The 144,179-nt window shown below is 42.1% G+C and overlaps 1 protein-coding gene across 2 annotated transcripts; it reads right to left on the reverse strand.

Annotated features, from left to right (window-relative positions):
* Positions 1-16,282: 16,282 nt before the first annotated feature.
* On the reverse strand, positions 16,283-79,777 carry POT1 (protection of telomeres 1). 2 transcript variants are annotated; one of them, XM_033161756.1, is made up of 20 exons: positions 79,617-79,777; positions 70,847-70,919; positions 69,355-69,446; positions 62,262-62,366; positions 58,626-58,670; positions 57,551-57,601; positions 55,392-55,506; positions 47,523-47,653; positions 40,980-41,270; positions 38,691-38,846; positions 31,856-32,019; positions 30,460-30,536; positions 29,622-29,663; positions 28,216-28,372; positions 26,095-26,300; positions 23,496-23,631; positions 21,925-22,019; positions 20,100-20,191; positions 18,598-18,703; positions 16,283-17,415 (listed from the first exon to the last, which is right to left on the reverse strand). In XM_033161756.1, exons 1-20 carry the CDS (start codon positions 79,737-79,739, stop codon positions 17,306-17,308), a joined length of 2,367 nt encoding a protein of 788 aa, XP_033017647.1. In that variant the 5' UTR covers positions 79,740-79,777; the 3' UTR covers positions 16,283-17,305. The 2 variants fall into 2 exon arrangements, with proteins under 2 accessions (XP_033017647.1, XP_033017648.1); XM_033161757.1 differs by lacking the exons at positions 69,355-69,446; positions 79,617-79,777.
* Between the last annotated feature and the right edge of the window lie 64,402 nt (positions 79,778-144,179).

Genomic DNA, 144,179 nt, shown 5'->3' on the forward strand with positions numbered 1-144,179 from the left:
AGGATGATGAGGGGCTAAGGGCCAGTGCACAAGAAGCCAAGCAGCAGCGCCCTTTGCCAGAACCAGAGAGGCCCCCATCCCCATGAACATGGTGGGTCCTAAGAAATAGGGAACAGTGGGTGGGGCACTCCAGGAAGCAGAGGAAGGCTGGGACCTGAAGCCTAGTTCACTAGCTGGCCAGGTGGGGAAGGAGACATGCGATTCCTCAGCTTGGGCAAGCTGAGAGCAGGTGAGGGTTACCTGCCCAACCAGGCCAGGTGCAGCAATCAAAAGGCAGCAGGGCTGAGGTGCTGGGTCTGCTCAACTGCCCACATCGAGGGACCTCACCAGGGATTCTCCTTGGACCTTCATGGGTTTCTACTTTGGGATTGACTCTGGACTGTATCCTGACTGCTGAACTTCTATCTTGGCTCATTTGGACTGTCCACGGACTGCGTTTCCTGATCTTTGGACTTTGCTTGTGTGGATTGGCCTCTAGACTTGGAATTTCGTCTTGGCACACTGTCTGGCTGCCAGGTAGTCCAGGGGGATCAGGACATGAAATTCACCCCCAAATTTACCTCCAGGGTAGGAGCTCTCACTAGACCCATTGAAAGCCTTTCTCCCAGGTCTAAGAACAGCTTTGTGGTGTCAGGAGGTTTTCACCAGCACCAGAAAAGGATTAACTTCCCTCCCCCTACGCTCCTGGTCTTGCTTGGAGCCCTGCCTGCCCCCTCCGTGGCAGCTATTTAATCTTCAAAAGTGTGTGTGTGTTAATTGCTTGCACACGATTAACATTACTTCTAGTTTGGTTCTCAGTTGGAGTATCATAACACACACTGGCATACGCAAAAGAGAGAATGTCTTCTTGTTCCACACGGTGCTGTAATGCTACGCATCTTCTCACTAAACATGGTTGTTGATAAGGCATGTTCACAGAGAGAGGCCCTTTCAGAAGTGCCTTGGGAGAGTATGAAAGCTGTTGTACAACCACAGAATTTCTACTACATTATTTCCCAGGAATTAACTGCCTCGGACGAACAACTCATCCATTACTCAACTGCCACGGGAATTTTGATTTAGGAGATGACATTTTCCACCTCTTTCCCACAATTACAGCTGCTCTGCTGGCTGGTTGGGCAGCGAGCGTGATAACAGCTATGGGGGGGGGGATATAAAGAACGACCTAGCAACACAATAAATTTCTGAAGCACAGACATAGGGTTGCTTGGTCCTTGCTAGCCCACAGGCTCTGCCTGTCACTAAGGGATCGGAGGCGATGTTTGAATGTGTGGCCTGTTTCTTTGATTGCTACTGTAAGGGTGGTACAGAAACAGGATTTCCCCAGTTCCCCAAATCACAGAGGCTTAAGCAGCGGGAAAAACCACCCCTGGCAGAAATTTTCATTTGATGGGACTCGATAACCCTACCTGCTACCTGCCAGAGGATGTTGGCAGGGTAGGGCCATAATTACTAATGATGGGAAGGGAGGGGAGAGAGTGATAGTAGCTCAGTGGACAGCAAGCACCAGCTTTGCCTGCCAAGCTTCTAGTAGGGTCATCATTAGAGTTGGGCCTGGGGGAATCCAAGCCCTGAATCTTGGGTCCTGATGCCTTTATCAGCTGCGTGGTCTGTGCAAGTGTGTCTCAAGCAGCTGAACTGTTGTGCAATGGAGAGCACAGCCTTGTAAGTCTCAAAGAATGTCACCACCTTAGCGTGAAAGGAGATGTCCAAAAAGGTGTGGGATGTAACATAATCAGTCAAATACAACATTTCCTGTTTGCCTAGAGTGGACATGCAGGGGAATGTTGGTCCAGCCAGTTGAACTTCCTGTTACACCTGGTCTGGAGCATTCTTCCTTCGTAGGTGGACCAGGCAGGTGGTAGGAGGATGCCCCTGGCCGCGCCACAGTTTAAACAGACTGTGGCCACACCCTTGGCCATGTCGATTGGACAGCCTGGGGCATGACGCGGCTGGAAGTCCCCATGATACAGGCGGGATCCCTCCACCCTCCAGCTGGGTCACTGGGAGATCCTGGGTGCCTGGCCGCAACACCGCCCACCAGGGAAGGTGAGTAGGCTTTCCCAGCAACCTTTCTGTCAGGTGTGTAAGCAGTTAATCATTCCCCTCCCTGACTCACGAGTGAAGTAGCTAATCCCTAAAAAAAAAAAAAAATCCTTCCAGTAGCACCTTAGAGACCAACTAAGTTTGTTCTTGAACTAAGAACAAACTTAGTTGGTCTCTAAGGTGCTACTGGAAGGAATTTTTTTTATTTTTTATTTTGTTTTGACTATGGCAGACCAACACGGCTACTGTTACGGATTGGCCCTAGGGTGGAGGAGGTATTACATCCCGGCTCAGAAGGAGTTAATCCACCTTCATCTTGACAGACAGTTCATCCTTTGGGGGCAGGGCGGTCCCCGGTTTAAAAGGAGGGAATGGCCGTTTTGGCAGTTGAGAAGAGGGAGGGTGTGTGTGGAGACAGGGAAGAAGAGGGGTGTGGGGCCAGGATAGTGGTGGTTAGGCTAGGATAGGATGAAGATCAGTCAGTTATACTGAAAGAGTTTATACTTTAGATGTAACTAAGCTGATGAACTATTGAAGTACGTGAAACATGGTGTTCTGAAATAAAGACTTTTTTTTGTTGAGCCAAGAGAAAAGAGGCATTTATTTGGTCCAGCGATATATGGATGCTCATGAGGAGGTGAACTCAGGGAAAAGACAAAACTGACCTGCAGGGTGATAGTTTGTGTCTTGGAGTTTACCTCAGGAGGGGCAAAAGGGCAGAAACCTTGGTAAGGCTACACAGTTACTAAAAGGGTTTAGCTAACTGATGCAGTGGGGGGATCTAATGAGAGAGAGCCCCGGAACTGATAGAGCTGAGAGGTATTCTCAACCCAGGAGCCCAGAGCAATATATATATATATATATATATATATATATATATATATATATATATATATATATATATAACAGGCCACGGAAGCTGGAGAAGAGAACCCCATAACTAAGTTATCCCTAGTTATAATATATAATATAAAGGGGATTATCCACACAGACGGGCCTCAAGGCATCAAAGTGGGGAGAAGAGAAAAAGTGACCCGGAACACCTCAGAAGTAATACACTTAGTAACAGAGGGGCAGTTAGGAGGGAGGTTCGTCGCAGCTACCTACCTGTAACTGTAGCTAATCCCAGAAAGGCTAAGTTTCCCTTTCTCTGCACTGTATTCTTAGCCAGTGTGCCATAGTCTAGCTCTCTAGCCTTAAATTTTTCTGCTACTTCTTCCTCATCCTTGCTTCCTCCCTGGTTAGCACCCTCTCCTCTTTCCTCCAAACAGTTAAGTTGCTTTCCTTCTCCAGTGGGGCTGCCCTGCAAACCTCTTGTCTTTTGGACTAAGTGAGAGTGTAAGTGCTGTGCCAGTCATTCCTGCAAAGGTAGATTCTTATGTTCGCTGAGCTTTTCTGGAGAGTGTCTTTTCAATCATTCCTCCATGCATTCTGGGCTTGCTGCTGCAAACGAACCATCAATATTCACCCAGCCTCAGCCAGGTAAATATTCTGTTAGTGCAGACTCTTAATAAAGAAGGATTTATTTATTTTATTTTAAAAAAAGGTTTGTGGTGGAAGACAGCAACTGCTTTATGCCACTGTAATCCCAGCTGGCTCCAGTTATTTTATGTCCTGTTTTAAAGTGGAACAGTGGTAGAGAGGGAGGTTTGAAAGTAAATCAGATTTATATAGTTTGAGACAATGGAAACACATGGACAATTCGCACCGCCACTTCTGATGGAATAAATTCCTCACAGGGAAACTTTAACTTCGTTTTCATTTCGGGGAAGAGAAGCGGAACAAATTGAGTGGGATCTCACCTAAAAATTGTCAAGACAAAATGCTAGCTTGGATAGGCTCTCTCCTGTATTGTAGCTTTAACAATTTCTTACCTTTTTTTTGGGGGGGGGGGTGGAACAGTGGTGGATTTCATTCAAATGCTGACCCCAAGGGAAAGGAGGCAGTAAGTCAATGTGTGCAAATCTCCGCCTTTCAACTGAAAACACAAATATGCTCTCAGAATTCCTGTTTAGGTATTCTAATGCTGTGTAGCGCACCTAGCTATAGACTGAGCTGATAAGGCTCAACATTTTACTACTTGAGGCTGCAATTGTGTGCACATTTCCAGCACAATCCTACAGTCCCTTGGGGAACATAACATCCCCAGAGACCTACCTGGTTTCAGAGGCCTTCTGGCTACTGTGGGAAGGCCCAGTGTTGCAGGTAGGACATTCCTGGGGTGGATGAGGGGAGGTTTCAGAGCTCTGGGATCCAAACCCATCCTACTCCCACCACCCCCCCCAATGAAAACCCCAAAAGCTCCCCACCCCATTCCCAGTGAAAAAGAGAAAATACACCTTAAAGCTATAGCATTTCATGTGAACATGACAGACCCTCCCAGTGCCCCTATTTTCCAGGGGCAGTCCTGGATTTAAAGAAGCCATCCCGGTTTCTGATTTGATCCTGGAAGGCCCTGTTTTTCCTTAGGGCGTCACTATTTTCATCTGAGAAATGTTGGAGAGCATGGAGTAATGTGACCCCCAAGCCAACGGGACACCGTGACGGAAACCAGAGTGCATGAAAATGCCGTTTACCTTCCCACCGCAGTGGTACCTATTTATCTACTTGCACTGGCGTGCTTTCGAACTGCTAGGTTGGCAGGAGCTGGGGCAGAGCAACGGGAGCCCACCCCGTCGTGGGGATTCGAACCGCCAACCTTCCGATCAGCAAGCCCAAAAGCATGGGTAGGCAAACTAAGGCCCAATCGCCTTCTAAATCCGGCCCGCGGACAGTCCGGGAATCAACGTGTTTTTACATGAGTAGAATGTGTCCTTTTATTTAAAATGCATCTCTGGGTTTTTTGTGGGGCATAGGAATTTGTTCACCCCCCCAAAAAAAAAAAATAGTTTGCCCTTCCAAGGTCTGAGGGACAGTGGACCGGCCCCCTGCTGAAAAAGTTTGCTGACCCCTGCCCAAGAGGCTCAGTGGTTTAGACCACAGCGCCACCCATGTCTCTGTGCTATACTATGCTGGTACCAGCAGAGCTGGGGAGCAGCCAGGTACACTTGCCATGGGCTTTGGAAGGCTAATAATAATAATAATAATAATAATAATAATAATAATAATTTATACCCCGCCGGGTCTCCCCAGCCACTCTAGGCGTGGGTCTCCAGGGACTGGCTCCAGGGACTCCCCAGCCAGCTAGGCGTGGGTCTCCAGGGACTGGCTGCTTTTCGGATTGAGTTTATAACTTTATTCCAACAAGACTCTCGCCCCGGGCCTCAGACAAGCTCTGTATGGGCCGGCCTACGAGGGCTTTGGATTGGGCGATCTGCCCACCACAACTGCTCCCTACTCCAGCCTTGTAGGATTACTCTGTTACACCATGGAAGTAAGCTCTGCTGAACTCAGCACATCCGTGAGATTGTGTTGTCCGTCTACCACCTCATGCAGTCCAATTTGCTCCAAAACCTAAGCGATCATTTCCCATCGTGGTCCCATTCATCATCTTACAGTCACAGGACTGACAGACAATTTGATGTGGTAAAATTACTATGAAACAGGCCATCTTGTCCTCTCTGTTCTGTAACAGAACTGCCTCGGAAACAAACATGTTTATTATCATGAGTGGACAGACAAAAGTCAGTACCATTAGCAAGGAAGATTTCTCTCCCACTTCTCTGTGCACCAGCCTCACTGATTTTATCACAACAGGGGGAAATATTTTGGTTCGCTCCGCAGGCTGGCATTTTTCTTTTTTAACCAAAATGCAAAAGGAAGTAAATAAATATATAAACAAAATCAAAACATTTCTATAATGCATTTCTCATAAAACTCAGTGACTTACTGCAGCCCTCACAGAAAAACAATGCCATGTCAGGCACTGTACATAAATACAACTTTACAACAGCAAAAACTGAGCATGAATCTGTTCCACAAGGCCATAACACATTTTCCCTCAGCCGGTAAAGGCTTTAAATTGTAGAATGATATCGGAGTTATTTGTATGTAGATAATAAATAGCATTTGCTTCCATATAACATTTGGTGCTCAGGGAAAAGCAGAGAGCGAGCGAGCGAGTGAGAGAGACATATTTCTAGCTTAAAAACACTTTTAGCACTAACACATTTCTGATGTTTTCCCACAACATTCAATATGCTCAATAGAGAAGCCAATTGAGCTTTAAAGAGGGTTTTTGAAGACAATTTAGACTGGTGCTCAGATGTAGCAGGAAAATGAAATTGCCCTGAAATAAAAAACCTATTTACATTGGCTTCAACAATGGGGCCGGCGAAGAAAAAGTATTTTATATATATTAAGAAGTCACCTATCAACGTGATTGTCTTCATCTTCATTTCTGTTGCCCCTAACAACCACCAGACAACATGAACATGACCGATGTTTTCTTATCAAAATTGCTTCCCTCTGTTTGTTGCGCTCAGATTGTTCATGTGTGCTGGGTTGTGGCCGCTGATTTCTGCTGGAAGTGGAACTGCTTACCAACAACCACAAAAATGAAAGTAGACCATTTGCAGAGGGGGGTGGGCAGGGAAAGGTACGTATGATAGTATGGTAGCATAGAATCATAAAATCACAGAATTGTAGAGCTGGGACGGACCTCGAGGGTCATCTAATCCAACCCCCTGCAATGCAGGAATCTCAACAAGATTATACATGACAGATGGCCATCCAACCTCTGCTTAAAAACCTCCAAGGAAGGAGAGTCCGCCACCTGTTGTCTGTTCCAATGTCGAACAGTTCTTACTGTCAGCAGGTTATTCCTGATGCTTAGTCAGAATCTCCTTTTTCGTAACTTGAATCATTTGGTTCAAGTTACCTAAGGGACCGCCTCTCCTGGTATGTCCCTTGTAGGACCTTAAGGTCCTGAAATAATAATCTTTTGGAGGTCCCGAGCAACAAAGATGCTAGGTTGGCATCTTTCCGCAGGGCCTGCAAGATGGAGCTGTTCCACCTGGCCTTTGGGTTGGTTTCTGTTTGATAGTTATGCTTCATTCTTTTATTGGTGGGCTATTTGAAAATGAGACTGCAGTTTTAATTTTGAATTTTTAAATTTGTATTTTAATCTGTATTTTAAATTGATTGTTTTTATGTTTTTGCTGTGATTTTAATTAGTGTTAGCCGCCCTGAGCCCGGTTTTGGCTGGGAAGGGCGGGGTATAAATAATAATAATAATCTGCGCAGAGATTATAGACAGAGGTTCTGAGATTACACCCACAAATTCCTTTAGTCCCAATTGTTACTTGTTGGATAGCATACAAAGGAGTCTCTTTAATTCTGCTATTGAACATCGAAGCTTTAAATTAGGCTAACATTTTGTTGATGGCCATCTGTGGAATGTGAACCTTACCTTAGTAGCATTTTGATTTGAAGGAATTATCCCACAACTTGGCTCCTACACTTGCTAAAAGGCTTTTTATGTACTTCTAGTTAAATACTTCAGTATTTTGAAAGACGGACAGAACTTTATTTGACAAGTGGATAAATAATACAAGTAAAAGTAGTAAATTATTTGTTTGACAGTAGTTTCTGCTAGTTTGAAGGCCTGCACCAGGTCTATTTTAATAATATATATTTTTTAATAATAATGTTATTATTTATACCCCGCCCATTTTTCTGGGTTTGGGTGCAGCTCATCAGGCCCTGGGGATTTGAATTCATTTAAAGTAGCTAGGTGTCCCCATACCATCCCTTTTCTAGCTTTGGTTTTAGCACCCTCCTTGCACCATTCATTTCTGTTATCAACAGCTTGAGCACTGCTTTCCTTTGGGGTGAAGGCAGAGGCAAAGTAGGCGTTGAGCAGTTCTGCCTTTTCTCTGTCACCCAATAGCATTTCTCCGTCTACTCCATGCAAGGGACCTACTACTCGCCAGTGTGGTGTAGTGGTTAAAAGCGGTAGACTCGTAATCCGGGGAACCGGGTTCGCGTCTCCGCTCCTCCACATGCAGCTGCTGGGTGACCTTGGGCTAGTCACACTTCTATGAAATCTCTCAGCCCCACTCACCTCACAGAGTGTTTGTTGTGGGGGGAGGAAGGGAAAGGAGAATGTTAGCCGCTTTGAGACTCCTTCGGGTAGTGAAAAGCGGGATATCAAATCCAAACTCTTCTTCTTCTTCCTCTTGAACATAGCCAAAGAGACTTTTCTTACTATTTTCAACCTCTCTTGCAAGCTTGAGTTCATTCCGAGATTTGGCCCACCTGACCTTCTCCCTGCAACTGTTGGCTACTCCTGTATACTTTCCCTTCTTTCTTCCATTTCTTATGCATGCATTTCTTACACCTCAGTTCATTTGTAAATGCCAAAGTGCATGTCCAACTACACTCAGCTGTCCCTTGCCTCTGTATAATGAAACCCAAGAGGACACGACCATTTCCTCCAAAGGTTCCTTGTACTTTCATCAATAAGTTCCTCCCTGTTGGTGAGGCCCAGGTCTAAGAGAGATGAGCTCCCTTGTTGTTTCTTCCACTGCCTTGGAGATGAATTTTTCAGCGAGGCAATTGAGGAATTTGTTGGACTTTTAACATTCTCAGCAGATAGTTCCAGTTACAGGTGGGTAGCCGTGTTGGTCTGCCATTGTCAAAACAAAATACTGTAAAAAATTCTTTCCAGTAGCACCTTAGAGACCAGCTAAGTTTGTTCTTGGTATGAGCTTTCATGTGCATGCACACTTCTTCAGATACTGAAGAATGCACACTTCTTCAGGTATCTGAAGAAGTGTGCATGCACACGAAAGCTCATACCAAGAACAAACTTAGTTGGTCTCTAAGGTGCTACTGGAAAGAATATTTTATTTTATTCTCAGCAGAGTTTGAGTTCCAACATATATTGGGGTAGCATATGAATGAAAGGAATGATTTGTTTCCAAGCTTTTCAGATGATTGCTTATGTAAATATTATGCCATCCCTGAATTTTCAGCTACTTGTGTGTGTGTTGATACTCAAGCTGAAGTGACTGTTCATTTCCAAGACTGCCTAATTGATTGCATCTTATAAAGTACAGTAAATCTCTGATTAGAAGGGGTTTTTTTCATCTCTCTGAGGATTTGAATGAGAACTTCCAGTCCAGACTCACTGGAGTCTGTTGCCAGGATCCAAAAACCATAAAACTAGTTACTGTATATACTTGAGTATAAGCCTAGTTTTTCAGCACATTTTTTGTGCTGAAAAAGCTGCCCTCGGCTTATACTCAAGTGAGGTGGGCGGTGGGGGCGGCGAGAAAGAAGCCCTTTCTCTCCGCTTGTGCCGCCGCCGCCGCCCACTCACCCCAGTCAACCATTCCTTAAGAAGTGTACAAGAACGGCGATTCTTTACTCTCCCCAGGCAGCTTGTTCCATTCCTGAACTGCTCACATAAATGCAAACTTTAGACCCCAGAAGGCAGAAAGCCTATCAGTTAAGGAAGTATTAAAACCCCACAGGTGCTCACTTTCCCTGGCTCCTGCTTAAACAGGACAGGATCCCAGCCTTCTCTGTATAACACAAAGGAACATTGCACTGTGGGTTAAACCACAGAGCCCTAGGGCTTGCTGATCAGAAGAATGGCGGTTCAAAACCCTGCGACGGGGTGAGCTCCACAGCAGCAAAGGAGGAAGAGGAAGGAGCAGCCCGAAGGGCTGCTTTCGGGCTGCTCCTTCCTCCTCCACCACCACCACAGAGGCAAAGGTGAACCGGCTTATACTTGAGTCAATAAGCTTTCCCAGGTTTTTGTAGGGAAATTAGGTGCCTCGGCTTATATTTGGGTCGACTTATACTCGAGTATATACGGTATGTGAGCCCAAAAGGAGCTTTAAATTTTGCTTTTCCTGAATAGTATCCTTGGTAAGCTGCTATTGAAACTGAGAATTTCAAAAACAAGTTTGTAATGTGGCACAGTGGTGGGCTATTAAAACAATTCTACAGGGCTGGAGGACCCTTGTGTGAATCTAGAGTAGCTCTTTGGATCCCAGCCAACATGTAATATGATTAATGTGCTCCTTTATAGTCCAACACGGCTGTGTGGGTTTGGAAGCTTATATGCAGAGATTACTTTTACACCAATCAGTTCCAGGCCAAAAGAGCTTTGAGGTTACTTTTGGATGTGAAGTTATTAGTTATGTTTGTCTGACGTACCGGTGAGCTTTGTGCTCACTTAAATGTTGTAATGAATCAGATCTAAGTTAAGGGATGTTCAGAAACCCACGGTGTTTTCGGAGTTAATGGGCACCCCAGTTTGAGTGGCAGATACCCCTTGGGAGGCGGGACCTTCCGCTATTTAAAAGGAGGGAGCAGCCGTTAGTGAGAGGAGAGTGGTGACTGGAAGGAGGGTGTGGGGCCAGGTTAGGTTAGGATCGTTGAAGATGTGTATATGTTGCTGAAAGAAAGAGTTTACACTGTTATGAAACTAAGCTTATGAACCATTACTGAAACCGTTATGTTCTGTAAGAAACAAAGACCTCTTATTGTTGAGCTAAGAAAATATTGTCGTTCATTTGGTCCAGCAAGTTATATAGGCTCTTGAGGAGGTGAACTCCGGGAAAGGACAAAACTAACCTGAAGGGTGATAGTTTGTGTCTTGGAGTTCCCTCAGGAGGGGCTAGCGGGCGGAAACCCTGGTATTGCCACAGAGTTGCTAAGAGGGCTTAGCTAACTGATATAGTGAGGGGATCTAATAAGGAGAGACCCCGAACTGTAGGCAAAGGAGAGTTTAACCCCTGAAGCCCAGAGCAGAGGATATAACCAGCCACAGCCGCTGGACAGGAAAACTCCCGTTACTAAGGGATCCCCAGATTATAGATAGAAGGAGATTGAAATAACAGACGGACCTCAGAGGGACAGGTGGGGTGGATTGTAATTTGACCCAGAACACCTGATAAAAAATTCACTTAGTAACGAGGGGAGAGTCTGAAGTGGAGGTTCATCGCAATGTATGCGGAATGAACTGTTGTCTTCATTGTTATGTTGTAGTGGCATCACACTTTCTATTACATATTGTTATGGAACACATCTAGAAATGCTACAAGGAGCCATTGTATTGTGCTTCTCAAGGAAGCTACTAAGGCAGCAACAAGTGATCGCTGTGGTCCTGCAAGGAATCCATTTGTTAGTCACTGAGCTATGAACATCCTCACCAAAATTGCCCTCCCTGCTGCCTCCGCCAATTGCATTAGAAGAAATTTGCCATTAGAGCTTATGGCAATTTCCGCCCTCATTTGGAAATTGCAGGCCCAGGACCCAGTATGGATCGCAACTACAGGAAAGGCAAAGAGTTAAAGCCCACCCCCACCCCCAGTCCTATGCCAGGGTCCCAATTTAGATTTCTGTTTCCCTTCCTTCTCCCTACCACAGCCCACACTGACAATTTGTTGAAGGAAAAGTTTGCACTTAGGAGCAAACTATGTGTACACATAACAAAAACAACAATTGTTGTTCTTGTTGTTAATACCCCGCCCATCCGGCTGGGTTTCCCCAGCCACTCTGGGTGGCTTCCAACGAAAGATTAAAAAAAAACATTAAAACATCAGTCATTAAAAACTTCCCTAAACAGGGCTGCTTCCAGATGTCTTCCAAACATCAGATAGTTGTTTATTTCTTTGACATCTGATGGGAGGGTGTTCCACAGGGCGGGTGCCACTACCGAGAAGGCCCTCTGCCTGGTTCCCTGTAGCTTCGCTTCTCACAGTGAGGGAACCTCCAGAAGGCCTTTGGAGCTGGACCTCAGTGTCAGGGCTGAACGATGGGGGTGGAGACGCTCCTTCAGGTATACTGGGCCGATGCCATTTAGGTCTTTAAAGGTAAGCACCAACACTTTGAATTGTGCTCGGAAACGTACTGGGAGCCAAGGTAGGTCTGTTACATGGTCTCGGCGGCCGCTCCCAATACATTTACATTTAAAGCACCTTTAAGCACCCCCTGAACCCTGAGAACTGTCATTTACTTCTCACAGAGCTGTAATTCCCAGCACCCTTAACAAACCACCGTTCCTGGGATTCTGTAGAGGGGGGGAAATGTGTTTTGGCTGTATGTGAGATGTGCAGGCTGTATGGGAAACGCCACGTACAGCTTTTGAGAGGTTTCAGAATCTAGCACAAACCTGGAAGTTATATACATATTTTCCTTTAGAGCATTTCCCCCTGCTGCTTCGGAGTCACAGGTGTGACGGTGTCGAGACCAGAAGCTCTGTAAACAGAGAACCGAGAGAATCTTTTTGAAAGGCATTACCTGTGGCAAGACGTGATTGGACTTACAGAACGACCAAACATGCTCGACAGCTCTGCCACTGTGTCTTCGCAAGTAAATAAAGAAATCTCCCTCGCAATGGATCGGTATTTTAAAATTTCCACGAGAGGATTAAACCAACGCAAGGCAAATACCTAGAGAAATGATGCTAAGGCAGCTTCTGCTTCCACTTTGCAAGCCTCACTTGGCAATAAATAGCAACAGGTTGTTTTTTTTCCTCATTTCTGCAACTGTGATTTGGCATTCAGATTCTTCTTTTATGCTCCATTCTGTACGTCAGGTGGATTATTTGTGGAATTTAGGCCTGGATGCTAAATTCTCTTCCTGATGAAAATGTCTAAATCCCATTAAAGCCAGCTGCCCACTAGGTGAAATTATGTGCAGATATTAAAAGGACAAATATGCTCTTTAAGCTTTCGGTAATGTGTTGGTGCCTGAAAGCCCATCAAAAGGAAAATGCTCTGCATTTAGGCTGGCTGCCGTTCATAATATTTGTAGTCGTAATCAAATGTTCTTTACTGTGTAGTTATTTAAACATGGCACTGATGTACACGGAAGCAGATACAGGTGTGCATTCAGAGAACCTTTCTGGCTTCATTTTGAGCATTTTTCTTCCTTTACGCTACTGCTCAGTGTTGCATTTTGAATTACCCAATTCACCATTAGCTATATTAGCTTTTCAGACGTCTTGAAATTTGCTGATAAGGTATACTTTTGCTCAGTGCTTTTTTCCCCCTAAAAGAAATGTTTAGGGGTACTCTCATTTTGACTCAAGAAAACCACCATTTTATAGTTCAAATCGGGAAAAATAAATACAGTAAATGGACAATAGTACAAAGATTCACAAAATGCACCCCCCCCCCCAAAAGCACTGCTTTTGCTTTAGACTTTGGGGTCAAAGTGTCAGAAAGTTTGCTATTAACTGACAATACCAAACACACTGCAAGCTAGTTGCTATTCACTTGAAAATTTCAGGTGTGTGGTAAGGATGCTTGTCATATCACAAGGGATTCCTAGCCTAAACTGTCCAGTTTCCCAGCATCCCAAAGCCGAAGACTCATAGTACAGAGGCACAGAGTTAATTTGGTGCAAGGCATGATGTGATTAAGAGATGTCAAAAGCAAATGTCCCCAGGGATGTGGTTGAGTGGTAAAGGGGTGGAACTTGCGCAAAAGTCCAGGAAATTTGAAAATTTGCCTTTGGATGGTAACCTCTCCCCCCTTTCTCCAGTAGAAAAACGGGAAATTTCCAACTTTTTAAAATAATACAATACTGTCTTAGGTCTGTGTAACTTTTTATAAAACGAGAACTACTAGTCTACTGAACATTATTTTCATTGCCCTTCAAAGGATGTGCCTATTGATGCTTGATGGTGTCACCATAACACATTAGAATTTTTTTAGATTATTTCCGGCCTGCTTGACTCAGGGCACTGCAACCCCACTGTAGGTATGCTTGTTCTTCGGTAAATCCAACTATATCCTGCAGGGTTTACATCAGGGATGGGGAAACTGTAGCCTGCCAGGTATAGCTGAACTACAACTTCCATAGTTCCTGACCACTTACCATGTTGGCTGGGGCTGATGGCAACTGGAATCCAATGCATGGAAGTCCACAGCTTCCCTATCTCTGCTTTACAGTACAGAACTGCCATGCCACTTTTACTTATTAGGTCTTCAAATAAACAGTGTCTTTCCTCTTTGAATTTTCCCCCTCCCCAGCCTTTGCACGCTCCTCCCAAAGTGGCTGTTACTAAGGTACAACACTGGCTACTTGCAGATTTTTTCCCCTGCAGCCAGGAAATTGAGGAGGTGGTTGACTGTTTTCCTCCTTTTACTGTGTTCTTCCTTCTCTCCCTTCCATCCCGCCCCATAATGCATTACTGGCTCCAATTTTGCTGTGGTTTTTGCTAAACTAATCCATTTCAGAATCCATTACTACACTGCTACTCATTGATTCTGGATTGTCGTAAAGTGAGATGACATGTAAACAAACAATCTTCCCCTTTACATGCAAATAGATGTTCAAATGACATTGATTCAAATAGACTTTGCAGAGAATTGGCAAAACGGGAAAGCTTCACTTTTCTTTTTTTTAAAAGCCGAAAACCTAGTTGAACACTGCCATGACTGAAGCAAAATATTGAATGAAGCTCCTACAGCCCAATGCAAATTCAAAATATTGAATGAAGCTCCTACAGCCCAATGCAAATTAGTCTATCTAAGGTATTTTTGAAAAGTGTTGGCATGCATTTGCTTAGAGGCAAGTTTCTTTGAATGCCCCAAAGCAACTGGCTCCACAAGGAATATAGTCAGTAATGCCCTCTGTGTGAACTTGTCGATTAGAAGTGTAGGACACTGAAATACTAATGCTAATAATGACCTTTCAGGCAGTATGTCGACCAAAGTGGTTTACATCAGCAACACAAAAATATTCAGCACAGGATAAAAAAATCAGTTAAAATTACAATGAACAGTATTCAATATAGGTACAAAAGCAAAGTGTTTGTGCAGAGGAGCTCAGCAAAAGGTCTGGGTGAAAATATATGCTGAAAATGAGGGTCAACCCTGATCACATTTGAAGGGGGAAGGAGCTCCACAAATGGGGGAGAAGGCATTCCACCCAATATGTGGGACATAAGCCACATATGTACATTTGTATGTACATTGAATTTGGCCCAACAGCATATACTATGCAGCAGAAGAGTTTTTTGTCTCTACACTTGAGAAACCCATATGTCAGAATATAACCCATAAGCCAGTTTTTCCCCCCACAATTGTGGAGCTGTTTTATGTCCAGCTTCCCCCAGTTATTGATACGTGTGTTGATAACAGCATGATTGTAGTGGGTGGATAGGGATTTGAGTGCCTATTTCAGTCTGGGCACATGCAGTGATCTGGGCTTTCACCTCTCAGTGCATGAATTCAGAAGGAAAAACAGGCATTTGCAGAGTGACAGAAGGATTGATGAACAAAGTTAGTTCTCAAATAGCCCCTCTATCTGGCATATAAGAATATGAAATATTACTAGCCCACCCTTCTACACATTTCTACATCAACAGCCTGGAGGAAAAAGAACCAACTTTCTTCCATTTACATAAACTTCCCCTTTTGGAGACCATGTTCATTTGCCAAGAGCAACTAGATTACAAATGTAAGGTGAACATTAAAAAGGGCATTAAGATTTTATTTTTATTTTGGGGGGGAAAGTGTTTATTAAACACGTGCGTATTTACAGTATTGAACATCCCAACATATCCAAATCTTATATTACAAAAACGTAATCTGAAAATGTTTGACAAAGTCAACACAAAACACACTGAATTGAGCTCAATTCAAATAAAACATGCCAAATAAAACACAAGAGGAAATAATGTTGCACACACACAAAACATTTGCAACAGAAGGTACCCTGCCTTGACAAGCTGCAGTTGCTGTGCTTAAACCCACTTAAGCTATTAAGCGCAAGTACAAAGGAATAAATATTTGGAAATGAGCTTTTTGGACCTGATTCCGCAGACATAAATTGTGCACAATTGATTTTTACTCCACTGATTCCACTGTGTGCACAGCAGCTCTGACATACATTGGGAGCTCTATGCAGACAGGGTCTGTCCCATTTTCTTCCAACTTTCAGGAATGTTAGGTTTAGTCAGGTGCACAGATAGTCTATAATAGGACAGTCTGCTTGCATGCAGTTTGGGATTGTGGCCCTTGACTAATCCGAGCATTAAATCCCATTGAAATCAATGGGATTAAAGTGCTTGCAACAGGGCTAGATTTTAAGACCCCTCCATTGTAAGCATTAATTCCCACTGATTAATTTTCCCCGTTTCTCATTGCTGAGTAGCAGATGCCTTGAGAAATATTGCCAGTCATACATTCCTAGGCAAAGAACTAAGCTCAAAGCCCTTATATTCAGTAGATTTGCAGTTAAGTGCTTTTGGGGGATCAGAAATAATGTCCATTATAGAAAAAGTCCACAAACAACTGCAAGAACCATCTATTCTTAATTATCTAAATAAAAAAGCCACATGATATGCATCAAAACAAATTTACTATGAATACTATATTAAATATTTTACATGGCTTGGAACACAGTGTTGTAGCTGCCAGCATGTAATACATTTTAATAAGATACAATTTTTGCCCACTGGATGAAAACTTTTTTTGTTTTAAAGTCTTGCATGAGCATACCGGACTGCAGATAAACAAACCCAGAGCAATTTGTTTCACTCTAAGAGCCAATTAGTACAGTGACTTACTAGCCTGAAACTCCACGGCTCTAAAACTGGTTCCCAAATCAGATTACGCACAGGAGAAAAGAAGATCAGCTGGAGAGTGTATCCAACACCAAATTTAGCTGCCTGGATCACGTGCAACATGATCTGACAGGCAAACACAATTGAAAGTGCTATCCCAAACAGCACTTAGCTGGTAGGTATTTTGTGCTCATTTTGTATGTACAGAATAGTCCAGATTCAAATACTATTACTGTACTGTATGCATGCACGTGCCTGATATTCTTGATATTTTACCTGTCTGAAAGCGATGGCATCGTATTGTATATTTCAACAGTGATAAGAAGCTAATAAAATCCTATCTGTATTGTGGCATAATCTGAAGCTTTCTACACATGGACTACTGCACTGCAACAATGTTTTCTAATCAAAGACAGCCTGCACCATTTTAGAGAATGGCCCCACATTGTGGCTTTTAGGATTGGCTCAAGAGTTTCTTTAAGGACTTTTGTTTGACCCTGAAAGTCATGCTAGACTAGAGGATAACAAACTAATAAGCTTTTTATGAGGGGGCGGGAATTGTGAGTTATGACTCTTGTGTATTACCTGGAGAAATGCAAAGAACGTATGTGGATTTTCCATGACAAACAACAGTATATTTAAAAATCCACAAAGAAGTACAACAAAGTACTTCTTTACACATTTAATAAAAGCACACACCTTACAACAACCCCTGGATCGTTTATATATTCAAATGAAATCAACAAACATTACAAATCCTTAAATATCCCAAGTAGCTGGATATCAGACATCTTCAGCGATCGTAGTGTCAAAAACCCGATAGCAAAGTTGCTGCTCTCTTCCATCTGTGACATAGTAGGATTTGATAAAACAGTCCAGCCATGGCAAGTCTTCTACAATCAAAAGCAAATGACTGGTTTTAATGTGTGTTTCTGTATTCAAGAATTGTGACCAAAAATACAAAAACTTGTATAGGCCTCGAAACATTAAGCATAAATCAGAATCACAGCGATGGGGCAGAAACAGTGGCACATACAATGTGGCTATAACCACAAGGGTATTGAACAGCACCACGGACTGCAATGTCTTAACCAAGACACTACAGTCGTACCTTGGAAGTTGAACGGAATCCATTCCGGAAGTCCGTTTGACTTCCAAAACGCTTGGAAACCAAAGCTCCCGCAGCCAATCGGAAGCCGCGTCGGACATTTGGGTTCCAAACTCACTTCCGGGTATGCAGCGTTCGGGAGCGTTTGCAACGTTCAACTCTCAAGGCGTTCAGGATCCAAGTTACAACAGAATACATATTTAAGATGCCAAAGAAAGCACTTATCCTACTTCACGTGAAACAAAAACTTGGTTAGGTAAGTCATGAAAAATTCAGCTGGGCTTCTGTTTGAAGCACTCTGCATCAAAAAAATGTCCCTTATACATGAACCGCTGCCAAGTGAAATCAATGTTCCTGTGTTTGCTAGCATGGCAGATATTACTTTTCTCATTTCTCCTCCCCCCTCAAATTCAGCATAAAATCAATAAAGTGTCATGGTTGTTGCTGAGTCTATCAGATATTTGCACTATGCGCAGTTAAAATTCTGAAGGCCAAAATGTATTTCTCTAGTTCTATTAGGGAGGAGAAAATATCAAAACAATCCACAATATTCTCACACAATGAAACTGGGCTCAATAATACACGGGCACAAGAAGCTAGCATTTGTCATCAAAAAACACAAATAGTTTCAATTCAGAAATATATACAGGCAGTCAAATTCTCGTAAGGGAAAGGGCAACTTTAAATTACTCTGGCAACCAATTGGATTAAATGTGGCTGGCAAATGCACAGAGGTCCTTTGTACCAAATTCAGAGTTATCCTTTGTACCAAATTCTGTTTCTACTATTGCAGCCAATGGAGAAATTATATATCTATATCTTTAAAAAGAACAGAGCTACAAACCAGTGTAGTTTTGGGGCACAGCGGGAAAAGATGTACTTTCTCTTTCCTACAGAGTGTAAAAATTAAAAAGATAAACTTAAGTAGATTTTAACCATGCTTCCAAATTTATGATAAGCATCTCACCTAGATTTGTGCCTGAAGGGCAAAGTTTGTTCATGATCCTTTCTATGTTCTCTTGAAAAATATTATTGATCAGGACTTCAGAAGCTGGAATTTGGAAGAAATCTTTCTGGAGAACAGGAAAAATGATGGAGATATAAATAAATTAGTCAATAGATATTTGGCAAAGAATGAAAATTTCATGTAACAAAAATATGTTTCACATTTCATGTTTTTAACACAATGCAAATGAAGAAAAACAGAAGAGAATAGTATTGTTTATTCACATAAGCAGCCTAATATTTAAATCTCTTTTTAACGTTCTGGTATAACAAGAAGGAGCACCTTTTTTAAAAAAAACATCTTCACTTTAATCCAATTCAAAAGTGAATCTAAACTCACCCTCTCAAAGGAATTCATGCCAGCCTTAGCTTTATTAAAATTCATAGCTAAAATAGAAATAATCTATCACATTTGTACAGACTAGATCTTAATAAAACATGAATGTATGTCTCAAGTGTATTTTGAGCAATTTTACCACCAATATGCAGTTAACTCACAGAATACTCTGTAGTCTTGTCTACTACACTATAAACCCGCATGCCAACACTTTGGAGTAAAAAATAACAGAAATTACAGGTGCCAATTAGTGCTATTCGGTACAATGTAATAACATTATCTCTGTTTTATAGCTTCTATGTAATCAAAGAGTTCAGATTCTAAATATTTTTGGAAGTTATACTGCTGTACCTTGTTGCAACACTTCAGCATATAAAGAACTGGTAAATTAAAGAGAAATTAAAAAATTTCCCCCTGTAATTTTCATGTCCATCTATTTGTAATAATCTTACTTTTTTTCAAGCATGTCAGACTGACAAGTTTTTATATGCTCCCCACATTCCTCTGTGAGGGAGTTGGCTGCCATTCTATCATTTTTTATAGAACAAGAATTTTTAAAAAAATCTTGTTTCTATGATTCAGCTTTGCTTAAATTCTAACTAGTGATGGGCAATCTGTCCCCAAGTAGAAAGGGGTCACTAATTAGTATTCCTTTTTTTCTTTTCTAGAGAATTTTAAATTAACACAAGAAGAGTCTGCTGGATCAGGCAAGGGACCCATCTAGTCCAACATCCTGTTCTCTTGTAGCCAACCAAATGCTCGTAGGTTTCCTGAGCGCAAGAACACTCTCTCCTCTCCTGTGGCTTCTAGTTGCTGATATTCAGAAAGATATACAGGTGAAACTCAAAAAATTAGAATATCATGGAAAGGTTCATTTCTTTCAGTAATTCAACTTAAAAGGTAAAACTAAAATATGAGATAGACTCACGACATGCAAAGTGCGATATGTCAAGGCTTTATTTGTTATAATTGTGATGATTATGGCGTACAGCTGATGAGAACCCCAAATTAAGAATCTCAACTTTGGGGTTTTCATCCCCTGTGCGCCATAATCATCACAATTATAACAAGCAAAGGCTTGACATATCTTGCTTTGCATGTCAGAGTACAACGCTTTCGTCTCTTACACAATCCATGAGATACACATCCAATGTTCCTGTCCCATCGTCCAGCATAAACTTCATCACAAAGACATATTCAAGGGGCACAAGTCCTAAAGCTAAACAGAAGGAAAATAAGTAGTTGCATTTAGAGATTACTCAATACAAGAGCAATAAAAAGCTAAAAATATATTATAGGTGAGATACAGACACCACTGTCACCCACTGATTTATTTCTGCTGTAGAGGATTCCAGTGTGAATGAATGGCTCCCAACTGAACTGCTCCCTCTATTGAAGTGAACTGCGCAGTGATGTGCACTCAAGGTAACATAGTAACACTGTGGAAGATGCTCAATAGTGTTTACATACACAATTGCACCCAGTGAAAATTTTAATTTCGTGTAGGCTTTATAAGTTATTTCCCAATAGCCAGTAGACATCTTGGCAGCATTACTGTGGATTCATTTTGTTCTGCCCAGTTCCATTCCTAAGGAAATCTGAAAGTGCTACCGATTCTTTGGCAGAAGAATGGTCCCCTGCAGAGAACTGCTCTGCTACGTATCCCATTAAAATAACCCACCAATTTATTTTGTATAGCTTAAATTCTTAAAGCAGAGTCCAATGAAGATATGAAGAGCCACTGAATCAAGTTTTCTGGTTCCATGTTAGTGTTTTAACACACAATTCTGGTTTCATTTTTGTTGCTGTTGTTGCTTAGGTAGAGTGCAGTGGGGCGGGAGAACAGAAAGCTGCTGGTTGTGTTTCGCCATTATGTCCTCTGCTAGGACAAGATTCATACGAGTGAATACAGTGCAGGCATGGAGCAAGACAGAGCAGTTGAGCTCCTCTTGCATGCTCAATTGCAGATCTTTTGAAAGGTGAATGCTACGCAACAGAGAAACCAGCATTTGTTCTTATTTACATAAATCAGCATCAAGGTCATTTCTCGAGAACAAAAGCCACCCTAAATAGAACTTGTGATAATTTGTGAATAATTACATAAATCAACTATCAAAATCAGCTTCCCCTGCATTTATTGCTTGTGATGGAGTTAATCATGCTTTATTTTACTTCCAGAAATTCGGGAATTCACATAACACACTTCCCACGGGGACGCAGCTCCATGCACAGGGACCGCAGCACGAAAAGCTGTGTTTATAACCTAACCATTCCTGGAAGTCCCTTACAAAATAATAATAATGCTTACACACCACTGCACTCTGTTATGGGGCTAACAGAAAAGCCCTATTACTTAATTCAGAGGCAATTTGAGTTTAGCATGCTGCTCTTTTCCAGGAAAGGTCCGTATGCTAAACTCAAATTGCCTCTTGCAGGCATAAAGTTGAAAGGGACCATGAGGGTCATCTCATCTAGTCCAACCCTCTGAAATCTCTTGCCCAATGTAGGGCTCGAACACAGGACCCTGACATTAAAGAGTCTCATGCTCTACCAACTCAGCCATTTATTACGTCTCAATGATGCCTTTATTTAAACAAGAAGAAGAGGCCTGTTCACAAAGGGGGGGGCAGGCTTTGGGCACCGTCTAATGTGCTGCTTTGAGTACCCTGAGTCAATCTAATTTGAGATTAGAGACACTTTATTCAACTTAATATAACTTTGCTCTCCTACGTGAACAAGGCACAAACGATGAGAGAAGCATCTTCAAAATAACAATTATTTTGGAATGAACCGCAAGTCTTCCTCTTTCTCCTGGACTCAATAACTTTTTAAATCTTCAGATTTATGCAGCTTTCTCCATACATGGACATTACTGGGTGGTTTTATTTACACTCAGGAATTATGAATAAAAATGCTTCTGAATAAAAAATATGGATAATAGCATAATCTAACCTTGTGCTATGGTAGTGGGCTCCCATGATGGCTCTTTCTGCGCAGCAAGGGGACTCAGGCTTGCAATTGCCTTCGGATTTGAACAGTGTTTGCACCTAATGTTTGAAACAAAACAATAGCATTATCTGTTCTGTATATTTAGCTTTTCTTAGAATCAAACTTGTCAGGAGAACATTTTCCTGCTGTTTTATAGACAGGTATTTTATATGGCCTAGAAAAGCAGTAAACTTTTAATGCCTTTTATAAGATACTGTCAATAAAAAATAAATTCCTTGGTCAGTTGAACTGAAGAATGTCAGGCAAATTGATACATTGCTAAGCATTTATTTTTTAAACACTGCTCTTTGTTGTTTAATGACACAAAACTGCTTCACACTATAGAAGTAATAAATCTGGTAAGGTACAATATGTTAAAAACACAACTCAATTAATACTTTACCCACACCCTAACAAGCAAATAATTTTGTTCTTTAGTTAGCAGTGTGAAAAAAAGAACTTAGAACATTTTTATAGCCACAAAAACTATCAACATAAAAATGGTGTTTGTAGGTCTTAAAAAGAGAGCTGCAACAAAGCTATTTTTCCAGTTAATAAAAGTATGCAAATGCTTGTATAGTGTGCTTAAAAAGACATTTTTTAAACTCTTGATGACTGCAGAAAATAAACCAAGTGTTGTTAGTGTAGAGAAAGTGAATGCTGTTGTCCAATATAATTGGGTCTAAGTCCAGACGAATTAAGAGCATGATTTCAGTTTCATTAGTTCCACTGACTTCTTTCCTTGTAGTAAGGAAGAATTTCTTCCCTCAAGAAATTGGCTCCATTATCGTTTCTAATGTCTGACCAAATTCTACCCTCCTGTAACTGAAACCCATTACGTAGATCTAACCCTCTGGGGGAGCAGCAGCAGCAAGCAAGACTTGGCGCCCTTTCCATGTACTTCAAGTATTTGAACAGTGCTATTATATCCACCCTTAGTCTTCTCTTCTGCAGGTTAAATATACCCAGTTCCTACAACCTTTTCCTCATAGGACTTGCTTTCCATATGGAATTCATTGTCATCCTGAACTACTTCTTCAAACGGTTTCCCCCAGAGATGGACACGGTACTACAGATGAGGCACAACTAATGCGATATTACCAGTACTTTTCGTGGCTTAGAAATGCCTCCATAAAAAGGTCTTCGCCATCTTTGCAGGTTTTGTTGACACGAATTAAATCCTGCCCCGGTGATCTAGTGGCACGTGGCACATCTGAGAGTATTGGTAATGCATGCGCAACTCCAGTGCATGAAACGACTTCCCAATTTAATTCGAAGGAGGCAGAAGTTATGCTCTTTGCACACTTAAGCTTGCTACCCTGCCCATAGCACAGGCATAAAAATAACACGAGCTTGTAAATTTGGACCCAGCTAGGAACTTATCATCCTGTCTTCTTCAATTTTATTATTTGCCATAGGGACAGATAATGTAACTGTAATTTTCCAAAGGTCTAACAAGTGATCAAAGGTTTCAGCATCAGAACTGGAGTTAAGAAGCCAGATTTAATATTGGTGTGTGTGTGTGTTAGATTTACCCATAGTGTTGTATATTCCCTTGCCAAAGAAATGGAGCTGAAAGATCCAGCAACACAAGATTGTCTTCTGTGGCTCTTACGGGTATAATTCCTTTAAATTTTTTCGAGAGCTTCAAGATTTCCTTCAGTGTGCCTCCTATTAATAAAAAGAAAAAAAAACTGTATTTAGGTTACTTTAATATTCTGATAACACGTTAAATAACAGCAGTGAGCCAAGTCATCAAATTTATCCCTAACCATCCTTGCGTATATAATGTGGGTACATAAATATTTGGATCCCAAGAAAGACAGACAATCATACAACTGTAGAGTTGCAAAGAACCCTAATGATCATCTAGTCCAACCTGCTGCAATACAGGAATATGCACCATATGGGGATTGAACCTGCAACCTTGGCATTATCAGCACCATGCTCTAATCAACTGAGCTATGCAGCCAATAAGCAGGCAGGTGGGCAAAGCCCACCTGAAAGTCTGTTCCAGCTGGATGAAGGATTCCAGGAGCCAGAAGGAGCCAGGTGAAGATGACCCCCAGGACCTGCTCCAGCTGGTCTGTACCCCACTACCAGCACCAGGGCTCCTACCACCAACTACTCTGTAGAAGAGAAGAAGAAGAGTTTGGATTTGATATCCCGCTTTTCACTACCCGAAGGAGTCTCAAAGCGGCTAACATTCTCCTTTCCCTTCCTCCCCCACAACAAACACTCTGTGAGGTGAGTGGGGCTGAGAGACTTCAGAGAAGTGTGACTAGCCCAAGATCACCCAGCAGCTGCAAGTGGAGGAGCGGAGAAGCGAAGCCGGTTCACCAGATTACAAGTCTACCGCTCTTAACCACTACACCACACTGGCTCTGTAGAAAGGATCCTGGAAAAAAATCACAATTGTCTTATTAAACTAGAATGTTATTGCCAAGGGCATAAGAATAACCAGTAATCTGTTCTCACAGCGGGTGGCAAAATGCCTATGGGAAGTCCGCAAATAGGACCCGAGTGCAACAGCACTCGCCCTTCCTGTGATTTCCAGCAACTGGTGTTCAGACAGCGGAAGTAGAACACAGTCATATTACTTGTAAGCCACCTTAGGACGACTGGTATCCTGAAGGTGGTATAGAAATAACTGAAATAAATGTGCTGTACACCACGCATGGAATGCAAGGTTAAAAATATAAAATACACAAATGTCCAATACGATTCATTAGGATTTCATAAACTGGCAAACACGATGAAACGTATTTCATGAAAGATACCAGTGGGTGGTATGTTGCAAGTTCAAGACTCGGCAGCCGAGGACCAATTAATTAATCCAGCTGAACCAAGAGGGACATGCCGTATTTTTCCATGTATAAAACTAGGGTTTTTTCCCTTTAAAATAATGTCAAAAATTAGGGGGCGTCTTACAGATGGAAAAATACAGTACTTCTTCTGTCTAGCTTCCAGCATAGGTCAATTTTCTTAGTCCAGTTGTGAAGCAAGCCGATAAAAGTTGTTGATTTCACGTGTTTTGTTTTATATTGTATTTTGAATACCACCTTAGAAGGTGAAGTATGCTCTGAGAGGAGATTCATAAATCATTATACAAATTAGTATCAAATCTGCTTCAATCAGTTAATTGCATTTTTCGCAAAAATAAAAATATAGAGCTCCTGAAACAAACAATTGTTGTTTGAAAAGCTGTAATAGAAACAGATGGGCACAGTCCACTAGGAGGTTCTCTCACAAAAGCCCACAAAATGAATGGCAGCTAAGTAATTCCTTTTCATTTAAGAGGCTCGGGCGCCCAAAATACATGAGGCTTGCCTACTGCTTTTCTCACAGTAGCATAACTTTATCTCTGTGAAAACACTGACATCCAGAGGATGACTAAGAACAGTACGTTTACAACAGGAAAGGCTTTTGGGTTTGTATATTATCCAGCTACTAGAAGAAAAAAAAGACATTTTCAGAGGGGGGAATATGAATTCCAACTAAAACTAAAAAGAAAAGAAATAAAGCTTTGGATTTATTATTCAGTGTCTCTATTCACAATCCACTATATAGCAATTCTCTCCTAAGATTATTCTTGTCCTCCCCATTTCTCTTCTCATGTTTAAATGTATTTCACAGATTCAAATCAAGGAGTGATACCTAAATTTCCTGCTTAGTTTTCCCTATTTTACCCCTGTATACAAACACCATTAAGTATTTTGCAGAACTAAGAGAAAGAAAGCAGATTTATTTGGGTGCAAAATTCAAGGTAAGATTTTGAGGAGGCAAAGACTCCATGGGAATGATTCATGCAATGTGTTTTATGCATGAGTCCATTATATATACAGGGATTGCCAATTAACAACTATACCATAGTGCATGAATTTTGTAACAAACTGGTTTTTTTTTTAAGTGCACACTTAAATTGGAAAACAAAACTTTTAATATATATGCTGCAAACATTTTCTCTTGTGAAGTTTTTCTGGTTTAGTGGAATCACATGAGGGTAACAGCAAGAGACAAATACTTTTTCTCAGGATCAAAACTTTTTAAAATAGTTAAACATTTCTTAAACTTCTTTAAAAAATATTTTGCAGCATACCATCCAATCTCTTACATACAACTGCATTAACTAACCTTCTATCATAATCAAACTGTCTTCTGGGTCTTGTAGCAGTTCATCATGCTTTACAAAATGAATAACCACACGTCGCTGTCCCTGGTTTTCAGTATCCCACACAACAGACTCGCAGAAAGATGTATTTTGTAAATCGGGCACTGGACATGTAGCTGAAGCCTCTTGTATAATTAGTTCAAGCTCATTCCCATCCGGAACCTCTTGCCTGGAAAAAACAAAACAAAAATTAAAGCCTGAAGCGAACTACGGAAGCCTGCTCAAAATTATATTGTGGAATATACCGTATGGGCCTGAATATAAGCCACACTTTCCCCCAAAATTCTGATTGTGAAAAGTTAAAGTGCGACTTATACTCAACGACCTTACGGTATGCAGCCATGAGAGCAAAGCAGCACCTGCTCCGTGCGTAGTCCCCATCCTCTCCCCTGAGGCCAGGAAAGGAGCAAGGAAGGTGATAGGCCGCTGGCAACGCAGCTTCCCCCCCCCCCCCCGGAGGCAGTGAAAGATTTTATTTTCTTGGGCTCCATGATCACTGCAGATGGTGACAGCAGCCATGAAATTAAAAGACACCTGCTTCTTGGGAGAAAAGCAATGACAAAGGTAGACAGTATCTTAAAAAGCAGAGACATCACCTTGCCGACAAAGGTCCGTATAGTTAAAGCTATGGTTTTCCCAGTAGCAATGTATGGAAGTGAGAGCTGGACCGTAAAGAAGGCTGATCGCTTTTGAATTATGGTGCTGGAGGAGACTCTTGAGAGTCCCATGGACTGCAAGAAGATCAAACCGATCCATTCTGAAGGAAATCAGGCCTGAGTGCTCACTGGAAGGGCAGATCCTGAAGCTGAGGCTCCAATACTTTGGCCACCTCATGAGAAGAGAAGACTCCCTGGAAAAGACCCTGATGTTGGGAAAGATGGAGGGCACAAGGAGAAGGGGACGACAGAGGACGAGATGGTTGGACAGTGTTCTTGAAGCGACTGGCATGAGTCTGACCAAACTGCGGGAGGCAATGGAAGACAGGAGTGCTTGGCATGCTCTAGTCCATGGGGTCACAAAGAGTTGGACACGACTAAATAACAACAATTAAGAAGCCAAGCTAATATTAGGGATGAAGGAATCACTCTCGGCCTTCTATATGAAAATCTCTCAATAAAAAAATGGGGGAAGGGAACTCCCTGAAATGCTTGCAAGCTTCTCCTGTCTGTCAGTCAATTTGCCCGATACCATAAATGTCACCCACCACACAACAAAGCAAAAACACCTTAAGGTAAAGGGACCCCTGACCATCAGGTCCAGTCGTGTCCGACTCTGGGGTTGTGGCGCTCATCTCGCTCTATAGGCCGAGGCGTTTGTCCGCAGACAGCTTCCGGGTCATGTGGCTAGCATGACTAAGCCGCTTCTGGCAAACCAGGGCAGCGCACAGAAACGCCGTTTACCTTCCCGCTGGAGCGGCCCCTATTTATCTACTTGCACTTTGACGTGCTTTCGAAATGCTAGGTGGGCAGAAGCTGGGGCCGAGCAGCGGGAGCTCACCCCGTGGCAGGGATTCGAACCGCCGACCTTCTGATCAGCAAGCCCTAGGCTCTGTGGTTTAACCCACAGCGCCACCTGGGTCCCAAAAACACCTTACCCAGTGAAAAATAAAATAAAAGTAATACAGTGGACCCTCCGGATACGAACTTAATTCATTCCAGGGGTCCGTTCGCACCCTGAAAATAATGTAAATAGAGTCACACTTCTGTGCACACGCATGCGTATACACTTCCGGGTTTGCCGTGGCCGTAACCCGAAGATTCCATATCGAGGGATACATAAGTAGATGTACGACTGCATTTGCTATTTGTGCAAGGGCAAATTAAACATTTGTTAATAATAAACAAATCTTTACTGTGCACATTATATTTTAACAGCAGTGAATTTTTAAGGTGCTAATATCATGTTCCTTTATCTAGACAGGCACTTCAGCACATTTTTAGGGTGGAATATATAATGACAAAAGGATACGATAACCAGCTCTTGACATTGCTGTACATCCCAGTTTCACTGATCCAAAAATCTAGGAAACTATGTAAGCAACATCTCCAACTCAGCATGAGAGAAAAATGTATCGTGGCACTTACAACAAATTGCACCGGGGACAATGAAGTTTAACAGACTGATGAAGCTTTTCAGGTTCAAATTGTCTCAGCTTAGCTCTGATGCGATACGGCTGAGGACTCCTGCTGTTCAAAATAGTACTCAGTGCAGTCACATCAAAATGCTGGTGATCTCTCAGCACTGTAAAACACAAAGATATCAAGGCTTGCACTGATGTGAACAAACATAAAATGAGAGGAAAACAGCAGCTCAGAAGTAAATTTAAACAAAGCTTTATTAAATTACTGGAAGTTTGAATTAGCCTGATCCTCCATTGCCTTTTCCCTTCCCTTTTCCTATGAAGAAATCCTTCTGGGACCCCACATTTAAACTCTTCCCTGGTCTCCTTGCTGGCCCTAGCAGGACCAACTTGGCCAGTTAGCCCTGGCAATCACTTGATGTTTACTGAACTGGGTTCCCCCGCCCCAAAAAAATGACCCTGATTTTTTTGAATTTTACTGATATGGATGGTACATTTATGTTGCATTTTATGCTGTTTTTAAGTTGTTTTTAATCAATGTTTTATATTTGTTGTTAGCCGCCCTGAGCCCAGTTTTTAAATCGGGAAGGGCAGGGTATAAATAAAATTATTATTATTATTATTATTATTATTATTATTATTATTATTATTATTATTATTATTATTCATTCTGTGGTCTGGACATGACAATTCTGAATATGCACTTATGTGAATAGACACTTCATGTTTTGAAATTAAAAATACACAAATCTGTTATATCCAGCTCTTTACCAAACTAAGATTGGGCACACCCTTGCCACGCACAACTGATGGCCTAACAGGCAGAAATATGAAGTGTTTCGATGGGTAAAACCAATTTATTTCTGATCCATGTCAGTTTTGCATGTGTTCACTCATAAGTCTGTATACGCAACCTCATCTGCTACTTTTTTAATCCACCCAAAATGCATCCAAATAAGTGTTTAAAACTTTCCCCATCTCAAAATGTGGATTTCAAAACATATTTTCACGTGCGTTTCGAAAACATATCGTGTTACGTTTTGAGCAGAGGACAGTGCTGGGATATTTGGAAAGTGTCAATCTGATGGATATTACGTTTCGATCAGCATGTTAGTCAGGGAGATGCGGATCAGGTCAGTACCTATTAAAATTTGCAAAGTTCAAATATCTCAGGCCTCCCTACTATCAATACAAAAAATGCCTTAGCTGAGCAGAATGTTAGTTCTATTGATTTTCTATTCTGCTGCAGTTTCCCATGGCACACTCTGAGACATTCAAGAAGGGGGTACAACCTGGAAAAGTGGGGTTGGTGAAGCACAGAGTGCTTCAGGGGAGAACACATTGCAAGAAACAACACTGTACAAGAAGAGCTTCTTTGGATCAAAGGTATACTGCATCTATGAGTCCTACCTGTAACTGATAACTGATGGCATCCTTCTGAACAAGATCCTACTTTAAAAAAAGAAAAGAAAGGGGGAATTAATTTTGTCCCACTTACATCTCCCTGTAAACTGCAAGAGACATCAATATGCCACAACAAATTTCAAAACAGAGTGAAACGTCTTGTTTTAAGATGACAAGAAGCTGTATGTTTGAGCAACAGCATCCATGAGCTTTGACTACTTACAGTGTTATCATTTAATTTTTATTTATAAGAGTATTTTCAAAATTCCAACTCATTAAATTATTCCTACATTGCAGGGGGTTGGACTAGTTGACCCTTGAAGTCCCCTGCAATGGTACAGTTCTATGATTCTTAAAAAGTATGATAGTGTACAATGAAATCACTAACATATGATAACATTATAAAATCTTTAAAAAGAAAAAAGAGATCTTTTTAGATATGATCAATCATGATTCACATGTAGATTACATATTCCATTTGGTAGAAAATGTAATCTGGTCCCAAATAACCTGATATGAGGTGCAAAATGTTGCCACCTGCTTGTCACTTAAACTTCCTACAATCTTAGGATACATTTTCTTACCCGAGATGACAGAGAAAACAATTTTGCACATAAACAAAGAAAGCAAACTATCTTGCGTAATTCAGCCATTTTTTTATCAGCTGTTGAGATCAAAGAAGTCCATGATGGACCACAGCTCACGTCCACACATTTTTGCGGTTTTCTGAATATTTTTATCTCGCGTTAAAAGAAACGGGAGACAACTCCATAAAAAGAACATGGGAGTACTATACTATAAAGCGAGGAAGACAGAGCTGAGTGTTGTTTTCAAGTTTATTTACATGTAAAGTAAGCATTCTCGGATTCTGAAGGACTTTCTGAAGACTCATCCTCCATCAAGTCTACAGAGTTCAGGAATCTGAAAATGAAAAAGTTTTTGAAGAAAATAATCAAAACACAGGAGTAAACAAATAAATAGCCTTGCAGATGGGATTTTGTTTAACTCACATGAAATCTACTGTTTGTGCTTCTCATTCCATTGGGGTGGGACCATGTTCAGTAACAGAATTTGAACATGCTGCAATGACTCCCTGAATTCCCATGCTAATACAGCCAGATTGTTAGCGCTGCTGGACTTGAGTTTTAAAAACACAAAGTAGTACTGGCATGCACTGATAAAATGATAGCATCCCCCTAAAAGACAAGGCCTCGAAACACAGCTATTTTTCTGTGGTTCCTTAATGTTGCTTGATTTTTATTCTATGCACGATCATACCACAACAATGGCTCTTATGCATATTGATTCATTAGAATAACATGCGTATAGAGTTTAGAAGTAACCATCACAAAGAATACTGGGAAACAAAGGCTGCCCATTAGTAAAATGAAAGGCTTCTCTCATTCCCTACTCTTCTTCCAAATGACAGCTGTCTTGAATTATGGTTGCCAAAGTTGTTGAGCAATTTAGGGAAATCGTCAAAAGCAACATGGGTTGCCATACGTCCAGATTTCCTGGGACATTTTTGCGATTTCTGCCTGGACACTGCTTCCAACTGCAGTATTCTACAGGTGAAACTCGAAAAATTAGAATACTGTGGGAATGTCCATTTATGTAAGCAATTGTTTTCATTAGCTACTGGAGTTTAATATATGAGATAGACTCATGACATGCAAAGCGAGATATGTCAAGCCTTTGCTTGCTATAATTGTGATGATTATGGCGCACAGCTGATGAAAACCCCAAAGTTGAAATTGTTAATTTGGGGTTCTCATCAGCTGTACGCCATGATCATCACAATTATAACAAATAAAGGCTTGACATATCTCGCTTTGCATGTCATGAGTCTATCTCATATATTTGTTTCACCTTTTAAGTTGAATTACTGAAAGAAATGAACCTTTCCACGATATTCTAATTTTTCGAGTTTCACCTGTAACTATGTCCGGGAAATTCCGGGCATATGGCACAACCCTATCTTGAATTCTATTTACAGTGGTACCTCGGGTTACAAACACCTCAAGTTACAAACACTTTGGGTAACCCAAACATCAGACTCCGCTAACCCAGAAGTAGTACCTAGGGTTAAGAACTTTACCTCAGGATGAGAACAGAAATTGTGTGGTGGCAGCGGGGGGCCCCATTAGCTAAAGTGGTACCTCAGGTTAAGAATGGTTTCAGGTTAAGAACGGACCTCCAGAATGAATTAAGTTCATAACCAGAAGTACCACTGTACTTACTTCTTTATATCCTCAACATCGGCGTGGCCTTCCGGCAGGCTTGTAATCCCACGGCCGTAGGTGGTACCACCATGAAGATGAAATTGTAGATATGAAACATCGGGCTCACCTTCCGGACTTTGGAATTTTGCATGCAAACTGTACAATCTAATAAAGCTTCCAACCTTGAAATATATAAAACAGTTATTTCAGAAGGCAAAACAAGACTCATTGTTTTCATCTATAAAAGAGATTTAAGAAAGATGATGCCGTGAAACTAGACCGCACTGTGCCAGAGATAACTTTTTTCAGAATATGTTGTCTCCTTTTTAGCATACAAATTGCTTTCAGAACTTTTTGTTCAAAACCAGCACGTCAATAAAATAAAATACCACACGAGTTTATATCGTACCACCCTTTAGAAAATAAACTCAGAACAGCTTACAAAAAAAGAAACGTAAAATACATTAGCACACCATAAAACAGTTCAAATTACTAAAACTGATTTTGCGTGTTAAAACCAGGACCAGGATAAAACAACTCAGCATATAAACAGGGGTGCAGAATTTTCACCCCACAGTAGACGTTCAGTTAAACAAAATAAAAGCTCACCTAAAACTTAAAGGAGAAAGGACCAACCGAATCTCTATGGTTGTGGATATGATTCACAGCCAGGGTGCAACAATAGAAAGGGCCCTGTCTTTTATGTATCAAGCAGCAGTCTGCTAATTTTTCATTCAATTTCCATTCAGTTAAGTCAAGTCAGCTTCCAACAGTTCCTATAGGAACCCAAGGTCTTCTAGTTGCTGCTGGACAAGCAAGGTCAGGGATGGTGTCTAGTAAACATTTAATTACTCAGAATCGCATTAATTAACTGGAGATGTTTATTTATCGTTGTGGTGGATTCTTAGTCACCTAAATATAGGTGAATCTCCCCCTTTTTCCTTTTAGCACCCTGCCAAGGGATCTCTCTCTAAAAGCTGTTGCTGCTTCCTTTACCATCCATTAGATGGTGTTAATGTATCACAGACACTTTCTGCATCTCAGTGAGAGCAGAACACCCTGCCTCACAGAGATAAAACCACATAAAAATTAGGACTCATGGATTTTCAGCAACTGGCCCTTTTTTTACTCCAAAATCCTTCTTTATGGACAATTCTTGCGGCAGAACAAAAAAAATATTCTTAAAGGGTGATCTTTATAGCTACCGGGCAGGCCTTGAAAATGGAAGTTTGCAGCAATGTTATTAAGGCACATCTTATGGCAGCATAACTCAAAGAGAGAGGTTTGCCTCTATCGAAATCTATGTCTCTGAGGCAAAGAACCATGCAATTAGTTCCATGTGTGTAAGGGGATGCAAACTAAATGCTGCATTTCTCCCTTGTGGCATGCAGACATCTCTAGAAGCCAAGGGGGATTTCATAAGCAGTTTGGCATAGGTTTCTGTCACTCAATAGGGCGAGGGGCGTTGAAGTCCTACTGGTGCATGGAAAATGGATATAATCTCCCTGAAACCTTTGGGCTTTGCAGGATAACATACAGGACTTGTAGCTCAGCAACATCTGATCATCCTCTGACAACAGGTCCAACGGTCAGGATGGGCACTGTAATTCAACCAAATCAGTGTGGTAGGGGGCACCATGTTTGCTACCCTGGCAAAGTAATCCTCTAGACCCTAGCCTATAAAACAGAGGTAGGCAACCTAAGGTCCGTGGGCCAGATGCGGCCCAATCGCCTTCTAAATCCGGCCCGCAGACGGTCCGGGAATCAGTGTGTTTTTACATGAGTAGAATGTGTCCCTTTTATTAAAAATGCATCTCTGGGTTGTTTGTGGGGCCTGCCTGGTGTTTTTACATGGGTAGAATGTGTGCTTTTATTTAAAATGTACCTCTGGCTTATTTGTGGGGCATAGGAATTCATTCACACACACACACCCCAATATATATAGTCTGGCCCACCACGTGGTCTGAGGGACGGTGGACCGGCCCACGGCTGAAAAAGGTTGCTGACCCCTGCTATAAAACCTCATTCATTCAAAGCATTTGTATCACACTCTTCAGCCAGAAAGGCTTACACATCAATTTAACTGGTAACCACCAACTAGTGCAATCTAAAAAGTTACAGCCCAGAAAAAGGGGAGAGAAGGGAAGATGAAATCAAGCAAACTTATGTTACCAGGTTCTCATATGAATCAACCAGGGTGGAAGCAGACTGCTCCAAGTTCTAAAAACAGGCCTGGTTGGGCCCTTGAGAAAAGGCTTGGTTGCCCTACCCTCCTTTAGGGGTCTGCAGCAGGAGGCTGTTGCTCTTGCAGGGTGGGGTCTTGGCCTTCTGGAGCTAACTGGAATCTGCTGGCCTGGCTTCTCTTTACTTTTTCCAGGAGATGGATAAGTAATTGAAGAGCTTCTTTAATCACATCCAGCATGCCATATTATTGCCTCCCCGTTTTTAAATAGTAGAGGCCCCACAACATGAATTGCTTTTGAAGCTCCACTCAGTTTCGGAAGATACTTGCTGTGCAATGTTGAGAATTCACAATTGTTAAAGAATAATCGTTCAAACTATAAAATAATAAAATTATATTTTATTTCTAAAAGAAATGTTTTGTATCTATCTTTTTTGCTATGTCTTGTTTACATCTAATTAAGCAAAGCTGATGCAATCAGGGTTTTTTTTAATGTTCACAATCTCATAACATAGCTGGGCAAATCAGCAGAGGTTGTAGTCATGTAACAGTATGTGCAATTTAAGTATTTTCCGTTGGAGGGCAGCATTGTATACTTCTAGCTTGTAAAGAGCAAATTCTAATCATGAGTCTGCATACACCCACCCACACAAAACCAAGCTAGTTTTGTGATTAAAAATCCATATAAAAATTGGGTTGGATGCAAAGACAATAACCACCAGTGCTATTCCGCAAATGCTTGTACAAATGCTAGGCAGAAGAGTTAGCTCAGGTTGTTACTACAGTTACATTAAGTGGGATGACAAACAAAATTTGGCAGCGTGGCGTATACTTGGCAGGATCGCTGTTCCAGCCAGCCAGCCATGTTCTCTTTGGTAAAAGCCAAAAAGAGGGAACCCACGCAGGCAGAACAGTTGAAGGACTGAGCGTACTCAGTGGGCATGGAATGGCCACAGACCATTGCAGGGTGGGCGAGGAATGGATGCTTTAGTTGAGATTCCTGCCTTTCAGGAAGTTGGCCCAGATGACCGTTCCAACTCTACAATTCTATGATAATATTGTCCAATCTCCACATTTAGAAGAAGCAGGACACAGCCGAATTCCCATGGAGGTTGTCTGGTGCCTTCTCTCTCATTTTGTACTATGCCATGCCCCATGTTGCATTAGGGCCACATCCCCACTGCATCTATTTTGTGAATGGAGCCCACAACATTTTCAGAAAATTCACAATGGGCCTGCTGGTCTAAAAAGACTGGAGAGGTCTTCCAGCTGTAATGGACCACAAATCTAATCGCTCTTGACTATTGGCCATGCTGTCTGGGATGGTGTTGGCTACAAACGGCCTTTACCAATGATGCATAAATACTAAACTCTGTATACAGCATGAGCATATGTTGAAGCATGGTCTACAAATACTAAAATAAATATTATTCTGGTGCACAGCATACCCATGTGCCATGCAACACGAGGCTGGAAAGCATACAAGACCTGAAATGTAAATATAATAATCAATACCACTAACCTATTTTCATCAGTAGCAAATAAAAAGCAGCAACATAATTTACCATTCAAGTAGCATGCAATTTAGTGAAATTAAAGTTTTGCATTGCATTCAGGGGAAAAATATGCAATCTTTTAAGACAAACTGCTGTTGGCAGGAACACAGCGATATAAATTTCACACTGTGCTGTTATTAAGTGAAACATAATGTACTTCCACTACCCAGTTTTCCAATATTTTCTGTTTCTCATGTGCCTTCACACTGAGCACCAAGTTTTCAAATATGTATCATTTAAAAATAAAATCAAACATGTCATTTTCATACAGACGTCGCTATTGTCTTTGTGGCAGCACGACAGCACAAAGCAGATTTATACGTTAAACCACCATTTCCAAACTCCAGCTGTTACTGCAAAAATGAACATTTTGCTATTGAACAGAGTCACCTGCCATTTGACCAACAATTTACACAGCAACTCAATCCCGAAGGAATTTCAAATGCAGAAAAGGGGTTAAAAACCACACCTATGGCTGTGGCCTTTGCTCAGGAAAACAGTTTAACATGTATATTTCAGTTTGAAAAAACAACACAAAAGTATGACGGAGGCTTGCTACCATGCAAGAACCATGTCCCGTTCCCAGAAGAAGCAGAAAAGGCTGGAGGGAACAGAAACACCGCCTCCCGATAAATGATGCAATAAGTAGAGCAAGACGTCTAGCATAAGCAACTGGCATAGGCCACTGGTGCTGATGCACACATCCTGTACTGAACATTAGATTCTGGCACTGGAAAGGGAAGTAAAGTAAGACCTTGGTTCTTGAACTTAATCTGTTCTGGAAGTCCGTTCGACTGCTGAAACCGTTCGAAAACCAAGGCGCAGCTTCCGATTGGCTGCAGGAGCTTCCTGCACTCAAGAGGAAGCCGTGTCAGACGTTGGGCTTCTGAAAAATGTTCACAAACCAGAACACTTCCGGGTTTGCGGCGTTCGGCAACTAAGCCGTTCGAGAATCAAGGCATTACTGTACTGAGCCTGGTGGCTGCAAACGTTTGCTTTCTTTATGCCCACCTGCCCCACTATGGCTTGAGCCCTGTTCCCTAACAGTGACATTGTGCCGGGGCGCTGAGGAGTTGCGGACAAATGAAAAAGGCGGCGCTGCAGCCCTCTGGCTCTTTTCAGCAACGGGCTCTAAAGTTCTTGCTTGCTCCTGCCCAGTAACCCTAATGGGGGTGATACAGTTGCCAAGATGATGCCAGGGGATTTTTTTTTTGCCAAGGTGGCACTGCCACAGCCTACCAGGGCAGCTTGCCTAAGGCCCTAGGAGAAAGAGCGGACAGAGAAAGGAAGCCAATGGCTTTTCTTGGGGCTGTATAATTTCTATCCCTTCCAGCGTTCTCCGTCCATGTTTGGAATTATTACTGTAGTAGCAGTAGTAGTACAGTCATACCTCATGCTGCGAACGCTGCGGGTTACGTTTTTTTGGGTTGCACTCGTGCCGAACCCGTAAGTACCGGAACGGGTTACTTCCGGGTTGCAGCGCTTTGTGCCTGCGCAGAAGCACCGAATCGCGAACCGCACGTGCACAGAAGCGGCGCTGCGGATTGCAAACGTGCCTCCTGCACGGATCACGTTCGCAACCCGAGCGTCCACTGTAGTAACAACAAGAACAGAATTTATATACCGCCATATACCTGGAGGTCTCGGGGAATTCTTAATGCAGAGCTCTCACACGGTGAGCACAATGTATAATGAGAAGCACCTTACAATTAAGTTGTAAGGAAAGTCTGTACATAGGAAGTATTTATATGGAATAACTAGTTGGGGGGCCCATTCAAATACCGATAAAAGACTTCTCTGGCTCATCCAACAACTGCATCAAGGGGACCTCATGCAAGTGAGACTGGGCCTTCAAGGCGCCCTCTCACAGGCAATTCTAACTAACAGAGGTGTCAGACAAGGATGTATACTGGCACCCTTCCAATTAAATTACTATATAAATAATCCGTGATATGGCATCCCCTCCTTTTTTGCCCCCACCCTTGGGAATCGTAAAGTGCCAAATCTGCTCTACGCCGACGACTTAAGTTTTGTTATCTCAGAACAAAATCAGATTTAAAAGGATGCTGGTTAAATCTGGACAGTTGTGTGAAAAAGAGCATCTACTAAAAATTAACTACGATAAAACCGAGGTCACTGTATTTGGTAAGAGGACTACCAAGTCCAGGTGAACTCTAGACGGTCACACCCTAGAGCAAGTACCCAGATTTAAATATCTAGGATTACTTATTGATGGGAAGTCATCATGGAAACCCGATCTGGAAGAAATTAAGCTAATATCTGGCCATTCTACTGGGCAGCTATATAGGTTCTTCCATTCAAATGGCGGGCAGCTAATCAACCCAGCTATTAAGAGCTTTGTCTCTAAAATTATCACCCAAATGCTCTATGGGGCTGTGATATGGGAAAGTGGCTTTAATCTGAAATAGAGACCCCACAAAATAAATTTAGGAGGCAGATTTGGGGGCATCCCTGCCGCACACCGGCAGCCGACTTCAGAGCCGAGTTGGGCCTCCCCTCGCATGCAGCCAGAATTGATCTAGCCTATCTGATATACTGGTGTAGGCTAAATGCCTTTGAGGATTATACTAAGCTCTCTGCAAGTTAGAGCAACTAAGGACAGGGGGCTGGGTACAAAAGTGCCAAGATACACTTCAGCAACATTACTTAAAACTGTTCTCGTTCCTTGAGAATTATCAATATTTCAAAGCCACTTAAGAAATGGTGGACTGCACATTCAAACTGTTATTAATGGCAGTTTTAATGAGCAATAGGCTTTTAAAGAGTATAAAAATATTGCTTTTAACGGGGACTACAAATTAAACTATGTTTTATCTCATTTACAAGAAATAATTTAAAGTCACGGAAGACATTTCGCCTATGTTCACAACTGCATGATACCACAATATCTGGAATAAAGCTGCTTAATTAGGAGAACACTTATTTGTGGCATATTAAAGCAATTAGTCTTTTGCGGGCGGGGGGTGGGTTCGAAGGTTTGGCGTGCTAGGAGGATTGAACAAGATAAAAGTACACAATTTAAATAAATATAGAGCTGGGTAGCTAGCTTCTGGTGAGATCACACACATAACGCAAAGCATTGCTGAGGACTTACCTTCAGTGATTTTGCCAACTGGACATGATTATCGTAAACGACAACATCCACTGTCAGGTTTCTTAGTCGATGAATGAGAACTTTGTCGCCTTCAAGGTCATCTTCTTTAACAAGCACCTTCCAATACGGAAAGGGACATTTTGTGCCATCCCATACCTGATATGAAACAAAATTCACATAAAACTGGCACATTTTTACTTTTCCAGATTAAGGCTGCAATTCTAAGAACATTTGCTTTAAAAGGGTTGGCCAAAGCCAATTGAGTTGACTTTGAACTAACTGCGCTTTTTTTTTTTTCCAACTTCTGACTGAAGGCCCTTGCGTGGCTCCTGAGGGTCTTATTTCTAGGTTACAAGATGATTGTACAGGAAAGAATTTTGGTGGCCAGAACTTCCAGTGAACAAATGGAAACACTTGGCCCTTAGGATCTCACCTTGAAAATGAAGCCAAAGAGATAACTAGAACATGCATAATATATATACACAGAAAGGACCTGCAAAATATTTTTCAACCTTTTTTTATCTTGCTAGTGATAATTCCACTTTTTAATAAGTTGCATTTTCAAAAGGGAAGGGAAGGTCATCTCCTACCTAAGCATTACAATACTTCAATTTACCAGTTCAAACAAAGTGTGATAGGACTATCCAGCACTGTGATGTGACCAGACACAAGGAAAAATAAGCTTTAAATCACATTACCTTCAGCTTGTTTGTGAAGTAAAAATTAATTAATCGGGTTTCATGGGTTTCTCTGCCCCCCTGCCTCCAAAATTATTACCTCTTTTAGATAACTGTATTTATTTTCTGCTATTTGTTCCTATGAATTTATTTACTTTAAAAAATATATAAACCCTAGCAGTTAGTAAATTCCTGGCTGCATCTTGTTTGATTCCCCCCATATCATTGGAATGGTCATTTGTGTATTTCAGAATAAAAATATCCATTGTCATATAGTACCCTAATAATCTAATCAATAGTAATCATTTAACAAAGCAAAATTTCAGCCTCCCCTCCTCTGTACTTTACAACTTTTGGTCTGAAGAGCCAAGCACTGTATTCCTTTTTTTATTTATCTTTTACTGAAATTTTCAAATGTATGGGTGAATGCCCAAATGATGAGGCTATCACCACTGAAAATGCTGAAATTTCTGCATGTGTCTGGTTAATGGTGCAAAATACAGAAACAGAGCACTGAATGTGGTCAGTCACCCACGATGTAGCGTGCATCTGATGTTTTGTGGCATCTCATGGGAAAACTACATGTTACACCAGTCACGTGGCCTTCAAGTGCAATTCTAATTGCATGATCCAGTCTGCACTGGAAGACAAAGGGTTACTCCTATGTACCTCTCCTTATGCCAGGGTTTCAATCTGGATCAATGCTTACCCGCCCTACAAGCTATTTGAAGAAGGGGGTGGTGGATGGGAGAACGAATTGTTCTCCTCAAATACTTCACACATTAAGCTAAGGGAGAGCGGTAGCTCACTGGCAGAGCACATGTTCCCTACAGAAGATCTCAGGTTCAATTCCTACCATCTCATTGCGGCACCAGGTAGTAGTCCTTATTGAAAACCTGGAGCTGCTGCCAATCAGTGTAAACAAATACTACAGCTTCTTATATTTGTGTATAAAGCATGGCTGGCTGAACCATTCCTCCTAGGGTAGGGGTTGGGGAACCGTTTCTCAGTCCAAGGGTTGGATGAGGAACTGGCCACCCTTCAGCTATTTTTGGCAGGTGGTTAGGGGCTGCCCGCTTGTCCATCATTTGATGTCATTAGGTTGTCAAGTGATACCTTCAAAAGGGGCTCACTGTCGGAGCCAATCAGCTAACTTGCACCAAAGCAAGCCTCTCTGGAACTGTCTGTTTGCAGGTGAGGTTTGGATTCCAGGCCCAATTAGACCTACGAGACAGAGGTTCACCACCATTTTCTTAGGGGCCAAGAATACACTCTCTTGAGGTCAGCTCAATCGCCATGCTCTTTCCCTTATTCCCTCTGCTCCTTGCCAAACATTCCCAGAACAGATTGAAGGCATGGACTTGAAAAGTAAAATGTGCAAAAACCAGCTGATACATATAAATTTCCCATACCAATCTAACTACAGAGTTTCAATGTCAAGATTCGAATGTAGCAGCTCTAGGAGTGGAAAGTAAGAATTGTTTGGTTCTTGGCAGTGCTGCTAAGAAGGGAGAAAACTTACTGTGCATTAGTTATAACATACTGCCTTTATACTAACATGAAAGAGCTTTTGAATCAAAACATTTTGGGGCGAGCGGGGAGAGCAGCAAACCTTGAGAAGGTAGGAAGATCCGTCGACTTTTGCTTTTCCTACAAGCTGGCAAGTGAGATCAAAATACATAGGCGGCTGGATGCCAGACAATTTTGCCGCGACCGCAGAGTTTAAAAGATTAGATGCCACCCAAATGCGCAAGTCTTCTATTGTTTTTCTGTCTTCATCTGTAAATGTGAATAATTTGCTGGACGTTCGAGGAACCACTGGTGTTCCTACGGTGCCATCAAAGGTAAGTGCTGCAAATCCACTGCTGCTAATCCCTTGCAACTGCCCACTGAACTCTTTGATCTAGGCAACAAGAACAAAAAGGCAACACCGTAAGGAAAAAATAAAACTGTGCTGCTTTTTGAACTCAGCGGGGGGAAAGCCAATACGCAGGATGATTATCATATGCATTTGAACTAATTATCGCAAATTACAAGATGAAAGACATGTACCGGCTTAGAAGGCAACGAACGTCAGTCCATTCTTCTTTGAACACTCTGTTTTCTAACATGAATGTATTTGAAAAGTCTGACTCTCAACTTTCAAGATATTAGATTGGCAAAGCGCTCCACTGCCCAACATTCTTGGGGTGCATCAAGTGGAATCTAACCCATGCAAACCAGAGGTTAGTCCCAAAGGGGTGGGGACACAGGTGGCGCTGTGGTCTAAACCACTGAGCCTCTTGGGGTTGCTGATCAGAAGGTTGGCGGTTTGAAACCCCACGACAGGATGAGCTCCCGTTGCTCTGTCCCAGCTCCTGCCAACCTAGCAGTTCGGAAGCACGCCAGTGCGAGTAAAGAAATAGGTACTGCCATGGAGGAAAGGTAAATGGCGTTTCCATGCACCCTGGCTTCCGTCACGGTGTCCCATTGTGCCAGAAGTGGTTTAGTCATGGTTTGGCCACATGACCCGGAAAGCTGTCTGTGGACAAACGCAGGCTCCCTCGGCCTGAAAGCGAGATGGGCGCCACACCCCCTAGTTGCCTTTGACTGGAATTAACCGTCCAGGGGTCCTTTACTTTTTTACCTAGTCCCTAACGGTCAGGGGTCCCTTTACCTTTACCTTTTTAACCTTAATTTGAACATATGTGACTCTAATGAAAACACTGCTAACTTATTTGGTATGAACTCGTTGCAGTTTATTCAAGCTTCAAATGAATGGCAAAGAGTATTTTATGAAGGTCATTTGCTGGACAGTACAGAATGGTTGGGTGATCTGGTCCCAAGAAAATGTGTGTCAATAACTAGGGGTGCCCAAGCTTCGGAAGGCGGACATTCCTGACTCAAACATGACCACTCTAAAACAAATGATCAGAATATTTTTTTAAAATTTTTTTTTAAAGTATCAAAGGTGTTATTCAAAGAAACATAGCAAGTTTTAAAATTAATTAACTCCTGGGTAAAATAAACTAGGTAAACTCTCTCCCTCACTCCCAATCTCTGACATAGTTAAAAAAAGAAAACAAAAAGCAGCTTCTCTAACAAATATTGTGAAGCTGTGATAAATGGGTAGCTTCTGATTCTTTAGCTGACTTCAGCAATATATTCTATTACCGCTCAGGAGTGTATACTGACCAAGAAAAAGCAAAGTCTTGTTTCATCAGCTTTATGTATTTATTTGCAACAATAAGATTTGAAATAAATTGCCCCCTTTTGCTGCCTCCTGGTTCGAACTGACTCTCTAGACACATGTGTAGTGCTACATCTCCTCTCTCAAGACACTCAGAGTCTGCACAATTCCCTTACTGTAATTTTCTTTCCTACCCTCCCTTCCCAAAGAATCCCAGTGCCCTACTGAAATTAATAAGCATGACAGGGGAAGGTCATAGCTCAGTAGAAGAGCAACTGCCTTGCATGTAGACAGTCCCAATTTATTTTTTCTTTATTAAATTTGTATACTGCCCATCATCCATAGTTCTCAGGGCGGTTCACAGCATAAAAATGCAATATAAAAAACAGAAAATACATAATAAAAACAAGAACAAGAACAAGACAAAATAATAACCCCCCCAACACATTTAAGAGGGTAGCGGATGTTAAGTTTTTGCCTGGCACCTAAATATGTCTAATGAAAGCGCCAGCCAAATTTCAGGGAGAGCATTCCACAAACGGGGAGCCACTGCAGAAAAGGCCAGTTCTTGTGTTGCCATTCTCAGGATCTCCTGTGGAGGAGGCACATGAAGAAGGGCCTCAGTGGATGATTGCAAGGTCCAGATCAGTTCCTATGGAGAGAAGTGGTCCTTGAGGTATTGCAGTCCTGAGCCATCTAAGGCTTCATAGGTCAGAACCAGCACATTAAATTGGGCCCAGAAACTAACTAGCAGCCAGTGCAGTTGAGCTAGGAACAGTGTATACCGTCTTCCCCGGTGAGCAACGTGGTCGCCGAATTCTGCACCGGCTGAAGTTTCCGAACTGTCTTCAGAGGCAGCCCTACGTATAACGCATTGCAGTAATCTAACCTAGCAGTTACTGTGGCACAGATGGCAGACAATCCCTGGCATCTTCAGCTAGGGCTGGGAGAGACCCCTATCTGGAACTTTGGAGAGCTACTGCTAGTCAGCGCAGAGCAAGATGGACCAACACTGAGCAAGATGGACCAATGGTCACACTGGCAACCCCTAGCCTAATACGCTCTTGCCCCCGAACCCCCCCTCCCCACATTGCACATAAGAAATCAGCGCAGCAAATGTGCAGCGGCAAAATACTAACTCATGTATCAAGGTAAAGCAACCTGGAGCAGAATTAAACGCATAAGGTAAAATTTACTTCTGGGGTATAATGGTCCCCCTGCAGTGCTTTGTGATTTGTTTTTGGTACAGGCCAGAATGTTTGTTTGTTTATTTGTTTGTTTTGATATAGCAGCAAAAAAAAAAAAAAAAACCTACTGTGGTGCTTTTAAAGTGGAATATCCACACACAAACACTAAAACTTAATTTATTATACAGGTGAAAATGCTAAGTTATATTTTGAGAAGTTGATGGGGGCAGAATAGAACCCTGTTAGCTTTGAAAGAGAAATAATTATGGGTTCAGAGAGCACAGTTTCCCTAAGGCTAGCAAGGTAAGAGCTGAGGCAATATTTTAACCAAGGACTTTGCAACTTGCAATTTTCCCTGCTAAAGGATACCACCTCAATTACATGTACCTTATTAACGTAACAGAAAGAAACATAGCTAAGGGATTTGCATGCAAAAGGTCCCAGCTTGGCATCTCCAGGTAGGATTGGAAGAGACTTTGGTCTGAGACCATGGGAAACTGTTGCCAGTGTAGACCCTATTGAGCAAGCTGGACCAATGGTCTACCAATGTAAAGAAACTGTCTATGGTGCTACTGTTAAGCATTTTACAGAATTTACTGACACAAAGGGACAACTCATGCAGTCAAACCCACAACCAAGCCAGCACAGCTAAATACAGTTGTACCTTGGTTGCCGAACGCCTTGGAAGTGGTACGTTTCGGCTCCCGAATGATCGAAAACCGGAAGGGAGTGTTCCGATTTTTGAACTATTTTGGGGAGGCTGAACATCCAGCATGGCTTCCACAGCTTCCGATTGGCTGCAGGATACTCCTACAGCCAATCGGAAGCTGTGTCTTGGTTTTCGAACATTTCCAGAAGTCGAACGGACTCCTGCAACGCATTCTGTTCGAGAACCAAGGTACGACTGTACAGGCTTTTAAAAAAAATTATTACAAGGCATTCCAAATTATATGTACTAAAAGACAAAGTAAACCTTTTATTTTTCATTGCAAGAAGAATGTTCTGGATCCAAGAAAATGCAACTTTCTCAATAGATTGGGATGAAGAGGAGGAGGAGGAGGAGGAGTTTGGACTTTATATCCCGCCTTTCACTCCCCTTAAGGAGTCTCAAAGCAGCTAACATTCTCCTTTCCCTTCCTCCCCCACAACAAACACTCTGTGAGGTGAGTGAGGCGGAGAGACTTCAGAGAAGTGTGACTAGCCCAAGGTCACCCAGCAGCTGCATGTGGAGGAGCGGAGACGCGAACCTGGTTCCCCAGATTACAAGTCTACTGCTCTTAACCACTACACCATGCTTTCCCATTAACATTTAAAATTTAAAAATTAACATATTTAAACCTAAACGTTTAAAAACATACTAAATAACACTCCAATCTAGGTACCTTTAAAAATTGAATGTTTGACTCTAACTGCGATTTACGATCATGTGTGATAATGGGATAAGAAGAAATTCTATCACAGAAAAAAAGATTTTGCGTTGGAAGCACATTAATTAACTGAAATAATGGGCAGATATTTTACGTGCAACTTTCAGGCACTGAAAAGCAGGAAAATTATAATTTACTTAGGCAGCTTAAAACTATAATATTTAAGTAGCTTAATTAAACTTTTACTATTCTAAATTTGGCTGCCAGTTGAACCCTGACCGCAGCTAAATTGTATTCTCAGATAAATGGCTGCAAGATACTTACCCAGATACAACTGCCTTGAAGTGACCAAAGCTACATATTTAGAAACATGGTAGGAAAGCTGGCAAATATTTTTCTGCTTTCCACATGCTCTTAATCAAACAATTGTGGTTGAGCTAATGGGTGGAACTCAATTTATTGTAAATGTTTTGCTTATAAAGAACACACAATATGTGAACATTAACGGAACAGAAAAATGAAGTGTAGCACCCTGCTTTAAAAGTGTTCAACATTTGTTGCCATTTAAAAGCAACAAAACAAATTTGTGTTTTGTTTCATTGCCTTAAATTCTGGGTTATATCCAATGTTATGGGAATGGAAGGGTTAGGGTTGGTGCAATGTCCCCCCCCCCTCCAATTCTTTTTTTTTTCCAAAGTGGATTTTTTAATGATTATTATGAAATACTTTATTTTAGAATGAGCAAAGGGATTTCTGAAACTGCATAAGGCACCCCCAAACTTACGCGTCATTGGCTCGTGCATGACCACATATACAAGTGGCGTCGGGAAATAAATTAATGGATAGGAATTCATACCAGGAAATGGCAGGAGAGTGCTGGAGTCCTCGTGGCTCACGAGAAGACCCACCCCAGAGCCTGAAGAGGGCACCAGTGAAGGTGGAGGAAGCCCCAAAGTGGAAGCCCCTGAGGTGCAGTGGAGTTTTGTTTAGGCTGCTCAGCTTCCACACCTAACAGCTGACCCATGGGGTAGCACAGCAGCTGCCACAGCCACTTTCCTACACATCCTCCCGCCGGACCTAGAACTACAACGCTACATATTTTGGTCTGGATTGGAGAGATAGCAGGAGAGAAGGGGAAAGGTGTGTTTACAAGCTTTTTAGAGGGTGCTCCTCACTTATGCGACTTTGCTTATGCACACAGGGGCCTGGAATGTAACCCCTGCATAAGTGGAGACTTAAGATTTCTCTATTATAATGCTTGTTGTTGTTTAGTCGTTTCCGACTCTTCGTGACCCCATGGACCAGAGCATGCCAGGCACTCCTGTCTTCCACTGCCTCCCGCAGTTTGGTCAGACTCATGTTGGTAGGTTCGAGAACACAGTCCAACCACCTCATCCTCTGTCGTCCCCTTCTCCTTGTGCCCTCAATCTTTCCCAACATCAGAGTCTTTTTCCAGGGATTCTTCTCTTCTCATTATAATGATACACACAGTATAACCCTAAATTGCAAAGCAAAGATGCAATTCTACCGCTTGGGAGGATGCTGTCGCAAGAGAAGGAAGAAGGGTTCAAGGCCTTCCTTGCTTGTGGCTTTCCTCTCATTGGCATAGTTGGCATATCTGTTTCTGAACTCAGAGGACTGGGAGATTATACAGACCAACCTAATTTTGTTGCCATCCAATTCAAACTGTTGCAAATCTGTTGGATCCAAGATTCCAAGACAGAAATGCAAATGATGCACTGCTTCTGCATTTGATCAGATTACAAAACAAACAGAATACTTAGGGCTTGATGTTGGGAAGGTACCTTCAAATGTTTTAGAATACAGAATATATTTGGGTATCTGGCCAAGGAATACAGGCTGGGATTCCCTGACAAGCATTCCTGAAACATGGTTGCATGCACTTCTTTGTACAACAAATCCTCTAGCTCCTCTTGCTTCTTACCTACTTAAGTCTCCTCCATCTTCCACAGCATGTAAAAGAACTTGGTCTCCAAGCTGGTTTATAACAGTAATAAACAAATGAATGAACCTGATCTGTATTTGGAAATGCACCAAATGACCTGCTATGTGAAAGGACCAACCTTCAGTTTTAGAAGTCCATGATAAATATGATGACAAAAATTGAAGAAACAGAAATGGAAACTGACAGATCAGGAAAAGGCTGTTTAAATTTAATGTAGTGTTCACTGAGTTCTAATAAGGCTTCAGCTTAGCTGGTCTCAAGAGCTAGAGAGAAGCTTCACCATTACTGTCAACTGGATGCAAAAGAGACATTTGCATCAACTTCTCCCATAACCAACAGTGGGAGTCCCACATTCACAGAGAATTGCATCTCATCAATTTGGATGTAAAAGAATGGCCTGTTTTGCTCACAACGTACAACAGTCCAGCTTCCTCTCTACAATGAATGGCAAATACAGCAAAGGTACCTTTATTCTGTGAAATCGAACAATGTCACCATTCTTGTAGATTTGTGGAAGGGCATCTCTGTTTACATTAAAAAGCGAACATATCAGCTTGGCATCCGATTGGTCCACAATGGTTATCACTGAGCAATAATCTGTAAAGGAGAAAATATAGATGTAAAAAGTTGGCACCATATTTCTAAAAGCATAGATTCAATACATAATGGATCATGATGTCAGGTAACATCATGCGAATAAATACAGGGATGAGATTACAGGATTCAATAGGCTTTTAAGAAAGCAATACAATTTCCTAAGATTAGCCACGCCAGAAATTTTACACCTACCTCTGTTTAAAAAGTGCAGGCATTTTCAGTAATCTTGACATGTTGACAGATGTGAATGGGTTTGAAACTTTCAGGGCCGTCTTAAAGGGATCGGCTGCCCTGGCGCGACGATCCCTCGGCGCCCCCGGTGGGCCGCCTCTCCGCCCACCTCCCTCCCGCGCTGGCCGCCCCTCGGGAGGGGGGGTGGGCGAGCGGGAGATGAGGGGCATGGCGCTGCAAGCCGGCCGCCCTCCGGAGCCCCAGCTGGAGCGCTGGGAAGGGCACACAAAGCCCCGCGCCGCTCCAGCGCCACACCCCTCATCCCCCGAGGGGCGGCCAGCACGGGAGGGAGGTGGGTGAGTGGGGGATGAGGGGCGTGGCACTGGAGCGGCGCGGGGCTTTGCGCGCCCTTCCCAGCGCTCCAGCTGGGGCTCTGGATTGTAGCCGGCTTGCAGCTCCTCGCCCGCCGGCGCGCGAGCGCCTGCCCGCCCGCCCACGGGGGCGGGCGCGGGTTGGGGAGGGGGCGCCTGGTATGCCGGCGGGCTCGCGGGGGCGCCCCTGGGGGGCCTGGCGCCCTGGTGCACCGCGCCACCCAGCCCCTATGAGACAGCACTGGAAACTTTCATAAAATTACTAATAAATCTTAACATTGAAGAGAAAGTATTTTATTTAAATTCAAGGTATCAAGTGCAATGGTCAGCCAACCCTTTAACTGGCCAATGGTGACAACAGTACTTTCTTCTGTGACATGAGGCAAGGAGGAAGGGTTGCCTAGCTTGCAGTCTAGTTTTCATTCAGTACTGCTCCATTTCTTCAAATCTAGCTTAGGTGTTAGTCTCCGGGGAGCTAATAATTGCCAGTAGTGTGGCAAGTCTCCTTTTGCTTAGCTTTGCCCTCGCTTAAAACAGCCATATTAAAAGGGCAAATGGCTTAAACCACTCCCTATTCATGCAGAGTAAGAAGCAACAGACTGTTTATAGACTTTAGAGAGAGGCATTGCAGGGGGTTGAATTAAGATGACCCACGGGGTCCCTTTCAACTCTATGATTCTATCAGCACTCAAATCTATAACAAGTTTGGAGCACACCCTCATTGATACATATCTTCAACCCCCTTAAGAAGACCAAACAGTCGGGAGAAAAAAGTATGTTCTGCAAAAATCTTATAACTTTAATACACTAATATCCTGCCCTTCCTTTCAAAGGAGCGCACAGCACCAAAGGCATCAGTGATTAAAAAAAATAAAAAATACAATAAAAACATATTTAATACATCTAAAAATTTCTTATTATTATAACATTTATATTCCACATTTCCTTCAAGGTGCCCTTCTCGCCAAGTTAAGTGTCACAACAATCCTGTGAGTTAGGTTAGGCTGAGAGATGGTGACTGGCTCAAGGTCACCCAGTGAGCTTCAAGGAAGATTGAAGATTTGAAGGTCTTCCAGGTCATGGGTAGGCAAATTAAGGCCCGGGGGCCGGATCTGGCCCAATCGCCTTCTAAATCCGGCCCGCGGACTGTCCGGGAATCAGTGTATTTTTACATGAGTAGAATGTGTGCTTTTATTAGAAATGCATCTGTGGGTTATTTGTGGGGCATAGGAATTCATTCCTTTTTTTCTTTTTTTCAAAATATAGTCCGGCCCCCCCACAAGGTCTGAGGGACAGTGGACCGGCCCCCTGCTGAAAAGGTTTGCTGACCCCCGTTCCAGGTTTTATTCTAACAGTCTAACCCAGAGTGGTCCAACACGGCTCTCAGACTGCATGCAGCCCTCAAGGCTTTATTCTGGCAGCCCTCAGCAACTTTTGATGCCCCAGCCCTCACGGTGCCTTCCCAAAGCTGGTTAAGTGAGGCACTGGGCTTTGGGAAGGAGGCTTGAGGGTGCTCTGCCAGGTTTCTAGAGTTCTCCCGCCTCTATCCTAAAGCCTAGTTAATGCTTGCCCAGTCATTGATCCTCTAAGCACTACATTCCGTAACAGTATTGGGTATCAATGCCAATTTTCATATTCAGGACATCAACCTTTGAAAAATGAATTTCTAATGCAAAGGACCAATCTATTATTTCTACAAGGCTCTAGCAGAAACAACATGTAATGTTTGGACTAAAACAACACTACCGGTATGTTTCGATATAGTTTACTAGATTTCCCCATCATACTGGAAACCATTGACATTTTTAGATTGAATAGTGCTAACTAGATCTTAATGTGCAAAGAGATGAAAAATTAAACTTCCTGTTAGGTATTAGAAAAAATCTTGAGCAATTCACCTAATTTCCTCTAAGATTAAGTGTGAGTTGCCTTGGAGTTTTATTGCAAGGCCTGCTAATATCTCTAAGCCAAGCCTTTAATCAAAGAAGCCATGAATATAACAGTCTACAGTGTATATTACAAATACTTATTCGTAATTCTCTGCCACCACTACACAACACACTCTAGGATTACAGTTTAAATTAGTGAATTTTGAGACAGGAATGTCACTTTCAACAAATAGTTAGGGAATAGTTCCAATGAGGTGCTTTAAGCTACAAAAATATTTTTAGTTTTTTAGTTTTTTTACTTACTGTAAAGCAACTAATTCTCAAAGGATTAGTCCCGAGAAACAAGGCCTTAGAAGTATGACACTGAATTAGCTGCTTGTTTAACTTTGCAAATTATTTTCAGGAAATAGCATCAAAGTACAGTTAAGTGTGCCACAGAGGTGTAAAAAGCAAGTAGGAATAATACATTTTAGCAAACTCATTAAAATCTGACAACTTGTTTTAAACCTATATATTGTGTACCTCACTCTAATTAAAAAGGTGAAAAATTGCATGCTGGCAAGATATACAAGTTCTAAGGTAACTAAAATTTAAATCTTGATATTTTCAAACCTCGACAAATATACAGGCTGCTTCAAGTTACAGCTCTGTGCGTCACTTACAGGGTTATCTCAGTTCAGACAAGCAATACAGTACATTGTGCAAAATACTTTCACAAAACATGGGATCTCGCATCGCTTAAGGAGTGAAACCGTGTCAGTTCAACAGTGCAAAACTAATGCTAATACATCCTCATGGATTACCAGAATCTGGCACTGAAGTACAACAAATGCTTATAAAAATTCACTCTACCATATTCTTTTATAGTGTGTTGGGATAGAATGCATCTCCAAGGTGACTTTCTTTCCATAGCCTGAAGGCTCTTCTTAACACTCTAATAATCTCACCTTACATTTTTGTTTCAAAACATGTGGGATTGCAGAAAACAACAACAACTTGAAAGCAAACAGCTTGCATGGCTCACAGACCTGAAACCAAAGGAAGATTCCAACCAATGTGTTGTTGTTGTTGTTTCTGGTTATGGATTTAATTCGTTTCAGGGTGCTATGTGCACCCTGGAAAATCCGTAACTAGAGGCGCCGCTTCTGTGCATGCAGTGAAACCCGGAAGTATACACTTCCGGGTTTTCCGCGGCCGTAACCTGAAGATTCCGTAACCTGGAGGTTTCGCAACACGAGGTACCACTGTATCTGTATACTGCCCTTCGTCTGTACCTGTAGATCATGTTCTCATGCCTTAACTGTTAAAGAATCTGTCTCATGGTTTTGGATATAGGGAGTTAGCCTGTCCCAGGTACCTTATCACATCAGGTGGGCTGGAATATTTATATCCACTTATGCTTCTTACTGCATATGAAATTGTATTTTTAAAGTCCTACACCTCTGTGATGATATGCCAAATGTTAAGGTAAAAAAAGGTGAAGGACCCCTGGATAGTTAAGTCCAGTCAAAGGCGACTATGGGGCTGCGGCGCTCATCTTGCTTTTCAGGCAGAGGCAGCTGGTGTTTCCACTGAGACCAACAGATATCTAGTTTTATATGCATGCCAGAAGCAGCTTGCCAACCGCGATATATCTGCAATGCTAGCTTTCGAGCAAGTGGAACACAGTTGGTACCCAGCATGAGCAAGGTGACAGGATGGGTTCTGCTGGTCATGCCAACTTTCCTATTACATCGCCCTTCCAGTAAGCAGCAGCGACTCAGCTGCCAGGAAGTCAGTGTAGCAGCTCCGCACCAAATTGCAAGCCATTGCTGATCTATGTATTTCTACCAATCAATTCAATGGAAGTGAGTGTTCATCTTTATTGGATGTCTCAACTTTCTGTTCAGGCCACTGAAGCCCTTTTATTTAGAACAGCACACTTCCCGCCAATAACAAGTTTGGGCTTTTGTGGAGTTCCAGGTTGTATTGTCTGTGATTTAGATCAGTGTTTTTCAACCTTTTTTGTGCAAAGGCACACTTGTTTCATGAAAAAAATCACGAGGCACACCACCATTAGAAAATGTTAAATTTTTTTTAACTCTGTGCCTATATTGACTATATATAAAGTAATTTTTCAATTTTTCCCACGGCACACCAGGCAACATCTCGCGGCACACTAGTGTGCCACGGAACAGTGGTTGAAAAACACTGATTTAGATCAATTGGTTTAGGTTAGTTTATTCTGCAGTAAGTCACAAACTTACGCTACCATGAAATAATTTAATTGTATTAGCATTGTTTAAGAATGGCAAAAAAAACCCTATGGAAATGACTTCAAGCAGTAAGTTGTAACACCAGACAAAATTACTTAACAGCTACTGAAAACTTGCTTGGTTTAACAGCAAAAAAAGGAGCAGGGAAAGATTAAACCCTCACAGCAGTAGTTGGAGCTACAGTTACTTCTATGTCATTAGAGACCCTAGCCTGGATCCAATTGCCATTTCATGGATTAAATTTTCTACCATCAGCTGTGAAGTCTTCAGATATTTAATAGGGGGTTGTCAACCTTAAATTTCCATTTGATATCTTCAGTCGAGAAGTACCCTTTCTGCAAGTGATTGTCTATATGCCCTTTTGGTTTTGACCATTTTACATTTAAAAGCTACAAGTGGTGAGGAAAGAGAAATAAGAGGATATCTGCCTATCCAGAAATAACATTTTAAAAATCAGCAACACCTTCTATAATGTCCTAAAGGATAGAAAATCATAATCTTTTCAGCTCTCTGCAGCTCTCCAGATGGGGAAAAATATCCCTATTAAAATTAAAGACTGGAAATCTCACAGTGAATGCAGTTTTCTCAAACATACAGACCCAGCATAACTAAGCATCAACAGATGCTGAAGTATAAGAATCTAAAACTTTCATCTTGGCTACAGGAAGACAATTCCTGTACAGAAAGAACTACGAAATGTTAACCATATTTTGGCTTTACATACTTTTTTCTTCATGTTCTACAAACTACATAGGAGAACAGCATGGATACAATATAAGATATGGAGGTCTTGTTGACACATAACACTAAGCCATGGTTTGATTAACAAACCATGAGTGAAGCCAGAGATGTTCCACAAACAGACAGGAATGCTTGTTTCTCCAAAATTTATAGTTTGTTTTCCAATTACTAGACTCATTCCTTACAGACTGACCACCCGAGATGCTTGCCAAACAAACATGGTAAAGGAATGATGCTGCATTCACACATAGCAACAGATCATAATTCACACAAACTAAGGTTTGCAAATAATCAGCAAACGATGGCTTCAGGTTGTTGTCAGGAAATAAACCATAGTTAAGCTGCTAGGTAGGGTTCACACACTGCTAAAGCTATGGTTTAGCATTATGTCTGAAACGGATCATTGTGTCCTAATAATGGCAACACTATTTTTCAAACACCTATTTTAAATCTATTTCTATTCCTAAATTTAATTCAAGAAGAGAAAGATGACAATAGCTGATGTGCCTTGTGAGTACCCCAGTGATCCAATGACGGGGGAACAGAAAAGTGGGCTTTTTTAATGAAATTTACAAGCCACAACGCAACTCATTCCAGTTTTAGCTAAAACAAGATCTTGAATCATTCTAAAGAAACCCCAGTTAGTAAGGGTTACCATCACAAGAAGGTAGTCAGCCTTAAAAAAACCCAGAACAAAACAAAAAAACACCCAGCACAACCATTTCCCCAAATGGTCAAACTTAACAAATTGTTTGTAAAACATATCATCTACAGAAATATTGCTTTTGTTCCCCAAGATCCTTGGAAAAGGAATAAGATGAATTCACTTTTTTAAAAAAAGTTTCCTGGGAATTCTGGATAAAAATAATTTTCATTACTGCCACTGTCTGCCTTGTCAGGATACAAGATCACCATTATGAAAGAAGTTGACCAGTTTAGAAAGTTCTTTCTATGACAGTAAGCCTTCTATCATCAGCTCAAATTATCACAAAATTAACGCTCAATATGCAAACTGCTCCATTCCCCACCAAAATTAGAGCAGACACATTATTTTCCAGGTTCATGCCTGCAATATGATTTTAGTTTATAAGTGAATATGAGATAAAACTAATGATATTCATTTTAATTTCATTTTGTGGAAAAATAGACAAAGCATATGGTGTAATACCTGTAATAACAGATGGACCGTTACCAGTTCTTGATACCAAATTTAATTACCCCATCCATTTTTTAAAGGTCTGACATATAAATTATTGTACCTCATGGTGCTTTATTCATTTTTTTCTCTTAACTGGGATGTGAAAAAACTTATCTTTCAATATTTCCAAGTTTTATGTTTAAATACCATTACCACAAACTATCTTGAGTTTGTGCGTGCATGCATGCCTTAACTAAAGTCATGTTCATTTTTAAACAAAAGAAGTGAAGGAAGCAGAACCATTTTCAAACACCATGACCAAAGACTATGTTCCTCTAGTTGTCAATCCCAAAGAGCAAAGAAATCCCTCTTCAGTTTCTCACCGTTGCATCAAATGGTGGGCATTGAACAGGGAGGTATCCACAGCTTCTCCAAAAAGGAATAAAACCTTCAACTATTGCCAAAGACATTGGGCTGCCTAATCTCCTAACCACGCTAGCATGAATTTCTTTCCTTTTCAAAACTGGAGAGCCAGTGTGGTGTAGTGGTTAAGAGCGGTGGACTTGTAATCTGGTGAACCAGGTTTGTTTCCCTGCTCCTCCACATGCAGTTGCTGGGTGACCTTGGGCTAGTCACACTTCTCTGAAGTCTCTCAGCCTCGCTCACCTCACAGAGTGTTTGTTGTGGGGGAGGAAGGGAAAGGAGAATGTTAGCCACTTTGAGACTCCTTAGGGTAGTGATAAAGCGGGATATCAAATCCAAACTCCTCCTCCTCCTCCTCTTCTTCATCATCTTCTTCTTCTGTACAACAAGCTCACTTTAATCACATTTCCAAACTTTGATTTGGAGTTAGTGATAATACTGAGCACAACAGGCAACCCCCGTTTTAGGCGCGACCAATATGTGCACAATCGCACACAGCACTGAACCCAAAAGTTGACACGGGAACGTCATAAATGACGTCACTGAAAGGGTGGAACAGACCAAGGTGGCTCACCAAGGTGCATCTGAGGAAGCGTTCTTTACAGGAATCCAAGCATCCAGGAAGCAATGAGCAGCTGATCAGAAATCATACAATGACCCATAATCTACTTCTTGCTCATATTTGCTATGAGCATTTTTTTTTTTTAAAGCAGAACACTTTGTGAGTTTTATATATTTAATTATACATACCAGTTCCTTTGCATTTATATGGAGGCTTGAAGAATTTCACAGCACCATAGAGGTTGACAATAGTCCCGCCTTTAACAAGATTCAGAGGGGTGTATGTGTAGTTGGGGGAAACAGGCTAACAAGACAAAACAGAAAGTGATCAGATTCAAGAAAAATTCTGTAGCTATTTTAAAGTGGCGAGCTTCTTCTTCTTCTCTCTCTCCTTTTCTTTTGCCAAAACTTTCTTTATATACAGGGCCTAGATATCAGGTCCATTATGAACATAAAAAATAAACATTTTTCTTTGCTCCTGGACATTCTATCAGAATACTCCTTCCTCCTTTGGAAGAATTCCCCTATAAGGAAAGGTGACAACAATTTGGGGTGGGTTTTTTTTTTTTTACTGTACAGAAAAGGCGAGCGGAGAGTGAATATGCTTTATGATGTGTAAAATGATTGGGGGCGAGGGGAATGACGATTTTCATACTAGAATCTGGACCCATCCAATGAAGCCGAATGTTAGGAAATGCAGGTCAGAAAAAAGAAAGTGCTTCTTTATACAGTACACAATTAAGCTATGGGATTTGCTCCTAAAAGAGGCATACAGTCACCAATTTGGGTGGTTTTAAAGGGGGATTGGACAGATTCATGGAATATAAGGCTATCAATTGCTGCAAGCTATGACTGTTATATATGTTGCAGGCCTGATCCAGCAGGACTCTTTTTATGAGACACCCAAGTGTTATTTCCTGGCAAATGGCAAATATCAGACCATTCCAGAAACACTAGCTTTTTTGCTTTTATAATTTAAATAGTACATCTGCAGAGTTAAAGCTATAAAATGTTTGCAGATTTGTTTATTATTTCAAAAGGCATTAATCTAAGTGAAGAAAAGAGACAAGAAGCTATATCATAACCTTCAAGAATAGATTAAATAATTAGTTTAACTATCCTCAACAAACCAAACTTCAAAACAGTGTAAAACCACAACATGTTTTGATTAAATCCTTTCTATATTTAATAAGCGCCTACTAATTTGTTGCAAATTCATCTTGTTGGTTTGTTCTCTGACATAACAAGCTAGCTTGGCCACTGAAGCAAATTCCTACATTTTCTCTCTGTATTTATTAATGGTTGGTATTGTTGCCGATCTCCTTTTTTCTGCCAACAAAATTTTTGTTGCCAACACCATACAATGACACAGATTCCTTATGTTGCTGTATAACTAAACCATCTGTATAGTTTAACAGAGAAAAAAACCCACCGGGTCCAATCGTAAGTTAAATGTTTCTAGTACAAGAGTCCTGATTAATTTCCGTATTTTTAATAGTGATCACACATGCCGATTGATCATTTCACAGGATGTTTAAAAAACCTGTCTGCTGTACATTCTGTGGTTGGAATAAGTGTGTAAGCTACTTACACGAGAAGAGAAAACACATGGGTCCAACATATAGAATGAGAGAGCCAACTGATTTTTGATCTACGCCAACTGATTTTTGACACACTACAATTTCAGTCTGGCCCTAGTGAGTATAGAATCTTGCCAACCAGTTGTACACATGTCAAAAAAATCTGCATTGTTTGCCCTCTCCTGATACAGCAAATTTGCTTCAATAAAGTTTTGGAAAGGCTGTTGGAACACATGGATTTTTGTACTTTCTCCAGCAACCAGCAGAAGGTGCCACAGACGTTTTAATTATTTCTGTCATCACCTTGTTCTGCTGGCTAGCCTAATAACAGTCATAATACTTGCAGACCACCTCCAAGATGTTCAGGAAATTAGCACACTTGCCTGAGTTTCTGAGCCTCTGCAGCCTGGTGTATTTTTTATTTAGCGGGGCTGCTTGAAAAGAATTTTTCTATATACGTAAGACAAATTAAAGTAGCTGGAAAACACATTCATAAAGCATTCCCAGCCTCACAGTGTAAAAGGAGATGTCCAAAGGAGGAAACGTAGCATGCATTTGGATTTGTTCAAAATTTCTGGACACCTATTCTCTGCCTTATTCCTTTTCTAGTTGTATTCCCTACAGCAGCTAATGCAAAATTATTTTGAGATCTACTGCCATTTCTACAGTCCATCTTAAAGTTGCTGTAAAACTTGTTTCAGGCACTGAACTCGTGATGCCTTCTGCAATTTAAAACAAAAATAACACAAACACCAAAACAAAACTTACCATGGCTACAGTTTCTGAACCAGTAATTGTATTGGATGACCTAGTACAAACCTGCGGAGAAAAACAGAACTGTAGATTGTTAGAACAAACTGGAAGACAATAAGGACAATTTCAGATTTCTTATTCCAATATTTGAAGATGGGCATTCTTTGTTCTTTGAACAAATATATGCTGGAAGTTAATCTATGTATAGGCAACTTAAAAGATAGAAATAATAAATGTATGCATTTTTATTACATTGTAATTTGAGTGAGTTATCTTATGTCAAACATATAGCAAATGCTACCTAAATATTTATGTAAACCAACAACTCTGATCAGCAAACATTTATATTTTTATAGACTACTTTATCTCAAATATTTGGGGTCAGTATAAAAAAAAACACAAACTAACAGAACAGAATAGTTTAATAATGCATATTTCTATTATGGTGTGTGTGTGTGTGTGTGTATATATATATATATATATATATATATATATATATATATATATATATATGAGAAGTAAATAAAATTCACTAAAAATGACCCTCCATCCTTTCCCAACTTAGCCCTGAGCGCAAAAGGGCAGATCAAATGGGTAGGATTTAAAATATTTCTAAAGGTTCCCAGGCTATACAGGGATAGATTGAGGGATAGTTCTTCCCTTGGTAATTTAAATTTCTGTATTTTATAAAACTGCACAAATGTACTTTACGGCTACCTAGGACCTAGTTTGCATGTCATGATAAGCCAGTTTACCTGGCTTTGTTTATGAGTTAATAATGGATGTGCCTTTATTCTGATATGCTGGCCCCAGAATGAATTCTTCTAGTCCACAAAGCTCAAACAAGCCATACTATGGCTTGTCATGTGATACAAACCCAGATAGTGATTTGTTTGAAAACAAACCATGGTCGAGGTTTGGATGGTCGAGGTTTTTTTTTTTTTTTGCACTGCCACGTGGATCCAAAAGGGAACTTCACTCAAAGTAGTTCTTTCAATTTAAAACAAGTCTTTAAGAAATAATATGAATTAATTTATTATCAGCATTTTAAACACTCAATGCTACAAAGATATAGTAACAGAATACCTACTTGGTGGGTGCTTTCTCTGGTTTTAATTTTCCTCTTCATTTTTATCTACAAAAGCAACAACAAAGTGACTTCAAAACTACCCCAGGTTACAATGGCACAAATGAGAATCCCTCAAGAATTTCAAATTTAAATTTTATACAAAACGTGTGCATCTCATTTTTCTTATTTCAGTTGCATTTGTCAAAACCACTTATCCTTGGGTATTTAGAGTTGCCTCCTTTTTTAATGACCCTTCTCCTGATCTTAAGAAAAACTTTATTTACTCAAAATTGTTTCAGGCTGCTGCTATAGGTGCGAGGGCAAGACCAGAAAAGAAGTGGCAACACTATCTGTAGTCCATGGAATTCTGCCCAAGGTTTTTACTCCTCGCTAATTACATTTCATAAAGATAATACAGTGGTACCTCTGGTTAAGAACTTAATTCGTTCTGGAGGTCCGTTCTTAACCTGAAGCACCACTCTAGCTAATGGGACCTCCCGCTGCGCCGCCAGAGCACCATTTGTGTTCTTATCCTGAAGCAAAGTTCTTAACCTGAAGTGTTATTTCTGGGTTAGCGGAGTATGTAACCTGAAGCACCTGTAACCTGAAGCGCCTGTAACCTGTGGTACCACTGTGCACGAGTATTCATACTGGACTCATACGTTTTATAGCATTTCAGATTTGTGCAAGTTATGGTATTGTTTTTACATTGGTGCCAATTTAATCACTATCATATTAGAGATGGGCATGTCTTATCCAGCTGCCTGAATGATTAATGTGCTTTAGGGACTTCACTGAACTTCACAGATGCCTACATTCCTCTGAACTATATTTTGTGCTTTGTGAATTGTAAAACGGCACACTGGATCTTGTGGGCGCTCATGACCATGAAGCCAAATGCTTCAACAGAGAGAGAATCCCTTTTCCCAAATCCTTTCTACTTTTGAACAGGCAGCTTACTTTGGGCAGCAGACACTTATTTGGACATCTGGGATGCATGCACTTAAGTACATGCCTAAACTCTGGTCAACTTGACTGTAGCTATAGTATTCCCTTGTCATTCCCCTGCACCTTGCAAACTGTAACCTGATTCCCTTAACTCTCCATCCCACCCTTACTGTATCTGTATTGTTGAGAAAAACTACCTGTCTGTCAGGCAAGCGAAGGGCCAAAACAGGCTTTGCACTGCTATTGGTGGTCTTCCAACTTCCCCAGTATTCATGGTTTTATCTTATGAAAAGATAACATGCGGCTTCTCTAACCAACATCAACAGTACCCAAAGTAAGAGGCGCTAGAATTCCAGCCACTTATCAATGAGAGTAAATAATTGAGCTAAGGGTTCTGCCCACCAGTCTACGTATGTCTTGAATAGTTCTATCAGTAAACTGTCTGGCCCGGGTGATTTCCCTGATTTGAAGTTTTTGACTATCTAATTTCCTCCTCTAGAATTCTGGCCTGCCTTTAAATCAGACCATTTGATTATGGGGGCCTTCAAGTGTAGGTAAACAGATCGTGGTCGCTCAGTGGAGATTCTGCATACACTTAGGGCTGATCCACACTTTTTCCCTGGAAAGAGCGGTGCAAAAGGTAAATGTGGATAAACCCTTAAACTCACTTCAGGTGTTAATTGTTCCATGGCTGAACCCTGGCACTGAAAACAGCTTAGCCCTGGTGAATGAATCCTGGTTTAAATGAAATAATGTTTGTAAGAACAGACTTGCACAACTGCCTTTTTAAAACAATGAAATGATTAAACTCTGGCCGCTTTTATTAAGTTACACATTACTGTTGTAGAAAACATCACAGGGTGCTCCAGGAAATTAAAGATGAAAACCCCAGGAATGCATGCAACTGTAAGAATCATTTTAAAAATAAAGGTTCTGCTAATGTTCATACTGCTAAGCTAATATAGCATGATTGGGTCTTTAATTCCAATCTAAAATGAACTTTTCATTAGTGGCAGCAAACAGCACATGTGCCTTTCCTTTTTCTCAAAAAGAGCTTATGAGGAGTTGCATGTTAATAAAAATAAAATATGACTAATAGTCTTCCCTAACCTTGTGCCCATGAAACATTTTGGACCACAACTACCATCATCCTTGACCACTGATTGTGCTGGCTCGGGATGATGGGAGCAGTAGTCCAAAATATATGGAGGGCACCAGGTTGGGGAAGGAATTTCAACCTAGTTATTCAATACCCAACTTGGTGAAGCTCCCTCAACAGGTGGAGAGGAAATGTTGAGGGAGCTTCTCCATTCTGACAATCATATAGCTGATAAAGGCATCCAGCAACCACATCCTAATTATAATTAACTACACAGCAAGCTTGTTCTGGATCCTGATAGGATGCAGCTAATCACTAAAACCATGTATTTGTTGCAGTGACTAACAAAACAGAAATTTTGAATTCTTATAGCAAAATGTTTCCGCGTCTGCCTTGCTTAGATAAAAAGTGAGGCTCTTTCCGAGCTGGCCGTTCCAGAACTTTTGAGCTTTGTAACTGCCATTCCAGAACTTTGTAACTGCCAGCTTGGAAACATCCTAATTTTTTATCAGAGCAACTGGTGAAGGTGGTGGAACCCGATACCTTTTGTTACAGTAATGTAAAATATCTGCTTCGTTAGTCACTGCAATACACACACACAGAGAGAGAGAGATATATATATGCTTCTGCCCCTGCTCACATTGCTTACCAAGCTCCCTGCTGCTGCCACCGTCCTTGCTAGTCCCACCCCTTCCTTCACACCTCAGCCAAATCCGCCATCGCCTCCTTCAGCCTCCCCATTCCCACAAAGCAACTCTGGCCTCTCTATCTCCGCAGGTCCCTCAAGCCTTGCACTCCCTCACAGCCCCTTACCTTCCCGAGCTCCTCTGTGTCCCTCTTGAGCTTTACTCAAACTTTTTTTGCTGTTGTTTAAAACTCCATCTTAAATCCTGCCTCGTGATTGCTCCCCTGCCCCAACATCATGCAAATCCAGGATTGTGATGTGGCTCTACAAATTCTCCAATGGAGGCCCAGCAATGGCAGCCTTTCATTTTTATGTAGAGACAGAGAAAGAGAAGTAAAAGGACTTTACACATTTCCAAAACTACCCTGTAAACACTGCTAAAGAGACAGAGCTGTATGAGCTACACACATTTTAAAGCATTTTGAGTAATGCTTGCTTTCTTCCCTTTGGGCAGCAGCGGCCCGCATGGTGTGTCAGATTGCTTAGAAACCCTGTTCAGTATCAAAAATAGTTTTCCACATGCCGTGAACTCTATGATTGCTGCCATCTGATTCTTTATCACCAGAGATAGCTCAGTCGGTAAAGCTTGAGACTCTTAATCTCAGGGTTGTGGGTTCGAGCCCCACATTGTGCAAATTTTTCCTGCATTGCAGGGAGTTGTACTAGATGACTCTTGTGGCCCCTTTCCAATTCTAAGATTTCTGGTGGGTTGCTGTTTGATACACAAATGCAGGTCTAAAGCCCCCTTAGACACTCAGCTGTAGCCAAGGGTATTCTCTGAATCCCAGTTGTTAGTATGCTGAAGGGTAAAGTTCTTCTATCTTTTTAAAGTAGACCCTGGTGTGCTTTTTAGTAATTCACAGCCTCTCAGACGCTCTTATTAAGCAAGTTTTGGAGTGAGGGGAGAGAAGCTTGAAAAACGTACATAAATAGTTGACCCAGCTTCGTCAGAGACTTCTAGCCGACAGCAACGCCCATCAGCCTCACTGGTGGACTTAGCCACGCTGAATCCAGCTACCACCATGATGTCCTATAGAGAGAGAGAAAATGCATCATTGTTGCTATTAGTTATTATATTTTTGGAGTCCTTAGTGATCAGATCATTTGATGAAACATTTCCCTGGATCTTCAGAAAATATGACAAATCCCTGCTGATTAGGAAAGCCTCTGGAAAAGAAAAGAAAAATGTAAAGGTATGATGCAACCAAAGCTTCATTATGAAATATTTATGTACAGATCTAAAATTTCCACTGAAATGTGTCATTAACTTTAGCTGCGATAGTGTTTGGGGAAAACAAAGACCTTAAGTGATCTCCACTGAAATAGTTTACCGGTAAATCAAGAATTGCATTGAGGAACAGTCAATGTTAGTCATATTTGAAGCAGACCCACTAAAATCAATGGAAATATTTATAAAATTTAATGAATCTACCCTGAGCATTAGATATTACTCACTGTCAAACATCAAATGGTATCAATCATTTTAAAATTAATTCTTGAGATTCCTGCATTTGCAGGGGGTTGGACTAAATGAACCTTGCAGTCCCATCCAACTCTACAATGCTATTATTCTAATTACATACTTTAGCATACACAGGTGTTCCAATGATCTGTAGGTCATCAGTGAACTTAGATGTTGCATTACGAAAACTTACAATTCATCTTTCATAAGACTAGGGTGATGGGGCAAAGCTTCATGGTCTGAATGTTGCCAGTATTTACATAACAAAACAGTAGCTAAATATTTTATCTGTGACAAACAAGAAGTTGATAAATCAAGAGGATCGATCGTATGGAACTTAAATGGCACTTTTTGAAAAATGCACCGAAAAACTGGTTTCCGATTTCTGACTACTGGAGTGAGCAAAATGGCCTTTTCGGTACTGTGAAGATTAGGGTAAGAAAAACAACTCTCCCAACAAAACAATATCAGCAAGCTGAAAAATTCAAATAGCTTTAAAGGTGATGAACAATCTAAGTCACTTACAGAAGATATTTGTTATAAAAATTCTGAGATGAGTGCAAAACTCAATTCTAAAAGGTCTCTTTGCCAGCTGTATAAATCAGAAAGAAAAATAGTTACTGCAATCTCTCTGCTTCCTCCTATACAAATAAGGTATTTGCTCAACAGCCATACTGACGTTAACGTCAAAGGATGTCATTTTATGGAGACTGACTTTTGTAATGGCGCTTTCCATTATAGCATTTTTAAGTAGTTTAAAAAAAGAAAAAGAAAGAAATGTCAGTGATTTGAAATCTAAGCTGAAGCAATAATGGAATAACACTAGCATAAAATAGTTCCGGATTGGGGGTGGAGGTTATGTACCGGTTTGCCAGAATAAGTAGTGTAGAAAGTTATTATTCAAACAGGAAAAGTAAAACACATACACACATTTTCTGATTTCTACAGGAAAGTGACAAAGGATAAACTCTTTCTGTGCACTTTTTTTTGAAGCTAATGTCAAAAAGGGATCTAATCAGCATAAAGTTAGGTAAATGCACCCCACTAAAATCAATACAAGTGCACAGTTCAACACTGAAATCTGATTCATTTCAGTACAACAGTCAAACTTCACTTTCTCCGATTAATGGCCCAAATCAGAAAGAATAGTTAGCAAAACACTATTACTTGATTCTGTCATTATGCGGTCCCTATCCAATCCATCCAACAGGGCAAAGGGAGCAGGAGGGTTGTGTACCATTTGCAAATTTTTAGTTTAAAATAAAAATGGGGGAATATGATAGAGCAGTGGTCCCTGATTGGAGGTCCACAGATCCCAAGGGCTCTGTGAAACCCATCCAGGGAGTCCATGGCACCATTCACAAAACAAAAACTACCATATAGTTACTTAGATTTTCCAACTCCACAGAGGGATGGTGGTATACACACAATTCAAAACTTACTTCACAGAGGACTTAAACAACACTTTATATTTGCTTTTTCCAGTAAAAAAAATAGCCAAGCGCGTTTAGCACCTATTGGCCACTTGCGACCAAATGAAGATGTCTGGGTGAAAGAATGGTGCCTGACATCTCCACCATCTGGAGGTACATGCTTAGGGATCATTGGATCTTGACGGTTTTGACACACTAATACCACATCCTCCAGAATTCTATCAGTTATATTTTATCTGCACAATCATAATGAATTTCAGGAACCAAAATGGCAACTAGACATTCCATTTTGGCAACTGTAACCTTGGTTTAAGGAGCAATTTGGCACCTAGCTTATATATCTGAATTTCTAACACTGATTGGGGAGCACATGGTATTTAAAGCTCACTTTTAACAAGAACAGGGAAGAAAAACCTCCACCCATTATCTAAAGCAAGAGTAAAGACCTGTAGCTTGGCAGATATTTTTGGACACCAAACTACCATCAGCCCCAGGTAGCATCCACTTGCCAAATGTTAACCATCCATCACTCTCAAAGATTGGCGTATTGAATAATCAAAATCGAATGTAGTAACATATCATTTATATTGATGATATTGGGAATGAATAACAAACTGCAGAACTGTTAAATTAACACATCATTCAAATAGATTTTGACTATGTAGATCAGGGAGAGAAGCCTGTGGTCCTTCAAATGTTCTTGGACTCCACCTCCAATCATCCCCAGACAGCATGAATGGGGATGAAAGGAATTGTAGCTCAGCAACACCCAGAGGGGCCACAGGTTCCCAGCCTGCAAACTTAAAACAGAAAATGTGTAGAGGATAAAATAGAATACATTTACATTCTGTAATTGTGTTCCCAAGTTAGTTAGCTCTCGTCCTAAGAAACATGGACATAACTTTCAAAAGGCAAGCCCAAATTTTTAATTACTGCATGAAGATCTTAGTTTCTTAGCCCAGGATCTCCCAGAAAATTACCTTGCACCAGCGCCAACTGCAACTTTGGGAAAAGTACACTTGCAAGTTTTGCACAGCTATATTCATTTCAGCTTGCCTTGCACAGGTAAAATTCTTGACGGGACAGGCTTTGGGTCCTTCTACGTTTAGAAAACTGTATGTGAACTGTGGCTTTCTCAGGGTCAGCCTTCTTTAGAAGAAAAGCATTTATGCAGCAGGGCATCAAACTACTGAAATACTGTTTCACTGCTTTCTTGTTATGTCCAAACATACCACCTTGTTTATCCCTACTGACTCAAAGGAGTTACAGCAACAAGGCTGTTTTTAGTTAAGTCAAGCCAAGCTGGTGGCAGGATTTAAGTGCTTTCTCTCTCCGAGAGTCAAATGCCCTGTATATTAACATCTTCAGTGCTGGCCCAGATCTACCTGCTTGCTCTGAGTGAGCAGCTGGGTATCTTTCAGCACTGAAGGAGTTAAAGGTACTGGATTTTCCAGCATGCAGCACTTGCCAGTTAAGATTGCAGATGTCAGCAGTTATTGGACCATTAGCAGTCAGGTTAAAGAGAAAGGAAGACGAAAAGAGAGCTGTCCACGTTGCCTCTCGTCCCTCAGCTTATTACCCGGCAAACTCCCATGGAAGCAAGGGGGGGGGGAGAGAAGGTTGATAGGCTACACTACTGACAGGCAGGGAAACTAAGCTAGATACCTGAGAAAATGAAACTGAGCACAGGGAATTGCAATGCAAGTTAAAGGCTCCTTTACCTTACTTATCTCTGGCATTGTCTTGAGTTTTAAAGCGCCGTCTCAATTTTGCCTGTGCCCCCTAAGTACTTCCAGATGGATGTGCCCTTCCTGAGAAGCATTTTAGCCTCAGCGCTTCATCTTTTGCATTCACTCTTGCACTGACAACACTCCCGTTAGCTTTTACTGCATGTCTTTTGTCCGTGTGTTTATTTGATTACAACAAATAAAAGAGCTTTCCGATTAAAGCTGACAGTTTTTAACAAACTGCGGCACTATGATTGCTCTTTTTGCTACTTCAGCAGTCTCTGATGATATTCTTTTAAATGACTGAAAACCCCAAACCTTAATGTTTTCCGGGGTGGGTGGGAGACTGCTAACTTAAGTGATACAGACAGATTCAATTGTTTAAAAAGGATTAGAACAAATTCCAACCAAGCTTAATGTACAATGGAATTACCAGGGCGCAATGAATTATATTCTGTACCACAATTTTGGGAGGGGGGCAGGAGAGTTAGTTATGCTACTGTTCCATCTTCCTTTCAATTAAAAAAAAGAGAGAAATAACTCTGTTAACAAAAAAACTAAAAAATCCATGGGCAAAATTTCTTACATATGAACCACAACCTGCCTTTAAGAAATGGGGAGGGAAAACCTTAAGCATTTGTGGAGAATCTTCCTTAGTTATCAAAAAGGCACCTAACTCAGGCACAATGTCTCTGCTTGATATTTCAAAGAAGCTTTTTTAAACTGTCTTTTGTTGAGCCTTTGGCTAATTAAACAATCTGGCCGTTTAAACTCGGTGGGGGTGTGTGTTGTTTTTTGCTTGTTATCGTGGTTTGTATTTTTGTGTTTTTATATTGTAAACCGCCCTGTGATCCTTGGATGATGGGCAGTATAGAAATTGAAAGAATGAATGGAGGAATCTCCAATGAACTCAACAGGTCATATGTTCCGAAGAGCCACACACAGGACTGCACTGTACATTTCTAAAATTGGTGTAAAGTAAGTCGTAAACCAAAAGAGCTATGCTCCTGGATATTTCATTCCCGTTCCAGCATTTTGAGATGTTACTGCATGCACAATTTATTTTGGAGCGTGGTTGTCAAGTCAGGGTTGGACAGCTGACTAGACTAAACCCCCCAATTTAATGGGGATAATTTTTTGACAGGTGCAGAATGAAGCAGTTAAGAATGTAATCTAATAATTTTTTTAAGTTTTACACCAAGATGGCTCTGCAACTTGAGTGTATAGTTCACAAAGAATGGTGCTTTTGCTTTTAGCACTAAATTATGAAATGCACCAATTACCAATACAGAAATTTATAACACAGGTGTATCTTCTACATATGTCTAATATGCAAGCATCAAGCACATTTGGTTTTTTAAAATAGTGGTATTCATAGGAGCAACAATAACATGCATATACCCTTTCTATGTTACCGTTTACATCTCCCATTGGGGAACCAATTCCTTGCATCACAATTTACTATTTAAATCAATGACTTTTTTTAAAGAAAGAAAGAAAGTTCAACAGGCTTGCTAAAATGGCCGGATCACTAAGTTTTGTGCTTTTTTTAAAGGAACTGAGATTATCCTCCCTCTATCATATTCATAGTAAGCTTCTTAAAAACCACACGCACAAGTCCACATAACCACAGCTCAAGACACAAGGGAGGTGTGAACACTCTGGTGCTAGTTCAACTCTGTTTGAAGTTTCCAGCTCAAGGGCTGTAGTTTCCAGTACAGGTCCTCAGTACTGATCTCTGTGATCTCCTAATTGGTGCTTTGGGCCTTGTTTTACTACTTCTCCTTTTATCAAGAAGGGCGCAAAGCGCTAATTAAGTTTCAGACACTTTAAACGATGTGGTAGAAGAGCCGATTCAGTTAACTTGAAATCATTTCTCAGTGCCCAATCTATACTATAATACTGGCAGGTAGACCACCACTACCACAGGGCCTCTTTTATATATATATAAAAAACAAAACACAGCTTCTGCTGTGCTGGGATAAAAGTCAGCAAGCAAAGCTGCTCATTACAAACTGGGGTTGGGTTGGGGACTCAACAGAATGACAGAGGCATGAATGGTAATTACCATAGGTTTCAACTGGGCAGATTACAGTCTTAAGATGTTTACTTATAAAGGGCATTTAGGAAAAAGGGGTGTTCAACTATCCAATATCCTTTTAAAATATGGCTCTTTTGAGGGGGGGGGTTATTGTTCTTATTTTGATTTTATATATTGTGATCCTCTCTGTGAACTGCCTTGAGACCTCTGGGTAAAGGGTGATATATAAATTTAAAAAGTAAGTTAGTTTTACTTGGGGTTGACCTACTGAAATTAATAAACCTAACTTAGTCATGGTGATTAATTTCAATGGGTCTACTCTGAAAAGAACCTAGTTGAAGACCACCCATAGCTCATACCAGACTTCAGAAAGAGAGGCTAAATAGATATCCAGGCAGTTAAAGGCAATCCCAGTTGTTTCAGAAAGTGTAGGTAATGGGTGTCTGCTGTATCTCAACAGGAATACTGTTCCATGGAACAGGCAGCCCCACTAACCACTGTTAGAACCTCAAATATATAAACTGGGAGCCAAATGGCCCCTTAAGCCAGGGTTACAGTCGCCAAAACGGAACATCTAGTTGCCATTTGGGGGGCCAGACAGATCAAAAGTCATGTTTTTCAATACAACTTTTTTGGTTCCTGAAATTCATTCCGATTGTGCCATTAGAATATCACAGATAGAATGCTACAGGATGTGTTGCTAGTGTGTGGAAACAGTCAAGCTCCAAGGATCCCGAGGCATGCAGCTCCAAATGGTGCAGACGTTAAGCAAAATGCGCCTGGCGACTTTCGGACGCTGTAAATTGACCTGCTATGCATTACTGTGGAGCAGGCTTCTGAGATCCATAGGCCTTGAAGGAAAACCTGTCCTGCAGAGCAGATCTCAGTGACCTGTTGGGTATATAAGTAACTACAGCAAGGGTTGGGAACCTGTGCTCCTCCCCAACCACTGGGGCTGATGGCTGGGGCTGATGGAAGCTGGAATCTGACAACATCTGGTTCCCTATCACTGAGGTGGAAAATTAGAGTACTGTAGTATTTTGAAGAGGTGTTTCTTTCTATTTTGCCATTAGGTGATGCCGTAGTGCTGTTCAAGCAAACAGTACCATATCAGATTCCAGTGACGAAAAGGAAGACAAATACAGCTTTAATACACGAAATATGTGGGTGAATAGCACCCAGGGATTTCAGGCCACAGAGGCTACTCATTTGAACACCAGTCAGCACCTTAACCCGGTCAAAAAGGCAGCCGCATGCATTGATCGTGTAAACACACTTAGGTCAACAAGATCAGTAGAAAAACAGTTCACAAGGAGAAATAAACATCTAAGAATGAAAGAAATAAAAGCATTTACCCCTTGATGTACAACGCTGGCACAGTCCTCTGCCAACTTGCCAAACATATAAGTATTGATAGCACCCGTCTTAGAACATGGGTTTTCTGACTCTGAAAGACACACAGGAACAGTGACACTGTAGCATTTATCTAAATATACTAAAGGAAAGCCTTGCAAGCTCTGATTTCACAAGGGTATCGCAAATGCTGAGAGGCCAGGGACATTAAAATACACTCACGCCTGTGAGCAATGAAACTAAGGGGGAAAAAATTCTGTACATAAGGCGGCTCCCGAAAGGCCAGAGTAAGGACCACAAAATGAGCTCTAGTCTACCAAGCAATCAATGAAGCACACAGCAGCAGGTTGTAATTGAAAGTCCAGATAACCTTGCTGGCGAGGACCGACATCAAAAGACAAGATGTATAAGGACTGTGAAATTTTAAAAAGGGTAGAGCATGGGCAGGCAACCTAAGGCCCGTGGGCTGGATGCGGCCCAATCGGGATGGTCCGGGAATCAGCATGTTTTTACATGAGTAGAATGTGTCCTTTTATTTAAAATGTATCTCTGGATTATTTGTGGGGCCTGCCTGGTGTTTTTACATGAGTAGAATGTGTGCTTTTATTTAAAATGCATCTCTGGGTTATTTGTGGGACATAGGAATCCGTTCACCCCCCCCCCCCAAAAAAAAATATAGTCTGGCCCACCACATGGTCTGAGGGACAGTGGACCGGCCCATGGCTGAAAAAAGGTTGCTGACCCCTGGGGTAGAGGGAGGCCTAGCTTCTGTTGTCTATGCTCTGGTAACTTTTAGGATAGATTGCCGCAATGCATAATATGTAGGGCTGCCTTTGAAGATGGTTTGGAAATTACAGCAGGTGCCGAATTCAGCAGTGAGATGGCAAGATACCAATTCATTTCTTGGCTTGATTCAAAGTGCTGGTTTTGACTTATAAAGCCTTCTACAACTCAGGCCCTTCTTTGTGTGCCCCCTGCAAGGGAGGTATTGACAAAAGAACAGGCCTTCTCAGTCTCAACTCGCCAGTTATGGAATGGTCTCCCAAGGAAGGAGCCACCATTACTTATTTAGGCCCAGGCAAAAACATTTGTTTTTCAGCAGGCCTTTAGTTTTTGATAATCCATGGTCTCCTTCAGTGGGGTGGGATGTTTTAGGCCTTCCTTTTTTGAAAAAAATATGAATGCCACAGATTTTGCTCTCTTAGTGTCATGTTGGTTTTACTGCACTTGTTATCACTTTTCTGTTGTAAGGTGGTTTGAGGTACTTTGTTTAAAAAGTGAACGGTAAGTTAAATAAATAATATTATAATTTGCAAAACACTTCTTTGAGTTCCAGATGCCTCCTCAAATAAATCATTTCTCCCATTTGTAAAAGCATATGACACTGGGTTGTTGTTTTTTTTAGATCTTTCACTATATCTGTTATTATCCCCTTTATTACATTCCCACAACTTTTGCCTGTGGTGCACAACCGAGAACTTTATGTTAAAATACCTTGAAGTATAATCTTGAAGAAAGATGTCCCGTTTCTCACTTTACTTAATGGATAGGAAGCAGCAACTGTTCCCTGAAATGAGAAATAGGAGGAGGGTCTAATTAGCAAGTCGAAAATATTTCCAATAGAAAATATTCAATCATATTCATTACTTGACCCAGACTTTTCGGATAGGTGCCTGATCTCTGCAACAGCAGTGCTCCATCAGGTTTTACAGTGGCAGAACAATTATCAAAGTGCTTCATAAAATATGTTGTTGTTTAGTCATGTCCGACTCTTCGTGACCCCATGGACCAGAGCACACAAGGCACTCCTGTCTTCCACTGCCTCCCGCAGTTCGGTCAGACTCATGTTGGTAGCTTCGAGAACACTGTCCAACCATCTCGTCCTCTGTCGTCCCCTTCTCCTTGTGCCCTCCATCTTTCCCAACATAAAAGATACAAACCTATAATTGCTTTCATCATCTTTATCTAACATCCTAACTGCAATCCTGAGCAGTCAATCATCAGTCTCATTTTACAAATGGGGAAGCATTGCGGGACCAACTGCTCAATATCTAGCCAGTGTGGTGTAGTGGTTAAGAGCGGTAGACTCGTAATCTGGGGAACCGGGTTCGCGGGATATCAAATCCAAAGAATGTTGGTAGAACAGCGTGTCCTGTGCCTCTTAAAAGAGTCCTCAATAACTTCCAAATTAATGGCAACATTCATTTTTATGGTTTGCAGCTGACCATCAAAAGCTAGGCTTCCAGCAGCATGATGACCTCTCCTACTCTAACTTAGAGATGTAAAATTTCCAGAAATTTTGAAGCTTGGAAAAAACCCCGTTTTTTCCGGGGTTTTTTTTTTTTTAATGAAAATTTTCAGAAAAATTGAAAAAAATGCTACATTAGCACTTCTTCTTTTTCCAGACTGAAAGTCATTCTGTTACTTTAGAAACATAAAATATAACTATGGACAATTTTAATGGGCATAAAATTACCACAACTAGCATATTAAAAATATAGTGTATCCCAACAATTATTACAAACAGAATTTACTTTTAAAATAATATTTATTTGTATTTGTAACAAATGGAGCAACAATCTCCTGAACTGTTTACTAGTTTATGTGGAACAAAAAAAAACTCCACAAAACAATTTTTTAAAACCCAGAAGTAACAATTATTCATATTTCCTCTCCACGGTATTTAAAAAAATATTCTCATAAAAAGAACTGAAGAAGGAAGTGGGACTAAGTTTCAATGAATGGGCATGAAATTTAATCAGAATCATTTTCTGAGCTGTAATTAAGTATATACTTTCAGGCCCTTTTTGTTGCTCTATATTTTCTTCCAGAGCTTTGAGGCCTAGTGAAGAGGAACAGAACCAATGCATACCACACACATACAAAAACAAAACTGAAACCTTTTTCTTTTCTGGTGACAGCACCTCCTAAAGGAAGAAATGTATCTTGTTCTTGCATTGGAGAGTTCAGTTTGTAACCTAGGACTTAATTGTCCTCACAGAAATTAGAATAATCTGATACCATACATATTTTTTTAGAAATGATTTATAAAATATTTGAACCCCTTATCTTAAAATATTTTATTCATCATGTTAAAATAAAACATTCCATAATCTTTTTTCCCCCAATTTTTCAGAAAAAAAACAAAAAAGGCTTCAGGGAAAAACCCGTTTTTTTCCGGGCCTTCACATCTCTACTCCAACTACACCCCATATTCATTTGTGCTCTGCATAAAACATGACAAACTTAAACCCTCCTCAGGTGTTCAGCCTCCACTCCCAACCCTTGCGCCAGCCCCATGCTCCAACATCCCTGTGGTGAAGTCTGAAGAACTTTTTAAGCACGTTTGGTTGAACAAGTCTTGAGCAGGGGTGGGGAATCTGTGGCACTCCAGAGATTGCTGAACTACAGTTTCCATCATCCCCAGCCAATAACTGCCAAGGACAATGGGATGTGTAGTTTAGATCTGAAGGGTCACAGGTTCTTCACACCTGGCTTAGAAAAAAAAATATGGCCCATCTGAACCTATGCCACAATGCATTGGGCAGCCTTTAAACTTTTAAGGAGCCTGGTGTTTTTAATTCAGTAAAACTCAGTTTATTTATTTACATGAGCAGTTCTCATGTAACCAAATAGTTTGTCAAACTGTGTCGTGTTTCAATACTGTTATAGAAAATATCTTTAGAAATCATTGGTTTGGATCTAGAGTTCTGTGAATGGAAAGGCTCCTTCCATTTGTGGGAGGAACATTTGCCCAGCAATTCCCACTTAACGAAGTCCCAGGGAGTTAATTATTGCTGATTCACTCTGTAGCGACTAGCAAAACCTAGCCATGCTGTTCTGGAGGGTCCCCCCCCCCCAAACAATCCAGAGCAGCTTTTCGGGGGCAGGAGAAGCAGGAATTTATAAAAATCACCTCCCCTTTCTTCAGCAGAGCATCACATAAGCATAACACCACAAATTTGGGGTCCAAACCTAGCTTCTGCATTTGTTCTCTCCTTCCTTGGAAGCTTCTAAGCAGAGGTTGGGTGGCCATCTGGCATGGATGCTTTAGCTGAGATTTCTGCATTGCAGGGGGTTGGGCCAGATGACCCTTGCGGTCCCTTGCAATGGTATGATTCTATGACTCTTTTAAAAAAAAATGTTTTGTACAACTCTAAGATTCTGATTTCTCAGGACAGACCAACCAAGGTCCACAGTTTTAAGCTTGCCATGGCAAATTTTCCACTGCTCTCTGCGGATCATGATATGCCCAACCTTTCATCCCAACCTTGGGAACTGCAGATCTGTTTCACTTTGTACTTGGGAGCAGTGTTCAAAATTTGCCAGGCATGTTTTGCACCTGGCTATCGGCCACTTGTGACCAATAAAGGGTGCCAGGATGGCGCCTGACTTCTGCACCATCTTGGAGGTGCATGCCTGGGGATCCTTGGATCTTGACTGTTTTCACATACTAGCAACACATCCTGTAGAACAGTGTTTTTCAACCTTTTTTGGGCAAAGGCACACTTGTTTCATGAAAAAAATCACGAGGCACACCACCATTAGAAAATGTTTAAAAAAATTAACTCTGTGCCTATATTGACTATATATAAAGTAATTTTTCCATTTTTCCCACGGCACACCAGGCAACATCTCGCGGCACACTAGTGTGCCGCGGAACAGTGGTTGAAAAACACTGCTGTAGAATTCTATCTGTGATACTTTATCTGCACAACGAATTTTAGGAACCAAAAAATTGTACTGAAACGACGACTTTCGATCAGTCTGGCCCCCAAATGGTAAATAGGCATTCTGTTTCGGCAACTGTAACCCTGGTTTAAGGAGCCATTTGGCACCTAGCTTATATATCTTGAGTTTCCAACACTGCTTGGGAGTACTGCAAAAGAGCAAGGTAACTGTGGGGGTACTCCAAGCTACCCAATTCAGAATGTAGGCCAGAAATAATTTTCCTCCCCTGGCTTCACACATGGCATATTCTTTCTCTCTCTCAAGAACAGTGGAATTTCTTGAATGCTGCACGTGTTACACACAGCTGAAGGAGTCAGGTGTAGTTAACAGCCCTGTGTATTAAACTGCCTGAGTTACAACTTGCCTTTTTCCTCTGGCATCTCTGCTTGTACACCAAGGATGTATTTGTCTATTCTGAGCCTATGTATTACACGGCAATCACACTTGAACAACAGTAAATATGCAGCAGTACAACCACTGTGATCATCATAATATATTTGAAAGCTGCTTCCAGGTAGAAAGCAGATGTGCGTCCTCCAGAGCAATCCCTGGCACATTAGCAGATGCCCCAATAACTGCTTCTGTCAAATTAACAAGAGCTAGTTTCCTTGTTAACCGTGTTCTTTGTGCCAGCCTTTCACAGTCACCTAGTTTGTTTGCTTCTTCAGGCAGCTTTCAGATGCATTAAATTCTCTCCTCACCACGAGGCAAGTTCCCTCGGAGGAAATTATCTATCACAATCAAATGGAGTACTGAACATATATTTTGCGCCAGCACCAGAACAACGAGAAATGCTCTCCTTCCGTACACAAACCAACTGTGGCAGTGATCTTTAACAACTTTAAACGGCATTCTCCCCCCTCTCACCCTCGGTGCCCCGTATCTATTTTAGAAATCAGTCATAGATTATATTCCTGTACTAATACATTCCACAGGACTGGGCTGATGACACTAAACACATGGTTTCTTGTTGTTGTCAGATGCGCCTCGACAACTTGGGAGATAAACAACTCTCCTGCAGATGCTCTTAGTAAACAAGCTAAGATATAAGGGTTTAGGTGACTCATAAGGTACCCTGGACTTAAGTTGTACAGGGCCTTGTAAATTAACACAAAGTCTTTGAACCTGGCTCAGCAGTAGATGGGCAGTCAGTGCAGATATTTTAATAAGGGTGTCACATGTCATCAACAGTGTTAGAAACTCAAGTTATATATAAACTAGATGCCAAATGGATCCTTAAACCAACGTTACAGTTGCCAAAACGAAATATCTAGTTGCTATTTTGGGGTAAGACAGCTCAAAGGTCTGATTTTTCAAATGATGGACCAACTGTGATTAATTCTCAGTTAAACATCTGGCTAGTTCAGATGATAACCTTGAGCTACGGTAAGTTAAAGAACTTTGAGGACTTAAAGAAGAAAAGTCACTTGATCCGGGTCTTATTCTGGCCTCTTTTTCCTAATGGCGACTACTCCTGCTCAGGCTATACAGAAAAAGCATTTTGGTTCCTGAAATTCATTCCGATAGTGCAGATAAAATATCTATGACAGAATTCTACAGGGCGGGGTATGAGTGTGTGAAAACAGTCAAGATCCAATGATCCCCAGGCATGCACCTCCAGATGGTGGAGATGTCAGGCACCATTCTGGTGCCCAGGCAGCTTCAATTGGTCACAGGTGGTCAAAAACCAGGTGTAAAATGCACCTGGCACCTGGCTAATTTTGAACACTGGTTGTTTAAATGCCCCCCTCAGCAAGTGACTAACGTTTCTTGACCAGAGGGCCATGTTCACTCTTGTCCTCCTGCTTGGGGGGGGGGGGGGAACGCGCATGCTGGCAGGTGTGGCCACAGTAAAAAAGAAGGGATGTGCAGCCCTTTTTGCAACGATGTGGCTTTCAATCCAAGCAGAATTCGCAAGCAGGAGACACACTGTATAACAGGGGTCAGCAATTTTTTTCAGCAGGGGGGCGGTCCACTGTCCCCCTCAGATCTTGTGGGGGGCCGGACTATATTTTGGAGGGGGGGGGAAGGAACAAATTCCTATGCCCCACAAATAACCCAGAGATGCATTTTAAATAAAAGCACACATTGTAGGCTACTCATGTGAAAACACGCTGATTCCCTGACTGTCCGCGGGCCAGATTCAGAAGGCGACTGGGCCAGATCCGGCCGCCGGGTCTTAGTTTGCCTACCCATGCTGTATACCCTACAACCATTCCCCATGCCTCACTGCAGGAAGATGGAAGTGGAAGCTAAAACACTGATATGTTGCCAGGGTCCTTGTCAAAAAGCTGTCTTTCCAAACTGCAGCTTATTAATAGAAAACGGATAACTACTGTGATCTTCATGCACTAGAGATAAAAAGGTATTCTTGGAGAAAAGAGTGTGAATTAAAAATACCTGACATCACAAAAATTCACGAGTCTTTTTAACCTCCATTTTACCCTACATAAAGAGTAAAAGGTTGTATTGATTTTTTCTTTTGTAATCCTCAGTTTGCTGTGACGCGAAAATGCAATATTTGGCTTTATGCTGTACATGTAGATAAAAGTAGCAAAGAAACAGTAATGATGGCTGAATTGCATGCTCTCGCTGAAAAGCTTTTTTCCACAGCAAACAAAATTAAAGTTTAACAGTACTATTCTCAGCTTATATCCCCAAGTGCCAGTAATGATAAAAGGCTTTAAAATTAAATTCATCATCATCATCAAATTAAAGCAAACATGTTGAAGAAGATTGGTCTCATGTGTTCTACTCTGTAAAGTTTATACAAGAGGACTAATGTACCACCAGCACTAAGCACTTGAATTTAGAACACATTTGTAGCCACAGATGGAACAAGACAATGTGTATTCCTTGTTTTGAAACAGCTACTAGACAGCTGAAAATTATTGCTGCAAACTGTGCTGATTTTATGTTGAGGAAGTAAAAAAGAAAAGTCACATTGTGGTGCAGTCCCTCCAGTTTTTTGAAAAATGTCCATAAATCTGGAAGACTCCATTGATTCTTTTATAAGAAAAAAGAACTCCATTAAGTCACCAGACTGGAAATTTTTTTATCACAACACTTTTTAAAGTTTATGTCTTAAATGGAAAGCTCCCAAGCCATCTATATTTTTCTTCCTGGTTTACTAATGGTTCCAGTAATAAAAAAGAAATGCTAAAAAGAGAGAACATGCTATGACTACCGTATATAGATAAGACAAAGCACAGGATATTTTTGATTAAAGCAACACTCAGTTAAGACTTACTTTCAAGTAAGCTTGTTCAGGATTTGACTATAAGAGTAGGACTACCATGTCTCCAAAAAGGAAGTGAGAATAGACAGGGAGCAGTATACAAATTTAATAAATAAAATAATTAATCACAAGTACCTCGGTTGTCGAATGTAATCCATTCCAAAAGAATGTTGGAGTTTCAAAACGTTCGACAACCGAGGAGCAAAGGGCGGTCGGCAAAGTCAATGGCAAAAATAGAAAAACACACAGCGGAAGCTGTTCGACTTCCGAGACATGTTCAAAAACGGAAGCAATTACTTACGGGCTTTTGGCATTTGGATTCCCAATCATTCGGCTTCCGAGACGCTCAAAAACCGAGATATCACTGTAACTTGTTAAAAAAATTAACTAATTGATAAGTGCACTTAAATTTACAAGCTTCTGCTTAAACCATCTACAAATCAGGAGTGGTTCACATGTATATGGGAGCCTTCACATCCTTAGGGCAGGAAAGATCAGTGGAGCAACTCCCAGGAGTGTTCAACTAATGGAACCCAAGTTAACTTAAATTATAAGAAGCTGATGGCTACAGAAAGAAAGCAGGCAAAACTACTGCATAAAAGAAAATTTGAATCAACTGTCACTGAGAATGTCACTAGATCTTGCTCAGCACTAATCTAGTGATAATTTTATTGTTGTTGTTTTTTTGTAAACAGCTTTGAGGGTTGTTGTTTTTACCAATAAAGCGGTGTATAAGTTTTATGAAATAAATAAATAAATATTAAATAAATAACCTAAGAACAACACTGCTGGATCAGACGGAAGGCATATCTAGTCTAGCATCGTGTTCTCACAGTGGTGAAACAGATGTCTACAGGAAGCCCACAAGCAAAACATGAGCACATCAGTCTCTCCTAGAAATATGCAGCAACATAAAGCCTATTAAAGCTATTCCCATGACCATACACTCAACCATACTTTAAAAATAGCAAGAAAAGGCCAATAGCAGTGCTACACAACTTGTGACCCATGAAAATGATCCCAGGCCCCAGTCATGTATTGCAGAAGGCAGGGGGTATTGTTCTGTTATTTTTGTTTTGAATATTTACATATTTTTTTACCCTGTATTTTATCCTGTGAACGGCCCCAAGATATTATGATGAAGGGCAGTATATGAATCAAATTAATAACCAGTCCTTTTTTCTGGGGGTACCTGAACATTATTTAAAGACTCAGGTAGGTAGCCGTGTTGGTCTGCCATAGTCGAAACAAAATAATAATAAAAATCCTTCCAGTAGCACCTTAGAGACCAACTAAGTTTGTTCTTGGTATGAGCTTTCATGTGCATGCAACACTTCTTCAGATACGTATTATTTAAAAAGATATTATAGTATGAAGAATCTGCGAGCAGGATTTGAACTATGAGCACCAGAAAAAAACTGGTTATTATTGTGTTATGGTTATGATATAAAAGAGGGAAATGGGGTGCAGCAAAGGGGGGGAACATGGAAAATGGGATGTGAAGTCTATATCAGGGGTGGCCAACTCCCAAGAGACTGCGATCTACTCACAGTTTTAAAAACTGGCAGTGATCTACCCAATTTTGGAGGGGGGGTTCAGCTTTTTTTAGGAAGGAGGAAGCCCCATTTGGCGGGGGTTCAGGTCAAAGTTGTTGAGTTTTTTCAGGGGGGAGGTAAAATGTTGAGCTTTTTTAAGGGGAGCCACAGTTGTTCAGCTTCTTTGGGGGGAGCCAATGATCTACCAGTGATCTACCACAGACGTCCAGGGATCTACCAGTAGATCACGATCTACCTGTTGGACATGCCTGGTCTATATTATATAGATAGACAGATAGATAGATGGATATATAGAGACAGACAGACAGACAGGTGTATTGGAATTCTATATGGAACCTGCAGAAATTTAATAAAACATATTTAGGATTTTAAAAAAAAGTTTACTTGAAGTCGATATGTCGAAAGAGAAAGAGAGACAGAGAGATACATAATATGCATATTTATATATACCCACACACAAAAGACACATACATACACACAGACACATAACTATTGGAATTCTATGTGGAATCTGTAGAGATTTAATAAAATATATTTGGAATTAAAGAAATAAAAGTTTACCTGAAGTCGATATGTCGAGAGAGAAAGAGATACAAATATATACATTTATATACATATACACACACACAAACAAACACATAATTATTGGAATTCTATGCGGAACCTGTAGAAATGAAATGAAATATATTTGGAAATAAATAAATAAATAAATGATGATGATGATGATGATGATGATTACCTGGACATACTTGCTGGCGCAGTCACAGCCCACCTGCAAATGCTCGAAACTAACTTTTTGGAGGCTTCCCCGCAGAGAGTTTTCAAACACCCTGAAGGAACCCCTTATCTCTTCGAGAGGCATGGCGCTCCCGCTTCAAACCCAGGTTTTGAAGGCCAGTCAGGCCCCACAGGAAGGAAAGGCCGCGGGTTGCCGGCCGCGCCTGCGCAGCGGCTTCGTACTTCTCTATGGTTCGCGGAGCCCAGACGTTACCAACGGACCAGGCGCACGCGCACTGTCCTAAACTGAAGCTCCGCAGAGCCGGGCAACACGAGCGGCGTTTCTGAGGCTTGGGCGGGGGAAGAAACGGTTGGTCCGGATGTTCGGAGGGAGGTTTGAGTTCCTCCAGATCTCTCTCTTTTTTTGGACTACAATTCCCATCATCCCTAGCTCGCAGGCCCAGCAGTGAGGGACTATGGGAAATGTAGTTATGTAGCTGGAGACCGAAGTACGGGGAACTGGTTGAGATGCGCAAATGACATTCTTGCTGAAATCAGTGGAACTTGCTTCCTCCGAGTGACATACATAGGATTGTATTGGGAAATGGGTGCACAAAGACAGGAATATTTATTTATCTACTTATAGATGTATATAATTTTAATTCTGCCGGCGTTGAACTGTCCATGTTGTGCAATTCCAATAGATTGTTGAGAATATTATGTTTTATTATTACTTTCTGTATTGGATCAGATTGTTATAAGGCGTGTGTTCTTTGCTGTATATTTTGTTGTTGCTGAAAACCACCTTGCGTATAGTTATATAGAAAAGCAGTATTCAAATTAAAAGTGAAATAAAAATGAAATGAAAACTGTATTTTTAGTTTTTCCTGTGTTTTTAGTGGTTCTTGTTTTTTTAATCTGTAAGCAGCTTGGAAATAATAATAATAATAATAATAATTCTGTTGCAAGACAGAGCAGAGTCCACATAAATTTGAGGTTTTCATTGTATTATTATTTATTAAATTTGTTTACTGCCTTTGTCTGAAGATCTTAGGCATAAAAATACAAAACAGGGCTATCAGCCACAACCCCAAAATTTCTTTCCTGAATAGTTAAAGCCAGTTCACATCTTATCAATGCATGTATGAAATTGGAATCATCATTATTATTTAATCCCAACACACACCACTTAATTATGTTCAGCCTCAGCCATTAAAGAGCTCTTTCTTTCCCCATCCATCTGCAGTTAGGAAAGAATTCCTAATCCACTTTGGGGTTTGCTGTTAAGAAGAGTATTTCAACGGTTGCAATTATCGTTCAGTCTAATGAAAGGGGTAGAACTGAATCTGATTAACTTGCATCCAAATTCTTTTAATGTTTACTCAGACGCAAGTCCTGCTAAACTCAGTTGAAGTTCCTTCTGCATAAGCATGTTTATAGCTGGGCTGTTGAATAAAGTAATTTTCCTACTCTGTGTAATTTTGATAATGTCTTCGGTTTGTGTAAACATGCATAATTAAGTTGATCTAGTAATAGAATAGAATGTTGGGTTGTTTTTTTGGCTGTTCCAGGGTGTTCTCAAGAATTTCAAGCTCATGGTTAGTAATAATGTCCAGATAGTCCTCAAATTCTGAACCTTCTTTTGCAAAATAAATAAATAAATACAGCTACATATTTCTGCGTTGCAGAGGGTTGGATTAGATCAGGCACCCCCAACCTTCGGCCCTCCAGATGTTCTGGACTACAGTTCCCATCATCCCTGACCACTGGTCCTGTTAGCTAGGGATCATGGGAATTGTAGGCCAAAACATCTGGAGGGCTGCAGGTTGGGGATGCCTGGATTAGATGATCCTCAGGGTCCCTTCCAGCTCTATGATTCTATTATATCTATGAACTGCGCACCTAAACACACTAGGTAGGGAGTGAATCCCATTGGACATGGACTTAAGTAAGTATACAGTGAACATCCTTAGGACTGTGCTATAAACACCTTTATATAATGAAGGCTACAATCCCATTTGACAAACCTAGACAGCATCTTAAAAAGCAAAGACATCACCTTGCCGACAAAGGTCCGTATAGTTAAAGCTATGGTTTTCCCAGTAGTAATGTACGGAAGTGAGAGCTGGACCATCAAGAAGGCTGATCGCCGAAGAATTGATGCTTTTGAATTATGGTGCTGGAGGAGACTCTTGAGAGTCCCATGGACTGCAAGAAGATCAAACCTATCCATTCTCAAGGAAATCGGCCCTGAGTGCTCACTAGAAGCACAGATCCTGGAGTTGAGGCTCCAGTACCTTGGCCACCTCATGAGAAGAGAAGACTCCCTGGAAAAGACCCTGATGTTGGGAAAGATGGAGGGCACAAGGAGAAGGGGACGACAGAGGATGAGATGGTTGGACAGTGTTCTTGAAGCTACTAACATGAGTTTGGCCAAACTGCGGGAGGCAGTGAAGGATAGGCTTGCCTGGCGTGCTCTGGTCCATGGGGTCACGAAGAGTCGGACACGACTGAACGACTGAACAACAACAACAATCCCATTACACATACCTTACACTTACAGCGGGTTTTACATCTAATCTACTATGCATCCTAGAATCAACCGAATAATGTTGTTCAATGTAGCTGCACATGCTGTAATGTTTAATGTTTGTTACATTAACTTTCAACAGAATTAACAAAATGGATGTGCTGCAAAATTGCAGTCCACTGCTAAACTATTTAAGGCTTCAATTTTATTCACACTAATCTGGAAGCAAGTCCTTATTGAAGCCAATGAGGCTTTTTTTTCTGAGTAGCGTTGGATAGGATTACACTGTTTAAGACACTAAGAAAACCTTCATGCTTACAAGAATGTGGCAGAGTAATGATGTATTATGAAATCTTCAGGAGCTGAACTCTTATTTTTTACCCAGAATTTATGGCTCCAAAGAACCTAAATATTTAATATGTCTAGTCCTCCTTTTCTGCCAGTTAGGAATTAAATCAGTTCAGTTTCACTCAGCACTGAAACTTAGTTTCATGGTCTGTGACTATAAGTGCTGGGAGGTAGAGAGCCTAGGGTCAAGTTATTTCTCAGCTGTTATTTCATTCGCCACAACTGTGAAACATAGGATTGTCAAGGAAAGTCAGTGGAGGAAATGTCCTATTAAGTTTCATTCTGAAACATAGAGGCCCAGTACCATAGGTAGCAATTTCCCACATGCTTATTAGAAATCTTCTGATTGCAAAAGCTTGCTTAAAACCCTCTGTCACAAAAGGTTCTACAAAATGGATTCTTTTTATATTTTGTTTGCTAAAAGAAATCTCTTGTCACTCACAGCTGCAAATGCATTCAAAAACCATTAAACAAAAAGCACAGGGGCATTTCAAATGTCCAAATTAATTCAAAAAAGTGGTGTGTGTTTTAGTGTGAGCATATGAGTTGGAGTAGTTTGTTCTGCAAAGCCTATATTGACCTAATGGTTCAGAAACCAAATAAAAAACAAGTAAATAACAAAATAAATCTAACATAGGGAGAGGGAAACTAAATGATTTCATCAATGAATGTGCCAAGAGTATCTGCAATAAATCCATTAGGGCATTATCTGAAGGCACATGAGCTAACCAATTTGCTGTAAGTAAGTAAAAGGTAAATGGACAGTTAAGTCCAGTCAAAGGCGACTATGGGGTTGCACCGCTCATCTTGCTTCAGGTTGAGGGAGCCGGTGTTTGTCCCCAGACAGCTTTCCGGGTCATGTGGCCAGCATGACTAAACCGCTTCTGGCGCAACGGAACACCATGACGGAAACCAGAGCTCACGGAAACGCTGTTTACCTTCCTGCTGCAGTGGTACCTATTTATCTACTTGCACTGGTGTGCTTTTGAACTGCTAGGTTGGCAGGAGCTGGGACAGAGCAATGGGAGCTCGCCCCGTCGTGGGGATTCGAACCGCCAACCTGATTGGCTGCAGGACTCTTCTGATGCTCTCATGTTGATCACATGATATTGCTGCAGGTATTGGCCCTGTTTACAACAAGCAGTGATCCAAATTTTAATCAGGCTTGGATTCTTCCCTTCATTTACTAAGTAGATGAGCTGAGCACTATCATTGCTCAGAACATTGCCTTAGAATAAGAGTTGTAGCCTATTTCTGTTCTGTGAGGATGAATGTACTTGCCTGGGTTCTTCCTTCTCTCTCCAGCCTTTGGCCCCAAAACATTTCTATGATTTTTAAAGTATTCTTTCCAAACAGGTGCCCAAAAGTAACCATACTTTCATTTTTCTTACAGGAGAAGAAAACTAAAGAAAAAATTCCTTTAATCCTGATGTTCACTTGCAACATACTGGAAGAGACAAGAAGCACCAAATATCCAAGAATGACAAGAGAAATTATATAGTTATCTGGATTTGGCTAAGTTAACAGAAGTAGTAAGAGGAGGAAGTAATCAAAATTCTATCAAAGTTGGGAGAAATTTGGGGAGTAAATGAAAAAAAACAGTGCCCTACCATAAAAACTTGGATCCATTTCTAACCTTCTGTATTGTTTAAGGGGGGAAAGGATAAGAGGTATGTGGTCTAGTGGTAAAAGGAAGCAGTAGTGAATGATTTAGTCAAATAACCCAAGAGGACGGCAAGTGGAAGTCTAAGAAGTTTATAAGACTGAGTGTTGAATGCAGGTATTATGATTTATTTTGTTGGTTTAATGAATTTTGATTTGTTTTTGTTAGAATGAATGAACATGTGAGATTTGTTTTGTTATATTTTATTTAAGATTTATTTGGTGTATTTGGTTATTATTAGTCGTTTTTTGTTGTTGTTCAGTTTGTTTTGTTTTGTTTTTATTGTATGGTATGACATACTTTTCAATAAAGATTATTTTTAAAAATGGAAAAAATAACACTTGCTCTATGATCTCAAGTGACACATATGAAGGTGCATAAATTCATATGCCACACATCTGGACAATAAAACCTGCTTTTCTGAGTTGCATACATAACATTCATTCAACATCATCACGCAAAGTCCAGTTTTTAGTGGCGTACCATACATAACATAACATGGATGTAGTAGTTTAATTCTAGGCAAGATTTTGAAAAGTAGGACATATGACAGCCCACTGCCTAAATGTGAAAATGCTAAATGAACAAACATCATTTGGCTTCTCTGTAACAAAATCCCGAGAACCATGGATTTATTGCATGAAGAGAAATACAGCGTGTGGGCACTCGGATGGCAGTCCCCTAGACTGAGATTGTCCCACCCAAAAGGACATCTATTGACTTCTGTGGCATAAAGTAACATAAGGAGAGTCCTGTTCAATTAGTCCAGGGCTTTTTTTCAGCTGTTACTCACTGGAACTCAGTTCTTGCACCTCTCAGGTAGGTTCTGGCACCTCTCAGGTGGGCACTATGCCCATTCTAAGAGAACAAGGGAGGCATTCATGGTGAGTTCCGGCACCATTTTTTTGTAGAAAAATAGCACTGACTAGAAGAAAGGTCTATCTAATTAGAATTCTGTTGTTAAATTGATTTCTTGCCTTCCTTTCATCATAAAAACCTAGGGCATGTTACAGCAAGTGAAAAACACTGCAAGTGAAAACACATAGGTAAAGGTAAAGGGACCCCTGACCGTTAGGTCCAGTTGTGGACCACTCTGGGGTTGTGGCCCTCATCTCGCTTTATTGGCTGAGGGAGCCGGCGTAAAGCTTCCGGGTCATGTGGCTAGCATGACTAAGCCACTTCTGGCAAACCAGAGCAGTGCACGGAAAAGCTGTTTACCTTCCCACCGGAGCGGTCCCTATTTATCTACTTGCACTTTGATGTGCTTTTGAACTGCTAGGTGGGCAGGAGCTGGGACAGAGCAACGGGAGCTCACCCTGTCGCAGGGATTCAAACCGCTGACCTTCCAATCGGCAAGGCCTAAGCTCTGCGGTTTAGAGCACAGCGCCACCTGCATCCATGTCTAAAAGCCTAAAAGTCAGAGATATTGGCTTAAAGCTGTCTGGGTCAGGACTGAGGAGGAACGGTGGGCACTGCCTCCCACTTCTCCTGAACCTTCTCGAGAACAGGAGGACAGTATAGATTTAGAACAGTGGTTTGCAGAAGGGTTCAGAGGCTGCAGAGGGGAAAAGCTGGGAAATATTGGAAGAAGAACAGAAGGAAGAAGAAGTACCAGGGGAGAGAGATCTGACAGACTCGGTGTTCTTAGAAAGCATTCCTGACCCCCCTTCCCAGGACCAGGCAGGCACTGAGGGTAGTAGAACAGAAAGCTCAGAAGCAGAAAGCTCAGATTAGCTGACGCAGGGGTGACGAAAAATAGGGATGACATAGGGGAGTGGGACTTTCCTTGGAGCAATGCTATTTCTAGAGGAAGAAACCACATTCCTTTGTCTCTCGCTGTGATTATCCAATAAATTAATTGGTAAAAACTCTTCTTTGTTCTTCTCTGCGTCTTTTCGTTTTATAAGAATTTATTGACCTTTTTCTTATAACAACATATACCCACACCCACACCTACAATTGAACAAATACAAAACAAATACATTGATAAAACAAATACAAACAGTGTCAAGTTTTCTTGTTGCATCTTTTCTTTAAAAAGAAAATTTCTATTTCCATATCTTGACCATTGACTTCCCCTGCCCTTTCTCCTTCGAGTTCATATCCTTAATCTATTTTATAACCATTTCTCCTGAAATTCAAATTCAATTATATAGTTACACACAATTATATATTCAACATTTAACTAACAATGCATCATCGTAGTAATATCTCATCATAATTCTTCTTCCATTGAAATCTTCACCAATCATTTATATCATATCTATCTCTTCTATCCTTTAAACTGCTGCTAATAACATAGTAACTCAAAATATCTCCTTTCATATTCAAACAAAAAATAAAACAGAAAAATTGTTGACAGTATTCACCCTCCGATTTCAAAATTCCATGACAGGCTACTTCAAATTTTACTTAGTGTTTCACCCCACACCCCCTCTGTCCATTATTCTTCTCCTGGTGGCCTCAACACTGAATTTCCCTGTGGCTTCCCTCTCCAAGCGTCCACAGATCCAGGCACAGTCCAAAACTCTCCTTGCCACGAGCTCCAGGATGTCCATCTCGTCGTCTCTCAGCTTCTCCGGTTCTTTGTAGCATTCCTTTTCTTCTTGTAAAAACCATAATTCTCTGTCCCTGACCCCCGAGCTCACACCTCGGGGACTGGATATAACAAATCTTACCGTCGCCTTGGGACTGCCACCCCCAAAAGGCGAGTTTCTTCTCCGAAGTAGCTCACTCATTTCTCTCCATCTTCCCAGACATCCTCTCAGCTCTTTGGCAAGACTTTCTTCCAAAGTGTTAAAAGTTTTAAAAGCCTCCTCTGTGGGCAATTGGTTCTCTTTCAGACCCCCACACAAGACTTTGACTTTCCTGTACAGCAGTTCCACCTTCAAAGCAGTGAGCCTCTGTTCGTCCGTTAGTCCAGAGTTCAGTACCAGTTCAAGGACGAAGCCCAACATACTGGTAGAGGGGGAGGAAGTGAGTATCAAATTTCTACTCCTGCCTCTCTGTTCATCGCCATTTTCCTAAACTGGAGCGCAGATACCGCAACTTTAAATGGAGATATTTTCCACTAATTTACTTCCCAAGAAAAAAGTTTGCCAGTCTCATGTATCAATTTTAAGCACATTGTAGCAGTCCTGTAGCAGCAGTTGCTCAAATTGGTTAGCTTCTTTAACTCGAAGGGAAGAAGGCAGGCTGCCTTTCTCCTTCCCCCCGGATCGTTCCAAAAGCTCGATTTCTGGTCAAATTAATTACTCACGACCACCGGGTTCCTTTGGCTCCATTCTTCAAAGGTAGAACTAAGACGCTCACCGCGGGCTTTGTCACCGCATTTGCATCCCGGTTGGGGCATATCCCCGTAAGCCCGGCTCCGTTGTCCCTTCACCCCCACTCCCCCTTTACAGGGGGGGCAAGGGAAGGGTTCGGAGCCTCCGTGGGCGCAGCCGGGGAGCCCAGGGTGCGGGACGCTCTTCCCGCACCCCAACCGGAGCCCCGCTTTGCGGTTGCGGGGCTCCTAACCCCCGGGATGGATCGGGCGCCTCGCAGCCGAAGCAGCCCCGACCACCCGCTATGGCGTCGCCAGCCGGAAGTCTTTTTCCTTCTCTGCGTCTTTTCTGCCACCGCGTGAGGGATCTGATTCCCCGAAACCTGACCAAAAGCTATCACAGAGTTAGACATAATCATGCTTTACTCCGTATTAGGTTTGGGCCATTGGACTTTAGATTATTGTTGTATCAACATACTGTATATATTTTTCATTTGAATCTGGAATTTGGACTGCTAATCCAAGTAGCAATATCTGGCATAAGCATACGTAAAATTTACTACAACTCTTCATGAGTCATGGCATACTCTTAAATGTTTCCGATTATATTGTATGTCTAAAACAAGTGTTTTTAAGAAGCACAAATTTTTAAAAAGGCAGAATTGGCTGGATGTGTTAACTCTTCCCTACTTTTGGATCAGCCTTTCACTGCTTGGCACTTAGCATGCACTGCTGTTCTGTGTCCTGTAGGCTGGCCAGCTGGAAAAAATTATCTTGGAAAATTGGCCATATTTTTGACACTAATAAATGACTGAGTGTTGGCACGGAGTTATAGAATGCTTCTATGGTAGGTTAAAATTATTTATAGATAGACTCTAGGTTGAGAACCTAAACGATTACATAAAATGGAAGCCAGAGTCAACAATTGGGCATATTAAACTTCTGGGTGCTAAAATGAACATATTTTTGGTTTTTTTGTTCATTTGTTTGATATCTTACATAGAGAAGCAGCTTAAGGGTAGCTCTTTGAGGTCAATTGATTATTATATCAATAAGAATATGCAACCCTTTGTCAATATATTTAGTTTTAGCGAAGGTGTTTCAGCAAGAATCCTAGAATTGTAGAGTTGGAAGGGACCCTGAGGGTCATCTAGTCCAACCCCCTGCAATGCAGGAATATGCAGCAGTCCCATACAGGGATTGAACCTGCAACCCTGGCGTCATCAGCACCATGCTCTAGCCAACTGAGCTATCCAGATAGAAGTGAGCACAACTAATGCAATGACCATATCATGGTATCTTCCCAGTTGGTGAGAGCAATTTTCAGATTATGCTAACTGCATGCCTAGCATGTACAAAGCCACTTTAGCCAACCTGCTCACACCAGCCACCATCCAGCCAAAGTCAAGGATTTTCAAGTCCCATTTAATTTCAGTTGGGGCAGCGGCAAAGTATGTGCTTTAAACTCTTCTGTTGAAATCAATGGGACTTGACAATGCTTAGCTTTGGGTCGATGGTGCCAAATGGGTATGGAATCAGTAGAGGTTCTTTTGAGTTCATTAGATTTGGGATCAAGTCCTTCAGGAGAACTGGAAAACATTAATTTAAAATCTGAAAATGCTTTTTCCGCCGTACGCTAAGGCAGTATCAGTGTCTTTGTTTAAAATGAGATATCTCCTTTGCTAAATTAATACACTTGCTAATTATCCTCCAGTTGCCGTTCTGTACTTGCCTAATTAGTTTAGCTGTGTCATCCTATTGTCAAACTCGCAAATGATTCAATTAATCTTATCTTGTCGTCCCAATAGCCCTCTGCTAAAATGAACAATAGTCTAGTTTTTGTTTGTATCTATCTTTGGGTATAATAACTGTTCTGCATTCTGTTGTAATATTCCCTTGCTGAGATGATATTTCTGTATCGTTCTTTGTACTAAAACTTCAGCTGTCTCAATAGTGACAGTAGTTGTTTTTTTAGTTTTGTCACTGATGAAGCAGCCTGTGTCCTTAAATTGGTTACCGAAACCACTGCAAATATATATATATATATATATATATATATATATATATATATATATATATATATATATATTGGATCGCTTCCCACTGAACAAATGTCCCTGTGTGATGCACATCCTGGGATTACAATAACGGAACGGAGAAAACAGTTTAAAAGCAATGAATTCTTTATTTTCCTTGCAAATTCAGGAACAAATGTAGCACTGCTATATGTCAGCTAATTAAAATCAAAATGGTATTACAGAATACATTTAATATTTAAAATTCCTCTATAGTACAGTGGTGCATCCATTATAATGGCAGGTGCTTACGGCACGAGACATTTAGCAAGAACATGCAGGTAGTAAAGTACAGTAACTGAAAGCCCAATAATATAAAGAGTAAATTCAATAAAGTGCCACTGTATTCACATAAAAATAGTCTTCCACTCTCTAATTTTTCAAGAAAGCTATTTAAATGTTACTTTCCCACCCTCCCTAAATATGGTTGGTTTTCCACCATTTAGTTCTGGAAATTTAGGAGGATTGCTGCATCTACTTTATAAGTATAGTGTTGTGTATTAAATAAGATATTCTGTCAGCCGGGTAAAGTAATGTTATTGGTCAATTTAAAGAGTACAATCACAATCCACAGCCTGATTGGGTCCCGCCGGAAAGTTTGAATATTATTGGTTCCCGCTAAAATGTATCTTTTCCCTCTGTCCCAATGTGTCTATAAATAGAGCTTTCCCTACCCCCTATTCCCCAGTCTTGTCCTATCCTTATAATAAAGAGCTGTTCACTAAGAAGTGTTGCTGGACTTATTGCTACCAGAACCCATGACACAACATATAGTTCAACATTTTAAAACATATATAGCCGTAAGTATCAGTTGCGTATATATATAGCCGTAAGTATCAGTAGTAATGTACGGAAGTGAGAGCTGGACCATAAAGAAGGCTGATCGCCGTAGAATTGATGCTTTTGAATTATGGTGCTGGAGGAGACTCTTGAGAGTCCCGTGGACTGCAAGAAGATCAAACCTATCCATTCTCAAAGAAATCAGCCCTGAGTACTCACTAGAAGGACAGATCCTGAAGTTGAGGCTCCAGTACTTTGGCCACCTCATGAGAAGAGAAGAATCCCTAGAAAAGACCCTGATGTTGGGAAAGATGGAGGGCACAAGGAGAAGGGGACGACAGAGGATGAGATGGTTGGACAGTGTTCTTGAAGCTACTAACATGAGTTTGGCCAAACTGCGAGAGGCAGTGAAGGATAGGCGTGCCTGGCGTACTCTGGTCCATGGGGTCACGAAGAGTCGGACACGACTGAACGACTGAACAACAACAACAACAAATCAGTTGCGGAGGGATTTCATGTGTATGCGGTTAGCAGTTGGTCATGGACGGAAGCAATGCTTATCACCGAACATGCTTCAATGCAACCAACAGCAGAATGATTAACCTGTCAGGTGATCCTAGCAAATTGGCTTTCTTTTTATTTCAGTGACACGAAATCAGAGACCTAAGAAGACAACGAGAAATTTGTTCTGGGGTTTTGAGTTGGAGTTTTCAGTAGACAATGTCCACCCTGCTGTTCCTTTTTTTGGCTTGCGAACTGTAGAATGTCATTCCATCTTTGTGAATCGTCCGAGTTACCGTCAAAAGGTTCAAATACTGAATAAAAAGGTTGCTATTTGCATATATTGTCTATTCGGAAAGAAAGTGCAGTTTTGGACTTGAGGTGTGAAAAGCAGATAATGGAGGTTTTGAAAGTTTTTTTTTTTTTAATTTGCTGCATGCTAACTACACATGGAACTCAAAAAGTTTATTTTATCTTAAGGTGGAAGGTTACATTAAATCAGCGTTTACTTCCTGCTCCGGTCTATGTGCACAGCAACATAGCAGTCATTCTGACTATTATTTACACACACCAAATAATTTTACACTGAACATCTTATAATCTAAAATTCAGGTGCATTATACAGTTTAGAAGTTTAATGAGCATCAAATCCAAACCAGCACTGAACAAGATGCTACTTTCTAGCCACGATTACTTATACTTTCAAGACATTTAATGATTGATTGGACATGCAATTTTGTTGGGGAAGGATGGGCTGTGTTTTTTACCAGGGGGAACTCAAGGGTAGGCAATACCGGCACCCATTTTGTTGTTGTTAAAAAGTGTGGCGCTTACAACAACTTCATGCTAAGTAAAGGTAAAGGTAAAGGGACCCCTGACCATTAGGTCCAGTCGTGTCCGACTCTGGGGTTGCGGCGCTCATCTCGCTCTATAGGCTGAGGGAGCCAGCGTTTGCCGCAGACAGCTTCCGGGTCATGTGGCCAGCATGACAAAGCCGCTTCTGGAGAACCAGAACAGCGCACGGAAACGCCGTTTACCTTCCTGCTGGAGCGGTCCCTATTTATCTACTTGCACTTTGATGTGCTTTTGAACTGCTAGGTGGGCAGTAGCTGGGACCGAGCAACGGGAGCTCACCTCATTGCAGGGATTCGAACCACCAACCTTCTGATCAGCAAGCCCTAGACTCTGTGGTTTAACCCACAGCGCCACCTGGGTCCCTTTCATGCTGAGTACTGACACCTATTTTTCCAGAAGAGAGTATCACTGGGTGTGGGAAATGCCATCAACTTCCTAAATACATGAATGCTAACCCATAAGATCATCCCTAGCACTGCTTTATGCCCAGTTATCCCATAAATCTGCTCATGTGGCATTATAATTTCTATTATTTTGGAATCCTACATCAAGCTTTGGTTGTCAATGATCCATCAGGGGTTATAGACATAGCAAAGCAAGTTGGCATATAAACTTGTTTAACATGCAATGTTACCCAGAGATGGAACATTAATGCAGTCAGGGCATTATTTTATTTATGCTTTTCAGGTTTATACATTTCAATAATTTTACAATCATTTTAACATTTCAGAACCTGACTTCCTTCCCCCTCTTTCTGTGGTTCCTTTAATTTATTTTTAATATCTTCTGCATATCCAAATTAATTTAATTTGCTCATTTATTCATCTACTTTAAATATGTGCTCTTATAAAACTGCAGGTTATTACAATAATCCTGCCAAAGTTCTTATCTGTTTACAATTTTTCTGTAAATATTAAATAAACAATTTCCATTCTTTTATAAAAAGTTTGTTATCTTGATTTCTTATTTTTCCGGTAAGTTTCACAATTTCTGAGTATTCCGTAAGTTTTTGTATCCATTCTCCCTTTGCTGGGACTTCTGCTTCTTTCCATTTTTGGGCAAGTAACATTCTTGCCGCTTTAGTCGCATACATGAATAAATTTCTATACAATTTAGATAGTTCTGTCCCTATAATTCCCAAAAGGAAAGCTTCATCATATTTTAAATGGAAACCTACGTAAGCAAGGATGAGGTCCTATGCACAAAACAAAACAAAAAATACCGTAAAAAAAATTCCTCCCAGTAGCATCTTAGAGACCAACTAAGTTTGTTCTTGGTATGAGCTCAAGTGTGCATGCACATGAAAGCTCATACCAAGAACAAACTTAGTTGGTCTCTAAGATGCTACTGGAAGGAATTTTTTTACGGTATTTTTTGTTTTGTTTTGACTACGGCAGACCAACATGGCTACCTACCTGTAACTGGTCCTATGCACACTTAGCTAGGAGTGAATTCCACTGAATTCAATGAGCTTCCGAGTAACCATCCATAGAATTACACTGTCAAAGCTTTCAGCACACAGATTAAGTACACTTAAGTACCCCATCCACAATTCATAATTGGAATGAAGCTTGTATGTCTCCGTTTGGGCAGGTGTTGATTGGCAAGAAATGTGTTGCTGTTCTTGTAAAGGAGAATGATTCACCTGAATATTATTGTGGCTCTGCTCTGATGGATTTCCCGATTCCAGACTGTCAAAAATATGTAGTCCTCTTCCTCAAAGGGTCTTCACTGCTGTGACATTTTATCTCAGTTAAAGATAATAGTTATACTGGGTCGGCCACGTTTGTTAAAATTCTGTCTTCGGCTATGTCCTTGAAAGAAGCCAGCTGGGAATCTGATGAAACTGCAAAGGTTGAAGATTTCTTCAAAGCAGAATTCACTTGAAAGGTTTGCTTAGGGAGGAGGTCAGCGGAGCACTGCTATGGCTCGATGACCTTATCGGTGGGGATTCTCCATGCTTCTGCATGCACTGTGTTGCTTAGGGTTGCTTGGGTGTGATTAGGGCTGGCACCCTTCTAGGATGAGGAATTATTCATTTTACATGACAGGCAGGAATCAAGAGCTGATGCATTCCTTAGAACCATATCTCTTTTTTTAAAAAATAAATTTTTATTGTTGTTGTTGTTCAGTCGTTCAGTCGTGTCCGACTCTTCGTGACCCCATGGACCAGAGCACGCCAGGCACGCCTATCCTTCACTGCCTCTCGCAGTTGGGCCAAACTCATGCCAGTCGCTTCGAGAACACTGTCCAACCATCTCATCCTCTGTCGTCCCCTTCTCCTTGTGCCCTCCATCTTTCCCAACATCAGGGTCTTTTCTAGGGAGTCTTCTCTTCTCATGAGGTGGCCAAAGTACTGGAGCCTCAACTTCAGGATCTGTCCTTCTAGTGAGCATTCAGGGCTGATTTCTTTGAGAATGGATAGGTTTGATCTTCTTGCAGTCCATGGGACTCTCAAGAGTCTCCTCCAGCACCATAATTCAAAAGCATCAATTCTTCAGCGATCAGCCTTCTTGATGGTCCAGCTCTCACTTCCGTACATTACTACTGGGAAGACCATAGCTTTAACTATACGGATCTTTGTCGGCAAGGTGATGTCTTTGCTTTTTAAGATGCTGTCTAGGTTTGTCATTGCTTTTTCTCCCAAGAAGCAGGCGTCTTCTAATTTCGTGACTGCTGTCACCATCTGCAGTGATCATGGAACCCAAGAAAGTGAAATCTCTCACTGCCTCCATTTCTTCCCCATCTATTTGCCAGGAGGTGATGGGACCAATAATAAAAATAAATTTTTATTATTATTTTCCAAATATACCAAATTACATCCAATTCAACATCAAATACAAATTATATTCAGCCATTGCTCCGCCGAGCTACGACTTCCCTCCCCCACGTCAGCTGGTTTTCTAGTCCAATCTTATCGCACAGTTATTGTTCATCCATATTAACCTGTGTCAAAGGTTTATTCCAATCCTACCAGTGTCTTTAAACTTCCTCTGTTCAATCTTAAGTACTCCACAAATTTACTCCACTCTTTTCGAAACCTCGAGTCATCCTGGTTTCTGACCCTGCCGGTCAGTTTTGCAAGTTCAACATATTCCGCCATCTTCGTCTGCCACTCATCAATCGTTGGCAATTCCTGTAATTTCCACTTTTGGGCAAGCAATATTCTCGCTGCAGTTGTTGCATACATGAACAATCTTTTATCCTTCTCGGCTATTTCATATCCCATCAGCCCCAATAGGAAGGCCTCAGGTCTTTTTGGGAAAGTGTACTTAAACATCTTCTTAAGTTCATTGTAAATAGATTCCCAATAAGCCTTGACCTTACCACAAGTCCACCACATGTGATAAAAACTCCCTTCCTCCTGTCTACATTTCCAACACATCTTATCAGAACCATATCTCCAAGCTGAGAGAAATCCCAGAGCTGTTAAAAGGTATATAAAATGTGCCATTGTCATAAATTTGGCACAGCATGGCTTCCTAGTGCATTGTGCCAAGATGAAACAATGCTTGATGTAATTATGATAGACCCATGCCCTTCAACATTTCTCTGATGAAAAGAGGGACGTCCTATTCCACAACAACAACAACAACAACAACAACAATTTTATTATTTATACCCTACCCATCTGACTGGGTTGCCCCAGCCACTCTGGGCGGTTTCCAACATATAAAAAAACATCAAAAACATAAAACATGAAGAAACTTCCCTATGCAGGGCTGCCTTCAGATGCCTCGGTGGTCTGGTAACTCCACACCCTCCAACATTTCTCCTATGGAAATAGGGATGTCCTAAGGAAAAGTGGGACATTCCATGATCAAACGAGAAACCAGGACAGCTTCTGTAAATCTGGGACTGTCCCTGGAAAATAGGGACACTTGGGGAGGTCTGTAGACCTCTACTGTTCTCTGAAAAATATTAAGTATTATTTATTGAATTTATATACCGCAGGTATATGTTTTATAAGGGCAGATTATGCAATGCACGTATGTACCAGGACAAAACTAAAAGTTACCAGCCAGGAAGGTAGAGCTGTTACAAAAAATATGTCGACCCCAAGTTGGGTCACTCCACCACCCTGCTGCATAACATCTGGTAGAACGTACCTAATATTCTTTTCAATTCCCTGTTCCCATTCAACATCACTGGCTGTCGCTGAGCATAATGACATCAAGACGTGCAATATACTGTACCCAACGGTGACAGTGTGACTCAACACTGGGCTACCATTTTCAGTAGCATCCCAGTTTCAGTATATGAAACTATCTTATAACTGATGTGGATTACAGTGGTACCTTGGTTCTCAAACGCCTTGGTTCTCAAACGCCTTGGTTCTCAAAAGCCAAACACCCAGGAGTAAGTGTTCTGGTTTTCGAATGATTTTCGGAAGCTGAATGTCCAATGTGGCTGTTGGCTATTGTTTCCGGGGCACCTGTACCAATCAGAAGCTGAGCCTTGGTTTTCGAACATTTCAGAAGTCAAACAGACTTCTGGAATGGATTAAGTTTGGCGCTTTTGTTTTTGTTATTTTGTGGGGTTTTTCTTTTTAAAGGTTTTTTCGGTTAATTTGTTTTTGTGACTGTGTGGAACCCAGTTCAGCTACTTATTGATCGATTGTGTGACTGCGGAAATGGATAAATCCAAACAATGACTATCATCAGTGCAGGTAAGAAAAAAAATTAAATTTTAATTTTTATCATCTACAGTGGTACCTCTGGTTGCGAACGGGATCCGTTACGGAGCCCCGTTCACAACCTGAGCAGAACGCAACATGAAGCGCCGCATCTGCGCACGCACGCACGTGGTGCGATTCGGCGCTTCTGTGCATGCGCTTCAGCGCTGAACCTGGAAGTAATCTGTTCCAGTACTTCCAGGTTCGGCGTGTTCGTAACCCATGCCAAACGCAACCCGCAGCTATCATAACCAGAGGTATGACCGTACAATGCTGTCTTATTTATTTTATAGTACAGTGCATTGATTATTGCTTTCATTTTATGGATCAATGGTCTCGTTAGATAGTAAAATTCATGTTAAATTGCTGTTTTAGGGGTTGTTTTTAAAAGTCTGGAACGGATTAATCCGTTTTGCATTACTTTCTATGGGAAAGCGTACCTTGGTTTTGGAACACTTTGGTTTTGGAACGGACTTCTGGAATGGATTAAGTTTGAGAACCAAGGTGCCACTGTATTGGTGCATTTGGACCAGTGTTGTCGACTTGGACTGGCAGTGGCCGTGGCTCTCCTTTTAATTAGATATGAACCTGGTGCAAAAAATGTGTTTTGACACCTCTCCTGTCTTCCGCTTTGCAATGTTTAGTTACATCTTTAGTGTTGTTCATATCGTATACAGTACATATATACCAGCTGTGGAAACTCTGGTTCTGGAGACTTTCCCCAACTTGTGTCTGAGCATCTTCCAGAAGCAGTGTCTGTCTTTTAAATATTCCATCTAGCTTTCGATTGCCATGGACTATGTGTGATGAAAATGCAGGAATTTTTGTTTTTGTTTTATACCCTCCTCCCCCAGCAAAAAATACTTATATAAAACATAAATTAGGTACAAACATGTGTAGGTAGATAAATATACATTATTGAAAGTGGACGAAGGAACCATGCCACTCATGTTTAAAGGCATATATTAAGATGATTAAATTCTTCAAGGAGCAAGAGATGAACAATAAGGAGTTAGGGATATTGATCATTTAAGAAGTAGAATCCCCATAGTAGAGTTTTAATATTTTATAAACCTGGCATGAAAGCTAAAAGATGTTAACAGCTGGTGGGCCTTGTGAGACCTCAGAGCTGAACTAAAAGTCTGACCGAGATAATACATTTCCTTTAAATCAATGTAAAAGTAATTACAGTCTCCTTAACTACATTTAAAAAGCCTCCACCAAGATTCAGAGAAGGAATATTACATCTACCTTGGCTGCAGAGCAGGGGGATGAGACAGAAAGTGGGCTGCCCTTGATTATGTACCGGTAGTTTCTGTCCTTCCCTGGAAAGGTGATGGGGCTGAATCAAAAGTTCATGGTTCTAAAATTGCCCGATGACTTCTGTGAACTTCGCCTCTTCTCTTCTCATATAAAGATTCACCAATCTTCCATAGTCAATTGTTAGACTTGGATTACTGCATTCATGCTTAGCCATCACCAAGACCACCTGACAAGTGACTGCAGGGTCACCTCATGCATTAAACATTTCTACACAAAAGTCACTTTCTGTGTGGAAAGCTATAAAAACTGGTAGAAGAGTTTGGATTTGATATCCCGCTTTATCACTACCCTAGGGAGTCTCAAAGCGGTTAACATTCTCCTTTCCCTTCCTCCCCCACAACAAACACTCTGTGAGGTGAGTGAGGCTGAGAGACTTCAGAGAAGTGTGACTAGCCCAAGGTCACCCAGCAGCTGCATGTGGAGGAGCGGAGACACGAACCCGGTTCCCCAGATTACGAGTCTACCGCTCTTAACCACTACACCACACTGGCTCTTAACCACTGGCTCTTAACCACTACACCACACTGGTAATAATAATACTAATAATACTACTAATAATAATCATAATAATACCCCACCCATCTGGCTGGGTTTTCCCAGCCACTCTGGGCGGCTCCCAACACAATATTAAAAAAACACAATAAAACATCAAACATTAAAAACCTTCCTAAACAGGACTGCCTTCAGATGTCTTCTTAAAGTCAGATAGTTGTTTATTTCCTTGACATATGATGGGGGGGGGGAATGTTGCACAGGGCAGGCACCACCACTGAGAAGGCCCTCTGCCTGGTTCCCTGTAACCTCGCAATGAGGGAACCGCCAGGAGGCCCTCGGAGCTGGACCTCAGTGTCTGGGCTGAATGATGGGGGTGGAGACACTCCTTCAGGTATACTGGGTAGAGGCCATTTAGGGCTTTAAAGGTCAGCACCAACACTTTGAATTGTGCCGTGGTAGCCAGGGCTGATAGAAGTTTCGTCCTCTGAAGGCACCCCATTGGCTAAGCTTGGTTGCATCAACTTGAATGTTGAAGACCTTAAGTCTAATTGACTTGACCTATTATATGATATGCCTTAAGGCTCGAGGTGTGTCATATAATAGGTCAACCTAATAAACAGAGTTTTCCTATAAAACCAAAGTGACAGCGAGGATGCCTTTTTGTCTGTGATCTGCGGGATTTTTTTTTTTGCAAAGGTTGAACTGCACCCAGCAGCAGTTTTTGAGAAGCAGCATTCAGAGACCAAAGCTGACAGGATTTCTTACAACACAACCGCCATTTTATCCCTGAGTAACGCTGCCCAGTGTACATCTTCAAAGAAAGCTCTGTCAGCTTGTCAAATGTTTCCCCGAAAATGGCTTTCACATGACTTCTTTTGTCAAACAATCTGACTTTATGTGCCAGTTCAGGTTTGATAAATTTGGCAGTTTCTCCTGAGTTTTCATAGTCCATCAAATCAACGGCAATCTGCAGGAACAGCTACTTCTTAGAAAGCCCCCGAGGAAAACTGTGGTGTTGGTAGTGTTTATAGAGCTTTTTTTAAAAAGGAGTGCCAGGCACTCACCTTTAGACTTAAAGAAGCGAACAGGTTGGAGGCCAACATGCTGCACTTAGTATCAAGAGCCACTAGAGGGCTGGAGAGCAAGGTCCTTTTAGACACATACACTATCTGCCTCCTAAAGGAAAGAATTAAAGAAATCAGTAGATGTCACCTGTGAACCAGTATTAAATCATGTTCCAGTATTCTGCTTAGGAGGCAGTCGACTAATGAGAAATTGTATTTTCAAAAGCCATAACAGCTGCTAGCCCAGTGGTCTGTCTCCAGTGAGGGCAATATTCATATGCCTGAAAACGTTTATGTCACAATATCTTATTAAAGATTTTTTTAAACAAATAAGAAACTGTCCATATTTAAAGTGATTGCTTAATTGTTGCATAGAATGTACAGTGGTACCTCTGGTTAAGTACTTAATTCGTTACAGAGGTCCGTTCTGCGTTAGCAGAGTTTGTAACCTGAAGCGTATGTAACCTGAGGTACCACTGTAAATGGTTTCCCCAGTAGTGATGTATGGAAGTGAGAGCTGGACCATAAAGAAGGCTGATCGCCAAAGAATTGATGCTTTTGAATTATGGTGCTGGAGGAGACTCTTGAGAGTCCCATGGACTGCAAGAAGATCAAACCTATCCATTCTCAAGGAAATCAGCCCTGAGTGCTCACTAGAAGGACAGATCCTGAAGATGAGGCTCCAATACTGCAGTGTGGTGGTGTCTTGTGTGGGCTGTTAACAGATCTGCTAGAATGTCTTAGCTGAAAGACTAAATTTGGAAAATTAGTGAGATATGGGATCTTCACTGCATATTATTATTATTATTATTATTATTATTATTATTATTATTATTATTATAATACAGCTGTATTCAGTAAATCCAGCTGAATTTGCATGGCTTTGATAATTTTGCTTAATTTGGGGAATTTGGCATGGACCACTGTGCATGTTCTGCAGACCTAGCAATAAACCCACTGCAGCTGCTGTTGTAATACTTATTTATAAATCAGTAAAGGTTTTAAGGTTATAACATGGCAATATAAAATCATTTAGAAGCCTATGACCTGGCATAAGGTAGCTTCCTATGTCCCTGTGCTCCACTTGTTTTCATTGCCCCTGTATGCACAGATTTCGGATGCATACAAGTTGTATGCGTATGCAATCTGGGGACTCAGCTAAAGGTAAAGGTAAAGGTAACCCTGACCATTAGGTCCAATCGCGAACGACTCTGGGGTTGTGCGCTCATCTCGCTCTATACGCCGAGGGAGCTGGCGTTTGTCCGCAGACAGCTTCCGGATCATGTGGCCAGCATGACTAAGCCGCTTCTGCTGAACCAGAGCAGCGCACGGAAACGTCATTTACCTTCCCGCCGGAGCGGTACCTATTTATCTACTTGCACTTTGACGTGCTTTTGAACTGCTAGGTGGGCAGGAGCTGAGACCGAACAACGAGAGCTCACCCCGTCGTGGGGATTCGAACCTCCGACCTTCTGATTGGCAAGCCCTAGGCTCAGTGGTTTAGACCACAACACCACCCGCGTACCATGGGGACTCAGCTATACAGCTGCAAATATAACGTTTTATGTGCATTATACAAATGTGACACTAGATGGCGATGGTGAGCTCATGGCAAATTCAATATATTTTTCAAAATGTTTCATATGTGTTTAGATTCCACCTGGAACCCTGTAAATGCAGCGAATGCACAGAGAAATGATGGAATTCCCTCCCTATTGAATCCAGGAATGTGTCAAACGTGCAAAGTTTTCTGCATGTACTCAAAACATTTTTGTTTAAGCAGACTTTCCTGAAACGTTGCACAGCTGTGCACCTTTGATTCCGAACTTATTATTCTGTTGTTTTATTTTACTTTTAGGATAGGTTATGATTTTATACTGTTCATCACTTTGTTATTTGTATTTATTTATTAAAAGCAATATGCACTTTTGTATATATTAAAAAAAGATGTACCACTCTACTTTGCTTTCACAAATTCATTCCAGGAGTATGAAAAGAACAAATGAGCAATAAAGCTAGCTATTCTTTTTGTTTGACTTTGTCACTTTAAACTGCTTTCAGTGTCAAACCAAGTTAGCGAACTCTTCATTAAGAGGAGAAGCCCTTTCCACACACGGCTCTCTTTTATCCTGTTATTAGCAGCAATGTAAGCTAGTGAGCTCTTGAACAGACCTGCAGAGAAATGTCATTTGATAGCCATAAAGATCAACAAAGTTCTTGAAGGATTTGCAGCCCTGTGAAGGCCAGAAAATGTGACTTGCAATTTTGGACCCAATTGCTTCTGCCCAAGAGCCAGAGCATTAACCAGCATGCTTGGCATTACTGTGTCAATTATGTGTCAAGAAGCCCGAATGTCACATGAAATCCTTTTTCTCTCGTTAGCTGCTGTGCAAATGTTATTTCAGCCATTTTGACTTGTGCCACCATCGCTGACATTTTCTTCTGCAGCGCAGCGCGGCTCCCCGCTCTCACAAATCCAGCCCGCTCCTGCTCAAAATATTTCACAGGAAGTTGAGAATCAATTCTGCCGCGTCCCCCAGCAGCTCTGTAAATACCAAAAGCTTGACATTCTGTCCTTGCGGTGGAAAGCAGAACAAAATGACAGAATTCTTCTTGGTTCGTGGCACCCGCTACAATGGGAAGTGACTTGTTCACAAAGGCGTCAACCATTCCCTCCGAGACCACAATCCAAGCGGTCTGCTTCTCATATTTTTTCAGACATAAGGATGACTCCTGAGAGCTGCCTGTTTTCTCTGAACGGATAATACCACCCTGGCTGCTCTGTAGGGAGCAGTCTCAAGTGAGAAGATGTAGGACAAGCCAGAAATCAGTTCCAAAGAGCTAATCAGACCTGAAGGGGAAGGCAGGAGTCAGGATCGATGCACAAGCCAGAAGACAGAACCAAAGAATTACCAAGGATACAAGAATCTGCCAGAGTTCAGGAAGACCATGTTTCTCAAGCAAAAAGCAAGGCTGAACTGGAACAGGAAACACTTTATGCCTGGATAGGTGTAGAGAACCTCAGGTTTGGGGCCCCAACATGCAGTGGTGTGCTGTGGGGGGGCCCCCACAGGGACGCTTGCCCCAGGTGCAAAATTCATAGGGGCGCAACCCACGCTACACCACTGAGCCACAGCAATCCCGAAGGTTCTGCCCGCCCCCACTGCCCTTGTTATGCCCCTGGTGGCCCCCTTGGCTTCCTCCTGCCCCTGCTTGGGGATGGAGGTGGCTGGGGCTCCTGCAACGCCACAGAACCCCCAGCCCAGGCAGCTTCAGGCACAGAGTGTCACTGCCGGAGCACCTGGCGCAGACAAAGAAATGACCATGTGGGCCTTGGCTGGCAGCACACCAGTTCCTGGGCAGACCAGCAGAGCTTCCTTTGGGTGTGTTATGGAGAAATGAAGTGGCTGGTGTTGGGTGAGCCGCAGCACAGAAGGGCTGCTGGGATCTGGATCTGGCACCTCCCAGGAAAGCCTGCATCTCAGAGGTTGCTCTAAATATGGAAGAGAAGGACCCACAGCAATGTGCCAGCCCCCTTCCCCATGGTGATGCCGCAGCTTTTTTGTGCCTTGCCCCAGACACTGGCAACCCACGCTATGCCATTGCTAATGTGGCCCTCCAAGCATATCTGTCTGGCCTCTGGGACTCTCCCCAAGCCACACTTCTCACCGGCCTAGCTTCACATCGTTTTTGATGCTTCACATCCTTCTTGAGTGCTTTTGCCTGTCTGGAAAGTGTCATTGAACGCTGATAATTATCTCCGATGAAAATAGAGATGTCCTATTCCACAACAACAACAACAACATCAGCAACAATTTTATTATTTACATCCCTCCCATCTACTTGGGTTGCCCCAGCCACTCTGGGCAACTTGCAACATATATATATATAACACATAAAAAGAGTAAACATTTAAAAACTTCTGTATGCAGGGTTGCCTTCAGACGTCTTCTAAAGTTTGTATAGTTACAGGTAGGTAGCCGTGTTGGTCTGCCATAGTCAAATAATAATAATAACAATAACAATAATAATAATGATAATGATAATAAATCCTTCCAGTAGCACCTTAGAGACCAACTAAGTTTGTTATTGGTTTGAGCTTTCGTGTGCATGCACACTTCTTCAGATACCTGAAGAAGTGTGCATGCACACGAAAGCTCATACCAATAACAAACTTAGTTGGTCTCTAAGGTGCTACTGGAAAGTTTGTATAGTTACTCATCTGCTTGGCTTGGGGGTCGCATAATTCCACACCCCCCAAGATTTATCCAATGAAAATAGGGACGTCCTAAGGAAAACCCGGACATTCCGGAATCAAATCTGAAAGCAGGACGGCTTCTGTGAATCTGGGACTGTCCCTGGAAAATAGGGACACTTGGAGGGTCTGGGAGAGTGCCTTCTCAAAAAATAAGCCCCACTAAATTTGAAAACATACACAGAAACTTTATGCGCAGCTATTTTCTTTTCCTTATTCGTGTTGGCATGGTCAAACATGGTCTCATTCTTCCAGACACGTTTCCCCATGTTTGCGCCAACTTTGAAATGATAGCTGAGAGTCTCAGAGTTGTGACAGAAATATCACCTTGGAGGTTGAAAAAGGCCTAGTATAGACCTCTAAAATTAAATTATTTGGTCACCTCTGTTCCAGGCCATCTTGTTTGTTGAACCAAACAGAGGGTGGCCATGTGTGACGTTTTAAAGAAAGCAAAAGTTGTATAACAGCGAGGCAGTCACATTCAGCAATTTCTTTCAGGCTCCATATTCTTCCCTGGAATCCACTACAAAGAGCTTTGTTCTGGAGGGCACCTTTCTCCCTTCTTTCATCCGGTTACACCTGAAACCGCACAGGTGCTTCTGCACCTTATTTAGGATTCTGTTCTGTTCGAGGCACAGAAGGCGGCAAGTTCAGAAGCGATGCCAAGAAAAATCACATACCGTTGACCTGAATGACATCTGAAAAGCATTTCTTAAAGACTGTTATTTCAAATAACATTACAGAATAGCATTAGGCCACAGCCTTGCAAGAGCACTCCATTACATAAGTAATCCTAATAACCCACATTGGACTGTTAATGAGACCGACAACCATGTCTATGAATCTTTACAGTGTGGTGGATTGGTTGCTGTATCAAACTAGGGCTGGATCTACACAGACCTGTTTAACGTTATTTCCCCCTATTAGAACATTATTAGATATGGTGTTCTGAAACGTCACAGGACATATTTGCTAATTAAAACTTTTTTACATTGGTTTTTTTTTTTGTCAGATGTAAGTAATACCTGTTTACACCATTTCCCCAAAACGCTGTTTCTTTCCCTGCTGGTTGCTCTGCTCCACCCTCTGGTGTCACATTTTAATTCTTCCTCCCTCACTCCATGTATTTGTTATAAAGGTAAAAAAAAGATAAAGGACCCCTGGATGGTTAAGTCCAGTCAAAGGTGACTATGGGGTTGCGGCGCTCATCTTGCTTTCAGGCCAAGGGAGCCGGCGTTTGTCCACAGACAGCTTCCCGGGTCATGTGGCCAGCATGACTTAACCTGTTCTGGCACAACAGAACACCGTTATGGAAACCAGAGCACACGGAAACGCTGTTTACCTTCCTGCCGCAGCAGTGCCTATTTATCTACTTGCACTGGTGTGCTTTCAAACTGCTAGGTTGGCAGGAGCCAACAGGAGCTCACCCCGTTGGGGGGATTCGAACCGGCAAGCCCAAGAGGCTCAGTGGTTTAGACCACAGTGCCACCCGCGTCCCTGTCCTTTGTTATCTGCACCCCTCAAATACCATCGGAGTGGGGTCGGAGCTTGAATACAGTGAAAAAAGGGAAAACGCTACATAGGGACCATAGCTGTCAAACTTGCCCTTTTTTGGCGGGAAATTCCCTTATTGGGGGAATTGGGAAACAGCAGGAAGGGTTGACAGCTATGTACAGGTGAAAGTCGAAAAATTAGAATATCGTGGAAAGGTTCATTTCTTTCAGCAATTCAACTTAAAAGGTGAAACAAATATATGAGATAGACTCGTGACATGCAAAGCGAGATATGTCAAGCCTTTATTTCTTATAATTGTGATGAATATGGCGTACAGCTGATGAGAACCCCCAATTAACAATTTCAACTTTGGGGTTTTCATCAGCTGTGCGCCATGTTCATCACAATTATAACAAGCAAAGGCTTGACATATCTTGCTTTGCATGCCATGAGTCTATCTCATATATTAAACTCCAGTAGCTAATGAAAACAATTGCTTTCATAAATGGACTTTTCCACAATATTCTAAGTTTCACCTGTATATAGCAGTGGGGAACAGCAGGGAGGGTTGACAGCTATGATAGGGACATATGAGCAGTGTTTCACCGATATAACAGCATAAAACGATTAAAACTTAAGCAATAAAAAGACAAGGCAATAACGCATTATGAACGTAAAAAGTAGGACCCGTGTTACCAAAACCATTCCTTAACCCTCCCTTAATGTTAAAAACCATGAGTGTAGATCTGTGCTACCCTGTTTCTCCTAAAATAAGACATAGCCATAAAATAAGCCATAGCAGGATTTCTATGCATTTGCGAAATATAAGCCGTTCCCCAAAAATAAGCCATACTCCGAAAATAAGCCATAGTGACGTGGTACCTCCCATTAAAACAGCCTGGAGAGGCGTGGCTATGCAGCGTACCGATGTGACATGGTTAAAATAAGACATCCCCTGAAAATAAGCCATACTGTGTTTTGTTGGGCGAAAAAAAATATAAGACGGTGTCTTATTTTAGGAGAAGGACTATGAAGAAATAGGTTCAAATCACTACTCCGTGATGAAGCTCTTTGGGTGACCTTGGGCCAGTTATGATACATAAGCAAAGCCTGCTTCGCAGGGTTATTGTAGAGACAAAATGGAGGAGGGGAGGATCAGACGTGCTGTTTTGATCTCCTTGGAGGAAAGGCGAGATGTAAATGTCAGGTGGTGAAAATAATAATAACGAGGGTTGAAAATGGAAATATTCAGAAATAAGACGAAAGCTTGCAATGTCTTTCATCAACCCAAATTAATAAACGTAGAAGCTAGGAAAGCCTTGAATTAAAAACTATATATTATATTACCACAGCAGTGTGGCTTGTAGTTATTACAAAAGGGAGACGGAGAAGGAGTCACTCTCAGGTCTCATTTAAAAACAGAAGCCAGCAGCCTGACCTCTGTGTCCCAGAAATTTTTATGTAAGGAAGACTGGAGATATCCCTTCTGAATTTTACTTCAGGTTTTAAAATTTTAATTTACAGCTCTCTAGTCATTAAATTGCACCCCCCCCCCTTTGAAAGGAACAGGTAAGGATTTTTATGAAACAGCAGAGGTGACTTATAAGCAGCTAACCCTTCTAACCTACTTTGATGTTGTTTTATTTTACCGTCCTGCGTTTCCCGGAGGAAGAATAATTGGTAGGAGAAATTCAGAAGTCGATTGATTCTTTTCAAGGCACCTAGGATGACACTCACTGGACCTGTAGCTTTTCTCGTGATGGTTCAGTATATTTGAAAATAATCCTCTGCGGCAGTATTAAGCACTAAAGGGAGAACAAAATTATATGTAAATGGTCCCGCACTCCCTGTTATAGGGGCAGTAGCTTCTGGCTATACATAAAACGGTCGCTGTGATACTACAGTTTTAAGAGGAAGAAAAAACTGGAGGCCATTTTGTTGCTTTGGATAGTGGCTCCTTTAATTTATACCACTGACACTCCCAAGTATGGATGCTCAAAGAATTCTGGCTGCGTACACACCATACATTTAAAGCACATCTCCCCATCCCAAAGCATCGTGGGAGCCAAAGTTTACTTGCCAAAGAGTAATTAATTAACAACAACAACAAAAACCCCCACAAATTTTGTCTGCGGTTTTAACTATTATATATACCCTTGTGCAAGCAATTGTCCCTGACAGAATGCATTTTGTGTTGTTTTCTCTAATGTATTCATTTCGGCGCACACTTTACTCCAGTATATATGCATTTTTGTACAGTGGTGCCTCGCAAGACGAAAATAATTCATTCTGCGAGTTTCTTGGTATAGCGGTTTTCGCGGAAAAAAATTTTTCCTCGTCTTGCGAGGCAAGCCCATTGACTTTTTCGTCTTGCGGGGCAGCCTTCCGCTAGCGAATGCCTTTCGTCTAGCGAGTTTTTCGTCTAGCGGGGCACCACTGTACATATTCTTTAGCTGAGACATTGCAAAATTCGGAGGGATGCGGATTTTCAAAGGATGGCTGTGTTTCGTATTGTTTCGGACTCTGCAAATTAGGTAAATTTATCTTTAAACGTGAATGGAATCAATCTTTCCTCTATTCCTAGTTCATAACCATACCAAGTTTTATATACAAGTAGCATAACCATGTATCTAAAGGTAAGAAGTTAAAGGACCCCTGGACGGTTAAGTCCAGTCAAAGGCGACTATGGGGTTGCAGCGCTCATCTTGATTTCAGGACGAGGGAGCCAGTGTTTGTCCACAGACAGCTTTCCGGGTCATGTGGCCAGCATGACTAAACCACTTCTGGCGCAACAGAACACCATGATGGAGACCAGAGCACACGGAAACGCTGTTTACCTTCCTGCCGCAGCGGTACCTATTTATCTACTTGCACAGGCGTGCTTTCGAACTGCTAGGTTGGCAGGAGCTGGGACAGAGCAACGGGAACTCACCCCGTCATGGGGATTTGAACTGTCAACCTTTTGATTGGCAAGCCCAAGAGGCTCAGTGGTTTAGACCACAGTGCCACCCGCCGTTCCTTACAACCATGTATCTACCTGAATAGGAATATTAAAATATTAGAATCATAGAGTTGGAAGGGACCCCCCTCCCCCCGGGTCATCTAGTTCAACCCCTGCAATGCAGGGACCTCAGCTAAAGCATCCATACAACCTCTGCTTAAAAAGTAGGAAAGTGGCAGCCAGCAGCCAAGACATTGATAGAATGTCCCAAAGGACAACAAACTAGCAGCAATGTTTTGCACTAGTTTAACCTCTGGGATAAATTCAAAGGCAGCCACGCATAAACGGCATTACAGTACTCAAGCCCAGAAGTTATCAATGTGTGGACCACACACATCACCAAGCTATCCCTGTCTAAGATTCCTGGGCAATGAAGACACACGAGAAGACACAACATTCAAGGAGTGCCCACAAGCTAGCTCCATGCTCATTCCTTCAGATGGAAGCACCCACAGGAACTCTGTTTTCCTAGGATTCAGCTTCACCTTATTGGCTCTGATACAGCCATATTACTGAGGGACATGGGCGGTGCTGTCTTCTAAACCACACTGAGCCTCTTGGGTTTGCTGATCAGAAGGTCAGCGGTTCGAATCCGTGTGATGGGGTGAGCTCCCATTGCTCTGCCCCAGCTCCTGCCAACCGGGCAGTTTGTTAGCACACCAGTGTAAGTAGATAAATAGGTACTGCTGTGGCGGGAAGCTAAATGGCCTTTCCATGCGCTCTGGCTTCCGTCACAGTGTGCCATTGCACCAGAAGCGGTTAATAATAATAATAATAATGATAATGATAATTATTATTATTATTATTATTATTATTATTTATTTATACCCTGCCCATCTGGCTGGGCTTTCCCAGCCACTCTGGGCGGCTTCCAACAAAATATTGTTGTTGTTCAGTCATTCAGTCGTGTCCGACTCTTCGTGACCCCATGGACCAGAGCACGCCAGGCACGCCTATCCTTCACTGCCTCTCACAGTTTGGCCAAACTCATGTTAGTAGCTTCAAGAACACTGTCCAACTATCTCATCCTCTGTCGTCCCCTTCTCCTTGTGCCCTCCATCTTTCCCAACATCAGGGTCTTTTCTAGGGAGTCTTCTCTTCTCATGAGGTGGCCAAAGTACTGGAGCCTCAACTTCAGGATCTGTCCTTCTAGTGAGCACTCAGGGCTGATTTCTTTGAGAATGGATAGGTTTGATCTTCTTGCAGTCCATGGGACTCTCAAGAGTCTCCTCCAGCACCATAATTCAAAAGCATCAATTCTACGGCGATCAGCCTTCTTTATGGTCCAGCTCTCACTTCCGTACATTACTACTGGGAAAACCATAGCTTTAACTATACGGACCTTTGTCGGCAAGGTGATGTCTTTGCTTTTTAAGATGCTGTCTAGGTTTGTCATTGCTTTTCTCCCAAGAAGCAGGCGTCTTCTAATTTCGTGACTGCTGTCACCATCTGCAGTGATCATGGAACCCAAGAAAGTGAAATCTCTCACTGCCTCCATTTCTTCCCCTTCTATTTGCCAGGAGGTGATGGGACCAGTGGCCATGATCTTAGTTTTTTTGATGTTGAGCTTCAGACCATATTTTGCGCTCTCTTCTTTCACCCTCATTAAAAGGTTCTTTAATTCTTCCTCACTTTCTGCCATCAAGGTAGTATCATCAGCATATCTGAGATTGTTGATATTTTTTTCCGGCAATCTTAATTCCGGTTTGGGATTCATCCAGTCCAGCTTTTCGCATGATGAATTCTGCATATAAGTTAAATAAGCAGGGAGACAATATACAGCCTTGTCGTACTCCTTTCCCAATTTTGAACCAATCAGTTGTTCCATATCCAGTTCTAACTGTAGTTTCTTGTCCCACATAGAGATTTCTCAGGAGACAAATGAGGTGATCCGGCACTCCCATTTCTTTAAGAAAATATTAAAATACAGTAATTCACCAAACATTAAAAGGTTCCCTAGTCATGTGCTGGCCACATGACCCGGAAAGCTGTCTGTAGACAAACGCTGGCTCCATCAGCCTGAAAGCGAGATGAGCGCAGCAACCCCATAGCTGCCTTTGTCTGGACTTAACCGTCCAGGGGTCCTTTGCTTTTTGTTTTATACCTTACCTATTGGCTCTGATGCAGCCCATTACTGAGTCCATATGACTAATGATAATCATCTTAACACAAAATGGTTTGGAGCACGTTCCAGAACATTTGGAGCAATTCCCAAGATAGGTTCAACATACGCACATCTACTCAAAAAGTTATTTCCCTTGCGTTGATTTCTTTTTAAAAAGTCACAAGAACCCAATCCTTCTCTACCATACAAGTCTGACTGCCTCTCGTGTGCTTCCCTTTCATGTGTATATATATCCAGGCACTTCTTTTGAAATCACATCTGCTCAGAGCTATACAATTGACTTCAATTTTGCTGGGAGAGATTGTGGAATAAACACGGACCAACTCTGAGGTTATAGATATGTTGTTTTATGTGCTCTTCATAACATCCTGCAGATGCCACTATACTGAGCGCCAAAGCTCCAATTCACACATTCTCTGAAATGTACTAAAATGTGGGTTAAGCCAGTGACATTGTGTATCCGAATGCTAATTTTTCAATATTCAAAGGCAATTTAGCACACCATCAACTTTCAGGGCACATCTACACTTATCGTTCCAAACTGGTTTTTAATACCCTGTTCGTTTCCCTGCAGAGAACTTTGTAGTTCTATGAAAAGAAGAAGAAAAAGAGGAAGAGTTTGGATTTGATATCCCGCTTTATCACTACCCTGTTTTGTTTGTTTGTTCAGTCGTTCAGTCGTGTCCGACTCTTCATGACCCCATGGACCAGAGCACACCAGGCATGCCTATCTTTCACTGCCTCCCGTAGTTTGGCCAAACTCATGCTAGCCGCTTCAAGAACACTGTCCAACCATCTCATCCTCTGTCGTCCCCTTCTCCTTGTGCCCTCCATCTTTCCCAATTAAGGAGTCTCAAAGTGGCTAACAATCTCCTTTCCCTTCCTCCCCCACAACAAACACTCTGTGAGGTGAGTGAGGCTGAGAGACTTCAGAGAAATGTGACTAGCCCAGCAGCTGCATGTGGAGGAGCGGTGACACGAACCCAGTTCACCAGATTACAAGTCTATCGCTCTTAACCACTACACCACACTGGCTTAGGGATATCTCTAGCTAACAGAATTCTCAGTACCTTCACTGAACAACAATTCCCAGAATTCTTGGGGGAACGACATGGAAGTTTAAGTGAAATAAAACTGATTCAGATTTGTGGAACAGAGATCTATGTCATGTTGAGCTATTAAAATATCTGTACACGTTATAAGAATTAGGGCTAAGACATACGTTGCAGGAGCTACCGCTTTGTTGCGTGCCCAAAACCAGTTTCATGACTCTAATGCTTTCTGCATTGTGTTGTGTTAATTGGCATTCAAACAAACTGAGAGATATCTGTCCAAAACCAAAGTGCCCATTTCTTTCCTTATGATGCTTAAGTCAACTTATTCCTTAAACTGGAGCATCAGAACAAATGGGGTTATTCTGGCATCCTTCTAAGACTATGGGCAGCTGAAAGATGACTTGCACTGTCTGTTCTTGTGACCTATAAAACAAACAATCCTCGACGGTTCAGAGGAATACAAACCCTGTGTGCTTTGCAATAAATAGATACATCCATCTGTGTAATAGGTTTTTCCCCGCCCTATCTTGGTCTCACACCACCTGTCTGGTATTTAAAAGGGAAGATCCATCTGAGAGAAAGGAGACAAGCTGTGAAAAGAGAAGTCTAGGTGGGTTCAGGCATGACCCAAGACCGCATACAATGCCCTCATACACCAAAATCATTGAAATAATTATTGGGATGACTATTAAATAAGCAAGGTATATAATTTTCTTTGTGATTTGAAAAGAATGCAGGGTGTATCACACAAACGTACCAAATGAGATGCCTCGCCTCACACCATCAGATACAGAACATGGTGCATTAAAAAAACAAAAACAAAACCAGAGGGTGAAGGAGGTCGTGTAGAAATTCCATGAAATAAATAATAATAATAATAATTAAATAATCGGCCACAGTCGCTGTCCCCTCCCCAGCTTCCCTTTCCCTGCTGAGAAGACCCTTCCTTACCACCCTTGCCACTGCCATCCAGCAGTGATAGGAACTACAGGTTAGGGGGCACAATACTTGCCTTGCCCGGGCACTGGCAGCACACGCTACACCACTGGGTCAAGGATAGCCAATGTAGTGCTTTCCATATGATGTTGGACTACAGCCTTCATCTTCCCTGACCATTGGCCATGCTGTCTGGAGCTGACAGGCGTTAGAGTCTATTAATATATGTGAGGCATCTCTAGCATGTTGGCAATCGTTGGTCAAAGGAATGCACTCCGAATTGAAGGTGCAATCCGGAGAGCCTGTGCTTAGCTCTTATAGCTTTTAAGGGCATGTAAGCCTGCATTAGTACATCTTGGATATATTAGTATATATAGGATTGTGACTTTAGAAGGCAAGCTATGGAGATAAATAGTCTCTTGTGTAATCAAAATGGATCTGACCACTTATCAATTGGGCATGCAATTTAGTAACATATATTTTACAAGGCTTTAAGCGTCTCTCAACCTATGAGCATTTTTCTAAGAGTGCAAAATAACCGAGAATGTGCCTGCCAAAATCTGAAAATATGTAAACAATAGGGAACTTTACCTGCATGAAGCGAATGAGCTAAGCTTAATGTATTCTAATGCAACATAACCTTTTTCAGCTGATGCCACATCTGAATCTAATGCTTACTGACAGGCTCTATTTGGGTGATTATTTTTAAAAGGTCTGTTTCTCTTCATTTTATTAGTGCATGATAAAAGCCAAGCCCCAAGGCATCCAATTTCTCAGCTAAATGATGAAATGCGGTAGTTACTGAAAGATAACTAAATGAAAAAGATAGGGGAAAGAAATGATATTATGTTTCTGTGTCCATGGGTTTGTTTTTAAAAATTCTTTCAGAAAACAGAAAAGGCTCTTCTGTATGCCTCTCTATGTAATTGTGACAACTTTGTTCTCAATAGGTCTTTAGCTTTAGAAGGCAAGCCTGGTGCTTCTTGCTTTTCTCCACTAGCATCTTAGGTACAGGTTCCCTGATCCCTCTCCTCTCCTGGGCTAAAAGAAACATCATTGCAGGCCTGCATTAACAGCCCTGCAATGTCAACAATGCTATGGTTTTCCCAGTAGTGATGTACAGAAGTGAGAGCTGGATCATAAAGAAGGCTGATCACCGAAGAATTGATGCTTTTGAATTATGGTGCTGGAGGAGACTCTTGAGAGTCCCATGGACTGCAAGAAGACCAAACCTATCCATTCTCAAAGAAATCAGCCCTGAGTGCTCACTAGAAGGACAGATCCTGAAGTTGAGGCTCCAGTACTTTGGCCACCTCATGAGAAGAGAAGACTCCCTAGAAAAGACCCTGATGTTGGGAAAGATGGAGGGCACAAGGAGAAGGGGACGACAGAGGATCAGATGGTTGGACAGTGTTCTTGAAGCTACTAACATGAGTTTGGCCAAACTGCGAGAGGCAGTGAAGGATAGGGGTGCCTGGCGTGCTCTGGTCCATGGGGTCACGAAGAGTCGGACACGACTGAACGACTGAACAACAACAATGTCAACAACCCTTCAACCCCTTTCCAGATCCTGCATTCACTAGTCAATGTACACATACCACCCAATATTTCTCCAATGAAAATAGGGCCATCCTATTAAATAACAACAACAACAACAACAACAATAACAATAATATCCAACCCACCTGGCTGGGTGGCCCTAGTCAGTCTGGGCAGCTTCCGACATATATAAAAACACAATAAAACATTAAACATTGGAAAAAAAACCTTCACTATACAGGTTTGCCTTCAGATGGCTTGGTGGTCTGATAACTCCACACCCTCCAACATTTCTCCGATGAAAACAGGGACGTCTTAAGAAAAAGTGGGATGTCCCAGGATCAAATAAGAAACTGGGACAGATTCTGTAAACCCGGCCCTGGAAAATAGCAACACTTGGAAGGTCTGCGTACTGCTGACGCAACACAGTTTTAGTAAATGTGAAAGGGAAAATCAACCCAGGTTGACCCACACACAATGCTTTTGAAGCACATTTGACGCATATTTAAAACACACAGCTTCCTCCCAAAATCCCGGGCACTGCAGTTCAAGCGAGCCGGGAATTGTAGCTCTGTAGGGGCAGATTACAGTTCCCATGATTCATTGGGAAAGCCATGTGTTTTAAATGGGCCTTAAATGTCCAGTGTGGATCTGAGCTTTGTGCCTGAAGATTACCATCTCGGCCGCCTGCCCTCCCTACCCACTGTATGTGTTGATTCAAATTCACCATGCAACACAGCCATGCGGGGAGAAATTGAGTTTCTAAACGAGAGCATAAATGTCCTCGCATCTCTGAATTTACCCTTTTGGTTATTTGAAATAATAAATGTAGGAGAGAGGCATTTTTGTGAAACGTTCCGTAAATCCGCCCCCCCCCCATTTTTAAAAAAAGTGATTTAAAGAAAGCTCTTTTAGTCTCTTCCAGTGCCCTGTTTTCAAGTGCCTATAAAAACACAGTTGTAATGATCACCAACCCCTGCCTTCTGCTTCATCTGAGAATGTGTGGCTTCCCTTCGCCCTTCTCACGACGTGAGTTCAGAGAGAATACTCAAACCAATAAGAAATGGAAATGATACATAGGCAGAAGTGTTGCCAACCACTTAAGAAATGTATGAGGGGAAGTATGATCAATGCAAAAGCAGACGGTGTGAAATTTGTGTATTTGCTGTGGACAAATAAACCCAATCGCACAAACTCACCCTAAAGCCTGTTCATCCCTTCTATTAACTTTGCAAACAGTTAGATTTAAAAAATAAAAATAAAAATAAAATAAATCTGTAAACATGACTGCCATGCTGCGTGCTTGCCAGCATCTCTCAATGTTCCTTCTCCATTATTATTGGCTGCCTCCAGGCTGCTGCTATTTTGCAGGGGGGGGGGATTCAATAACATGTCAGAAGTTTAGGCTTGTGCAATTGAAGTGGATGTAAGCGTTCTTTCGCCCTGGCACCACAAACCCACTTTTTAAATAACAAAACTGATTTGATGTGGCTTAGGAAAGAGCAACATCTTCAGGCTCATCATAGGTCTGTGACAACATTATTATATCTGTTGGAGATTCATTCCCCGTGCGCAGTCATGGGTTAATTGTCTATCACATGCCGGTGTGTGTTTTGATTCCACAGGAATGGGACGTGATGTAGACAGGATGTTTGTCTAACTATTGTCCTTTGTTCTTTCTCTTTGCTGCCTGATGATAGAGAGAGAGGGAGCCACGTTGAAGTGCTCTGTGTGTGTTTATATGTAAATAAAGTAGATTAGGCAAGATGCTGAGTTGCCGAGTTCTGTTACGCAACTGTGCAAACCCCTGCGGATCCCTAAGTGTGCTGATGTCTTCTGGCATAAGTCGCTGTGATGTTCGCGCTGAGGAATGCTTTTGAAGCTCCCGGATGATCGGCCAGGAGGGAGGGAACATGCCAGTTGGGCATGTGTCTCTGCCAAGGTTCTACTTGTGAGTAGGACATCCTGACAATATCTTTCACTTATTTGCCCCCCGCCCTGTTCCAAACTAAAAAGTCACATAGACATTTTCTGAGACCCCTTTCCTGCACATGCAGTGAGAAATGTCACCAGTATGTGAGTTCCTGTCACACAACATTCCTTGTCTGTTGTGGGAAGCCTTTTGAGTCCTGATAGAAAGGGACTCTCCAATAGGGTGGAGAAGGGAATTGGGCAGTTCCAACTCAAATGAGTATTTCTTGCATCTGACTGTATCAAATGCCCACTGGTGTCCAAGCTGTTGGGCATTGTCAATAAAAACCACGTAAAATCATAAAATTGTAGAATTGGAAGGGACTCCAAGCGTCACCTAGTCCAACCTCCTGCAATGCAGGAATCCCAGCTAAAGCATCCATGACAGATGACCATCCAACCTCTGTTTACAAAACTCCAAGGAAGCAGAGTCCACAATCCCCCGAGGGAGAACATTTCACTGTTGAACAGCTCTTACTGTCAGAAAGTTTTTCCTTATATTTAGTCAGGATCTCTTGCATCTTGAAGCCATTGGTTTGAGTCCTACCCTCCAGAGCAGGAGAAAAATAAGTTTGCTCCATCTTCCATGTGATAACTCTTGAGATATTTGAAGATGGCTACCATATCTCCTCCTGCCCACCTAGCAGTTCGAAAGAACATCAAAGTGCAAGTAGATAAATAGGTATTGCTCCGGCGGGAAGGTAAATGGCATTTCCGTGCACTGCTCTGGTTCGCCAGAAGCGGCTTAGTTATGCTGGCCACATGACCTGGAAGCTGTACGCCGGCTCCCTCGGCCAATAAAGTGAGATGAGCAGTGCAACCCCAGAGTCATCTGCGACTGGACCTCGTCTATCTGGTCCATGGTAACCCCTGCCGCCCCCCGCCGCTCACTCTTACTGGTGCGGTGCGGTGCAGTGCAGTGCAGCGTAGTGCAGTGTGGTGTGGCACAGGGGGCAACTTCCAGGGTGATGGCACCTGTGCACATGCGCACGGGTGCTCCTCCAACCCAGATGTGCACCGGAAATAGTATGTGTGCACGCGTGCGGGACGGAGAAATGCCCGTGTGCATGCGCACAAGCTATTTCTGGCTCACATCTGGGTTGGAGGAGCACTGGAAATAGAGTGTGCACATGCGCACGGGCACTCCTCCAACCCGGAAGAGCACGCATGTGCACATGCTCTGGCCCATCCTCCGACGTACGGAGCATGGACCAGCCCATCGTCCAGTAAGCTTGCTGACCCCTGGTTTAAAGTATGAAGGAACATGAGGGACTGAGCAAATCTGTTCATTTTGACAGTGATCTTTCTGCAGACACTGATACATTTTTGTGAGTGCAGCTACATCGACAGGGCTGACAACACACAGGATTGCTTTAGTTTCCTTCCCTCCCCCTTCTTCATCCGACATAAAACCGCAAAGTCAAACACCTTCACCTGATGCTTTGAGAGACAGAGACTGCTAATTACTATATTTAGGACCGCACGAATCCAACTGCTGACTCCTCAACAGCTGTAAGGTCCTGGGGTCAGATTTGCTCAGTCCCTCATGTGCCTTCATGCAGAGTGGGACACGTAAAATATTGGGCTGAAATGTCCTACACTCCCTCATAAGTGTCAAAGCCTCTCTTTATAATTAAGCCCAACGGTGTCCCTACTGAGCTCCCCCCTCCCTTTTTTTACACAAAAAATATGTTTGGGTTAAAGCGAATATTTATTATTCTTTTTTTGTGTGACAGAAGGGAGTGCTGTTTGATTTTCCTCTTGGCTGACAACTTTAAAAGGGGAAAGTGAATTCGCTAATCCCCACAACTCCTTTTCTTAATATCCTGTGTTTCAAATAAAAGCACTTGATCCTTGTTATTTCTAACAACAGCCTTCCTTGGAGACGCCGGCATTTGCACATTATAATGACTTGCGAGCAGCGGAGTCACTCATCTTCAGTCTAGAAAATAAAATGGAAAAGTCAGACAGGAACTGAAGGGAGAGAAAAAACAGATATAAATATGAGCCAAACTTGGGAACGCGTGTTTGCTTTCAGTCAAAAGGTTTCCAAATATTGCCTTCCGCTAAGGAAATTGGTGAGGAAGGGAGACAAAGAGTAATGTTTGCGAGAAAGTTCTTCATACAAACCATGGGTTCAAGCCCCACGTTGGGCAAAACATTCCTGCATTGCAGGGGGTTGGACAAGATAATCCTCATGGTCTCTTCTAACTCTGTGATTCTATGAGAGAGAGAGAGAGAGAGAGAGAGAGAGAGAGAGAGAGAGAGAGAGAGATTAAACCTCTCAGATAGGCCCCAAATCAACCTTGATTTGTTCAAAGCAAAACCAAAAATTAATGAAATAATTCAAGTAAAGGTAAAGGGACCCCTGACCATTAGGTCCAGTCGTGTCTGACTCTGGGGTTGCGGCGCTCATCTCACATTGCTGGCTGAGGGAGCCGGTGTACAGATTCCGAGTCATGTGGCCAGCATGACAAAGCCACTTCTGGCAAACCAGAGCAGCGCACGGAAACGGCGTTTACCTTTCCGCCGGAGCGGTACCTATTTATCTACTTGCACTTTGACGTGCTTTCGAACTGCTAGGTTGGCAGGAGCTGGGACTGAGCAACAGGAGCTCACCCCGTCGCAGGGATTCGAACCGCCGACCTTCTGATCAGCAAGCCCTACGCTCTGTGGTTTAACCCACAGCAGCACCCACGTCCCAGTAAATAGTAGCTAGAAGTAAATGCAATTCCTCACATTGTAGGAATTGATCTGGTGTTCTGAAAAGCAGCTTTCTCTCCCAGTAATAAATTTCACCTGGAACTAGCATATTCGGTTCGTACGGCAAGAATAATCCCAGAAATTATTTGCCTGGACTGGACTGATAATGGTGGGGGTGGATAAGTTTTGAAAAGTGCCACAATCCCTCGTTTCAAACAAAGAACAGAAGACTAGGGCCAGGATTTCATGCCAACACTTTCATTAACACTGGCTAATGAGAGTCTGTATGGTACAGAAGCTGACAACATCAGAGGGAGATCTCGCCTATACCAATGGCTATGAGTGAGTACTTTGAACTCAGATTGGGCATAATTCAGAGCCATTTGGGCCCATTTTATTTCAAGCACCACCAGTGACAATAGGACAGCGGTGCATGTTGCGCTTGTGTTGAACTTGCAGGCTTCCCACATGCACCTACGTAGTTGACCACCGTTACCTTCCCTTATCCCCACTGCGTCCCTCTAAACGTGGTCGTAATAAGCTCATTTGTATAACAGCACTGAGTTCCCCCAGGGGCAGGTAGATGATTGGGCTCCAACAGTAGATTCTGAGTCAATCTGCAGATCCTCCAAGTGTCCCTATTTTCCAGGGACAGTCTTGGATTTACAGAAGCTGTCCCAGTTTCTGATTTGATCCCAGAATGTCTTGCCTTTCCTTAGGATGTCCTTATTTCCATCGGATAAATGTTGGAGGGTATGGAGTTATGTGACCGCTCATGCCAAGGAGAAATCTGAAGGCAGCCCTGTATAGTATTATTATGTTTTTATATATGATGGAAGCCAGCCAGAGTAGCTGTGGCAACCCAATCAGATGAGTGGGGTATAAATAATTAAACAATTATCATCATGGAACAGGGCACCCCTATTTTCATTGAAAATATATACCTGCAGGAGTGTCTCCACCCACATCGTTTAGCCCGGACACTTAAGTCCAGCTCCAAGGGCCTTCTGGCGGTTCCCTCACTGCGAGAAGTGAAGCTACAGGGAATCAGGCAGAGGGCCTTCTCGGTGGTGGTGCCCGTCCTGTGGAATGCCCTCCCATCAGATGCCAAGGAAATAAACAGCTATCTGACTTTTAGAAGACATCTGAAGGCAGCCACGTTTAGGGAGGTTTTTTAATGTTTGATGTTTTATCGTGTTTTTAATATTCTGTTGGGAGCTGCCCAGAGTGGCTGGAGAAACCCAGCCAGATGGGTGGGGTATAAATAATAAATTGTTGTTGTTGTTGTTGTTGTTGTTGTTGTTGTTGTTGTTGTTGTTATTGAAATGTTCGAGGGGATGGGTCAGCAAAGGTTTCTGACTCACAACTGTTTAACAACAGAAAGAAAAGTGACTACCCTAATGCCAATGTTAAGCTACTGAAATGACCAGAGCTGACTAGGAATGGGCTTTGTGTGAAAGAATTGTGGCCCAGTTCAGTTCTGGGTCCAAAAACAAATTCTTAAGCACAGTAAGTTGTCCAGAGACCCTGCTCTCATTCATTCCAACTGAATGTCTTTTCCACCTGGCTCTGGTGTGTGTGTGTGTGTGTGTGTGTGTGTGTGTGTGTGTTTTAAATAAATCTTGGGGGTCTTATTTAAATAAATAAATAAATAAATGAGAGGCAACAAGCATGAAGTCTACCTATTGCTGCTCTGTTGCAAATGATGTCGGATTGCTTGAACAACATATATTGTAAGTTGCAGCTTTTGCATGAGGCTCAAATCAAAGCTTTTGCCCCTCGAAACAATCCCAGAAGTTAAGCTCAGCAAAAAGACAGCAACTTGTCCACGACCACCCAATGAACATTGTGACAGAGCCAGGATTAGACACGGGAAGTCTTATATCCAAGCATCTACATTCTAGTCAAAGAGGCAGAATAAAAGATGCTGCTGATTCAGAATTTGCTGCAAGAAACATGCTGTGTCTGAGACATTTTTTGCCTCCTCGATTTCTGGGGGAAATGGAAATCAGTCGTTGACCTTGCCTCTTCAGCTGGTTGTCAGACTTCCCAGCAGCAACCAGTGGAAATGGAATCTGGCTTAGTATTTCCCTGGTGAGTTAATTAGTCGGTGGCAGTTTGCAGGTCCTTTTCCCTCTGTCTTTATTCATATTCCAGTGTAACGTTTTGTGGCAAGGCAACATGGCTTTCACGGCTGCGACATGAAATTGGGCAGCCTATTACAGCAGTCTCAGTGGGATGGCTTGCATTCAGATAGCTACCTGATTGAATAGGAATACTTGCGCCCTTAAATAACTTGGAAATCCTTCCTTTCGGATGTGGCTTAGTGCAGCCAATGTTTACTGGCCAGAATAATAAATCCAGCCCATAGTTTAACCAATGCTACCACAAGCTGCTTCTTTCAGGGTGCCTGTAGAGAACAGGCCTGTACAAAACAGAATCTCCACTACCTTATTTCCAGCACTTCCTCGCCGCTTGTTCTGGCCATGAATGCTGAGGCGCAGCTCAAGGTTTGGAAATGGGCATGATTGAAATCAGCACGTAAAAGGGCCAATTTAAATCAAGTTGCCCGTACGTCCTAAACCAGGGGTCAGCAAGGTTCGTGCCCGTGCCTGTGATTTTCGGTGTCTGCACGCACACAGACGCAATCTCCAGCGTCGCAGAAGCAAGTCCCCGCGCTGCGCCGGTAACTCGGTTCGGGGGCGGTTTGTGAGCTGCTCAAATGACCTCCGCGGGCCGCTTCTGGCCCATGGGCCTTAAGTTGCTAACCCCTATCCTAAACAATGGTGCCAATCTGTCCACTGAAGAATCCCAAGAATAATTTACATTATTGTTTCACAAGGCCTCGATTCTACCACACTATACATTTCCCATGCCTCTGCTTCATTAACTAAATAGCAAAGATAGCCAACATGGTGCCCTCCAAGTGTGCTTGAACTACAAATAAGTTTGAGCGGAGGCCCCTCCTAAACCCTAGAAATGGATAAATGGTAGGATTTTGATTATTTGGGTTGTGAAGGGAGGAATACAAGCTGCAGAGGAATTCCTGATCCGGCCTATGCAAAATGACCCGGCCAAGCTAAGACCATTAAAAAACAATACAAAGCTATTGAGGGCCATTAGCAACACAGGAAAACTGTCCTTACCTTCCACCCTTAGGTGTGAACAGAGATTGGGGATTTGGAAGATTGCCAGGGTAACTGGGTGTGAGGTGATAGGATAACAAGGTGTGCTAAAGCAGGAGAGAACAAAGGAAGAGACCCATCTTGGGCAGGTTGGCTGAAGGTAGGCTGGGAGAGATGCCTTTGACTCCAGGAAGCTGCACACTGAAAATTTTTGCCCTCTTTCCAGCGTTCCTCTTTTCTGCTTCACTCTGTCTTGGCCCAGCCACACCAACACCATAACAAACAAGAATGAAATGCTATAGAATACCCTTCAACATGCTGAGGCGAAAAACCGGGACATGCATCTTCCCACACGAGCCATGTGGAACCGCACATGATCATGGCTCTGAAAGACTCACCTTTTTTCTGGGCAAGATTGCAACGCAAGATCACAGGCCCCCCCAAATGACTGCCATCCTCTGGTGAGAAGAAAATGGGATGTAGCAGAACAACAGTTTTACATGCAGATGGTCCCTAGTTCAATTCCTGGCATTTCCAAGAAAGACTGAGAATGTGCTTTGCCCCAAATCCTGGAGAGCTACTGCCATCATGTATAAGGCAACTTCTCATGTTCCAATGACCTTTCTGGTGTGGCAATGCCTTTCTTCTATTTTATCCCTTACATATTTGGCTAGGTGTTCATAGTTCCTGTGGACCCTGGTGCCCCCTTCTACCAGCTTCTTGGATCTGCAACCTTGGGTTATAGCGCAGATGCTGTTGAAGCCCAGCTACTACCTTGACCTCCTTATCCAGCAGGGCCAGGGGTTAAGTATGGGAGCTGGAGTCCAATGACTTCTAGAGGACCATAGCTTCACCACAAGTTTCATAGTGCTGTATTGCCTCAGACCTTCATGGAAGTAATGCAGAGCAAGCATTCCGTAATGACTGGGATGAAAACATCAAATGAATTTTCATTCCAGAACAGAGCAGCAAATTTGATGCAAAGTGATTCAACTATGTGTACATTTGAGGGGGAGGAGGACAAATGGCTAACCAACAGTGCACGTTTATTACAAACAAGTCCTGGCAAGCAGATCTATCGTCTAGTAATATCCTCAACAAATTACTGATTTATTTGATAATAGGAGCCGAGTGGCTCAATAACGGCCTTCCAGCACGACATTTGATAGTGTGCCATATAGTAAATTTATAAATACCAGCCGAATAAAAATACTTTAGCATAGATTAGAAATTGATCCTGTACACTATGGAGGGAGAGTGTTAATGGGAAAAGACCTCTAAACCTACCCAGGGATCAATCCTGGGAATGGCATTTTCTCTAGCGGCCAATGGAAGTGAAGAAGAAGAAGAAGAAGAAGAAGAAGAGGAGGAGGAGGAGGAGGAGGAGGAGGAGGAGGAGTTTGGATTTGACATCCCGCTTTTCACTACCCGAAGGAGTCTCAAAGAGGCTAACATTCTCCTTTCCCTTCCTCCGCCACAACAAACACTCTGTGAGGTGAGTGGGGCTGAGAGACTTCAGAGAAGTGTGACTAGCCCAAGGTCACCCAGCAGCTGCATGTGGAGGAGCGGAGACGCGAACCTGGTTCCCCAGATTACGAGTCTACCGCTCTTAACCACTACACCACACTGGCTCAATGAAATGGTGCATTGAAATAGGATAAATGAAAGGGATTGGCTAGATGATGAAGGAATGGTGCAAGGCTAAGCTGGAGACCCCCCCCCCCAAGGGAAGCATCAGAGTGGGAAGGCCCCAAGCCAGGAGATTGGTGGTGGGATGCAGGAGACAGGTCAGAGGAAGAAGGAGGTGCAGACGGGTTGGAGGCTGAGCAAGCAACAGGTTTGAGGAAGCATAGGAGGAGGCTGAGGCTGTGATGGATCCACAGCAGCCTGCCAATTCCACTGTTGTCCTCTTCCCTCCTCACCTGCCTCGAAGAACGAGGAGGGCGATACATTTAGCAGAACCAAAGGAGTTTGTGGACTGTGGGGATTGCAGCTGGCTGGGGAGGAGCTTTAGGAGGAAGTGGGAGCCTCAGATCCTCGGTCCTGGCAACTGCTTCACGGGCTAGACCTGTACGTGGAGTTCCCTGCTTGTGTTTTGTCTCTGCGAATAAAAAATCAACTCTCCAGCTGCCTCTTCTGCCTCTGGTTCTGGACTGCTCTCTGCCACAGACCCTTCCTGCTCACGAAACCCTGCAACCTTCTGGAAGAAGGTACAGGGTTATAAAGACCAGGACTAGCCGCCTGAGAAACAGTTTCTATCCAAAAGCGATTTTGGTTTTAAATGCAGTGTAAGGCAGTCTCTAAGGGAGTATCTGTATTTAGTTGTGGGGCATCAGAGTTTTTAGGGGGCTAACAAGTTAGGGTATTAAAGTTTAGGAGGTTAATTATGCATAGGCAGGATGGGGAATGAGTCGATAGGCATTTTTCAGGATAGTAGGCTTGTTGGTTCTTGCATGTCTGGTGTAGATTTTTTTTTATTTCCGTTGTTACGTATGGGACAATGACAATAATGACCGCTCCTCACATCAAATGTGGGGCGACGTTTGTGTGGTCGCACGCAGACCCCTGAATTCCTGGGCGACACCTGGTTGTTCAGCTGGCTGCGCCCTCCGCCTACCCCAGTCCCAGTTAACCGTCCAATCCCACCTGGGGGAGGCGTTGCCAAGGGATTGGCCAGGTAAGGGAGGCCCACACAATACAGTGTGTAGCTTACCTGAGAAGCAGCAGTCGGCTCCAGAGCTTCTCCCATCCTCCACTCCCTCAAATAATGCTTACTTTGCAGGTTAACCATTTTTCCACAGGCACACAGGCACGCAGGCGCTGCTATGCCAAGGCCGCTGTTGAAGGGCCGGAAAGGACTTTCCCTGCATTGGCAGGTTTTGCCTTTCCCGTAGTAATTCGTCACAACTTTGGCGGTTTCAGGCCTTGGGCGGAATCCTTTAGTCATCTTCCTAAAGGGGGGGCGTGGGGTGGTGACTCCACGCCCCCAGTGCAGCGGCGATAACAGGGTTCCCCGTTAAAGGGGTATTGGGGGAGGCATTGTCCATATGCCGAGAGGTTGTCATTGCTCTCCCCCTCCAGCAACGGTGAACGGGGGGTGGGCTCTCTGCTTGAACATATGTTCTCCAGAGCCAGCCCAATCCCCACACATTCTGGATAACCCTGAACTGCTAGGTGCTTTTGAACTGCTAGGTGGGCAGGAGCTGGGACCAAGCAATGGGAGCTCACCCCGTGGCAGGGATTCGAACCGCCGACCTTCTGATCACCAAGCCCTAGGCTCTGTGGTTTAACCCACAGCACCACCTGGGTCCCTAACCCATTCCCATACCATCTTGCAGGAGACTGTAAAGCAACACGCCTAAAATACACCCACCCACACGCCTATGCTGTCGCCAGCACCAATCATCACAGCAAGACAAAGGCTTTGCAGGGAAAATAGACTATGAACGTTGGTATATATACCTTGGAAAGAGCAACAGATAAAGAACAAATGGACTTCACAATGGCACTTTGCTGCGAGCCATTCATTTCTAGCCCCACAGCTCGGAAAAACAAAGGAAGAAACCTATAACGAAAAGCAACAATAGTATTACCTGATCTGAAGAGAAGGAGGAGAGGAGGCTCATGGGAGACATCAGCAGAGTCTATAAATACAGTCAAGGTAACAGTAAAAGAATGAATGATTGGGATTTATTCAGTCTCAGAAGGATGTATGACAAGATGCAATGGCCTGGAGCACCAGAAGGAAAGGATTCGGGTAGCTATTAAGAAGAAGAAAAAAAGTATTTAATGATTGCAGCAATTGGGACAGTGTATGGATCTGTCTAGGGAGACATTTAAGGCTCTATCACTGACAGGTATATTCAAGCATCTATTGGCTAACACCTTAGGAATAGTGATGCTAAATGTATACTGTCAGTCGAGCTATCCAAGTTGTTTTTGGTATGACTGTATGATTCTGAAGTTATGGCTCCATTCTACTCAGAAAGAGAGAACAAGCGCTGGCTTCGAAAGTAATAATTCCTTCATACATTCTGGGCCCAGGCATTTGAAATCAATTTATAGTCATTTCAGGAGATAATAAGGGTTTGACATCGAGGGGAGAAACCATGTTTCTCTCTTTTGAATAAAACAATTGGACTAAAAAAAGAAGACACACCCAAATTTTGCGCAGAACTTGACCCGATTCTTAATTTGGAATAAGCAACACAACTGACATCAAGCAATTTCATCTCTTAAGAAAATATATAACAATGATACCCGGAACAAATGGATTTGGAGTACCAAAGAACATATATGGATTCATAATTTTGGATGAATATAAAAAAAACATCTCAGTGCTTTCTGAATACATAAAATAAAAATCCTTCCTATGCCATACTGAAAAATAAGCTGGAAAACGCATTATAGTCAAAGCTCTCCCTGCAGAGTACAGCACCATTTTTGTTCTGGTGAGACAAACGATCCTGAAATTACCAGCCATTTTGTATTTAGCTAAAGGTAAAGGGACCCCTGAGCATTAGGTCCAGTCGTGTCCGACTCAGGGGTTGCGGCGCTCATCTCGCGTTACTGGCCGAGGGAGCTGGCGTACAGCTTCCGGGTCATGTGGCCAGCATGACAAAGCTGCTTCTGGCGAACCAGAGCAGTGCACAGAAATGCCGTTTACCTTCCCACCAGAGCAGCACCTATTTATCAACTTGCACTTTGACGTGCTTTCGAACTGCTAGGTGGGCAGGAGAATATGGAGGGTGGGACAACTCAGTAACCTCAGTAATGTTTCCACGTGGAATATGCAATTTTTCCACCAGCATTCGGACGGACAAGCACCGACCCCACATCAATAACTCACAAACTTCCCCGACATTTGATGCCTATCTTGCTTGTCGGCGGTCTGCCAGACCGAGGGTCATCTTTGATGGTTTGCTGCCCTTCATGGAAACGCTTAAACCACTCACACACAGCTTCATCTCCATACACAACTGTGAGCATTTAATGGGTTTCCCCTGCCGATTGTATGTTCAGATATTTCTCGCTGTCTGATTTCTGTGACCATTCACCAAACTTTCATGCCACACCTTCTATATGTGTATGTGTGTTTGTATGTGACATTTATGGTCAGACTACTTTATTCTTTCAACTTTCACCCTTCCTTCTTTCTATTTGATTGGATTCCTAGTCTAAGTGCTGCGTTACAAAAAAACAGTATAAACTGTAACTTTAGTTGACCCTGGGTTCCTGCTGTAGCCACTGCTCGAGGTGCTTCCGCAGCCGGCCTCCCTGCTGATCACATGCAATTTGTCTGATTCATGCCAGTTGCTTCCTTTCCCTGGCATGCATTTCCAGCATGCGACTGTTTTGCTAGCTCCTTTGCCAAGTGTGCGGCTTGCTGAAATAACACATTTACTGACAAATTAATATTTTCTCTTGGCTCGAGCCTTATGTTTATTTTGTTCAGCACGTCAGTTCCCCATTCACAGAGCTGCCGTATTCCTAATCAATTGACTTCCAATTGTGAATTTTGCACAGACTTAAAGAGGCGAGGGGTGGGCAGGCAGGAGAAAGCATGAATACCAAAGTAGAAGAAGGGTTAATGCCATGCAGAGTCCCCCCCCCCCCGCGCTTCCTACCCTGGATAGTCAAAAATTTCCAACCTTCTGGCTGATACTTTATTAGCTTTCTTCAAATGGCTTACTCTTAAGTGTGTGAGGGGTGAAATGCTCTGGCAATTTGATATTATTCTTTTGCCACTTTTCTGTAACAAACGTCTTTCAGCGATCTCAGTGTTTCTCTTGGAGGTTCTTTCTGCATGTAGACACATCAAAGGATATAGCTATTCTCACACCCTCAATAGATAATTGTTGGATAGCAGCATGAAGAGGAAGAAAAAGATCCCTGCAGCTGCTTACCACAATTGCATTGCCTTTATTATACCATTTCAGTAATTCAGCAGGCTTCCACAGACAAAAGAACTTAACTCCAGGAACACACAGTAGGTAACCTATGATTGTGCTGTTTTAGAAGGTCTAGACTATACAAGCCTAACTAGATAACGTAGAGCCAATGCAGCACAGTGGTTAGAGTGTCGGACTAGGACCTGGGAGACCAGGGTTCAATCTCCCATTCAGCTACAAAACTCCCTGGTTGACTTTGGGCCCGTCATTGCCTCTCAGCCTAACCTACACCACACGGTTGTTGTGGGGATAAAATGGGGAGGAAGAAAACTATGTAAGCTACCTTGAGCTCCTTGGAGGAAAAGGTGTGCCAGAAATGCAATCATTAAATGATATAATTTATGCATTTGATCAAGAATTACTCATGGTTTGATTAGCCCCATTGAGCTCAACCAAATGGTGTCTGCCTGCCAATGGTGTCTGGGCATCCACACAACGGGACTTACTACCTTCCTTTCCTCTCCACATGTGCCCCCAAAAACTGCTCTAGAAGATTGTCCCATTGCATGAGAGGAATTCCGCTAGTGTGACAATGGAAGTCATCCAATGGGATTCCAGTTAGTCATGGATAACATACATATTATTGCTTTCAATAGGTCTATTCCAAAGCGAATAAGTATGAATCCAAACCAATACTCTCACGTGCCCTAATTCGGAAATATGTTTCTGTGCTTCCACCGGGCTTTGACTGGTATCCCTATACATTGTGTGGTAATGAATGACAACAATAATAATGGTCAGGATAATGATGATGATGATGATGATGATGATGATGATGATAATAATAATAATAATAACAATAGTAATTACTTATACCCTGCCCATTTGGCCAGGCCTCCCCAGCCACTCTGGGCTGCTTCCAACAGGATATTAAAAGCACAATAAAACATCAAATATTAAAAACTTCCCTAAACATGGCTGCCTTCCGATGTCTTCTAAAAGTCTGATAGTTGTTTATTTCCTTGACATCTGATGGGAGGGCATTCCACAGAGCAGGCGCCACCACCAAGAAGGCCCTCTGCCTGGTTGCCTGTAACCTCACTTCTCACGGTGAGGGAACCACCAGAAGGCCCTCAGAGCTGGACCTCAGTGTCCAGGCAGAACAATGGGGGTGGAGATGTTCTTTCAGGTAATTTATTATTATTATTATTATTATTATTATTATTATTATTATTATTATTATTATCATTATTTGTACCCCGCGGCTGGATTTCCCCAGCCACTCTGGGCAGCTTCCAACAGAAATCAAATACAAAGGTATACTGGGCCAAGGCCATTTAGAGCTTTAAAAGTCAGCACCAACACTTTGAATTGTGCTCAGAAACATACTGGGAGCCAATGTAGGTCTTTCAGGACCGGTGTTATATGGATCCATTTTCCACGTGTTTGTTCCACATGTACAGGGTCCACACTGCAGGGTCCTACGGCTTTCCCAAAAGCTTCTCTTGGAAGTTGGAGAACCCTGTGGAGTAGCATCCAATCTCATATGTGGTGTTGCAGCTGGAAAGAAGATTTGGCAAATGTGGAGCTCAACCTACAATAATTATAATAATTATCCTAGGAAATATAGTAAACTACAGTTCTATGCATTTGGCATGAAACAATAGTCCTGAGCATCTGCAGGAGAATCCATGACTTGAGCATAATTGATGGTGACAAAACTCTTCTGTTCCAGCAAACCTTCTCAAGTGCTGGTTCTAACCTTCCATCCCTTCTTAAGGGTATGTTTGTTTGAGAACTGGCTGGTTGATAAGAGCCTATTAACAGCTAAATCCAGATTTGGAGAGGGTTTGGTTTCAGCTGGTATTTTAGGATCGATTCCTGCAGTGGGACAGTTAACATTTTCTGAATCTCCCAATCCAGAGATTTGCAGTTGTCTCCCTTTACAAGCCATTCACAGACTTTGGAAAGCTGGGTCAAAAGTTGCCTTGGACACCAGAAAGAGTTCAGGTGGAAAATGGACATGTGACAAGCCTTTTAGAAGATAAGTATTTTTCAGAATGTGGTAAATTGAGGTATTTTTACAAGATGCTTCTACCTTGAAAGTGTCAGCTTTTGGTGTCTTTTTCAGCTCATATTTAAGGAAAGTAAGTAATGGAATGAATGAACATGCTTGTGGAAATTGTCCATCATTTCAACCCTGTTAGAAGGTATAGTTGACTTAGCGCTACTTTGGAGAGAAGTCTGTATGCCTAGTTGTTTGTGGAAGAAAAAAAGAAAAGAAAAGATCACAGAAATGTCAGCGAAAAAAATATTATTGGGGGAAACCTACTAATTAATGCTGCAGACATGACAGCAGAAAATTATTAGCACCTACACAACAAATACAAGCAGATCAACAAGGTAGCATTTTGCCTTAGGTGTTTGCAATAGCATTATCAACAGAATAATCAATACTTATTATTTTGAAACATGCTTTTTGTTTAATTTGTCACTACATGCAGTTAGTCTGTAATGATGAAAGGGCAATAATCCAGTAATGACAACATGGCAGTGCTAACAAAAATCAATAGACTAAATTCACATTTCCTGCAGTAGGGTACCAGACTGCAAACCTGCAGGCGCTAATATGCTAATGTTACTCCCAGTATAGTAACTAGTAATCTGAAATTAATTGTCAAGACACCATGGTGCCTGCCCGAGGGCAGTGGGATCTACATCAATTCACTTCAGCATTCCCTCTCTATGGGAGCTGTGGGAGTTTCCTGGCAGAGATCTTTCTGCAAAAGTGTGGTGTTCTGACAGATCAGTGACAGTTTCCGTGAATGCCCTTCCAACATCTTCATTTCCCCCCCTCAGGTGCGCCATTTTTATTCACACATGTCTTTCAGCGATGGATTAAAGGCAAGGTAAACCCTGTGCTGAGGCACATCGTGAAACTCTCCAGAGCTTTCAGACTCATTTGGCACATTCGTCTGCTGTTGCGATGTCACCAGCATATGCAGACTTTGATGGCTTGAAATGCTCGCCTTCTGTCTGAGGCAACCAAGATTGTCATTGGAGTTCTCCTCCGGACTTGGGTTGCAACCTGAGGCAAAACTTCTCCCTCCTATCTGCCCATTTATATATAAGGTGGCCAGTGGATGGGAGGCTACCAAGTCTGGGGGCTAGAGGCAGGGAAGTCTTGTTTGGGTGGGTGGGGGGACTCTCTCCTTAGTGCTTCTGCATCATTTTGGCCTATAAGTGGTATATAAATTAATAAATCCTCATCACTGGTGCCAGAGTCCATGGGGAATTGTAGGAATGCCAGGTGTTATATGAATACCAGTCTCCCTGGAGATGTGATGTTGCAGGAATTATGCCTAGATTGTGAAGGGCTAGTGGGGGTCTGAAGAGGATTTGGAGTTGGGCCAAGAATTAACTGATCTACAAACTTTGATTGATTGTTTTCCCCTGCCCCAAAATTCAGTTTGCAAACTCAACCACCAATAAATCTGTCAATAAATCACATCTTCTGCGGCTGCCTCACGACATGGGGCTCCTCCTCCACCAGCTTCTTCATGGCCTTCTCAAACTTGAATGTGGTGTAGGAGGCCACTCTCTATCAAAGAAGTCCTGGAAGAACTTCTCCTGCCAGGCCAAGAGGGAATCCTGAAAGGAAACAAGGAGCGATATTATTTGAGCACAAGGGCTCAGCACTAGCTTCCAACAGGGCCTTGATGGGCCCTGATCCAGCAGGCCCTTCTTAGGTTTTCTGAACTGTATATGTTTCACCTGCAGAGAGCCGTCTAACTGTTTTTCAACCTTGGCTTCAAAATCAATTTGGGTAGCTCCTATAGGCCAGGAGACCCTTCCATGAATGAATGCCATGTTGTCTGCAGACCTACGGCTACTAATTTTCCATATCATTTGCACCTTAAGAAAAAAACGAAGTATTAATAAGAAAAAACAATCCAATCCAAAGATCAGAGAAAAGTTTTTGACATAATTTCCAAAATATAAAATATTCTTGATGTTAAATAAAAAGACTTCCAATTAATCTCGCTGTATCTGGTATTCTTTATCTATGTTTGTCGCACAATTATAAACTTTATTTTCATTCCTTTTATCTCTTTATTAACTCTTATTTAATTTCTCATCTGGTTCAGCCTAATTCTGCTAAAAGAAATCTTCCTGTGCCATTGTCCTCCATATAATCCTTAAATAATTTCCACTCTTTATGGACTTTTTGTTTTGACTGTTCTCTTACCCTTCCGGTAGTTTTTGCTAGCTGTAGATATTCCAACATTAAATTTTGCCAATCTGTAATATTCGGTAATATCCTTTTTGTTTTTGATTTGATGTGTTTCATCCTTATTGTTGCTGTGTTTGTTAGTTGTTTCAATATTTTAAAATAATAAAGTTTATAAAAAAAGAAAAAAAGAAAGAAAAAACAAAGCATTTTAGTTACTTCCCTGTCTTTACAAGATATATGCCTACCCACTTAGGTGACCACTTCCTATATTGTGGATTGTGAGCTATGAATGCCTCAGCCAGCCACCTTTTTTTTTTTTTTTTGCTATAGCTACCATGGCTGGGAATATCTGCATGGTATCAGCTGGGTGAAAACTCTCCAAAGTTATGCCACCTCAGATTTCTTTAGTCTTTAAATTGCCACAGAACTCGCCCTTGTTTTTGCTAAATATTTGCATCCTTATTTGAATTCAGCATCTCCCGTGGGTTAAAGATGCAAAAGGGGAGGCAAAATTATGAGAATTATTAGTATTCTGCATGGCCTCTGGAAAGGTCAGCTCTAAAACACTTGTCAGGGAAAGATCAATTTTTCATTATATTCCCCCAATGATTTGAAGACTCTTCTTCCTAGTCTATGAACCAATCATCTTTTTATTAGGTACCAGAAGATGGAGCTCTATTAATAAGCCTTCTTTGCTGAATGGCATTCAGGAAAAAAATGCAGACAAATTACAGCCAAAGACTTGGAAATGCTAAAGAATTGCTTTGTTTTCCCCTGGAGCTGAAAATATTGAAAGCCGGTCACAGTTACTTAGGCTTACTCTAAATTCAAGAAAACAGTTTGAACATGCTCAGTGTGAGAGGCTATATATCATTTTTAATTTTATCCTATTGATTCTTTTTCCTGCCATGGAATTCTATAGTACTGCTCATTTTTTGCCCACATTTCAGGTGTAGGACACAGTTAGATCAAGAAGTCTATTCTGAATTTTAAAGGAACAGCAAGGGAAGTTTTAGAACTCAGGATCTACAGCATGCTGAATCTACAGTATACTGGCTATAGCCAGCTGAGTTCCTATACTTGTTTCCAGGTGCTAGTTCTCAAATCCAGGAGGAACTCATGTAGAAATCATAAACAGAAATAGAAGGACTTCCTGGAGAAGATTTTTCCATCACCCTGTTGTAGGAATGAGGGCTCATGGGAACTTGGGGGTGGGATTCCTTAGGGTGGGCAGACTTTGCAAGTCTGATGATGTCACTGGGAGCACAATGAGGGCCAAATTGGGTTCAGAAGTCAGTGAAATCTACATGCTAGACTAACATTTACAGTAAAAGGTAAAGGACCCCTGGACAGGTAAGCCCAGCCCAAGGTGACTATGGGGTTGTGGCACTCATCTCGCTTTCAGGCAGAGGGAGCCGGTGTTTGTCCACACAGACAGTCATATGGTCAGCCTGACTAAACCACTTCTGGTGCAACGGAACACCGTGACAGAAACCAGAGCGCACAGAAACACCGTTTACCTTCCCGCCACAGCGGTACCTATTTATCTACTTGCACTTGTGTGCTTTCGAACTGTTAGGATGGCAGGAGTTGGGACAGAACAACGGAAGCTCACCCTGTCGTGGGGATTTGAACTGCCAACCTTCTGATCAGGAAGCCCAAGAGGCTCAGTGGTTTAGACCACAATGCTACCTGTGTCCCCTATAACATGTATACTAACATGCAAGCAGAAGATGGATGGCCATTTGCCATGCACAATCCAGTTGAGATTTCTGCATTGTAGGGTTTTGGACGAGATGAATCTTGGGCTCCCTTCCAACTCTACAGTTCTATGATTCTATGTTATAGGGCTGAACCAAAAGTTCAGTCTTCCAGCTTAAATTCTGACAGGGCCAAAAAGTGGTCTGAAACCCAGGAGGAATTTGGTAGAGGGCAGTAAATTACTTGAAAATTTTGGTGGGATGTCAGCATTTTGTCTTTTTTCCTCCCCAGAATGTTCTAGGCATGGCCTTGTTCCACAACAGTGGATCCCACCATGGGGTCCTTACTACCAGAAAGGCCTGGAACAACACCACATTGAGGGCAATCTAAGAAAAATATGTCAGTCACTGGCTAGAAACCAGTGACATTATCCTGCCCTCACTAGTCAAAATGTCCCCCATGTAGGCCATTTTGACTAAGTTTCCTAATGAGTGTCAGTAATTTCAGTTTTCTGAGGTGCAGTGACAAGTGTAGTGTTGTGGTGATGTGAGGAAATCACCCTAATTTTATCCCGTATTCTGGCATGGTGACCAGTCTTGTGAGTGCACTGGTGCATCTTCTGCATAAAATTAAATTGTGGGTTGCTATTTCTTTGGCAATCTCCATGTTGGCATATTCTCAAGATACCACATTGACAATGTGATAGCACAATGGTTCCGTCACATCACATTGTCCCAGAAATATGTAGCTCACCTGTGGTATCGTGGGCAAATCACTAGCATGCTAAAGTTTCGGTGTGACATTTAATTTTCTACTTGTACAATCAAATGACCTTTCCTGCGTCTTAATGCCAAATATTATCAATCGCATCACTCTCAAAGATTGAAGTGTTGAATAATTAAAACCTGATGTGGTTGTATATATCATTCATATTGATGATATTGGGAATGAATAAATGATACACTGCAGAATTGTTAAAGCAATACATCATTTAAATAGACTCCAGCTGTGTAGATCAGGAGGGGAGACCCGTGACCCTCTAAAAGTTGTTGAACTCAACTCCCATCATTAAACTCCATTAAACAAGATAAGTGGTATGAGATTATGGGAATTGTAGTGCAGTAATGAATGGAGGCCCATAGGTTGCCCATCCTTATAGTAGATTATGTACATAATTTAGCCATTATCCCCCTTTCCTTGAGATATACTTTATATATATTCATTGCTTTATGCCTTTATCTATATCTCCATGCTACTATATTCATCAACCAACTTGCAAACAAATATATATTCTTCCCCATATAACAGCATTTCTTCTTTCTTAGCTGTTATTAATTTGCAAATTATTATTAATTGACTAATTGTTATTAATTTGGGTTTTATGGTGACAAGGAATTATCCAGCCGTGAGGAAATGGAGGCATTAATGGATAAGAATTCCTACTCTCACAAAGGAAGGCCCTCTCCTGATTTTGTTATAATTAAAAATGAATGTGTTTAGAAAGGGACTGGCCATCCATTCTTCCTGATATATGGAGATATATTACAATAATATGTGCCATTATGAAGCTAAACGTCCATTGTCTGCAATAGAATGGGTCTTTCCCTGTAGTTTGGACTACATTCAAACTATATTCTTCATTATAATATCTTTAAAATGTGGAAGTCTTAGAATCATAGAATTGGAATGGGCTATGAGTGTCACCTGTGTGATGCCCAAAATCTTGTTTTGTTGTTGTTCAGTCATTCAGTCGTGTCCGACTCTTTGTGACACCATGGACCAGAGCACGCCAGGCACTCCTGTCTTCCACTGCCTCCCGCAGTTTGGTCAGACTCATGTTGGTAGCTTCAAGAACACTGTCCAACTATCTCGTCCTCTGTCGTCCTCTTCTCCTTGTGCCCTCCATCTTTCCCAACATCAGGGTCTTTTCCAGGGAGTCTTCTCTTCTCACGAGGTGGCCAAAGTATTGGAGCCTCAGCTTCAGGATCTGCCCTTCCAGTGAGCACTCAGGCCTGATTTCCTTAAGAATGGATAGGTTTGATCTTCTTGCAGTCCATGGGACTCTCAAAAGTCTCCTCCAGCACCATAATTCAAAAGCATCACTTCTTCGGCGACCAGCCTTCTTTATGGACCAGCTCTCACTTCCATACATTACTACTGGGGAAACCATAGCTTTAACTATATGGACCTTGTTTTAGCCCATTCCAAATCAGGGCAGAGGCAGGGCTTGCCCATTACTGCTTGGGCATTCTAAATGAAACTGAGACTAAGAATTAGGACTGGTTTCGAAGCGACTCAGTTTCACTTGTCTCACTGGTCCTCAGAAAAGCAAAAGTGTATGAACCACGAGTGACTACTTTGCAGATCAAATCCACCTGAATAATACTATGGTTATAGCTGATTAGTACAGCACCTGATTTGCATTCAGGTTCAATCCCAGGTTCAATCCTTGAGCTCTCTGGGTACAGCTGGGAAGAACTTCCTGCCTTGGAGACCTGTTGAGACAATACTGAACTAGATAGACCAGTGGCTTGTGGTTAGTGGACTAGAACTAGGCTAGTCCCCTAAATGTTCCCTGGGAACTTCCTTCCCAAAGCCTGGGAAGCTTCTGCTTGGCTTAGAGAAGGAGGCACAATGCTCACGCACATTACGTCAGGACGTCCCGCTGTCCAATCGCCCTCGCAAGCTGGCGCCTCTGGCCCTAACTGTTCCCCTACGAAAAATTTCCCCACACGTCACCGCCCAGACAGACCAATCTGACTCAGTATAAAGCAGCTTCCTATATTCCTGTCCATGACACTGTCTGCCAGAAATACAATTTGTTCACAAAGTAAAAATGTAACAATCCAATCCCTCTCTCCAGTTCCCTGCATGTGAACAATGGCATTTACACAAGACAAGAGCGCTTTCATCCCAGCGCACACCGCGTCTCCATGTTCCCCAGCTGTGTGTGTGCAGAACTGTGTGCGCAGAAATAAGTCTGCAGGCACATTGATCTATGTAAAGGAGAGCCCGAGTAAGGCGGATTTGTGTGCATAAGAGAACAAAGGAGCCAATGTATTTTACATTACAATGTATTTTACACCAGCATCCTTTTGGAAGGGTAACAAAGAAAGTGTTCTCTAACAACCTGCTCTGTGCCCATGACAGCTATCACTCATAGAAATTCTATATCTCTCATATTGTGGGAGCAATACGGCACACTGTCAGCACTTGAATTTCACACATCTTTTACGGATGGAATTGAATATGCCAAGGAGTCCAATAATGCCAGGTACAATGCTGTCAATTTACGTCCCCCTTCCGCTTTGCTTCCCCCCCTTCCTTTTCACTCCCCTGACTGCAGGTCTCATGTTTTTTTAGTGTGTAGCAGCAGAAGCGAATCCATTCTGGAGTGTGCTTACTTAATAGTAAGTGTGTTTGATGGACAGAGCTAGACGGTGCCGCATGAATCCAAATGCTCTACCTCAACGAGCGAAGCTACATCATCATGATGACCAGAAGAGTGGGCATACGATTCCCTCCGGCTGTTATGAGTTCTGGATCTCATATTTGTGCTGAGGCGTTGCCTTTAATGCCGCAAAACTTGTTGCATATAACCTTTTAGCAGCTATCCAACAGATGCAATTTATTGTGGCCTATCAAGTTCTGTGTCAAAGTGTTGTTATTATTATTAAGTGTTGTGTCGATGAGAAGAAAGGGAAAGAGTTCTAAAAGTCTATGCCAAAGTTAGATTCGAAAGTGGTGGGGACAACTGGCAACATAATTTGAAGAAGAACTAATTGGCAGGTCTTTCTGGCGTGAACAGCGGCTGTTAGAATAAAATGTGACACTCACTTTGAAAGCGTTATAGACTCCCCCCCTCCCCAATAAGCAACGTGTTACATTTCTCGTCTACTAGATGTCTAGTGACTGATTAAGATTTCAGTTTCTAAGGACTGTTTACACCACAGGCATGTAACACATTCCTATGCATCAAAGCCAGTCGGAGTCATTTTGGCACCTGAGGTGGACCTCAAAATGGTATCGCCCTCCTGGCCAGGGAGGAAGGGGTGAGGGAAGATCCACATCAGGAACTAGTGGGGGAGATGGGGAGAAAGATCAACATTTCTCATCTGTTGTTTCCCCCATGCAGATCTATAATTCCCTGCACCCTTAACTTAAATGTATGGTGTGGATCTGCCCCAAAATGTGGGGAAAAAAACATCCATCCGTAAATGCTTTTAAGTTGCTTTGCTGCTGTTTCATTTGAAATCTTTCTGAAAGCAGAACTTAGAAATGAGCGTTCCCCACATCAAATGGGGTGCGCCTTTTGTGTGGTCGCGAGTAGCCCCATTGGATCACGGTGCAGCTCCTGGCAGTTGGTCCTGGCACCGCCTTCCCAGGTTGCATACCTGTGGACTCCACCTACTCTAGCAGCGGCCCAATCCCAGCTTTGGAGGTTTTGCAGGGAGGATTGGCCAGGTAGAAGGAGGGATTATACAGTACACACAATAGAACTTGAGTCATACCTGGGAAGCGGCCGTTGGATTCAGAGCTTCCCCACCCTCCACTCCCTCAATTGACACTTACTTTGCAGGTTTAACCACCTGTTTTCCACAGCCACACAGGCACGCAGGTGCTGCTATGACATGGTCACTGTTGAAGGGCCGGAAAGGACTTTCCCTGGATTGGCAGGTTTCGCCTTTCCCGTAGCAATTCGTCACAACTTTGGCAGTTACAGGCCTTGGGCAGAATCCTTTAGTCATCTACAAGGTGGGGTGTGTGTGTCGGGCAGTGACCCCTGCCCCCATTGCAGTGGCGATAACAGGGTTCCCGTTAAAGGGGTCTCAGGGGGAGGCATTGACCATACGCCCAGAGGTCGTCATTGCCCTCCCCCTCCTGCGGCGGCGAACATGGGGGAGGGGGCGGGCTATCTGCTTGAATATATGTTCTCCAGAGCTAGCCCACTCCCCACTCATGCTGGATAACCCTGAGGTTACCCAGAACCCCGACTAGGGGGCTGGGAAGGATAAACGCCCAATGCCTGAGCCAAGGTCTTCCTACATTTGAATATTAATAAAGTTGTGGCCAATTTAATTCCATAGAACATTGTCACACATCGTTATTTCCTTCAGGGGCTGCCCCGGGGTTCGGGAGACTCCACCTGGCCACGCAATGGTCTGTGCACAAACCAGCCAGGGCCTTTGCTGATCACCACTGAAACCTAAAACAAAGTCCTGCAAAGAATGTTGAGACATTTCCTTGGACTAAGAATGTATGCAAAGGCCAGTCAATCCATCTTTTGATTTGTATGCCTCCTTTCCAAAGTTAAAACCATGCTCAAGGTGGCTTACAACATTTTTTTTTTTGCATAACTACAAACATAACAAGTGCAGTTATAAACATCAAAAAGTACACAACCAAATCGAACAATTTCCCCATAAAGCATAAGATCCAATATATAAATTGAAAAAAAAATAACATCAACAACAACCACCCACCAACAAAACCCCCTAAACAATACCCCAGCCCAAGAAATGTTTTTATAATGAACGGAATTTTGGTTATAAAGATATTCCCAACTGCTATTTGCAGATTAGGGAACATGTCATTAAGCAACACATCTTTGTTCCATGCCTTGTGGCGATATTATAAAAATAATAATAATTTATTTGTGTGCTTGTGCGTGTCCCATTATCTAATTCTTATCATCCTTTAAGAAAAAGATGGTTCTTAAATAAAATAAAATAAAATAAAATAAATAAGAAAATAAGAAAATGGAGCTTCTTATTTCCTTTCCCCTAGTTTGGCGTCTTAAACATTTTAATTCCAAGCTTTCTTCCTCCAAAAAAGATTGTCAGAACCAGAAGGGGATTGATTTTTGTCATTCATTTGCCATTATAAGTAAAGATTCAGGCTGAAAGAAGGGAATAGGGAGGTCAGTGCCTCCTGTTGTGTGACTGACAGAATTTAAGTGGTGAGAGAAAAACACTTTCTATGGGAAGTCAGCAGAGAGAAAGGGTGGTTCAGTAGCAGTGGGACTTGAGCACAGATGAGGATTCCTCAGTTGTATTCATAGCAGCTGGCAGAAAAACAACTCTGTTTCTTTGCAGAATATGCCTTTTTCCTCCCAAAAGAAGTTCAGTCTCTCTCCCCCCCCCCACTCCACAATTCGTCCCCTTCCTGCATAGCTGATCCAGTATCTATTGAAGTCAATGAAGAATGACTTGGGTCCCTCAGTGTGAGAGAAACTTTGCTCCTGACAGCCTTTGGAGTAACAAAGCACCTCTCTACTTCTAAGCGACAGATCTATAGTTAGCTATTGACAATGCTCATTTGACCTCTACGCTTCAAAAGAACTCGTTCCGAATTGTTCACGTCTCAATAATCCACTACTTTAGATTTCTCTCATACAGTGGTGTTGCCCCCAAACCAAGAGACTCACGTGTACATTTTAAGGAAAGTGCTTTGCTAGCAATGAAACTTCATTTAGTTTCCCGCAGCCTTTATTTGCACCATCTGTAAGTAAGATCCTGCTGCCCATCTGCAGAATGAGGCTATAATCCTACAGACCAGCCTTCCCCAACCAGGTGCCCTCTATATGTACTGGATAACAAGTTTGATCTGCTGCAGGCAACATGCCCTATGGTCAGGGATGACATACCCTCCAACATTTCTTCCATGAAAATAGGGATGTCCTGTTTCATAATTTTACTATTTATACCCTGCCCATCTGATTGGGTTGCCCTAGCCACTCTGGGCGGCTCCCAACATATAAAAAACCATAATAAACATTAAACATTAAGAAACTTCCCTATACAGGGCTGCCTTCAGATGGCTCGGTGGTCTGAGAACTCCACACCCTCCAACATTTCTCTGATGAAAATAGGTACATCCTAAGGAAAAGCAGGACATTTCAGGATCAAATCAGAAGCAGGGATGGCTTCTGTAAATCCAGAACCATCTCTGGAAGAAGAAGAAGAAGAAGAAGAAGAAGAAGAAGAAGAAGAAGAAGAAGAAGAAGAAGAAGAAAAGGAGGAGGAGGAGTTTGGATTTGATAACCTACTTTATCACTACCCAAAGGAGTCTCAAAGCAGCTAACATTCTCCTTTCCCTTCCTCCCTCACAACAAACACTCTGTGAGGTGAGTGGGGCGGAGAGACTTCAGAGAAGTGTGACTAGCCCAAGGTCACCCAGCAGCTGCATGTGGAGGAGCAGAGAAGCAAACCCAGTTCACCAGATTACAAGTCTACTGTTCTTAACCACTACACCACACTGGCTCTTGGAGGGACACTTAGAGTATCTGGGGTGATGGGAGTGCCATTAGTCTACAAAAGCTCTTGAGATGCCCAGCATTTCCTTCCCTTGCCCGATGAAGAGTTTGGACTAGTTGCTGTTGTTGTTTTTTATTAACTTAAATGTGTGCAGAACTTGATTATTATTGTTCACATTTCACGGAATACAGTTAGGAAGGCTCCCTAGAGTATGTGGTGGTGGCTAATCCTGAAACGACTTTTTAATTAGACAAATTCAGTGGTATTTTTCTAGGACAAAAGAGGTGCCAGAACTCACTGTGAATGCGTCCCTTGTTCTCTTAGAATTGCAATGGCACCCACCTGAGAGGTGCCGGAACTGAGTTCCAGCAGGTTCCAGCTGGGGGAAAAAAGCCCTGGACAAATTCATGGGATATCATTTTCTATTACTCATGATGGCTCTATGGAACTTCCAAATGCAGAGCTAGTACACCACTGAATACCAGTTGTTGGGGAGCATCAGTGGGAGAGGACTGCTGCCTTCCCTCCTTCCTGGGCTTCCTGGAAGTTGACCCCTGTTGTATGCAGAACCTTGGACTTTGGTGGACCTCCAGTCTGAACCAGCAAGACTCTTCTTATCTGCTTATATCAGTTTGTGATGCAGTGGCTCAGGGAAGAGCTGTGGCATAACGCAGTTGAAATCTGGTTATTGGTGAAGACCAGTGGCTGACGAAAACTCTGGGAACATAAAATACAGAAAGAGACTTGGGGAATAGAAAAGAGACATAAAATTTTAGAGCGGGATGTAATAGGAGAACTCCTGGTCCTTCCCGATTCAGTCCATTTCTTTTTTTTAACAATCTCATTCCAACATGATTTCCATGGCCCATTAGTTTCATCCTTAGCAAACTACAGTGGTAATGAGAAAGGATAGAGATTTTTCTCCTTCTGCATATGCTCATTTGACTTTATTTCCCCTGTCTAATGTAGCAATCCCTCCCCTTTTTTGGGGGTGGGGGTACGGCAGCGGTTCGTAATTATCGTTGCATGGTTTTATATCCTACTAACTACAGAACAACATGCTATTCATTGGAGAATGCTTTCACCCTGTAGTTTGTGGGTGTCCATGGTGTGGATCAATAATGATATGCTGTAGGTAAATGGGATCATCCTCAGAAGTCGACTGGGCCCCTGGACACACCCCTGACTAAGTAGGTTTGGTTTCTAGGTCTAAGTTTCATTTCTCTAAATAGGCATCACAGGTCACAGCCAATCAGGAAAGGGGTGGTTGTGGTTAAGGAATTATATAAGCATCAGTGCAAGAGTGCCCTAGGCACGTGATTGGCGCTGCTGAACACCCACCCCCCCACCCTTAGTGTAGGTCCTCGGCCTTGCTTTGGACTATGTGTGAGTTGCCTGTCTTGGGACAGGGACCAGGTAGGAATTTTTATCCATTTGGCAAATTGGCACTGGCCACTTGGTTTTCTGCCTACCCCCTTAGCAATCGTCACAACTTTCCAGGTTTGGCGGTTAGGCATGTGGAGGGGAGGTGTGGCCATCACCTGTACCTCAATGATCAAAAGGTATTCCGTTAAAGGAATCTGGGGGTCCCGGATCTCATCCAAAGTCTGCTTGATGGGCTAGGGCCATGGTGGGATCACAGGAACCTCGCGGTAAGCTTCTGTTGGGCAAAACCCCGATGTTGCTGCCCCGATGGTTTTACCTACATAGACTGTCAACTGGGGCAGTAGTCCGTTATAGTCTTCAGCCAATGCCTATGCCAATACCACTCACATTTAACTTGCAATCAATAAAGTTGTGGCCTTAATGTTACCCATCAACCTTAATTCTGTGTCCGTGTGTAGTTATTTCATGCGGGTCTGGCTCGGGGCCTCAAGAAGCAATGTACAGATTGCAGGATTCTTTTTTGGAAGGTTTCCTTTTTCTAGAGGATTGTGCCAATTGTTACAATGCAGCGGTTTCAATCCTATCAAGACTTGGGTTGACAAAAACATTCAGACCTGTCTTATTATGTGAAGCCCAATCTGAAAAGTTTAGACAGAAACCACAGAATCATAGATTGTAGAGTTGGAAGGGACTTCAAGGGTCATCTAGTGCAATCACCTTCAATGAAGAAATCCCAACTAAAGCATCCATGACAGATGTCTTCCAACCTTTGCTTATAAACCTCTCAGGAAGTAGAGTCCACCACCTCCCATTCCTACTGTCAGAAAGTCCTTCCTGATGTTTAGTCGGAATCTCCTTTCTTGTAACTTGAATCCAGTGGTTTGGGTCCTACCTTCCAGAGCAGGAGAAAGCAAGCTTGCTCCATCTTCCATGTGACAGCCCGTTTGAAGATGGCTATCATATCTCCTCTCAGTCTCCTCTTTCCCAGGTTGTGAACCCAGGCCGCCCTGGTCCAAGTCCAACCTGTGACGTAACCATGTGTGTTTCTGCTCCCTTCTAGAATGGGACTGCCTTAAACATGGTGTGTTCTAAGTGAAATCCTTATAACCTGGTTTGCACCGCAACAGTTCTGGTGGTCTCTCTTCTTCCACCCTACCCAGTGGAGTAAAATGTCTCAGCATTTCTTTTAAATTCCCTGGTTTAAATATCCGGTTTAACGGGAACAGAGACTACAAATGGCATTTCAGCATCGCTAAGCACTGAGGGTAAATCCAAGTCACAGTGATGCAGTTAGAAATAGTATTGATTTAGCTTAAGGGAATTTGTATCACATGGCAACCAAACATACAAGAAAGAATGTTACTGTATTCCTGTAAACAAAATACACACAGACTTCTGTTGGCTTCATTTGATAAAAGGGACAATGTTCATACCAGTAGTTCCAGGATACTACAAGATAATTGTCTATTTTCTAGTCAGGGTCTAGAAGGGCAACTACTTACTTTTATGCCCAACACTTGTTCTTAGAGGCAACAAAAGATGAGAAAGCAATATCTCATTACAGTAGCTTTCCATTCAAGCAAGACCTGCTAAGGAACCAGATTCCTGTCCTTTAACAGGGAAAACCAATTGGGGAGATGAAAGATGAATTGTTAACCCAGCTGAATCCAAAACTGGTTATTAAATCTCATTGAAATGAAGAACACTGACGTAGGGAGGAATCACTCCACCAACACTGATTTCTCATTTTCTCCACTCTTAAATTCAGTCCGGTCCCCCCCATTTCTGTAACAGTTTGCAAACATTTCTTTAAACCGGCTTGAAAATTTAGGCCACTAGGGGGTGTGTGTATATAGTTCATTCTGCTGCAGTTTTCACTCAGGTCCGCACATGCAAATGAGGGATTGAAAGTGACGTTCAGGGATTGGGTAACTACAGAAAGTAGACTTTCCAGAAATAGACTGGAAAGAGAAGTGGCTGAATTGCAACTAATCACCAAACTTAAAACCATGGAGAAACCTGGTCTGAACAAAGACATTGGATTCTTATCTCATTATACATGACAAAGCTATCTTTAGCCATCTCACCCCTTGCCTTTCCCTGCAAGACTATTGCAGCCGTTAAGAGTCGTCAACAGGTTTTCCACACCTATCAACTGATCACCCATTCCCACCACCCTTCTGAGTAATACCCCTCCCCACTCCCTCACTATATTTAAGGATCTGGTGACTTCTGTTTCAGTGTATCTGAAGAAGTGTGCATGCACATGAAAGCTCATACCAAGAACAAACTCGGTTGGTCTCTAAGGTGCTACTGGAAAGAATTTTCTATTTTGTACA

This window comes from Lacerta agilis, chromosome 10, assembly GCF_009819535.1.
Source record: "Lacerta agilis isolate rLacAgi1 chromosome 10, rLacAgi1.pri, whole genome shotgun sequence".
NCBI classification, from domain to species: Eukaryota; Metazoa; Chordata; class Lepidosauria; order Squamata; family Lacertidae; genus Lacerta; species Lacerta agilis.

Bases quoted from the DNA above. Each gene is read 5' to 3' on its own strand.
- POT1 (XM_033161756.1), bottom strand. From the start codon at position 79,739: ATGCCTCTCGAAGAGATAAGGGGTTCCTTCAGGGTGTTTGAAAACTCT. The intron at 41,271-47,522 runs GTACCTTTGCTG...CTTGTTGCCTAG, and splicing joins TTCGATTTCACAGAATAAAG to ATCAAAGAGTTCAGTGGGCA. The intron at 28,373-29,621 runs GTAGGACTCATA...TGTGTTTTACAG, and splicing joins CCATCAGTTATCAGTTACAG to TGCTGAGAGATCACCAGCAT.